We start from the raw sequence: 111,910 nt of genomic DNA, 5'->3' as shown, positions 1-111,910 counted from the left end.
CAGGCAGCCGTTATCAATATAACTTTTTGAATTCATCGTGGGAAAAAACCAAACTTTTTGAATTCTGTATTTTAGGTAGAGAGTCTAGATAATTCAAGATCCATAGCGTATTTGCTAAGGTCCCAATTTTTTGAAAATAACCCCTCTCGCCTAAAACATCACGCTGGTCATGCTTAACAATGCAGGCCCAACTTAAAAGAATAGCCTCTTAGAAAGAGTTGCCTTATCAAAATACTCAATTTTGGAATAAGTCGAAATCATTTTTCAATGAATAGGCCTAATTCCAAAATATTCAGTATTAATGGAAATGTCCATCTATCGTATATCGCTATTCTATGGTTATTTGCATTGATTGACCAATTTATTCGAAGACTAATATTTCAGTCCACTGGAAATACACTGCCAAATTTTCCTTGAGATCTGAGAGTAGGGCATAGGCATTTTCATTAGATAGAAAAGGTTTGCGGATTTTTACTTCATCATATTTAGAAATATTCTGGGAAGGATTAGCCATGCATTTACAGTATCTGATGCTGTACTATATATATACATCATCGCTCCGTTATACATTTCACATCAACCAGTATCTACATGCAGCTGTTCAGTGTGTACACACTATATCTGAATACGAGGCTGGAATAACATGCTCACTTCACGTAGGTTCGGTTTTGGTCGATATTTAGGACTGCTGTGAAATACAGCCTCTACGCAACAATTTTGTCCAAAAACTTTTTTCAGCACGGCGACTCGAAAGAAATGGTAAAATTTCCGAATGGTGAAAGCGATCACCGAAACAACCGACAAATGGCCGACAACGCGTCGATGCTGAGATCGAAGGTGTTCGTGAAGAAAACGAGAAAGGGCGGAATTTTGAAAATCGTTCGGGAACATTATTTGAGAGATGATATTTGGTGCAGTTCGAGTGTGTGTTCCGACTGCTCGCATGATAATTGCAGTTTACAAGCGGCACCGCAGCGAAAAACGAAACTGATTGATGATCCTCATTATTTGATTCCTGATACTAATGTCGTATTACATCAAGTGCGTTTTTTAATTTTTTCTCTTTAGTTCTTATAGATCTTGATAATTTGTGTTGGTTTCATTTGTTGTAACGAAGTGGCTATTCATACGCACCCGTACGAATAATTCCGTAGGCTATTCGTATGTATTACTCTGGAATGTTCGTACGGGAAGGGATAGGGTTAGGGTAAGGTGAGGCTATAGGCCTATGTAGTTAAAAAGTTCGACTGATTGTCAGCGAGCTCGGTGGTCTAGTGGTATGATGCTGCGCTAGTAATTTACTGGCCCGGGTTCGAGTCTCGCTGGATCCGCTATATTTTTCTCTAACTCTATTCTCCACACTTTCCTTGAATTTTTAAGTCGCGCACCTCTGTACGCATGACCAGCGTTAATCAGCCAATCAGCGACAGTTATTAGCGTACAGATCCTAGTTCCGTACGAATAGCCTCCAGAGTAATCCGTACGGGTCCGTACTAGTAGCCACAGCGTTGTTGTAAATAACTCTTTTCAGATTGACGCACTTGAAGATGCAATTTTTACCAATGTCATTATGCTGCAGACAGTTATTGAAGAGGTTTGTTTTAAATTTGGTCATGAGCTGATTTTTTTTCTAAATTAGGGATACTATGAAACGCTTTGTGTTCTGACATTAGCATGAAATTCCCCCGCTTAGTATAGGAAATAGTCTGGTTGTCCCTAAACTTTTGATTTGTTCTTGGCCCGGAACTTGTAATTCATTCAACCATGTCCTTATAGCCTGATTTTTGGGATATAGTTAAAACTTTTTGAAATGTTAACTACACACTCAAAGAACTACTTTGGACCCTTATTTTATTCCTATTGTGGGATTTTATTAGAGAATTTTTGCCTTGAAATCGTTAAAAACTGGGGAATTGATCATCTATACTGACATTTATCTAATTTTAGGTTCGTCACAGAAGTGGAGCTATTTACAAACGTCTGAAGGACATCATGGATAATCCTGATAGACATTTCTATCCATTCGTAAATGAACACCACAAGTAAGTGTGAAATACAATTTTCCCGCAATTACCCAAAACCATACATTTGATTCATGCAATCGTCTAGAAAAAAGCCTGTATAATCGAACCAAAAAGATGGAGTATTTTGATATTTCTAAACTCTAATATGCTATTGCGGCCATTTTCAATTCAGATTAATCTGTAAATTCTGTCAAATAATTAATCAATAAATCTGTTTTGAAGATGGCTCATAGCATTAATAGCCAGGCCTATACTCTATTAGTTTAACTCTGTATTGTGGATCTTTTCTTCAATTGAATGAGACGATCACTTGTCTATGGAAACGATCATGTTTCATTTTAATCACTAGGGATACATACATAGAGCGACAGCGCGGTGAATCAGCTAATGATCGCAATGATAGAGCAATCAGAGTAGCAGCGACTTGGTATCAATCGCATTTATATACGAGTTCAGATAAACCACCTTCTATCGTGCTACTGACCAATGATAGAGATAACAAAGAGAAAGCTATTAAAGATGGGCTGATTAGTTTCACGGGTAAATATAATCAATCGGAAAATTTGAAAGTGAATTTGAGAATAAAGATTTTTCGTTATTGTCTAAGTGCTGATACAGTTATGAAATTTGCAACCATAAATGTATTTTCGTTTTAAAACTGACTTCTCATCAAATATGTCAACTTCACTTTTACAGCCTACTTCTGTAATTTTGTGCGCTGTTCCGGGAAAGATTTCAGATTTTAAATTAATTCGGCTTGTTTTCCAGTTGAAGAGTATGTCGCCGGTTTAGTAGGTTGCGAAGAACTGCAGGACAGACTGGCTAATATTGGAGATAAAGTGGTAAGTATTGAATCTATAGTAACTGTTGTTAAAGCATTACCATAGAAACATGATTTTAGGTTGTGTATTTACCGTGACAACAACGATGTTGCGATGACCTTTTTCAATACACGGATATGCAATAGGATAATTATACTTATTCAACAGAGAATGTCTTGTAACTTAATGATTAGAGTGGGTACAGTATTAGTGCAATAGATTCAGTTATTCATCTCATTATCGCTAAAATCTGGATTTGTTTCAGTCGTTTAAAGATAGAATTCAATACCCGGAACACCTGAACTTAGCCGCAGTGCAGCGCGGGGTTAAAGCTGGTAAATACAGACAAGGAACATTTCACGCGAGTCGCGAAAATTACCTCGAAGCATCCGTCGCTATTGACGGTGATGGCGGCGAAACTGATTGGGTAAGATTAGAATCGAACATCTGACAGGGTTCTTACAGATCACAGGAAAATCAGGGAAAAGTCAAGAGAATTCGAATTTTTGGTGTCAGATCTTTATTGCTGGTGACTAGTGGCACAGTGAACCTCTTGAGAGGAAAAAGCCGCCATTGAAGACAGCTTAAAATAGACAATCATGGAAATTTTGGTCAATGGTCAGGGAAATCAAGGAATTTTTGATTCCCTGATCTGTCAGAACCCAGCTCTGAGGAGAACGCAGTTCTGCGCTACATTCATGAATCTGTTTTGGATTTTGTGAAGCATTTATGACCAAGAAGTTATTATCATTATTTCTTCGCTACAGGTGTTTATTCAAGGTGCTATGAATCTGAATCGCGGAGTACAGGATGATATCGTTGCTATCGAAATATTACCCGAATCAGAATGGAGTTGTCCGTCTTCGATGGTTTTGGAAGATGAGAATGTCGAAGAAGTTAACGACATCGAAGAAAAGGTTTGCGATTGTTCAGACTTTTGAAGTAATGTTTTAACGAAGCAGGTGTCATAAAGATGTATTTCACTTACAGGACAAAGCATTGCAGAAGAAAGTACCGAAAAGCAATCGTCAAAAATCAGGTCGAGTCGTTGGAATCATTAAACGCAAGTGGAGACAATACTGTGGTATACTGCAACCGTCTGCCATCAGTGAGGTAGAAATCCTTAAATATTTGCGGTGATTCAAACTCAAAAAGTGTCATCTTCATTTTCGAAATGAATTTTTCAGGCAACATTTCACATATTTGTGCCGGCCGAACGTAAAATTCCGAAAATCCGGATTCAAACTAAACAGGCGGCTTTATTGACGGGTCAACGCATTGTTGTTTCTATCGACGCGTGGCCGCGAACTTCTAGATATCCACAGGTAAACATTCTATTCTAAATCCAGAAATGATTCCACATTCTCTGGCTGTTCCTTTAAAAAAAAAGAAACACTTTACAGGGTTCTTACAGAATCAGGGAATTCAATGAATTTTTTTGTTTTTTGAGGATATCTTATTATTCAATCATGGAATTTTTGGCCAAGGGTCTGGAAAAATATCAGGGAATTTTATATTATCTGATCTGTAAGAACCATTTTCCCTAAAATTTTTCTCAAATGTGAATTTATCACCGTTTAGGGTCATTTTGTGCGTAAACTCGGTGATATTGGTGACAAAGATACCGAGAATGAAGTTCTTTTGTTAGAACACGACATTCCTCATTCATCGTTTTCCACAGCTGTGAAGAGTTTCCTACCTAAACTACCGTGGACTATCACTCCCGAGGTAACACTAACTCAATTCGGTCGTCTTCGTTAGTGAAGAAGATGACTATGAATAGATTATATTTGCCGCGATTATATTCTAGGATTATGAAAGTAGAGTTGATTTGCGTGATGTAGTAATATGTAGCGTAGATCCACCAGGTTGTACTGATATCGATGACGCTCTTCACTGTCGTGTATTAGAAAATGGAAATTATGAGGTAACAATGATTCACTGAGGACAGATCACAATTTTAACAATTCATTTTCATGAATAAAATTTAGTCAGCCCTCACTATACCGCCTACAGCAGTGATTTAGGATTATGGCTGTATATCAGGAGTTTTTGACTACGTAGTTCCAAGGCAAAATACGAATGTTCCGTTCTCAGAAAAAACCTGATGTTAGGCGGAGTGACTGTATTTTAGGGTTTGACTATCTGCTGATTTCATGTTACAGGTTGGTGTACATATAGCAGATGTGTCTCATTTTATTCGACCTGGTAATGCATTAGATCAAGAAGCTGCGAGTCGGGGAACTACTGTATATCTATGTGATAAGGTATTTTCACTAAATTCAGTATTTCTCTATCAATTATCAATTGATATTTGCCTGAAATCCACTAATTTACTTATTATTTCTAGAGGATTGATATGGTACCAGAATTACTAAGTTCTAATCTGTGTTCATTGCGCTCTGATGGTGAAAGGTATGCAACATCCTTTTCGGCAATTTCCATTTATAGATTTTCCGATGAACTGTTTTCGATGAATAGTTATTTGAATATTCATTTCAGATTTGCATTTTCTGTTCTTTGGGAAGTGACTCCTGAAGCTAAGACCGTCAACACCAAATTCATGAAAACAGTCATCCATTCAAAGGTACAGGGTCCTAAAATATCCTTAGAAATGGCAATAATCATTTCAGAGGCTTATTTATTCTTGAATATTGAGGTATATTGTGTTTTCTATGATTTATACAGGCGTCACTGACCTATGGAGAGGCTCAAGTGATAATAGATGATAAATCAAGAAATGATGAATTGTCTAATAGTCTGAGACGACTGAATTCATTAGCGAAAATCCTTAAACAGAAACGAATTGAAAATGGGTGAGTGTGCCAGTGATTCTGGACCCAAGTCATGGGAAGTGATACGACGAATGAATCATTTGATGAAAACTGCGACCTGTATAACAAGGCTAAATTTGACCTATGTACTTGACTTTTTCAGAGCATTGACCTTGGCTTCATCTGAAATTCGGTTCGAAGTTGATAGTGAAACTGCGGATCCGATTGATGTACAGTGTAAAGAATTGAGGTTTGTTGGTTGATATTATAGTTGTCATTTTGCCAGTAACTTGAACATTTCAAAATGGTAAAATTTCTATATTTCTAGGGAGACAAACTCAATGGTAGAAGAATTCATGTTGTTAGCAAATATATCTGTAGCACAAAAGATTCTGCAAGAATTCTCCGATTGTGCGCTGCTACGGCGACATCCTTCACCTCCACCATCGAATTTTGAGCCACTTTTACGCGCTGCACAAATCATGGTAAGCAACAATATAATCTATAATCTAGTTGGCGTCAACATTAGTGTTCTCACCAAGGGATTTTAGAGGGACTGACACCCTTGTCATTTCTACATCCTCTATAATGCATCTACACCGCTATGCTGCCATCTTTCATTAGAGATCAAAACTAATTACTAATAACATCAATCCAGCAAAGTCCGTCATCGATCTATACACCACACTGCAGAATAGATGCACTGGAAGGGTTAAATATATACCCTGCAAAAGTTTTTATATAAGTAACCTTTTTTTATATTCAGGGCTTCAGTTTAAATGTTGGTAATGGTAAATTACTCGCCGAATCGTTAGATAAAGCAGTCATCGAGGAAAACGCATTCTTCAACACAATGTTACGTATCGTAACGACGCGATGTATGATGCAAGCCGTATACTTCAGCAGTGGGATGGTCGATAAAGAAGAATATCAACATTACGGATTAGCCACGCCGATCTATACACACTTCACTTCACCTATCCGGAGGTACAATAAAACCCTCTTGAATCCAATTGATGTATAGTTGAGCTGAAAATAATATCCAGATAAGATCAGAAGCCTGGTTAAACTGATCCAAATTAAACAGCTTTGACTATTCATTTTCATGTTTTGTCGAATTTCGAACACAAGAATTGATAGAGAACTAGATATAATTGAATGAATAGAAACATATATAAGTTGTGGCCTATCAAACCGCCCTTCTAAACAAGTTCTTTAACATTTCTAGACAAAAATTTCTACGCCATTCATCGTTTGTTGTATTTGTTTCAGGTATTCTGATATCATCGTTCATCGTTTGCTCGCCGTAGCAATCGGAGCAGACGCATCGTATCCTGAATTACTCGATAAACGTAAAACTCAACAAATCTGTAATAATCTGAATTACCGACACAAGATGGCGCAGTACGCCGGCCGAGCATCTGTCGGTCTTCATACACAGGTAGATATTTTAAGACAATATGAACATGAACATTCTGATATGTATATTTATTAATCTTTGTCGCAAAACGTGTTTGTTTGCTTCTGTTTTGTAGCTTTTCTTCAAATTACGTGTTCAAGATGAAGAAGCCTACGTGTTGTTCGTTCGTAAGAACGCCATACAGGTTCTCATCCCGAAATACGGACTGGAAGGAACTCTGAAACTCGATAAGAAAGATTCTAAAGTGTCTTTTGTTTATGACGAAGAGGTTGGTGCCGATCAAGACTTTGTTTGTTGATCATTTTGACGAAAATATGATGAATATAGTTAAGCCTGTTGATTTCAGTCAATCTTCTTTAAGAGACATTGTGCCACCTAATTAACTGAAAGCCCTTTTAGTCAATGGGCTCTATCTTATCTAGTATTTGGTTAAGCATAATTCTGACTCTTTTCTTGAATAGTTATGGGATTTAGATTATTTGTATCTTGATATTCTTACTGATAATGATTAGTAAAAGGAACCTCTTGTAAGAAACAGCCCTCACTGCAGATATCTTAGAACCCTGTATATGTAGTGAATCTAAGGTTACAGTAAAATTTTCTGTACTTTTTTTTTCAGAATGCCTGTCAAACGGCTTCTAGTGGTGAGAAATTACAGATATTTGATCCAGTTATCGTTCAAGTCAGCATCGATCGGAGTAATGTACAACATCAGAAACTGAAAGTAGAACTTGTAAAACCTCATGTAAGTTGATTTGAAGTGAATTTCGAGCGGTGTGGCCGAGTTGTTAGAGCGTGAGAGTCTGGAAAGCAGCCAATTCATGTGTTCGAACCCATTACATTACCGTAGTGTCCTCGGGCAAGACACTTTTCCTCATTGCCTTTCGTCACCCCAGGATTTAATGGGTACCTGGTCTGATAAATGACTCCTGAGTGCCTAGCAGCTGCTCAGATGTTACTTCGCTGACTGATAGAATTAATGGGTTATATAGGCTGGGGTGATGATACAAATTTAATTGAAAGCGCCATTGAACATTGTATCATAGAGAAAAGGGCGCCATAGAAATTGAATTACTAAAATTACTATTACTGATTTCCTTAACTGTGAATAGAAATTTCTTTATTCACCACATGATTAATTGCCTTATATTTGCAGATTGCTGGTTTCAGCGTGTCTCCAATAACTGAACAGTCGACTGAACCAAACACAAAGAAACTCCGTAAAAGATGATTATTTTTTCACGTAAAGAAGAATAAAAGAAATCTTATATGTTTCATATGAAATATTTTGTTGTTTTCGGTTCATTGTCCATTCGGTTCGGTATTTTGAGGAACCCATGTGGATAAAGCCCCAAAAGGAAGTGGCCTTTTTCTGTTCAGCAGACAAAAAGAAAATTTGAAATAATCTTAGAATATGGTCGTGGATAACTGGATTTGATGTGGTTCCTCAGTTAGAACAGTTCTTAAATTGCTTGTAAATTACTAGCTCTTATTTTAGCTTAGTTATCATGTTAGTCATCTCATTAAAGAGAACTCTACTGCAGGAATAATACTTTTATTTCAACAGATTTACTTCAAGTACTTTCAATAAAGGGTAACAGGGCGACTTGCCAGATAGGCAGCAATGCTTGGAATTGCTGCAATTCGATTTCTGTGAGCCAGGATTTTCGGATAATTGTCCATGAAGTCGGCCAACTTGCCTTCTCTCTTCTCCGACATGAGCACCTCGTCAGTGACCAGAAATACGTTTAGGTCGCCCACTGTGAGCTGAAAGTTTGAAGCTCAATCTATGATTCATTTTCTAATGTTTTTCAAATCGAATCTACACAAATCACACGTACCCCTGATTCAACGAAATAATCGCGATCTTCCAATAGTGTCTCAAGAACGCTGAATAATCTTGGAAGGTCTGTTTCGAAATGTTTTGACCTTTTTTCTGCCTGAAAGAAAAATCATCCTTTTTCTTTAGTTTGTTGTAGCGTCTGCAACTTCTTACGTTTCTTTTCATTCCTTATTGTAAGGGGAAAACCAAACATACAGACCCAAAACCCAATTAATACTAGAGCTAAGTTGTGAGACTTTAAGTTGTCAGAACTATCTTCCATAGGAAGCCAGGGGCCGGTTGCATAGTCATGACTTAGATTTAAGACCAGCTTAAGACCAACTTAGTTCTATAGCCAATCTAACAACTTAAGACCAGTTTTAAGATTTAAGACCACTTTTGGACTTAAGTCACGACTGTGCAACTGGCCCCTGATGTTTATGGGTCGATACTCACATAGTAGTTTTTTAGTTCGGGCATTTTGCTGGAATCAATACTTAGAAATGTTAACGCAAACGACTTCTCCAAGATTTCCTGGGCCGTGAAAAACACTTCGTATGTTCTTCCCTCTTCCCATATATCTTTACCGGATAAGCCTACGTATATAGAAAGATTACCAGACATTATTACCACCATAATAGGCCTACATCATATCATTTTCAGGTACTCGGTGGCCAGGGGTCGCAAATCACATTCTGTCTAGATGTCTGCCATGTCTTTGGTAGCGACAGACGATACCTATTTGGACAAACTACGAACCAATTAACAGGATGTCTATTATGTACAAACTTTGGCTTAGAGAATTCTTTCTCAGAATTTCTCAAGATGTATGTGTGCTACATACCAAATTCTCGGGCTAAATAATTGGTAATAGCCAGGCTTTGGGACAGTGGCTTCCCATCAACCTCTAACACTGGAACCCTACCGAACCGTATTGCTGAAAAGAAAAAAATCAGCTAAATTCCATTACATTAATCCGGACGAAGAGGGTTCCAAGGATATTGACAACTTACTTGGTTTGATCTTTGCCCATTCTTCAGGGTCATCGATGTATAAAGTGTACCTCACATCTTCATAGTCAATACCAGCGAAAACAAACAGTAGTCGGGCAATTTCAGCCCTGGCCCGAGCGTTAAAATATAGTAACCTGTACTTAGGCATCCCAGCTAGTCTATTGCCAAGTTCATGAAAAATACACAATTTTTGTATGACAAAAAGGCCATGTAAAGGTCAACCTAAACGTGACAAAAATGGGTAAAATATGGTCTGTACAGGAGCAGGTTTTGATTCATACATTTCCAGGTTCCTTTGTATTCAGAATTAACAATTGCCAAAAACATACTTGAACGGTGCTTACAATGAAGAAAAGTAAATACTGGTACTTCAAACTTCCACATAAAAAACGAATTCAAAGACAATCAACTATCTCCTAAAGTAATAAGCTTTAGACCCCGAAGCGTTATTACTAGGCTCACCAGGCCTGGGTTCAGTTAAAACGGGTCTTTCAGTGAGCCTTATAGCCCATCAGTATCAACTAAACAATGCTAAACTACAACTCGAGGGCCCTCTTCGGATATGTTTCTTCTAGAGAAAACGATTGCTTCATATGCAGAAAATACCATGAATTCAATCTTATCTACAGACAGTCAAACAAATTGCGGTGGTTTTAGAGTTTGAGAAGTTATAATATTTCAAGAATTACGTTCTATCAGTGGTAGTCCGGCCCAGTCCACCTGCCCGAGCCGTCTTCATAATGCCACCACTATGTGTATTTATTGAAGGTCCGAGTGAGATACGAAGGGTCCAAAGGAAATCCTCTCTTCCATTCAACGATAAATACGCATTGGAGTTGGATCAAAATGAATCCTCACCAAACAAGTGATGAATGAGACAAAGAATGAAAATTGGTGTTTTTTGTTTTTTTTTATTATTTTTTTGTCCAACAGAATTTGTCCCTATAAGCCAAGTATGCTACAATACGCAATCATTATATTCGTGAATACAGAATGAAAATACAAGATAATAATACAATTTACATAGTTTTTTTTCTTAAATTCTCTGTGGATAAAGCCCCGACTACACAGCATGCATTCATTAAATTTATATCGTCAGAGCACCAACATTGAAATGGTCAAAGCAAAAAAGAAATTCCGTGAAGAAGAAAATACGTAGACTCAACTTTCTTGACAGTCACCCAAACTATGGGTAGATGCGACTTTTTATCTAACGATCTTGTGGTTTTCCAGCAATGTAAAATTTACACGACTTCCAATAAAATACAGAATCGTCAAAAATGAAATTTACATTCAACTCAACTGTGCATCAAGATCACTCCAATCGAAAAAGGTTTTCGCCTGTCCAAGACTGTCCTGCTATAGACAATAAAATTGTGTAAGAATCGCTGACTTTGATAATTTGACCTTTCAGAAGTAAGAAGCTAACAGCAGAAGACTGCGCACAGTGAAACATCGTTATAACGAACTCGGATACAACGATTCATCGGATATAACAAATATAGAATTTCGTCGTAAGTAAGAAAATTCAATTGATTTCATACTGGATATAACGAACTATCGGTTATAACGAACAGCTTTTCTGGTACCATGAAGTTCGCTGCAACAAGGTTCCTCTGTATTTTTCTCTTCTTGCGGACGGGGGCTTGGAAGGAAAACCTTTTCAATACTCTACTTATAATATAGTGATGAATTTCAAATCTAACCGGTATCGTTCAGCTACTGCTTATTGTATGAATTGAGTCTTAGTTTTCGACATAACCGGCTTCTTCCAGACAGCAGATAACTTATTATAATACAGAAATACAGAGCACGTTCATCAATATTTGTCAGTGGCAGTTTTGTATTGTTTACATACATTGTTTACAACGTAAATTTTTTTCAGATCAAACAAAACTTAATAATAGTTAATAATTATTATGGCACAATTACTGTTGTCCAACGAATGAAGAATGACAATATTCTACCCAATTGTCAAAAACAGCCTTTCCACTGGAATGGCTGCAACCGTTCTTTTCTCACTTTAACTCAAATGCTGTTTACGAAATTGCTGCGTTGTTCATAACAAAATATAATTCCTTTTCTATGATGAATGGTTGAAATGAATGACTGAAGATAAAAACCAACATATTGTGATCTCTACTATTTATCGAGGTACCTTATATAGTGAAAATGTCAACTGTGACTGACAACAACCAGTATCGACTACGACCAAACCCGAACAATCCGAGCCACTGTTTCCCAAAAAATTCTCAACTCACAATCCTTGGTTTAGTTTTTTTGCGAAACCCACCTCGAGACTTAACAGATTCGAAGCGCCGCTCTTCCATCACACATAAAATATATATCGCCATTCTCTCATTTATTTAGATATTTTCACAAACATATAAACCCGGACCTAAGTCCAAAATAACGCACTAGTCAGTCATGTGGCATTGTTGGAAGAAGAACAATTGTTTTAACGAAACCCTACTTTCATTTCAACTGAGTGGTGTTTATCTATTTTACTCATTACTGAGAACACAAAATCACAAGACATCTTTGTGTGTGTGCATAAAAGTTAAACATTTTCATTGAAGCCGAAGGGAGGGAGAGAGCCAGAGAGATAGGTGGAAGGATGAACAGTTGAAGTGAAGTAGTGTTGTACTAAGGCAGAATATCCATTACCTCTAAATCAGTAATTATTAGTTCAATTTACTGTAGATATTTCAGTGTAATCATACTTGTATATCAGTTTCCTATATACATTTAAACACACATTTTGAATTATATTAAATGTTTAGTTTGACGTATTGTATGTAATACAGTGAAGACATTAGACCCCTAATATCCGACATGTAAGTCACGTTGATCCGTACCCTGGTACCTCGGTGCGAGTTCCATGTATCAATGGCGATCACAAATCCAGAAATCATTGAAAAAAGCACCAGGCAGATTTCAATCAAATGCGGTAGGGCATTGTATCAGGTGATGTAAGTTACTATTCCCGATGCGTTGAGTGTATTGCGGAATTCAGGCCAGTTTCCATCGGTCACTGGCGCATTCTATTCAGATTACAATCTACCTATACCGGAGTAGCGTTATCTGGAAACCAGCGAAACCGGCCGGTTACGAGTTAGTAATCCGAAAACCTGAATACATTCATTAGCAATCTGCCACAGTGCATTCGAGAATCGGTCCCACCCAATCACCTGTATAACCTGCCTAAGCCTAACGTATACATCGATGGCAAAAACGGCAACCAATAAATAGATGTATATCACACCGGTTTACCAGGGTACGGATAAACGCGCGACAGAAAGCAGTAACGAACCCGCGAATTAATGAAAACATAACAAAAACTAACCGACCAATGTTTTAATAATGATTAATACGAATAACGTTTTTTTTTACGATGAAACTAAAAGAAGAGAATGCACACTGATCCAACAACTCACTGCCGCGAGTTTCACCAAAACACAAAAACAACACATCATCTTCATATACAATAATTATACATCATTTTTTTTTATCTTGCGCAAAAAAACCGTTAGTAAAATATCGTTATCATTTTGTTTCATTTATCTTTAGGATGAATATATTCATACGTCCATTCATTCTTTCAATCGGAAACCCAAATCACAAATAACAGTAAAACCACTACATCGCAGTAAGATTGATTTACATCTAGAGATTGATGCTCACTGGACACACGACACTTGGTTATTTTTTCCCCCTCATTCCCAGACATCATACGTTATATATCTATTTATATATATATACTTTTTTTAGTCGTCGATATAATAAAACTTTTCCCGAGGTTTTTGTGAATTTTTTTTGTTTGTATCGATTAACGTTTATTAATTATTAAATGCACAAAAAATTAATTACTTGATTATTGTGAGAAGTGTGTGAGAGAATGCACATTTATATCATCTAGTAGAATATATTTACATTTAAAGACCCTTTCTAATGTAGTAAGGGGTACGTCACCGCGCGGGGATATAAGGCCTCTTCTAATGTTGACAAGACGCTGTATTCTAAAAACCTTGTTTATCATTCATCTATAGCAGACAGGACGTTACACAGAGTCAAAAAATTATTAAAATCAAGCTTTAAACGAAATCAGCTGATGCCGTTCATGAGGTTTTTTCCCCCACAAATACGGATAAAGCTTGACGCGACTATTTGTACAACGAACCAGGGAAAATCATTTCGGTCGAGCAGAAACTGGTCACAAAGAAACATTTACGTCCACGCATTAAAATACCCAACCCTTTAGATTCGTAGAATCGAAATCCAGCTGAACCAGAAGTTCGCGCGAGTATCCGTTTTAATTCAAATAAAGCGACGGCACCTATTGGTCACAGAGCGCCACCTTCCTATCGGAATTCATAAACCAGTACGATTAAAACATTACTTTACGCAGCCAGCTGTGCAACCCGAATAAACCAGATATGTGATTGAATTTCGAACCCGAACTTAAAAACATCCTCAAATTATTTTAAACATATTCTTCATTGAGGCAATAGTTAATTAAATAAAGCGCATCCGATTCTCGTAAGACAAATAAATAAGTAGTAATCAACTAATAGAGAGCAATATAACAAACATAATCATCACACCTTATATTAAACATCTTCATCCGGTCAATAGTCATTCATTTTTTTCTGTGTCATTCATGTGCGCAACGTTAAGAAAGAACCGAGATCAAAAATAATATATTGCTAACCACCTGGTTGAATTATGTCGATAAAATTCTAAGAAATCACAGTCTACAGAATCTAGCCGGAATCTTCGAAATCAAAACAACGCATAATTTAGCTTTCAAAAAATGCAGCCTACCCATATCAAAATCGATCAAATGGATAATGCTTCCTTTCAATACTAAGGCAAGTAGATGTAGATATTCAAACTTTGACCAGATTTATGGCATAAATGTCGATTTAAATTAAACAAATCACTTGATCCCAAATAAGAGTACGAGTCTTGCCAACAACTTATCATTCTTGCATGCAGGGAGGAGACCAAAACCTACCATGAATCAATAATATATAATGTATATTTATATATATATATATATATATATATATATATATATATATATATATATATATATATATATATATATATATATATACGACCGCATCTCAAACCCTAACTAAGCAAAAACTGATTAAGCGCTAGAATTCCACTCGAAACACACGCGCACGCCAAAAATAACTATTTACAAAAAAATTTTCCACGCCGACACTCACAGGTATAAATATACGACAGATAGGTGGCACCAACCGAAAACGCATACGTTGGTCGTATATTTACACTTATAAATGCCGTATGTACAAACTTAATAATAATAATAATAATAGGTAACATTATTTTATGATCGTTTATCGAATTTACTGTTTTAACTCTCGGGCCGTGAGACGATAAACTAACATTAGTGGATAAACCAACGATATGGTGCCGTGACTAATTATAGAACTTCCATTCCAGATGGCCGCCTGCTCAATCTTCATATGACATCAAATAACCTACAAGTGACCTCATCCCAATGACAAGAGATTTGATGATGTCAAAGGGAGATCTCTAGAAGGGTCTAAAATAGCATGATTATTTAGTTTTCATTTTACTACGTTCGCATGAAATGCAGCGGTCAACGAATGAATATTTGTTTCGACTCAACAGTACACCAAATGGCTCCGATTATATATCGGAAATCAATTAATGAAACTTAAAAGAAACCAAACATGAAAAGTTTTCATAGTTTGAGCAAGGACTTAATAAAACGCCAGGTTTTCATTACCGAAAAAAACACAACATGGCCAATAGTTGGATCCAACAACTGACTGGCAGTTTACACCTGTATCTAAATGAAACACTCTTTTTGATTTTTCACGTCGCAGCGCTTTTAAATCGAACTCATTATACCGCATTAAAAAGATATAAAACATTTCTAAAGCCGAATGTTTCGTACTTTACGACCTACTAGTCACCAGTAAAAACTAAGCACTAGTGAATTCACAGCCTTAAATCATCATATCATTTCAACAGGTGTCCACGTACTAACACCTTAATTAATCCTAATTACTTTTGGCCCTTCTGTAAAATAATTAACGGTATAACGAACCATGGCCAGTTGCTTAGAAGTTATTTTCAGCTAACTGGCGGATAAGTACCAAAGTAACAACAAACTTTTAATTGTCGGTATGTCAGCTATCCACTGGTTAACTCTAACCAACTGGTCTCCGGTCAACTATACGTAATCAACAAAATCTCATTATTCGCGACCATTTGAACTAAAACGAAATCCGCGCCGTCGGGCGATAGCACTATTGCCTCATAACGCGTACATAGCAGCGATGAATACAACCGTCAAGACCCCGAATAGACATTAGTTATCAGGACAGTAACAATCATTTCACAGTTAAGATATGTTACGCTTTAAATATCGTCTCAAAAGCTTTCAAACACATACGTTTTACAATGCATTATCATTATACGTTACAAACACCTATTTGCGTGTGTATAATATATTCATATATGTATAATATAGATATCATTATTTTCATCGACGAAAAATCCCTGCGAGCAAAAAATAAAACATTTTCATCATCGTTTTTGCACGACGGCGACAACACGAGAACGAATAGGTACATATTAAACGTTAATATCAGCTCTCGAGATAATCAGTGTTTGTTATCATCATCATATTACGTACGTATCAAGGGTAGGTACACAACGTTATCGTTATCTCTGCAAAAATAATTTAACAGGCATAAAATTCATCTTCCCGACATCAATCATTACTATTATTATTATAATCAGTGTTACTTATATCTTTATATATATAATTATGATAATATCACAATATTGAAGGGGTTTATTTCGGTGTCACCAATAATTCATCTGTTTTTTTTTCGTATAATATATCAACATTAATACGGTGAATAAAACAAAGCACGTTATGTATGTATTGTACTGGCAGTCGACTGCGTGTGTGACGTTTTAGTCCTCGTCGTATCGCGCATAAATGCCCCGCGTGGTTTTGATTCGTTTCCCGGATGTTAATGAAGCAGCGCCACCTGTGGATCGAACGCAGTCGAATCTGAATCGGTAAACTTTCAATCGGTATCGATTATGATATATATATACTCGAATATATTCGTCGTTCTCTTCATTCAAATTAACCCTTTCTTCACTGATCGTCGATGTCGACCGGAACGCGCGGAGTCGACGACCCGTCTGCCACCGGCGCGCCGCACGCGACACGACGCGTGAAGAAAGGGTCACCGCGATTTACGCCGATCGTGCATCGTCGTACTAATTAGCGAAACAACAACAATCACGTCCGTTCAAATAGTTCGAAAGAAGAACCGTCGACTAATTTATTCTCATTCGCGGAAGAGCTGGAATTTCAGTTCGTCAGTCGGGATGTCGATTTATTTCGCCGGTTTTTCAGTAGTTTTGTTGTCGATTTTTTTACCGCCGGTTGTGGTCGTCGTTTTAGATGTCGACGTCGTGCGCGTCTTTTCCGCTTTAGTTTTATCCGCTGACTGCGCGTTGCTGCTGCTGCTGCTGCTGCTGCTGCTGCTACTGCTAGGTTTCTTCGACTGAGCAGTACTGGTACTGGTTGATGTGTGGTTAGTTGTTGAGCTAGTTTCTGATGAAGGTTGTGGTTGTTGTTGGTTGTTGGATGACGATGTTTTCTTCGACTGACTAGTTTTACGATGAGTTTTATCCGACTGGTTGTTCGAGTGTCGTCGTCCCGACTCGTGACTCGAGTGACGTTGTCGTCCCGCCGATGATTCCGATTGTTTGCGCGATCGGTTACCGGATTCCGACTGACTATTATTTCTCGATCGCGACTGAGCAAATGACGGCACGTGTCCATCACCACCAGACGGAGGCTGCAAAAATACATTCACATTTTGTTACGTTCAATTCAAACAGATAATGACAATAACTATGTTGGCCAGTAGCCGAAAAGTTTGTTAGAGCAAGGTTGGTTGATGTTGAATGGTGTTAAGAAGGAATTTTCGTATTTTTTTCATGCAGTCATTGGAGTGGCTACTTTGATTTGACTAGCCTTTACCCTGACTATTGCCTGACATGTACGTTGTTTTCCCTGCTTGATCTGCTAAGACACAGTCAAATACATAAAATACATTAACAAATTTGCCTGAATTACGACTAATTTTTAGCTTTTTCTTCTCTTTTTTAGACAAAATTCTCTGACTACAACCTGATTTCCATTAAGTGGCCACCCTGCATCGACAAGTTTGCTGGTGGATTGGTGTAAAAGAGGAATATTCAGATATTTCCATGCAGTCACATATAATCTCTTCTATTACTCACCAAAACTCTGAAATCTTCTAGGCGTTTATACTTCTTCAACCAGTCTTTAATTCTGTCATCGACTCGGATATGTCTACGCGAGTATTTCAGGTACGCCCAGAACTTCTCGAGACCGTAAAGCTGACCTGAATCGTAATCTCTTATCACTTCCTCTTGGAAATCTTTGAATAAATCCGGCCGGAATTTCTTCTCTAGACCGTAACTGTAGAATCGGAATAGACATTCCAAACCGTATCTGTAACAGAAAATTCAAACGGCGTGAATATCAAATGAGGAACACAATCAACTTTCATCAATGCATTCATGGTTTATTCTACTCTACGTTCTACTAACCTCTGGCCCGCATTCGCGTCTTCGACGGCGTACTGACGAAACTCTTGGTACATTTTACGATTAAAATGTTCCCTCATGAAAAATGACCAGAATCTGAATAAAGTGTTCATCTCTTGTGACTGACCGACACCCATTTTCTTTCGATCTGAAAATTCAATAGAAGAAAAGCATGACATCGTGAACTGCAGATGAACGGAGTATGATGTATTCTTAGTGAAGATAAATGAACAATTTCACAATTATCGCTTTATAATACACAAGTTATTGGAGACATATCTTCAATGAATATTAAGTGTAGTATTCATTTAATTCATATCAAAAAACTTGCTCTAAGTGTAACAGGTTTCAGCGAGGCAGAAATCAGCGAACATTAAGAAAGCGCTCCTATTCGCCTGTACACTGATCATTGTTTATAATCAAATATTCATCTACTTCCATTGCACGGCCCTAGTGGTCAACATCGGTTCACAGTTTCAAAGAGTAACACTCTAATTCACCGTCAAATCCAATTCCTACAGGACTTGAGTTGTGCTGGAAGGGGCAGAGAATCAGAGCGCTACTTAAATGAACATTGTACATACCTTTCAAACATTTGGCGTGATACTTATGATAAACATGCCAGACAAAACCATTGTCACTCAGCAGCTCATGAGATGGATGTTGGAAATTCGGGAATGCATGTGGTGTACCGTAACTGCTAGATACTGCACTCTCTGATGGACTACAAATTATCAAACAATATTCAAATATCAATGATCAAACTATTTGTTTTGTACAACTGCGTTTCCATGTGATTACCCAAAATTGTCTAAAATGTTACACATAATCACATATTGATAAAGAAACATTGGTCTTTAGCTTTATCAAAATTCCCTGATTTTTTTGGTAAAATTTGCCAAATTCCCCGAGTTTCCCTTTTATCAAAGGTTTTCAGGTTTTCCAGTTTAGTGGCCCTGGTAGCTGAAGATTCGACGATACAGATTTGACAGAAAAATTCATTATTGAACAAAATAAGTCATTCAACACACTACCAGGAATACAACACAACGTACCTTTGAGACAGAGAGGTGGTTCGAGGTCGATGATCTTTAGAATCCATCACCCAGCCGACATGTGCCTCCTGTACTGGATTATCACTGTGTCGAGTTTTTTTCTTACGAGGAGTCTGAAAAATTAACGTTCCATTCGTATTAAACTGATGATCAACATTTCAACCTGTCACTCAAATCACTTGACTCAAGGACGAATGAACATACCTCTGGATCGGTCTTTGTATCTTTAGTGACGGGATAGAAGCGACTCCTATGATGACCGCGAGGAGTGCGAGGGGTACGTGGCGTATGTGCAGCAGCTACTGACAAGTCAGTTCCACCTGCGGCAACCGCTAAAAATTAAAAACAACATAATTCCAATTGACATAATTCTGTTGCTAAAAAGGTAGAAAATTCAAAAAAAAATTTCTCTATCGACATATTCAGTTGGTTGATCCCTTGGGGTATTCATCCTGACCAAAAAATGATCAGTCCCCAATAAATACATTCTCATCCTGATGTCAAATTGTATTACAAGAGATATGAACAATCTCAAAACCTGAGAATATAGTGTATGTGAATGAAGTTATTTAACTACAGTGTACTCATAAACAAGGCTGCGAACTTCTGCCAAGTGCTAACAATAACAAGCAGAATTTTTCTCAAGAACGTTTCATTGTGACAGGAAAGAAAATTTTCAAATTAAACAGTTATCAAAAGTAAGATCCTCAGTATTATCTCTAAACATTTCTGTAAACATCTAACAAATGAGATCAGTTTTTCTCCAGATCAAATAGTGAAAATCTAGAACAGTTGGCAGCTCTGTGTAGATCAAATAGTGAAAATCTAGAACAGTTGGCAGCTCTGTGTAAATGATCTCTGTGTCACATGAATTATGTTCATGAAATCAATTCTAACAGTAGAACGGCTTATAGTAGGTTATGCTTACGAGATTTGATTTCGACAGCAGGTGGTGGGGGAGGTGGTACTTCTTGTTGATCAACTGGTGTTTCCGGATACATTTTCCTGTAATCATCTTTGCTGATCATGTTTACTTGCTTGTTGTCTTGTATTGACTGAATATACTGAGTCTGAAGTGAGATAGTGTATGAAAAGGACTCATTTTTGATTTCAAATCTTTTAGCACAAACTTAAGTAATTTTAACATGAAATCAATTTTTTCAAATCAACAACAGATAATTTGACACTCTAAGACATTCAGTTGGTTGATCCCTTGGGGTATTCATCCTGACCAAAAAATGATCAGTCCCCAATAAATACATTCTCATCCTTATGTCATCAAAATTGATCTTCGACTAGATAAATAGTGAATTATAAAACTCACCCATTCTTCATCTACCCACAGATCCTGCTCGTAATACATCAGTCCGTCGTTGATAACCATCGCGAGTTCCTGCGTCATTCTCGCGCGTGGTACGTGATCTCCGGTGCGATCACCACCCGGGTGTTTACGAAACGCCGGCGGCGTTTGAGTAACGATTAATATTTTATTGAGATCGGTGTCGGCGAGTTCATCATCATCATCGTCATCAGACCTACGAATAATACAATATGTATTCATCATGCATGCAAATTGTGTATCTAAATTCCCCGATTAAATTTCAAATTTATCCTTATTGGGGGCAGTTTCAGTAAAAAATTTCCTGCTCTCCCCTGATCGCCAGGAAAAATAAATCCAGAATTCCCTGAACCGAGAACTCCGATCTAATAACGATGTTGCATGTGATTAAACCATTCTTTGACTGCAGAGCGAAATAAATGAAATCAGATAATTACCATTCGGTGAAGTTATTTTTACGTCCGTCCAACTGATCCATCTCTTCATCGAACATGAAGTCTAATTCCTCCTGTTCCGGTTCACCAGTCTGCCCGTCTCCCTTCGCCGGTTTCGTTACTTTCGGTTTACGTTTCACCTCTCTCCACTCTTCCATCCATTCGGCTTTTTTCTCCGGCGCGCTCGAAGACAGACTGTATTTCGGTTCTGACGCCGAATCTTTGTCCTCCTCGCCGGATGCCTCATCTCCGCCGTCGTGGTCTTTATCGTCGTCTAATGAGGGTTTCATGTGACTGTCATCTGACGGCGAATGAGGGGCAGACGCTGAAAACAAAAACTTATTAATTCGATGCAGGATTTAAACATAACAATGATCGCTAGATTTAGAAGTTATGAGTGTAACAAGTTTCAGCGAGGCAGAAATCAGCGAACATTAAGAAAGCGGTTCTATTCGCCTGTACACTGATCATTGTTTATTATCAAATGTTTATCTACTTCCATTGCACGGCCCTAGTGGTCAACATCGGTTCACAGTTTCAAAGAGTAACACTCTAATTCACAGTCAAATCCAATTCCTACAGGACTCGAGTTGTGCTGGAAGGTTTGACGTTTCTATCGCATTGTTCCCAATGTTACATGAGTTCAAATTCTTTCCAAGTAATATCATCGGGGATTTTTCAATTTTCCCGAATAGAAATGGGGCCTAGTGAAGATTTATGTTATCAGATACCATAGTACTAGGGTGCATCAACATTTCAAGATGGATTTCTCAAATATTTCCAAACAATTTATTATAAAATTTCTGTGGGAAACAACTGTTCTACTGTGGGAACCATGCTAGTGAAAATACATTTCAATTCCGATGATTATAATCACATTTGATACATACATGTTTCTTCAGTACGAGAGAAATAGTACTGTTGCCCGGGTACGAATTCAGGGACATCTGCATGCAGCAACGATGTCGTAATAGTCGGTCCTTCGATACGCCATTTATCCGGGTCAACTTTCGATCGGACCTTCGTAAAATCATTCGAAACTTCCATTTCGTTACTGTCCTTCAGAGACTGAAAGAAAATAAACATTCGGAATAAGACTAATATCTAGCATTGATGATTGATTCAAAGGATTGACGAACATTTTTTCATCTCTTCTAAAATAATTCATCTCACAGGGATACAGGGCTCACTTAGATTCAACACCAGTCGAAAACCAACTTTGATCTATAACTGATCTAACAACCTAAGACTATTCGTAAAATTGAACACCATGTTGGAGTTAGTAATGACTGCAACAGGGGCCAAGGGCTGGTTTCATAAAAGTCTATCATTCTCCTGAAAACTGACCCCAGAACTTAATACAGGACTCGACTATGAATGCCGACCGATTGATCAACTACCGGTAAGACTGAATTCATACCTCTACAATAAGATTGTAGTCTAGTGTTAACGCTTGAACTCTTCGAAAACTGGCGATTAACGGCAACGGAATCCATCCGCCGACTTCCATCTTTCGTCTCAGGAAAAAGTCACGTTGCAGGTTATCCTCGCTGAAGTAGTATTCACTATAGAAAGAGCAAAAAAAAAAAACAAACATCGAAATCATATCAAAAACTTCATTACCAGAAATCATGGGATGCAGGTAAACTTGAAATTTGACATTCAGTTGGTTGATCCCTTGGGGTATTCATCCTGACCAGATAATGATCAGTCCCCAATAAAATACATAATCATCCTATATATGTCCTCCTATTAGACTAAACGGATTTCTAAATTCAGCAGTACTATTTTCTAAGCATTAAGACTACCTTTCCTATCTTAAAGAACCCACAGAAACCATATCAAAAACTTCATTACCAGAAATCATTGATATGAAACATGTAAACTTGACATTTGACATTCAGTTGGTTGATCCCTTGGGGTATTCATCCTGACCAGATAATGATCAGTCCCCAATAAATACATTATCATCCTAATGTCCTCCTAGTCGGATTTATAAATTCAGCAGTACTATTTCCTAAGCATAAAGACTACCTTTCCTATCTTAAAGTACCTACAGAAACTATAAAATGACGTTTTAAGGTTAAAATTTCATAAAAAATACTCACATTTGCTTGCGAATATATTCTCGTAGGATTGTCTCATCAACGCTAATGGAGTACTGATTGTTGAAAAACAATGGAGCCCCATAGGTGGCAGCAGCGCCTGCCGGGATGATCGGACTAATCTGAGGTGTCGCTTCGACGTAAAACTGCTCGTCGAAATTGTTAAAATACTGGAAGTCTGGAATAAATTGACCTGGAAAAATAAATCATTGATTCTCTTGGCGATCACGTTTTGATTCCATCCGTCCGGCTGTGCGTCACGAAACTAAACTTAAAAATCGAAAACAAAAAGCAAAATCGGCTCGAAACGAAAGCATTAAAACATTCTCAAAGCGAAAACAAATCAAAATACAAACATAAATGATAATGTAATGAAACAGCAATGACAGCTCTCTCAGAATTGAATCCTCAAATTAGTTCATCTTTCAATAAATTGGTTTCATGCGGCATGTGTTCAAAACTCTTAAGTTACGATAAATGAACGAAACAAAGCAAAATCAAAATAATAAGATAAGAGAGACAGAGACAGGAGACTCGGTTCGAGTCCGACCGTATATACAACAGACTCGGCTTGAGTCCGATAGTATATACTTCATATATCGAGAGAAATACATTCGAAAAATATCAGAGTTGGTCAGATCTGATTAAAGCAGGAGTTTACTATAATAAAAGACATCTTCAGCATCAAAGGACAGAACATCTTTACAAACTTATTGTGGGAATTTTCAATGAGTGTGGAATTGGGAACTCAAGATGTTGAAGGTGTCTATATTCAATGTCTGAACACGATCCACAATCTAAATGCATCCTGTGCATCATAACATGCAATGTTTTTTTTTTAAATATGAAACATACCATTATTGTTAGCCATGTTGTTATTGTGAGTACGAGTAGATCGACCTCCGCGACCACCTCTACCTCGTCCACGACCTCTACGAGCGCCACGACCTCGACCGGACTCGCGGTTCATATCTCGACCAGGACTGGACGGTCGCGCGTCATCTCTCCAGTTCGCAGAATCAGACCCTACAAAACAATACGCCAAATTAAACCAACTTATCCATATAGATATAGCCTTTCAGGATGGCCACTCTCAGCCCATTTACATATCCCCTGATTTTTCCATGTAATCACACAAAATCCCCTGAAGAAATCAAGAGATATTTCTAGGTTTAAAATGTTACGATTCATTCATTTTCATTGAATCATGTAATGATACCTAGATTTTCTGATAAGTTTTCGGGTCAGTTGGCACCATGTCTTTGTACTTTATAAATTCTGTATTCATTTCACAAGTGGATAATCGAAGTGTAACAAGTTTCAGCGAGGCAGAAATCAGCGAACATTAAGAAAGCGGTTCTATTCGCCTGTACACTGATCATTGTTTATTATTAAATATTCATCTACTTCCATTGCACGGCCCTAGTTGTCAATATCGGTTCACAGTTTCAAAGAGTAACACTCTAATTCACTGTCAAATCCGATTCCTACAGGACTCGAGTTGTGCTGGAAGTTATCGCATTGTTTCACACTGAACTCACTTGTTCTGCCGCCTTCTCGACGTTCATTCTTTTCATTTCGTTCGTTTTTAATCGATTTGTCGTTCTTGTTTGAAAGCTGACCTTGTAACCGTGGCGATGCCGTACGACGTCCGGATTTAGGCGGTTCGATGTCCAGAGGAACCCATTTCTGTTTACCAACTGAAACGAACAGAATAACGCTCATAATGTAAGAAACAAAGATTGCATGTGTTTGAATGTGGTGCTTTTGTTATGCTCGAAGTCACCCGTACCAGGTACATATGAAAACCATAATTTAAAACCACAATTTATTTAGAAGATAATTAAACCGATGATACTGCGTAACTAACTTTCTAATTATTTACTGATCCTAAAAACTTGTCTTAAGAATATTCACATCCATACAAACTGACTAAGATTGAATTTGAATCATGGCTTTAGACTGCATTTCATCATGGAAGACAATTGAACTGGCGAGCCTTTCTGTTTAGTCAGTTGCAGTTGCAGAAAAGCTGGTTAAAGAAAACCGGGGTATAAATACCATAGTTACAATAAACTTTTAATTGTCACTATGTCAACTATCCACTGATTAACTCTAACCTATGAACAATCATCTCAACTGATAGCTCTATAACTCAAAGATCTAACCAACTTTTAATTGACTAGAGACCCTGGTTTATACCCATACAAAATGTGACCATGAGTCTCGACAATCAACGACCCATTAGTTAAAATTAGAAGGCAACGAAATCATAACACATGCCTCTAACGATTACATCGAACATTTAACATTCGATGCCATTTTAACGTAATAACATCGCCTCGGAGAATTCCACGTGTAATCGCTATTCTATCCGTCCGTCTGCCGACCGGGGTATTATCAGCCACCACGTCGCAGACCGCCACCACCACCGGTATTTCAACAGTTTGTCGCGGATTAAAAAAATCAGATGCTCAAATATTCAGTAGTGTAACCCGGCAATGATCATCGCGAGATATACCACATGAATGAATATAACATCTGTTTATATGAGAAATATATTACGAATTAACATCTGTCATATATATACACACACATATACAGCATATAATTATTACCATATATTATAGCCATCCAGGCTGGCACGGCGAATTCATTGACATTTCTAGATTTCAGCTTGTGTATGAGACTTTCGCGCAGCTAGATGTATATCACACGTGGGGCGTTTCGTTAACCAAGCGTGGAAGCTTAATCTTAGTCTTACTGACTATTCGGTTTAAGCAAAAACCATAATAATCATTGATTCAAACTAGGGCCGAAATCTAACAACCCTTGATACTCTCAATTATGCCCTTTTTTAAATATTTCATCTACACAATCCAAAAATTTTAGCATCTAAATACAACTCTTCCAAATATAGTTATCCTAGTCAAAGTACAAACTACCTACTAACTTTCCTACCTACTAACAGCGACCTTAACATCAAATCCACCTTACAGTTACTTGTCCGAGAACAAACAAATCATTTTTCCGATCAATTGGAAATATAATTGGCAGTGGCGCATTGTATGTCGTCTGGCCGAAGAAAGATTCTTATTTTCACCAAAGACATTTTTTAGAAACGCAAGAAAATACAAGCTGGATAAAATATTAGTCGTCTAAGATTAGATTATTAGGATGTGATGACCAACGTCGAAAAAACATCATTGACAATCGCGAATATATTTTGATATTGTCCTACACGGAAATAAACGTCTGCGTTTAAGTAGGCGGGGCACAAGATGAGCCAGGTGCTGTACGATTTATCTATACACCACCAACAGATGGAATTGAATGTACAAATAACGTACCAAAAATGGTTAATATGTAAATGCGTATTGTTACACGCTACATCTTTTTTCTCACCTCCCCAATTTTATGAGAAATGTACTTTTTTTCTGTTAGAGTTTAGTAAACTAATCGAGACTTGACTTGGAAAATACGACGATGCTCCCGAGCATCACAGGGAATTTCCTAAGTAGATTTTAAGGAGCCTAGTATTAAATTTGAGTTTTGACACGGTTCAGCGCGTGTATTGGCATTTCAGTAGCGAAGCACCTGCGCCAAGATATGGGTCAATTTCGTCAGTGAAAAAACTGCTCTATGTACACAACAATACGCAAAACGATGGAAAGATATAAAACACATCTGTACCAGGCAGTTATCATACATCATATTCATTACTCAAACAAGAAAAAAATCAACACAATCATCATCGAGACGTATTCAACATGACACTATTACTTGAAAACAATTCTTGTCAAAATGTGAAATACCTATATGAAAACATCACCGATACGCAATCGGTACTTCGAGTAAACTGTCATACACACACAAAAACCATCATTTACCGATGAACGAACAGATAAGAAGATTGAACAATATATAACAGCGACAAGAACGACGACAACAGCTACAGTACACAATACAGTCCCAATAATCAAATACTGAGGTTAAGCGCTAGTATTCAACGTCTAGTGCCGCTTAATACGTATTACTAGACTATGAAATATTTATGCTAGAAATTGTTAATCCTAAGAGCAACAAACCACGGTTACGACTCATGAAGTATGCAACCGACCCAGACATTCAGTCGTACCTTTTTTCTTCGGCGTTCTCTGATCGTCTTCGCCGCTGGCCGTATCTTTGTTTTCCTTCGACGAGTCATCGCCGCCCGAATCTGTCAACGAAGCCTGTTGTTTAACGCCGACCGACGTCTGCGCCGATCGTGCCGCCGTCGACGACGCCGAACTTGACGCCGGTTTCTTGTTGATACCGGTGTTCGTCGTCAAACAACCCTGGAACATCGAAACGAAATATCACGAGTTCTGTTAAAGTTGATTACATGGTTCACACAGTTACATCAATTCAAAATATTTAAGTTTTCATGTATTTTACAGTATTTTATGGGTGATTTTTCAATTTTTCAATATGAAAACGAGGCCCTTGTAAAAGTGATAACTCAACGGGTTTCAACATATACATTAGAAGGGGACAGGGTTAGTACAATTTCACGATCCTTAAACCGTAGAAATAAATAGCAGATCTTGCATGCTAGAACCATCTGCGAACCAAATCATCTTTTCATCGAATACAACAATAACTTACATCTTTAACTTCACCGAGGGTTGGCCAGTTGGTTGTGTCACTAAAATCGCTCGCCTAAAATGAAAATTCATAAGTGTTGTTTAACTTACAACATTTCGCTGAAACATCATGGTAATTAATCGCTGGAGTTAAAATAATAAATACAGTGATCAAATGAAGCAGAATTTTGTCAACTTTTTTTCTCCAACTGATCCAAGCCATTACGTACAAGAAAGGAGACAGCCATCCCCAGAATAGACAATACTGATATATCACAACAACTATGAGAGGTTGTTTTTACGCGGGTCTCACAACAACATTGATCGAGGGACGATGCATTCAAGTCGAAAAATCAAACAAAACAATAGTTTTTTTTTGCTCATCTGTTATCATCATCAATCAATTTATTCTAAAAATTTCAATTGCGTTCACAATTCATGCATGTTGAAGTCCATACTACTCAATATATCTTATTGCAGTAGGTTTCACAAAAAAAATCATTTGACATCAAAAAAAGTAATTTAACTGAAAACGAACTAGAAATTAATAATGATTTTGGGAGCGTTTTGATATTTTTTGAGTAGTTCAGCCCTTAAAGAATAGACTACTCTCAAATAGTAGTCATAGTCAGGTCTGTTTTTAGAGTACAATAAACCATGATATATATATATATATATATATATATATATATATATATATATATATATATATATATCTCTACACTAGAGAATGGTAGGTCTTTTTAGATCATGTTTGGCTCGTTCATATTAATTTGCTGCTTATCTAATACATGGGTAGGTATTAATCATCATTTTGGTCCGAATACTTGTTCCTGGGAGATTGAAACGTGCTAAATTTAAAGGTAAACAATGCTGCTAGTGACTGGACGTAAACAACATCGAAACCACGACCGAACATAGCCACCACGTTCTGGGATATATGTGCTTTTTGTTACCTGAGAGTGGGAACCCCATGATTTATGGTGGTGGTGGTGGTGGTGGTGTCTATAGGAAGTCTGAAACACCAGAGAACAATAAAATACAGAGATTCGCATCATCTTGAAATCATTTAAAACCATTTAATTGTCGTCTGACTAATAGGGGGCTACAACTGCTGCACTCAACTGTCACTACTGCTGACAGCTATAATAACACACGGTAACATGTGCCGCCACTGATGAAAAATGCCATTTGTTTAGGCCTTTTCAGTTCGATACTTCAAGTGTGCTCGACTGAATTTCATCCGACCTGGGTCTAGTTCTGAGGCTAAGGTTAACATCTAGAACTGCCAGAGAAAACTAAACCAAACGTACGCAAAAAATGCACTCAAAACCCACAGAAGGCTGCAGGGGGATACCTGGGTCTCAATGGGTAATTTGTGGCAAATTACAACAAGCTCACTTACTCTATCTATCTTTTTACTTCCACTTGCTTTAATCACTTTAGCTTTCTGTTGTTCCCCATCTAAAAAGAGAAAATAAATTCTTAAGTAAAAGAGAAAAATATCATTTATGAATTAGCCACATCCATTTCAATATCCTTTAAATTGCGCTAAAGTGCAACAAGTCATCCGCGTTGTAGGGCCTTAAACACAACGCCTACAGCTGTCAACATACTGAGCAAGCATTGAACAGTCGCATCACGGCGGTGAAAATTCAAATCGCAAATACTAAATTATTGCGCCCCCAATAACTATGCCATAGACCAAACAATAACATTAGTCTCGATGAAGACATAGATTAAATAATATTAAAGTAAATGCACCGCTAGCAAATAACGGCAATATCAATCAATATTCCAGTGTTCGGGGTTATCAATCGTTAACAATTATAATGTATTCTCTCACATACGAGCGCGCGTTTATCATATATCTTATCATCAACTTTGATTAAGAAAATTTGGACTTTTAGTCGGCGATAAAATTATTACTAAAAGAACGTTTCATTCCGATTACTGATAATAACTGAAAGCAAGAAAATTGATAAATGCAGTGAAGATTGACCTCATATACAACTTACAATTATCGGTAAAATTAGTTTAGATTAACTACGATTGATTGATTTCGGGCGGACTAGTTAATGGATTTTCGACACTTTAGTAGTCAATTCTACGATGGTAAACCAAAAAATTTGAGAGTTTAAGTAAATGAAAGGCTTGCACCTGTGAAGGTTCAATTCCTATTGACCTGACAATAATGTGTATAGCATTCAATAGGAAGTTATCAGTTAAGCCATTTTAAAAAGTGCATAAATATCGACATGTATGTACAGTTTACATACGGATAAAGTAAGGGTAAAATCAATGATAAGGACCAGTGCCGTCAATTTCACTAAACAACTTCAAAAAGTTTCCGTCGTTATATCACAACACAGATGAAATTCTGAATAGGCTTGTGTAATTCATCACGTGAAACAGTATCAGGATACGCAGTAAGACAGCCATCCATAAAGTACACGAACCCCGATGTCGATGATTTCAAGCATCATGCACAATTTTGGGAGAGGAGGTCAAATTTGTGCATGTTTATCTTATGATAGCCACTGCTGGTTTGAATATCATCACGCAGCTATGATAGTAGTTAAGGGTTCATAGCCTCTTTGACCAATTCAATACCACCAATGACTTACTTAAAAGTCTAATTCCATGACTTAATGTTGACAAATTTATATATCATTATAGTGATATATATAATGCTCGCGAGAAACCATGGAGAAGGAATTTATGGCAGGTAAGGCTAGACTAGATTTACACGTCAGGAGTAGGCCTATCAGAGTTTGTGGTGCAAATATAGTAACTGCTTCAATTTAGACAGTCCAACGTTAAAGCATAACGGTTTGAAACGCGATGTGTTAATATAAAACCGCTGATACTGACCTGAATCTTGCGCTAATGTATTCGCCACTGAAACCGTAACCGTTTTATTCCATGGATTCACTTTCGGCGGCGGCGCTTCGACGTAAACCGACTTATCGAATACTTTCACATTGTTCGTGCCTTTCGTTTCTTCATTCGCCGCGTCTTTCAAACTCTTCGCGTCCGACGGTCCGCAGTCGGTCGCGTTATTCGCGTCCGTCGAATTCACGACCTCGTCCTCGTCCGATTTTTGACGTTTCATGTCGTTTTTCGTTGTTTCCGTTTCCATCGCGACCGATTCGTCGTCGTCGGTGGCGTTCAGTTTTTTCGATTCAATAGGGTTCAAATCGGTCGTCTGAGGCGTTACAGCAACCTCAGTAGACGCCATGTCGAACCCGCGTTTTAACGTCTCCAATCACACGCGCTCGACGATGCGTAGTCTCTCGCGATATAGCTACGACGATATTCGCTCGGATTGCACAATAACGCTTGCAACAGCTCGAAACCCTTCTCTTATCTGGCGAAAAACTTTTTTTTGGAATGAAGAACTCCAACAAATGTTCACTTTTCAACACAACTTACAAACCTGAAAATGCATTTTTATTGATTAGACCAATTATATTGATCGTTTATATGTGTTTATTAGTGGCTATGGGTGGCGTGAAGGGGTTATTTTAAGGGTCATATGTAACTAATAAGGCGACCACGTTGTGAGTACGATGTTATCGACACACGGACTGGTGCAGTGGAACGAACAGCAGGAAGGATTTCACCATCAAATTGCGACCGTTTTATTCAATTGAACGCACTCGCCACACAGTAAAAACGCTTTCGACGTCGAGGCAAAACGTTCCGATATCGAAATAAACGACTGTTAACGTCACTTACCCGTTAAATCTGGCAGAAATGTGGCCTGAATTCGAGCGTTTTACAGCCAGGCACATGTCGCCATTAACACAAGGGAAAGGAACGCAATACGCATGCGCCGATATATCAGGCGTGTCACGTGACGGCAGCGTCGAACACAAACGCACGTGGCTTCTTCACAACGATCAGTCCTCATCACCATCATCATTTTCACTAACACTAACTAATTAACAACCGAAGAAACTGTTTCAAATTAAAAAATTTCGATTAAAAAAAATTAAGATGACATTCTCTCATTCATTGGATGTCATCATAGAAATGTTCCAATGGCTTAGTAGTGTTGAAAGGGGGTGTTTCAAGATGTGCGATGGGTTCGAATCCCATGAGAAGCCACTACGATACGGCTTTTCGCTATTACACAAACATTGCGTATCTTACGTCATACGAAAAATATTCAAATACAAAATGTATTATCATAATGACATTGATTTCAAACAGATTTCAACTTAGCTGGTCATCACGAAGTGCTCCTTTGATTTCCGTTTCGTGGATTTGTATAAAAAGGGGGCATATTCAATTTGGTTTTGAGCTACAGCTACCTACATTATTATCATTCTTCGCATCTGCCCTCATATGGTTGGTGTCCAGACTACCACACGTGATTGATTCTAATAATTTGTGCCACCATGTTTTACACTCTTTTAAACGTGCAGCATGGACGATTCAATATCCTCTGATAAAGAAATAAAATCCAAACTAACTTACGTCAATTTCCATGAAATAACAAATGGTTGTATACCTTTTATTCTCCTACAAATCAACAAAATTTAATCGCATACATGATTTCATTTTTCACTTCCATAATAACATTTTCAACTAACTTTTTTCTATGCAAGGATTATTCATGTTTCAATTACTGGTACCAGGTAGTGTACTTGATTTCTTTTATTAATGAAAGCGGCCCAACTTTAGATTGATAAGAAATTACTGCAAAAAATTGGTATAACTGAAATACATTCTTTCTACTGCTATAGTTATCCTTCTTCACGGAGAGAATTTCAATCTTATTTTAATACAAGAAATGCTATCAATTCAGCTAAGCCCATAACTCTGGTATACACCTTCCTAGGAAAAGCTCTACATTGCAGGGACATTTAAAGAGAAAAGCATTCTTGAAATTTGAGACATATTAAAATAAAAGGAAAACACTTGCAGTAAAAGAAAATCCGTAGCATATTTTCTAGTACCAGTAGTCATGAACATCATGATTTAACAAACAAACAGGCAGACTTTACAATACAGGCATTTTCTCAAAGCACGTTCCAGATGTTTTAGTCAATCAAATTAAGAAATCAATATCATGGCTGATTCTGAATCAGAAGAGGTAGAAACATTTACATCAGAAAAGTTTATCAATTCCACAAATGGAATGGAATTAGAAAGACGTTACTTTGAAAATGCAGCCATTGCCTGATTGTCTGACTAAGTACAGTATTTCTGTATTTCCGATTTTGAGCACATTTTATTCTAAATACAAGTTCCACTATTTCAAAGATGGTACACATCTAATATACATGAATCTGGTTTGACCAATATCATCGAAATAAATAAAGCGCAAAAATGCGTTTGATTAAAACCAATTTCTCTATAAAATTATAACATTCTATCTAATCTAAACGGCAGACTGGCGCTGTGGTTCCACTAGACTAGCGGACTTTGATTTCCGTTTTCCAATCTGTTTTTTCGAGTACCCGACTAAGCCTTCTTTGGCCTCGATGGATTCTGGATAATACTTGTTTATTTGGCGTTGAAACGAGTCATTAATGGCAGTTCTGAAAATACATAAAAGTCACCATTCGTTAGTGAAACTAAAATATACAATTTCTTTCCTATTGTAAGTTAATATTTTGCAAAAAATATTCATGAACAATACAATTATCTTGTCTTTGAAAGTTCTATTTACTCAGTATTTTCATTAAAAAGAATATATACATAATATTGACCGATAAACTGAGGATAATATTTAATCCTACAATTTTAAATTTGTTTGATTCATCCGACGGTTTTGAGATTCATCTAAATCCCTTCTTCAGAAAAACTCCAGTTAACTATTTCTATGGAGATGGGATTAAGATCAATCTCAAAACCATCTGATGAATAAACTTTGAATGGTTCATCAACAAAGCTAGATGATTCTTTAATGCAGAGTCATTGTTCATCTTCGAATCGTACTAACCGAAAAACTTCTTGGCGAAATAGAAACGACGAAATATGACCTAGTTTGATGTTGCGAATTTCAGCGCCGGGCCACAACTCTTCGAGACTGGCGACGCGATCACGCGGAACGTAGGCGTCGTTTTCCGCCGTGACGACGATGATTAAATCGGTGTCGATTGGAACCGAATAATTTCCGACGTGTGTACACTCGTCCATCATACCACGCATGAAATTCAACGCATCCGGGTTCATTGTCGTTGGACTGATCTTTTTATCGCGTTTCCCATTTGTCCATTTGAATCTCCGCAACACGCTACTCGACATTGGTTTACTCAGAGTTTTATCCAGAGTAGTTTGGTCGTGGTTGCTTTGTTCCATCACGGGTGACGCTGTCTGCTCAACTCGACTCGGTGAATTTACTTTGCTCAAGATTTCTTCACGTAGATTTTCCAGGCGTTCCATACTCTCCGGATAGTTCTTCGCGAAGTGTTGCCCCATCTTAAATGCCAGACTCTGTAAAATCAACAAGCTCAAACTCAGAGCTATGAACTACAGGGTCCAGTGACATGAAACATTTAAAACTCAAAACGGTTACGTTTGAATTGTTGTCCTCATCGGACACACAAAGTTACCAATTGCAATCAATCCAAAATTTTGAGTTAAACTTTCTAATCAAACTCAGGCCAGCGGAACTTCAGAGGATCAGAAGATCAATATAACAGGTTCATTATATCCAGTATGACATCTAAATTATTTCTCTCCAACATGGGACTAAATTCTAAGTATGTTACATCAGATAAACCATTATATCCGAGTTGGTTAGAACAAGGTTCCACTGTTACAAATGAAATCAGCGCAAGATGAACTCACCTCCTCATAAGTTGATATAAACTGTTTTATTTCATCCCGGTAAACGTGGTCAGACATGTATTGCTGTTCCAACAGTTTCCAAGGTATAGCTCCACTCATTACTCCCTACAAAACGTAACAAAACATCAATACAATCGTTATCAAGGCATCTAAGTCTTTTGAATTGCCATTTTCAGCTCGTAACACTGCAATCCTCTGCTATTTAGACAAACATTACGAAGCGTTAGTTTGACGATTTACTTCCATGTACGTAATATCAACAATTAGGCTCTGACTCGAGAGAAGACATTAACAATTGATCACAGTTACCTGAGTAAATACTGAAGATGCCGTGCTCCATGACAGACACGGAATCAGTGATAGAGGTTTGTGCCAATTAGCTGCTGATATCGACGCCATCTATAAATCAGAAACATCGCAATGATTTTAAAACATTTAAGTACCGGGTACTAGTAAAAATAACGGGTATTTATTGATTATTCCTTTTTTGTTATATTGACTCTGCCCTGAAGGAGTAGGCAACAGCTAATAAACTGGATTACTACAAATCAATATCAACAACTATTGGAAATCATTATTTGTTTCTGGTACATAAATTACAGTCCTTTAAGATCTTAATTTAATCAATTCATGAATTGAAGTGTAGTTTGTTTGTTTACAAGGGTTAAAATGAAAATGTAATTGTATCATAGATTATTTTCAATCTCATTGTAACAACAGTTGTATCTTCGTTATTTCTCATTAATGTTTTTTACTTACTATAGAACATTCATAATATACAAACTTCTAATAAATGAGGGAACAGATTTCATTCTCTTAATCAATCAAAAATTAATGTTTGTAAGTTTAATAATCGAAATTACAGTAATAAACAGGAATATAAACATAAATTTGCAAAGGCAAAGATTTGTTAGATGAGAGATTCAGTAGGGTATCTTTGTACCAAAGAGCAACAGCTTCATATTCAAGTTTAAAAGACTTTTATGTAAGTCATACGTAAACTTAAAGAAGGGCACCTTCATTAGTTAGCCTAATATGCAGGCAGCCGAATACCGTTAACTATGGAATCATGTGTGTCAACACTTACATGACCGCCCATTGATATTCCCGTCAGACCCAGAGGTCCATAGCCGTGGCGTTCACACCAGTGAAATAATGCTAACGACTCTAATACAAGGCAACCGCCCATTACAAACAAATCACTGACATTGTGCAATGCCGAACGTCTGCGAATATAAAAATAAATCAAACCCGGCTGACGTAAGAACTCATCGTGCATGAAACCGGTCAAAACTTTTCAATTTCTTGTTCGTATGATTCGAGAACAAGAGATTGATTTTGAACGACAGGGGTGATTCGAGTCATGACGTGAAAATCAAAACGTTTATCCTAGATTTCATCACCAAATCATTCTATTTTTGATAATTCTATCAGTACATTACTCTGATTTTCACGAAACTTGACTTCATTTCATGTAAATATTTCAATTCAAGCCCAAGAAGTGCATCAAAATCTTTGTAAATTGAAACACACCCTTGTATATCGAGAAACTATACCAACTTTATTCATATGTCCAATGAAGACGCCGAATGCACTTCTTGTCTAGCTTTGAAATAAATACATCATCACAGTAATTTTCATCATCACAGACATAAATCTATGATTCTGATGATAAATCATATACTTTTCTGAAATGTCACATCAGCGACTGACGGGTTAGATACACATTATGCTCCACCTCTGCATGGATTGTAACAAGTTCGAACATTAAGTTCAATAGAAGTTTTGAAGTTTTAGCAGGCACCGTATCAGTGATGAATGTGACAAATCAGAGAAAGTTTCATACAAATGAAAAGAGATTTTCCAGCAAGCGAACTTGGAAAGATTAAGACACTTCCATTTTCGCTTGATGGAAACACCCACTAGCTATCATAGTATATGCCGATATGCAGTCGGTATATACTATACTTATACATACGTGGCCACCCATTGATATTCCTGTTAAACCCAACGGGCCATAGTTAAATGATTCACACCAATGAAACAAAGCCAGCGATTCGAGAATTAAAGCGGCACCCATCACGAATAGATCGCTGACATTGTGTAAACTGGAACGTCTAAGAGAAAAGGGCGAAAAATGGCAACGACAAATTTATCATCATATCTTCTTAAAATGAATTATATTTATATACCTGGTTTCAAAATCAGCGAAAAAACATTTCCACGAGGATCATAACATATTACATCACACGCAGAGTATAAAACACCACGAAATACATAATTTGTTAGATTTTGATGAAATATTGATATCACAAAAAGTTAAGTGGTACCAGCAATGAAGAAGCCAGCTCCACAGTTGTGAGACAAATTTTATAGTTGAAATAAGAGAAAATTAACTAGTTTGTGACTCCAAAAGAGCCTGGTATATGGAAGAAAAGAACCTTTACTGGGTACTTACAATTGTTCTTTCGGTTTTCTTAGTCCGTCTTTTATAACGCTTAGTAAAGGAAATAGGATTGAAATGAAAGCGTCTTGATGATTTGGCTAAAGTTATCGAATCTGAACTTCGAACAAAAGGATACAATAAGGATTTTCTAATATAATGGAAGCAATGCCGTATTCTTTCAGCAGTGGACGAGCTATCATTGATCTTCTACGCCAATAAAACTATAAATATAATCATCATCAAAAAAATAAATTTGCTTTTCTGAAATCAGACAGCGTATTCAGTCTTAACAAATGCATCAGGGCTGGGTTTATCAAGGTCTTAATTCACCGATATTTCCCTCATCCTTGCCCAACAACTCCCCAATTACATTATAAGATATCCTCAAGGAAGGCTGTTTTTTAATTGAGAGGTTCCTTATGCCACTAATCACCAGCAAGGGACCAAAAGTTAAAATTCCCTGATTTTCAGAGTTTCCTAATTTTTCCGGCAGGGGAGACCAAATCCCGAATTCCTTGATTTTTTCCTGATCTTTATAAATCCTGCCTTATGAATAAGTATTGCTAGTCACTTTGATCCGAGGGTTGACTCAATTGATGGATCAAAGTTGATACCGGTCTATAAAACCTGGCCCAGATGATTATTCCAGAATCAAGCCAACTTACATGATCCCCTGTTCCGGCATGTTGTAAAACCACTGGTTTCAAGTCACCATGCCATTTCTCCGGTAAAACCATTTGAAACCTAGGAAAAAAAAAAACCAAAAAATTGTCTTCAATTCGGAAAGCATGAAGACAATGAAAACAGAGGGGTAAGCTATTGACCTACCAGGCAGTTTGCACTTCTTTAGGCATAATCCCTGGAAGTACCCTATTGAAGGGACTTTCAAAATGGCCTTCCAAAATTCTACAGCCACCCTGAACATCTTCCTGCAAGAGAGATAAAACCAATCGTTCAAGAAAGTAAGAAGAACGAAACAGGTAATTTATTAGCGATTTCCATGATTTTCCAAAACTCGAGTTGAATAGAAATGGGATTAAGCCACGAAGATTGCTTTTAAGCGATGAATTAAGTAGGCCTACTGTACCTTATCTATATGAATAGGGTAATCACTGGGGACTAGATGCCTACATTTATCACGGTGCGAAAAAGCTTTCTTCAACTCGACAATCCTAAGATAAGTCAAAAAGAAATAAATGACAATCAGTAAATTTTACTGTGAATTCAGATGCATTTTTAGCGCTTTACCTTTTAATATTCTCCGGTTTTCCCCAACCTTTCGTGAAAAACTTAGTCAGTAGAAGACGCCGATATATTTGATCTAATCTGCTGCGGCTCATTCTGACTAATTCTGTTTCTCTCTCTTCTGAACTTCTCTCGGATGTTGTTATTTCATATGAATTCACGTGAAAATAAAAGGCCTGAAAACAACTCAGTCACGACTCAAACAACAACCCTGCTGCCAGGCCAGTTGGAGGAGAGTGATCCTTGCTTCAAAAAAAAAACGAAATACTTCCTCGTTTAGAGTTGCACTGCAGGATAAATAAACGGAAAGTGGGCCATCTTAGGCTTTATTCTTCTTGAAACGTACCTTATTGTTGGTCAATAGTGTGAAATCTAATCAAATGACAAATAGAAAGAGGTCAAAAGTTTGATTTATTTACGTGACTTTTAGCACTAATTCATTTTTTGGAAGGATTAACAGTTAGACCAAACCGTGCTAGCGAACCGACAGCCACTTTACAATTGGGAACATTCTATTAAAACTCAAAATCTGAGTAAATATATTTGTGTTCCATTTCCTCTGATTTATTAAAAAAAAATATAGTAACGAATAATTGAAGGAATAAGTAGGTTTTACTAAAATTAACGATAAAAAGATGCTCGACGCTTCGTCAAATATTTTCAGTCGCGCGTATATCAGGTTTCCCGAATCGGGAGTTTGACACAAATCGAGTTGAATCCAAGTTGGGGAGCAGTAAACTCTCCAGAGTCGGGACCACTCTGACCCACCCGATGCTGGATGTCCCTTTCTGGCTGATGAACCGGCCGATTCAAAGTTATTTCCAACTGGTTTTAACAGATGACAACCATGTTACAGCAAATATCAAACGTCCTATCAACCCAGAGAATAATTCTAGCCAGCGGGTCCCCTCGTAGGAAACTGATTTTAGAAAATATCGTAAGGAATTCGTAGTTTCTTTAGTTAATAAACTCAAATCAAAATTGAATTATATTGTTCCTTACTGCCTGCCACCGGTATTTATTAAACGATTTTAATTACTCTCTTTAGACTGAAGTAAATCAAATATGTGCAAAAATGTTTTTGATTGAGAAGTATTATCATTTTATTTCATTCGCTGGTAGTCTAGTACCTAGCCGTCGTTCGGAACCGGTAACAACGACTGACTGGTATTCAATTCAGACTAATTCACTGGCTACTTTTTATGCCAAATATTGAGACTACTCCCGATCAATTAATAATTAGCCACTAATGGTGATCATACGGCAATATTCTTCCTTAATTGCAGGCAATGATTTTTTTCTTTTCAGGGATTGAAATTTGAGGTTGTACCATCAACATTTTTGGAAGATTTGGATAAAGGTTCATTTGACCATCCGGCCGATTACGTGAAGGAAACCGCTCGTCACAAAACTCTAGAAATTGCCCGCAAGCTTGCTTCTGATTCGGTAAATAAGTCCGAAACATATAATTGTCGAGATATTGCCTATTTGTGGGCTGCTCCTCATGATTCAGTGAGTATTTTTTCTCGTTTAAGCGACCTCCAGATTTGATAATTGGAGCAGACACTATCGTTACATTAGATGGTGTAATTTATGAGAAACCAAAAGACAAGCAAGATGCATTCAAAATGTTGTCGAAGTAAGTAAACACCTTAAATGTACACAAACACACATTCAACCATGATGGTATTTCATATCAAATCTTGAATGAGGTACCAGCGCTTACCATGTGAGGATTCTGTGAAATTTTAAGTGAAAAAGTAGACAACCGGTACTAGGGAAATTTTTTATCTATTTGATGACTTGTTTGATATTTACTTGGGAGCCTAAAATCCATTTTAAATGTCATTGAATGATTTAATTTTCATAAGGTATGTCGTGCCATCTCGTATGTAGGCCTAACCCTGCTCATTTTCTCCAAATTTTAAAATGAAAACATTTCTTTAAAAACGGTCCTCAAAATCTTATAAGTCATAGCCAAAATTTGTCACTTCATGTTGAAGTTCACCAATGTTTTGCAATGAATTCGAATCTTATTTTTCAATCTTCAATCATCTAATTATGATTTATCTTAGGTTCAGTGGACGAAATCATACAGTTTATACAGGTATATGCCTCGTGAAACCAAAGTTTTCGGATGGTGAAGAATTTCATGTTAAACTATTTCACGAAGGAACTGAAGTTAGAATGACTGAAATGTCATCTGATGTCATCAACGCATACATAGATACCGGTGAACCTATGTAAGTCCTGCGAAATGAATTGTTCAATTGTGTATTTTAGTTTAAAGACTTTAAGATATCTAGTTGAAAATATCTTTCAGGGATAAAGCTGGTGGTTATGGTATTCAGGCTATAGGAGGAACACTAGTTGAAGGAATACACGGTGATTATTTCAACGTAATGGGATTTCCATTGCACAAATTCAGTAAAGAACTTTTGAAATTTTACACAAACGGACTATAATAGTCCAATGATTATGCTTAGATTATGCTTCAGTAATGATTAGATGATGCTTTAAATCATTCCATGATGAACAAACGTATTGAATCATTCTGACAAGTGTTCGATGGTTCCAGAGGAGAAGGATATATTTTGCTTAAGTATGTTTTTATATGATTCCAATGGCATTTTATATAAGAAATCAATGTACTCTCTGGTTGATTATTTAGTAAATAATCTGTGAAGAATTTTGATTTGTCACTTTAATTCGCTGTTTATAAACGTAAGCTGGTGCTAGTATCTTGAATTGTCCAATTACCTCTTGTAAATACAAATACATTATTTATCTCACAAAAAAACCATCTCTTCAGCAGTTAATTTGTGATTTTAGACCTCTTTGATGCCGAGCATCATCTAGTGGAGAAATGTGAAACTACAACAACAAAGGATCATCGTGACAATAGTGTCATATGCATGTGGAAGCCTGGTGGTGAATCATCGTTATAATCTAGGCACATGCTATTATTGTCTGTTTGAGATGTTGAACCTTGATAACTGGGGCTCAAAGTGGATTGTTGGCATGTTTTGTCCACAGCGAGCACGCATGCTATTCTTACAGGCTAAATGGATTTTGTCCACTTCACAGTTACTATCCTCTAAATATATACCAGTACAACTGGTATCATCTTACATAATCTTGCGGAGTATTATATGCAAATACGATATCTGTGGAACTCGGGAGTTAAAGCCGATTATTGATTCTTCCTCTGGGAAAAAGGGTTTTCCTTGCTCTGGTAAACTGCCAGTTCATTTGAATAGGATATGGTCATTTGTATCCTCATTTTTGGAAAATGTCCTCAATTCTTGCTCGATGATTTGTAAATGTAAATTTGATATTTGAACACGAAACAATCCTCATAAGAATAACAAAACGACACAGAATTACAGCAAACAAAATACTTTTATTGAATACAATCCACATACGGACACTGTTTTTTTTATTCATAATAATAATATAACAAAAACCTCGCATTGTGGAAAAGATGCTATACATAAAGTCATACATTCCTGTGTAATCTGTCAGAATGAATGCATATATAAAGTAACATTGAAAAAATTTAAAATGATCCATAAAAAGAGATCAAATTCAAACAATACATCATGTCATTTGTAGTTGGAAGATAGTACAGGGAACCATTTGTACAGATGAGCAATTATCCATGCCCGCTAGGCCGTCTCGATTACCAGGGTAGGAATTTCTAGGACATCTTCTTCATCAGTCGCCTGGCCAAATTCTCGCCCTGGCAAGCGAGGGATATTCTGGACGTGTGGTTGGTAATTCTCGTTTTTACTACTAATAAATCAGTAAGTACTGTGTGTGAGCATCTCTACAAATTGCATCTGTACATTATATAATTATTATCGACGATATACAGTTTTTCGTGCCAAAAAAATTGAGTAAAACCTAATAAATTTGAAACTAACAACGAATCAATATTCTATCAACCTAATACCGTACATAAATATAGAGAAAATATATCTAAGAGATAATGCATGAAAGGGTTTTCAGTTATCATCAGCATTCATGTTAAACTTTATCAAAACTCGATCATAAGTGAAAAAGGAGTAAGAATTAGTAAAAATGTTTCTTTAGTTTCTAATGACATCAGACTATGTGATGACTTTGAAGAACAGTCAGTTCGCGAGGACAAAAGAGTAGTCATCAAATCTGACAGCCATTACATGCGATCAAAGCGACACAGAAAAAGTCGACAATCGTGATTCTGATTGGCGGAATATAAGCGATTTCTCTAGTGATAAAAATGAATGCTGCGACTGAAACATATAAATATCCCGGTGAATCTTTTAACACAATAGCGGGCGCGGTAATGTGATTAGGAGTTGCTTGAACAAAGAATTTACGCCGGTTCAAGAGTATTGCTCTACGTGAAAAACTCGACAAAAAACTTGAGACAATTTCGACGCACATATAAAAACACAAATTACATCAGAAACAATTTTTGACAGGCAGTACTGGAGTTCTAAGTACGACACAAATTTTGTCTTGACAAACATTTTCTGGCAAAGCTATTGACGATATGCTTTTTGACCATGCTAAATCCGCCTTAAGTCCTCTATTAGCAAATTCTTATCTGATCTTTAAATGAATGCTGTCAAATCTAAGAATGTTTCCGTAATTATTGCTGTACAAAAATCACCAAACAGCAGTTTCAACTTAACAGCAGTTTTCAGAACAAGGCACATGCATATAATGGGTTGAATTTGAAGCTATTTGAAACTTTATCCTTGTAAAAGAATAACTGAAGTTTTGATCAATTTTTTTCAATAATGATTTCGCTATTTATTGGCATTTTATCATATTATATTTTATTACCAGAATTTATTTTAAAAACCGTTCTCAAATCAAACATAGGAATTTAATAATAATAATATCAATTATCATTATGAAATAAAAACAACAAATTTTAATATATAAATACATTATATACGTTCGTAGGCTTTACCTTCAAGGCTAAGTACCCCGTGAAATTTCAGTATGGTCCAAAACATATTTATGTGATATCGGCTGTTAACAATTAAGACAAACTATCGGTAAGTAAGATCTACACAACAGGACATATTTTACTCATCAAACAATACACATTTTATATAGATATATGTAACATATACATATATATTCATATATTGAAATATAGATGTGTATAAACATCGAATACCAAACAACTTAACAAACAAAACAAACTAACCATCACCACAGAAACACACAAAACGATAAACCGAAACAATACTCTTGAACCATGCCGGCATTTTAATGCGAATGGGATTTCTGTATTTCGAGGAATATGATAGAGACAGAACCAGCGCACTTTTGTGAAAGCGATTCGAAATCTCGAATTCACATTTTTAATTTAGCAAAGCACGCTAACTTGATAATCAAGTGTTGAGATGTTCAATGAAAGAATTTTAATCATACCAGTTGAATTATGTGGAAATATCTACAGTGAAATCTCGTTATAACGAACTCGGATAAAACAATTTGAACTGAGAATTTCGTCCCAAATAACACAATTTGATGAATTTCACGCTGGTCACAACAAATTATTGGTTTTAACGAGCAGATTTTCTGGGCCCCTGATGTTCGTTGTAACGAGCTTCACGGTATTGATCAAACATCAAGGCACGTTCAGAAGGATTCATTAAACTGATGAACATAATTATTTGAAGAATGAATATATCTGGCGCCTACATCATTTAGTTGGCCAGGCAACAATATATGTATTCAGAATCTCTTTGTGCAAAGAAAACAGACTAAAGCTGACCTACATTTACTAACAATCGGCTCTTTATGGCCATTAAAAGAGCCACCTGCCCAAGTAACTTAACTCATACAGTAGATGCACGAGATAGCAATTGAATTAAAATTGGTAGATATTCAATTTTGCCTAGTACAATGATGATATTCGTGATAGGATCATCTACAAAGTTCATTTGAGTAATGCGCTTCCATGTAACTGACCAATTTGCTGATGACCTTTTCATGTATGAATGTGACGTGAATCAGCAATTTATTACGAACACCGTTTCAAAGTTCTGATCTAGATTCACTGATTACGCGACCTTTCGAATTGACATTTGAAACGAGTGTTCAAAATAACGTCCATAAATGCGTTCATTGATTCTACTTCATCAAAGCTATCTCTGGTATACTCACATTGTAGAATATGATTAACCATGATTCTCAGAAATCTCGAATGATTCAGCGTTGTTAGCTTTTTACCAGAATATGTCGTTCAGTTCACGCTTATTGAAATGAAATTCTAGTGATTTCGATGAATGGATATCTAAATGCCTTTAATATTCAAGAAATAAAGTGTTAACTCTAATCAGACTGAACACAAGAAATTATTCTACAGGGCAGTATTTGTAGTTGGTAAAAAGACAAATATTAATTAATACCCTCAACGATTTTCTTCAACAAAGATTCCATGATTTATTGCCGATTAGAGAGATTCATGCATCATAAAAGTTTGTTGGTTCATTATCATCAAAATTATGCGTTTAATAATAACATAATCATCTCAACGATTATAGTTAAATCAATTTTTATGCGCCTTAAAGACAACTGATACAGTCAATTTGGTAGACAAGAGATAAATGCAAATATAAAATGCTGACTAAACATGGGTTGGACATCGAGCACATTGGATTCCCCCCATGAAAGTTTGATAAACGCTCATCAGTGGTTTACACCTTCTATCGGCCATTATCCACCCCACCCAAAACATGTACGTATATATAGCAAAGATCGAGACAGAATCTAACAACAAATTTTCAACTGGTTTTTATTTTTTACTTTACGAGTATCAACATTCGATTAAAAATACTATGGAATGTCAGGAGAATTTATGGCACCATTTGGTCGGCAAGTGTAACAAACAACATAGTTGCCATGGCAACTGCTTCAGCATAGCAACCGACATGGCGACTATTCTGGTAAACTTCTTTACTATTTCATCTTTTTTAAAAAACAATAATGGAAACACAGAGCGATCGTCAACGAAACCATAGTCAAATTATGACTCGATATTCAAGCCAACCACTGATGAGCCAATTTCCCCTGGTCCGTATACAAAAAGTTTTTCAGTTCCTATGTGTCTTAACCTTATTCCAACCCAGGTCTTCAGCGAATTATATAAAAAAGGGTTTTACATGATGGAATTGGCGAAAAAGAAAAAATCCAGTATATATAATACCTAATGTATTCATATATTCATATACATATTGGTGAACACTTGTTTCCAGGTTTGCAAACAAGCAGAGATGCCATTTCAAAAAAAGGTTTGGTTCCTCGATGAATACAAGAATGTAATATGCATACGAGAGATACTTCCTGACAGGTAAACACCATACTCGGTACTAAATTCGTAACAAAATTCATACAATTCTCTTTTTTTATAATAACCCATGAGTTTTAAAAAACTTAACATTTAAATAGTCAAAGGATAAGATATACATACTACAAAAAAACTCATATGATATACACACATGCAGAAAAGTAAGCTATTAAAATTAGAAATAATGCATCGTGAACACTAAATATTTAATACCAAACAATAATAATATGAACTGGACAGAAAACGACTGTCGACGTCAACTTAGCAACTTTTATTTTCTTAGTGCAGAGAATTCCGACGTCTACACATCTAAAGAACATTAAAATCTTGATTGTTCTGCATCGAAGTTCCAATATACAAATTAACTTAACTACCTCAGTTGTCACAAAAACAATAAATTGATGGCGGGAGATGAATTTTCCTTCTTCGTACCGGATTTTCACAGTGATTATTATTCAACGTTTTGCTTGCATACTCGCTACTACTAACTACGCTTCGAAAAAATTGACCGTTCCTTCGTTTCAACGCACAAAATTTCATCCCAAAAACTGGACAAGAAAAGACAACTGTTTCGGTAAAAATAACCATCGATAAAACGATTTCGAATAACAAGAACTTAAAACGGAAACCCGATACAATTCAAGCGGCCCCGCGAAAAATTACCAACGAAAAAATCTAGCTCATATAAAAATGAAACTTTGTTAAAAATTGTTCAGTACAACTCCCGATAGACAGAAGGTAGGGCGATGGATGATCTTTTTAATTTTGATGACGAAAAAATAAATGCCTCTCGATCGCGATTATTACTTTCGTCAAAACCGTTTATCTTTCCGCGATAGTCGTTGACATAAAAATTCGAACATTTTCCATGTCGTTTTCGCACGTGCGAAAAAAAAGCTAATGTCATTGAGGTCTCTAAGTACATTATTGTATTTTTTCTAATATAAAATATTTAATGTTTGATACGTACGTTTATTCTCTACGCTAGAAACTACAGCAAATGTGCAGCGCCACTGATACCTTAAACAACAAACACTCACACGAGACACTAACATACAAGGCAATGTAGTACTATAAAATACTTCCGTCGTTATTAGAGATACACAATATATGAATTCAACAATGCCAAATATTGCTCCTTCTAAACATATATAATCATATCTTACGCGTGTCATTGAGATACAAAATCAACAGGAATTCTTATAAGTCTGATTACGCCTGACAAAAGCTCCTGCAATTGTAAAAGCAACGTTTTCAGTTTATCTTTTTTTTCAAACTTCAAATGACTATAAATGACGAGACGAACTCGCGTTTCCGATTGTTCGATAGTCTTAGTTTTACTTTCGACGAGATGAACCATACGCATGACGAGGCATAGAATGAAGCCATCGGTTTTCAAACTCGCGCTTATTGAGCTACAGAATGATATAATCAGTCAATACTAGTCGAAAGTTTAAAAATCTTTGGACAGTGTTAGGTTGCATATTAACAACACATAATCATCATAATATATGAATTTTATCAGTTTAACAGAGGTTATATCATATTATATATATATACATATATATGTAGGTTAATATTTTATATGTAAGGCGACAAAGGAGATCAATTCTTATCATCAACAAACCGCTAAAGTATCAAGGCCAACTATCTAATTCATGCTTACGTCGGTGTCTTTTGTCGGGCTGCGATGTATAAACACGATAATATTCTTGGAAGGAACACGGGACACGAATTACTACCCTTTCAGCGAAAACCGATACATTTCATATCAAGAACATTAGTATTCAAATGCGTGTAATGATTACAATTTTTTTAACTAGAAATATAACGAATTTGTAAACTGTACACAAATACACGCCCGGCTTACAGCGCACATTCTGCTCGATATTACAGCTATTTAAATAGGCGCATATATTATACGTAGCATGTTTTTAATGCATATTTCTTTTTTAACTGTTCCTACGACAACAGGTGACAGTCAGTGCGGTAAGTTTGCATCAGAAGTAACTACGTAGGTACAATTTACCATTTCACTAGAAGAGAGTATTATAAATGGCACAAACATGAGAAAAAGCGAGAAGAATTTTCTCACAAACATTTCAGATTAACATGAATAAATTGTACTAAGATGGGCTGAACATTCGTTTTTTAGTATGATATATCGACCTTGCTACGATAGACGTTACAATAAGGTGCTCGCTAGTGTCAGAGCGTGGCAGCTTCTGTGCTCATTTTTACTGTACATTTACTAACAAAACAACGTGTGCTCAAAATACAGAATAACATCTAAATCTAACATAAATAAAATGGTAAACAAAAAACGGAATAAATTAAATCTATTTCAAACTAGTCAGTATTCATCTTCTTCGTATTTTAAAAAATAACAGCAATAACTGAGAAACAATATCGATTTCCAGGTTCGTTAGAAGAGGCCAATAATTTTAATGTATTTCTTTTTAAAAAGCTGATAATATGATATATATTCCAGTACCTAACTAACTAATAATTAAGTCCACCACCAGAAAATATCTAATACCGTATATAATGAGAAAATGGTAATAACAAATATAATTGCTAAGTATTCTAAGGAAGATGATGTTACATTCTATAAATAAGAACCAAGGTCTGTATATGATTAGAATGTTTGTTCAATAATTAGAAAAAAAACCGCTAAGCTAATTTTTCATCAGTATAAGTCGCACAAGGGACAACAAATCAAGATTCGGCAATGGGATAAAATTCAATTCTTATTCCCCAGAACTGCAGTTCGCTTTTGACTTTCAAAAATGGCTGCCATGTGACTGACAACCCGGTACTCGTCGCCGATGATAGAAAAGACGTGTTCCCCGTTCTCAGCTTTTTTGGACAGAAGGCAACTACTGGTGGTATAACAACGGTTATGTAGAGTAGCACCTTTCTGTTGTTCGATATGAAAATGGAAGGAAGGTTCCTGTTTCACATAGAATAATAATAATTATGATATATTATACTAGAGATTAGCAGTAATCATCCATGTTCAGATATAGTTATAATGATTATTATTATTATTATTACTATTCGTTATTATTATTATAATCAGTTTCAATTGGCGTTTTTCAAAATAACCACGACGGATATTTTTGTGATACGAAGCGCAACTTTCGTTTCATTCTTAGTACAAGATTTATAGCCATCTTTTTTCCCATGCATGATTTTGATTAGTATAAACATTTCCACGATTGGAGTGCGAGTATTGCAACAAGATTTCGTATTTCAGCTATTAGTCCGATTATGATTAGTAAGCTTACGTCCAGAAAACAATTTTTGGAATGACGGCCAAAACGATATCAACCAAAAAACTTCCGAAGAGATATTAGAATCGTTGACGAATTAGCACTCGTATTCGACAATTTCTTTCGTTTTTTTTTCTTGAAATTGCGTACGTACTTCCGATTAAAAAACTCAACAATCAAGAATTATTTGCAACAATGCAGCCGGTAGAAAAATAATTCGTATACAACCCAACCCAGTTGACAATCACGTCGAAAAATGAAGAAAATAAAATTTCGAACAATCAATAATGATAAAACGTTATTTGCATGCATACAAATTACTGTACATCAATCACCGAAGATGTGATGCACATAATTGGAATCTCTCATTCTGTTTTTCGCCCCTATTAATATATGTATTTTGCTGCTGGCTGGCCTATCTGATGAATGTGCGAACAAGCATTTGACTAGAGACCATAAAAAGGTAGACACCAAGCGAAGTGAGGTCGGCATAAATATATACTGACTCCACGAAATGCGCGATGAGTGCACGCGTGACTGAAATCCTTTCAAAACAGAGACGGGCAATAAATCGCTCGAAGACTCGCAATCGTCCTATCTCTTTGACTCCCTGCTTTGATCAGACCCAATTAGTGATTTTAGGCTTTCGACGGGCACATATCTAAGGTAGTGGATCAACCGACGTACCGATAGTAGAAAATAAAAACACGATTATAGTATACAAATTTCAACAACAATCAACCATTTACATTTTTTGCCGAAACATTTCACCGCGAAGGCCCACTACAGCGGAGCACTTCCCCTACGCGAAGCTTGATCGGTTTTTTGAAAATGCCTCTTCTCATTTAAATCCACATTAAACAATGCTCTATACGTTCTAAAATAGCAGCCTTAACTACGCACAATCTACACCTATTTCAACACGGAGCATTTCACGCGATTTTTGCTAACAATTTTTTATTCGAGTTTTTTAATGTAAAATTTACAAATAATATATCAATAAGCTGAATAACGAAACACAAGGCCGTGACCTTCACCTTTAATACAGAGCACACATGCTTTTCTTTCAAATGCAAATGACTGATTCCCTAAATGTATAAAAGTTAAAAAAAATATTTCATGATGGAAGAAGGTTTTTGCTACAACATCAACATCTTTTTTTGCATGTCATTATATACAAATGAGCAATCGGTAGAAATTATCAATAACAGAAAAATAGTCAACTTAGATTATCTTTTATTCAGTTTAAAAATGCTATAGGAAACTTCTTTTTTTTTTTGTGTAATTTTTTTCTCGATATTTTTTATTGAAGTAATGTTACGTATAAAACCCCACGTTAATTCGTATGAAGACCTCGGCGACAAAAAATGCACACAACGTTTTATATTCATATTCGATCTACAGTTATTATTATTTGCGCACTCTATATTTTCGTATTTTTCCCCCACAAATTTTCCCCAAAGATCACGCGCCCATTGGCGAATGCTAGAGACGATGATGGAGGGCGCAATTCAAATATGAAATCCACACTCGGTATGAAAAACATTCTCATGAAAATATATAGGTTTATATTCATTAATAGATAATCAATTCGGTTATACATACACATAATATAACACGATCAATATTATCCGCAACAAACGCACATTTCCTTTATGATTAATTCTTTTAAGCAATACTTCATCATCTTTAAGTCATCAGTTTTAACATTTTAATCTAAAACGTCCTTTCATCATCTAATCCTTTGGAATGCAGAGTATATAATAATAATAATAATAATTATAATAATAATAATAATAAGATAGAGATTAATACGACTAACAAACGAACTACTAATCAACTCAAAAATCAATTGGTTTCTATCAATTCAACTAATTCCACTAACAAAAATGTCTCCTTATTTGATGATGATATTTGGCATGCATCTTTCGTATATGTATATATATCGTGTTTTATTATCTTTTGTAGACTATCCTAAAATAATTTATATATGAAGCGGTAACAACAGAAACGATTTTCATACATTACAACATCGAATAAGTTCACAACAACACAACATCGAATTTCATTTATAGAAAAAAAAAACATGTCACACAATTCATACGTATTTTGAGACAAAAATATTCTTTCGATTGTTCCGGGTTTTTTTTTTGTACAATTTTTTCACTCGAGTGTGCAAACGTAATTTCGCGACCGTTTCGAAAACATTGACGACGGCGGCTTTCGAAAATGACGCCTCTATACATTTCGCCGCGCTACGATTCTAATTTTTTTGTGGTGTCTTAAGCGCAACGGAAAAATCGATATATATATATATATATAAGTATATATTCGCGATGGAACGCAGCGTTCAATCGCGCTAACGACAGTAGTTAATACAACAAAAAGAGATAAAAATGTCCGATGTCATCGTCGTTGACGCTCGACTGCCACGGCAGGCGACGGCACGACGTGCAAAATATACAAACTATTCAGTCAGTGTGCGTTTCATGATGAAGAAAAATAAAATTTAAAACAAAAAGCAGCGTGTTTTCCCATACACATATTTAAACCCAGCAGTTGGAACGAAAGTAACAAACATGACAGGTTTACTGTCGTCGTTCGGCCGTTATTCCAGCCTTATTCAGCCCACAAATACCAGTTCATCAAATACGCGCCGTATCAGATATGTATCAATGTGTTTAATACTTCGGGTTCAACTTTCAATGACGCGAAATTTCACGAACTCAAAAAAAATTTCAAATTCTTTGTTACATCAGCTCTTTCTCATTCGTAATAGAAAAAAAATTTGTTTTTGATCAGTTGAGTTTCTACCTATCTAAACCTAGCAGTCGATGTTCGATTGGTTAAAATTTATCAAGCAGACGCTGACCGGTTCTTTATTCAACAATGATTTCGCAAAGGCCCGAACGTACGTTAAAACGAGACAGCAAACCCATACGTATATACGCGATATAAATACCTTCACCAGCGTGACCAACAATGCCCAAAAGATGGCATCATTCAAAAATACCATCCTATTATCCTACGATTCAACGTCGCTGCGTGATTCAACACAGCAGTGACTACCTAATTGAGCAGCGTTACTAAAACCCGAACGCGTTCACACTCCACACAAGCACGACATTCGAAATATCTAAGCCACGAGACTGTTGAGAATTGGGCGCGATTTAGTTGACGAAAATCAGGCATGTTTTCTCTAGTCCATTAGCTCATGAGGCGAACTAGTTCCAGATAAATCACCAGCAAGCTGCGATATGTCTGCGGCTTGTGGCGAAGAATGAACGCGCAAGGGTCGTTCATTTTTAGACTATAACTATACAATACGAATACCTCTCTCTCTCTCTCTCTCTGTCTCTAACAACCACTGGCAGCATAGAATAATATTAATATTAATAATAATAATAATGATAAAGAAATTTGACAGGGTTTAACAGATAATTATACATACAAAAAGGAAACAAGATTCACATGATTTTAAAATATATATTACAACACTTTACAATCGATAGTACGACTTGCCGTTTACTGTAGCGGCTTCATCCGGGCTGACAAATCGCTCTAATTAGCAAAAATACAACAAAGCTCTGATCAAATGCGAATAGAGAAATGAAAACTCATCTTTCCGTTGTGAAACCGGATATCCGAGAAGCTGCAAAATTCGTCGTCTTTCGTCGTCATCGTTAAATAATCGACGGTAATACTGTTTTGCACTTTTTGTTCGAGAGATCGTAAATTGTGTTTTTTTTTCATTCTTTTTTTTTTCGGCAAGTTAAAGCGATTGCGAGTTTTTACTGAGCGCATGTATTTTTCACGACGTCGTTGTTCATATTCCGTACGTATATGTGGGCGAGTCCGCGCCACCGTCGACTGTCTTTAAGAGCAAGGTCGCGCAGATCCGTCGTTCTACGGCTCAAGGCAAATACATACGATTATTCTACATACTATTTCTACTGCTTGAAAAACGGCCAACACAAAAATGTCCAACAGTCAGGCGGCGCACTCGCATTTTGTACACACACTAACTGTTAATTAATGTATTATTAGTATTATCATTAATCAATATGTAGGAATGCTCAAATACATAGTGGGTCACATTGCATCATCATCATCATCATCATCATCATCATCATCATCATCATCATTGTCAATTTCATATAAATGCTTATACCACAAAAAAACCAACAGCAACAAGTAAAAAGTGGAATCAAAATTCTCGTCTAATTATTGGAGCGCGTGCATCACCGCGATTAACTCACGCGATCGCGGTTCATGCAGGCGTGTACGTACGTGTAAAAAATAACAATTCATCATCGAAAACGAATTCGGCACCATTGTTTGTAAGTGAAATAGTCGGTCGTAAAAATCGCACCAGAACACAGCAGTTGTCATCGGTTTAAAGTTCGCGCAGTAGTCGCCCGACGGATCGAGAGCCGCTCGAGCCGCGGTATATCGATCGTCTGCATTAACACGCATGATTTCTAGCCATAAATAGTTTTTCTTTTTAGTAAGTAACGTCTAGTGACATGGAAGATTTGACTACTACGGTTATCGTATAACGACTCTGGCTGCTGGCTTTCAACGTGTATTCTACAGACCGAGACTCGGTATCTGAAGGTAACGATAGATGTAAAGACGATAGTCCTTGCTCGCGAGAACGATACTGCCGTCGTCCATCAGCGAAACGTCGAAGCATTGCGCGTGTTTGACTTTGCTCTCGAGCGCATTCACCAGCTGGCCGTCCTGCGTGAATATCGTCAGGTTGAAGTTGTTGTGATTGTCGGCGATGAGAATTTCGCCGGCGTTGTTGATGCCGACCCCGATCGGGTAGTTAGTGATTCCCTCTCCGCCGATCTGACGTAGGAACACGCCTTGGTAACTGAACACTTTCACGCAGTGCGCGCGGTTGTCGCTGATGAAGATTTCTTCCTTGTCGTTGACGACGACGCCATTCGGGAACTCGAGATGTTTCGAGCAGCCGAACTTCTGCAAAACGTTGCCCATCTGGTCGAAGATTATCACGCGCATGACCTTGCATTCGACGATGATAATGTGGCCTTTGTTGTCGACAGTTACGCCGCGCGGATGTTGAAGCACGCTGGCGCCGAACTTACGTACGAACTGACCATACTGATTATAGATCTGTATCTGGTGTGTCGGACTGCGTTCGGTAACGATGATGTCACCGGATGTCTTGACGACTGCGACGCGATTCGGATACAACAATTGGCCGTCGCGTTTTCCGCATTCGCCGAACTGGAACTTGAAACGGCCTTCCTTGTCGAAGATTTGAATGCGATGATTATTGGTGTCGGCGACTATGATGTCGTTTTGAGCGTTAACTGCGACCCCACTCGGCTCGGTGAACTGACCGTCCATGACGCCAAATTCACCGAACTTGCAATGATAGATCATCTTCTGCCTTTTGATTTGAGATTTTGGTGGGTAGATACTGGCAGTAAGCAGCTTGTTGGTCAGGTCGATAACGCTATCGTTATGCGGGAATATGTCGCTGTGGTGATGGTGTTGACCGAGGACATCGAGAGTACCGCTTGACCATTTCTCATACGGGTTTATGTTCGCGTCGAGGGTCGATCCGAAGTTGACCAGGCTGTTCGTGTTGTACTGCTTGTTAAGTACGGGCGAGAAATCGACGTTGAACGGAGTTCCGTTGGTTTGCGGTAACGATGGTCGGATAGACATGGTCGTCTTCTGCGTCAGCCCGTTTGGACGAGCGATAGGCTGAGGTTTCGTTTGCACGTTGTCGGGGCTCTGTCGCACGTAACCGAACGTGTTTCGTACGCCGACCTGGATCGCTTGGAAATTCGAAACGAACTCCAAGTCGAACGCGTTCTGCAGATTGGATTCAGGCACGTAGTTGAGAATACTCTGAATCTTAGCGTCGATCATCTTCTTGAACATCAGAATCTCGGTGCTGTTGGCGTGTTTGACAAGCTTGTCGATGAACTCGCAGCCCTGATACAGCTTCTCGATGCCGTCCTGCATCTTCTGCACCATACCGTTGACGAGCACCTGCTTCGCGTTGTACGCTCCTTCCAATTCTTTGATTGACTCTTGTCTTCTCTCATCAAGCATTGTGCGATAGAAATTGTACGTTTCGTTAATCTCATTCTGAGCTTTGGTATATACGATTTGCAGCCGATTCGCCGAGTGTTCGAGGTTCTTCGCCGACGTTCTCAGCTCGTTCGCTTTGGCCTTCGACTCGTCCATCAATTGTTGTAACATTTCGATTTGCTTTTGACTCACCTCATTAATGAAGCTGTATTCGTGACCTTTACCGTGTTCCATGACGGTACACTCCTTGCATATCGGCATGTTGCAAGTGCGGCAGAAGTATATCAAATATTCGGCGCGGTGCTTGGCGCAATTCATCGGCTTCTCCAGTTTCATTTCGTCTTTACCGTTGTGCATGTCGCTGAGCATCATCACTCGGTGGCCTTCGAAACAATGCATGAACTGATGCGCCATCACGCAGTTCGGGCATAAGAAATTTGCGCAGTCAAAACACCGAGCTACGGCGTTCGTCTCCTTACTTTTGCAACCGGTGCAATTCAAAGCCGACGTATCGACTATGGTAGATTCGAGGATATTGCTGATCGCAAAATCGGGCATCAACCCACTAATACCTTGCGGTGGAAGTGGCGTGTCCTGGTGACACTCGGGGCAGCTTAACTTCTCAGCCGTATCTTGAATCTTTTCCAGACATGGTTGACAAAACGTGTGGAAGCAGCTGAGTACTTTCGGAATCGTAAATGTGTCGTTGCACAGTGTACATTTGACGTTGAGAGGAGGAGGCTCGAGTTCGCTGTCGGATGAATTCGAAGTCGATGTTACCGTCTCACTCTGAGATGGTGTCGGCGAAGCCATACTGATTCGGTCGCTTTCGCACAAATCGGAAATTGCACCTGAAAAATACGAAACAAAAACACGACATTAGCGACGACAACCTAACCGCAAAGTCGATTATCTTCACTCGATATGACTACCTCGAGAGTCAACTCGACTATGTCTACAAATAATGAACAAGAGCAGTAATCAGCATGAATCTCAATGAGCACAATGAATTTTGGGTCTGAGCTAAATATGCCTGTTGGCTACTATTCTCCCTGGTTTCATTCACTAGTCAGACAATAGAAATTCGAAACTACGGATTTTTATCTATTTTTCGAAAAAGACAAAGCCCATTGTGCATTGTCTCAGATAACCAAAAATAGCGGCACGAAAATACCAGACAACAAACATCACATGCTTTATCAATTTAATGGAATAATCTCAATCAATAATTCCCATTCAAAAGGTGAAGCAACCTTGAAGACAAATCAGTTCAATTGATAAAGGAAAATCGATTAAGTCTCTGATGAATTCCCAGAAATCAAATGCCACAGTTGACTTCCAAGAAACTCCATTGTCCAGCTGTGGTGCCACAATAACACCAGATTGCAATAACACTATAAACATTAATCATACCTATTACATAACACCTTTCATAACATCGATAAACAAAGGATCTAAATTATACCTAACAGAGCCAAACCATGGGCCTCGTGATGGAGAAAACTTCTCTAAGAAATATCAATAGTTCATAATACCTTAATAGCGATGTCAGCGCCGAGCGAATAGCCATTTAAAATATCTATCAAAATAACAATCCGAAAATGTTTGTCAATGTACGTGTAGGTTAATAGGAGACCTCGCCCATTCCACGAGCCAGGATAAATGTTCACAGCCAGACAGTGCTAATCTATACTCATCACAATACTCTCATCGAATACAGATTTTATTATGTACCGACGTCTGCCACAAGAGGTCAGCACTGCCGGTGTAGCGAGCACGCGTGTCTGTGTGTGTAACTGAATCAGACACTGGCGGGCGTGAATCAGTCCCCGGCTGAGACAACGTCTGCTGAAACGATGTCCATTGTCACCGCGACGACGACGACGACGACGATGATTAATGCCGTCAGACTCGAATCCCGGCGCACCGAGCAGCGAATAACCGACACACAAACGCAAACACAAAGGTAGAAAAGATTACAAGAGTCATCATCGTTGGTCACTATCGATCAAGCGGTTTCTTTCCGTTGCTAAGGTGACTCGATGAGATCGGCCACCGCTGCTGCCGCTAACCAATTTCTATAATGATTAATTCGCCACATCGTGAATCATCAAATTTTCAATCGACGGAAAATAAAAAGTAGCTGCATGTGTCATCGTCGACGACGTTCGTTCGAACTCAGTGGCAGCAGACAAAGACCAGGGGCGGATTTTCAAGAAATTCTCCATGCCGAGAAATCATCGAAAAGTCATCGCACGAAATTGAAATAAATCGAACCCCGCTTATCATTGAGTATAATATGAACAAGTTTCCACAATCTGAAGATTATTTCATTTTTTCGAATGCTTTATGCATATTCTGCTGTTCAATTTGCAAGATACTACATTAAGTTAGGTTATATAACACGATTAAATAATAGACCCCTTGATCAGTCGCTTGCTGGCTCAGGCTGGATGCAAATTTGTTAACACAAACTGCAACTTAAATTTCCAATAATTGATTTTTGATTTAATTTTAGAAAAAAAAACAACCTTGAATTGCACTTATCGTCAAACTTAACTGATTTCAAAATGAAACCCTGTTTCATTCCAGTAGGTGTGCTGGGTAAGGGACAAAACTATTATATTGTAGGATGTTTATGAAGGGACTACGGGAAGATAAACTAAAAGATGTACAGAAGGCACCGGATATAACAATAACTCAGGAGAAGCTCGTCATTAGAGAGTTCATCGACGGACAATAACCACGCTGTTCATTGTTTTACAAATGAGATTGTCACATGGTCTATTCCCGAACTGAACAATGTGACAAATATTGACGCTGAAGAGACCTCACCGCACCACGTGCTGCTGCTGCTGCTTCTCTTTGTGCTGACAGAACCTTGGATGCAGGGGGCACACACGCGAATCAGAGAAATTGCGAGCAATATGACGTCGCAGATTTTTGCACACGCCGGACGGAATCATTGAATCAATAACAAAATGCTCCTCGTGGCCTTTTCACCTCGTTTTAGTTCGCGTAAACAAACTATGTAAGGACAGAGAGAACGATAATATAATAAATTACACCTAAACATGGTCAACCAGTCTTTTGACTCGAAATCATTCTCTCTAAACATCCTATCCGAAACTCGGACTGCGGTTACCTCAAACCGATCCCAGTTTGTCGGAGTTAGGTGAGGTTTTCTTTATAAACATTCAATCACTAAATGGCTTCTATTTTTATAGCTGCACCATTGACATGTATTTCTATCGAACCTGGTAATTGTATTTTCTGATTACCATTCCTCTATATCCGCAAGGATCTTCTGAACTCAGAATAAGGAGCGCACACTATTGAATCCCGAGGCTGCATTTTGAAGTTTTAATATGGCCACATCGGTTTGACTTGCTTTGCCATGACGTTTCCCTGACATACATGTTGATATCCCTCAGTTAATCTGCTAAGATACCAATCAATAAACAGTGAAAAATGTTACATAGACAGAAACTATTTGATCTAACGTACGATCTAGCCTATCTAACTATCTCAGCAAAATTCCCTGACTATTTTCAACCTTTTTTAAAAGAAAATTTCATAATTTTTCCCTGATTTCCAGGTACGTGGCCACCCGAGACATTTTTCATCTGGGTGATCAGATAAACGCGCGCACACGCACGCGGATACTGAAAATTAACACCGGCTTAAAGGCCGTTTCCAGGAACGCACCAAGCGAAATACATATCCAACTTTCACCACTGTTGAAAATAATTCTAAGAAAAAAATGTCCCGGCAATAATAACAAGCACCGCGTACGTATAATATTCGAGCCCTGCACCGGGGTTAATAGAAAGATAATGCTTTACATCCTGGTAGGCTAGAATAGAAGGCCAGAAATCAGGGTAAACTAGATCACAATAATATCCGCTATAATACGAGAGAAACAACTCAATAGCGAGTTATTGGCATAATGAGAATAATTCATCTAATAGCGAAAGAGTTCTCGATACTCCAGCTGATTTCAGAGGAAATACATCCCACTTCCACCCACAAAATATATATATATATATATATATATATATATATATATATATATATATATATATATATAATCGAATATACTATAAGTCACAGGTGGCTGTTATTTCCATGTCATAAAAGTATTATTAAAATCCCTGAGTCATCAATTCCGCACTATGAACAAAGATCTGAACAGGGATCACCGAGGGTCTCCGTGTGCCAGTACACGTATAACGGGCGGGCGTCACAGATTGCGACATCGTGAATTAAAATTTCAAATCATACGACACAACGCCCGCACACATTTCATAAGCCTGAATTAAACGATTATCATAAACCATTTTCCATTACCGCCAATAAGCTACGAACGATGGAAAAAAGGGCGCTGGCAGTTTTAACGCGCGGATGAAATTCCTCATTGATGTGGTTCTACTATTCCAAAGCCTGATTATATCATCATCCGTTTTATCCGTAAAAACATTCGCTAATTTGTGTGAATACAAATTGCCTGCCTAAAAAAACTCAGGACCACACTATGCTACGAGATTTAAACACTTGAAACGAAATGAATTCAGCTCTTATATAGAGTCATAAACAAACCCCAGTTTCACAGGTCCGAGTATGAGTAGTATTTGATTGAATCGCGGAGAGATTTGAATCATCGGAAATTGAATAACTTTCTTACTCAAAAGACTTGAATCTAAACTGCAGATCCCTATCTAGTACTACAATATTAAGAATAGGACCTAGGCCTATAACAATCGAATGAACTATGATCATTATTAAGGTTATTATTAGTTAAACTTCTCAATTATTCACAGGCCGACATATCACCTAGACCCGACATTACATGTATCCATGACAACTTCCGAGATGAGAAGCAAAATAACGGCGTGTCCTTAGCTATTAACATGTATACGATAGTAAGTGACCATCGCTGACTTTTACATATTAAGTTACTGAACAACGTACCTTCATAAATGCCAACCGGTAGAAGTCCAAGATCAAGTTTCATTTCTTTACCACGACAACAGTCAGAAGGAATGATATAACCGCTGAGACCGGGAGGTAGAATCTTTCACTAACTCGAGAAAATATCGTTCACCAATAAATAACAGTTCTGTCCGTGTATATAGATATATATCTCTTTCTATATATATAACTTAATAAATAATAACTTATTCAAAACAAAATAAAATAGTTAACAATAACAGCCGTATATACTAGTAGTGTCCATGATCACGTTGATAATAAAGAATGTCATCCACGCAGTTCTAGTGCGCGTATATATAAGCAACAGTTAGTCAGACTATGCGTAATCATCTAGCTATTATAGTCTCGTATGTGTCAGCAGTTTACTGAAAGCCACGTCTGGCAGCGCCACTGCTGTTCACTCGAGTATTACTAGTTTTAGATGGCTGGCGAGGTGGCAGCACATTCAATAGAAAATCAATAAGAGATATATGTTTAGTTACTCTGCAGCAGACGGACTGAAACTCAAACGCCGTCCCGTTAACCAACTGGTCAAAACTTCAAAAGTTATTCATCGATTAATTCCCCAACCAGACAGACGGACTGACGTTCAACCAATTGATTATGAATACAATAATATCAAATATGCAATTTCAAATATTAATGGCTCGGCTTACTTCCAATCCCGACTGACAGACTGTCGTCGAGTCGCGCCAACGTTAATGACTTTCGTTAAAAATTGTGCTCTATTTATACCTGCACATTACACACGAGACCCAACAACCTAAAAATAAACCCTCACTCAGGCAATTAGTGGAATTTTTATACAGGCGAAAAAAAAAAATTTCCAATCCAATGGCTTAGTTTAGAAATCCACTACAAAAACCACTCTAGGTGTTTTTTTTTAATTATTAAATTGGATATTTTTATTCGAATTTTTGTCTATAGCTCTTTAACTTCCGCTATAGCTCTTTAACTTCCGCTATGCACAGATATCATTATCCTATGATAAATGCTAAAAATTTTCCGACATAAAATTAGTCTATTCATCAGAACCCATTGAAACTGAATAATATTCACAAGAATTATACATTTATCCAGAATGAATTGATCTGTTTAGAACAAATAATTATTACTACAGGTGTTACCAAAGCATCACAAAATTCAAACTCATTCAAACTTGCTTAATAAATCATCAGTGACATTGTTGACATATCTATCAAAGCTGTTACTATGATGTGACATCAAACAAGAAGTCAGGGAATCGTTTTATCAACTCAACAGATTCAATCACCTGCGCAGTTCAAAAGTGCCATCGATCTACCCAGAGATTGAACATAAAGTACAGTTAGGCTACATTACAAAAATGTTTATCGATTCAAAATTCATTAGCAAAACTCATAGGCCTAAACCACGATAAAAAATAAGAGGTGTGTGCATTGATATCAGACATGGCAGTATCTTCGAACCCACTGAGCGGCGTTGAGCTCCAACAGTTGAAACTGGAATATATCCTTATTTTCTCTGTCAGTTATTGATTTGGATCCTCATTTTTATCAGTCAGTGCTAATAGCCCGGTTTATCTGCAGCTCATACAAATGGGCATTAAAAAGAGTTTGTTCGATTTCTTAAAGACTTTTAGATAATATAATATCAATATCAAACCAGAGGCACTGATCTACATGTGGCAGCAAAAAAAGAAAGGTCAAGGCAATACAGGACTCGGGGAAAGAAGCCCTTAGATAAACATGAAGTGGATCGCACATATCATAACAGGTTCAACGCGAGTTCACAAAATTGATTCCAGGGCTATGAAAAAATGAAAACAAACATAAGTGGCTGCCTGTGTTATATCAATGTACATATAACAAACCAGGTTCATAGCTCTGACAATTAAATCAATTATCAAGTTCAGACTGGTTAAATCAAACAGTAATCTGACAGTTCAACTAACAAAGATCTTACGGTTTCAAGGTTTTTCTGCGTTTTCATAATTTCCTACAGGTTTGCAATACCACTGGGATTAAGATCATCTGAGTCAAATTCGAGAATGAATGAAAACTTAAACGGACCAAAAATCATCAGATACATGTATACATTCAAACTGTACATGAATCAATGTTAGCTTTTAATATAAGTCGACTAATTGGAACACACCATAATACAACGCATCAGTCTGAAACAAGGCGAACTATTATTAATTATAGGTTCAACTTTCCACAGATTTTCGTCACATGAATGTTATTGTTATTATTATAATAATTATTATCACAGGGTTCATTTACCGGATATTCCATAATGAATATTTCAAAGGTAATTTATTGATAACCAGACGCTGCCTTTACTGAGAAAACAAGCAACTGATTGTTTCAAAGTCTATGCACTATATATAGTAGTTCACATAGGACTCATACAAACACCCTGAAACGCAAGCAAAACAAAGTGTGAATAAAAGCTTCCCCACCAGTGAAAATTATGAACCTTGTGAAGGGTTCATACATAGTCTGCATAATAACAATTGAAATCTCAATATTAACAACAATATTTTCAGTAGAATTCAGTTTTGAATGTGATTCTAAAAAGGCTGATGTTGATATTCTATATTTGAACGCCGAACAGCTTCTAGTCAAATTACAAACTCACATCATGCATGAAGACATCTAGTTCCAACAACAGATACATCAGTACATCGCGATATACTAGTGCGAATTTGATGAAACGAACGGTTTACTGATACATAGTGATAATTAACAACTTTATAGGGAATCTAAGAGGTTTAATTATATAACACATTGAATCCGCAGGCAGGCTTCTTCATTAAACCACACCTTCATCCATTAGTAAAGACCATCATATATGATAGCAATTGACATATATGTTACAAGCACTCTAGCATTTTAGAGCCTCTTCAGGCGTTTTCCTTTTGTCAACGCCATGGATGGAGAGAAATCATTATGGAGAAGGAATGATAAGCTTTTCTTTCCAACACCAAACAAATCTTTTCAACTCGCAAACTAGCAGTTGACCAATATGCCATGTATACTCAAGGGTTCGTCAAAATCCAGAGGTTTCAGCCAGTTTTCTGTTCGTCGCCCCCTTGATGCTGAGAATAAGGCTATCGAACCTGTTGTGAGAATAAGGCTAAATCATGACGGGAAAGAATGGTAAGCTTTTCACTTCAACTTCCTGTAAACACCCGCAGTGTTCAGAAATTTAGGAGACCAAGGTTTTATCAAGAAACCCGAGTGTGACTACGGCGAACTCTCCAGGAACATGCTGTGTGTTTTTCACCTGCTCGATGACAAAAAAGTAGAGCAAACAGAGGAAGACTCACTGAGTGACTCACTCGTACACACGGCTGCAACCAGAGAAAGACTTGGCAGACATCCAGAAAGTTGTTTACATCGTGAGCTGCTGCTGCTGCTGCTGCAATGGAGACAGCTCGGAGAGAGATGGAGAGCAAGGGGCAGGATGACTCACAGTCTCCGAAGAGAGGAGAGATTTGCATCCAGATCCAGACAAGCCGCTCGCAAAAATGAGCCAACTGAAAAAACCTGTGAATTATTCATGCACAGATAGAAATCTGAGGACGACCGATGATGGCTGGCGATGTTAATCACTGACGAATTTCCTTTGTGCCTCAGGAGCGTGCGGGTCCTTTGTCTGTCAATGATTACACAGCATAGCACAGAAAATTGTAATCTGTAGTTCACTATGTGGAAACTATCAAGTCTGCAGAACAATGGATAACAAAATCCCCATTTAAAACAAAAAGATCAGTCATATTTCTTTGTTTACGGATTCCGTTCCAAAACTCACTCGAAATCGCGGTGAATTGTTAATCATCAATGGCATGACCACGTAACAAACTATGACGAAAAAACGAATTATGAGAGCACCTGAAAATCTAGACACCGTCTGGCGAGGAGCCAAGGTGATTTTTAACTGCAGTAATAATGCATGATTCAGCTTCTTGAACGGAGAGAACAAATAAATGAATCCACAACACATCACAGCATTCACTGAGTAATACCTATTGAATTATCAGTTCAAATTTGATCGTGGAAAATTTTTGAGCTCTGTGACCAGAGCTGACGAACTAGGCTAGGTCTAAATCATCTGTCATGAGTTACCCCTTTCAGAACAGTGACTGTTATCCCCATTAAACCCCCTAACACGTGCCCAACATGTGCCCTTGGCCTGATTTTTATTAAGACTTGCTAATGTATATACCCTTGACATAGCAAGCATTACATAAACAATCGCAATATAGACAGATGGTCTGTCAGGTCAAAAATCATGTCGCTTAAGCGCAACCCTGAAAACCTAATCAATATAGGCCTAATAACATTACATGAAATTAAAAAACTTTTCAAGGACAGACACACTTATGCGAACTGCCATCATGTGCCTGTAAAAAAACAAGATGCATTTGTTGGCAAATAGAGACTTTAATCAAATACATCCTTTATCAGTCGATGAGCCAAAACCTCACTTCTCAGGAAAGACAGGCCTGGTGTGCACTTAAATGTCAACCTCACTTCACCCGAGAGCACTCAACCGTGATCATTGTACGAAACGGGTTTCATTGTCGTCTCAGGAAAACACAGTGTTCGGATGAACTTTCTGTCAACTGCTGACAATGAAAACAGAGCAGAGGACGAGTTACAGTGCGGCACTACAGCGACGACGTCAACAGTCTGTGGAAAAATGATTACTCACAGAAGGTACTTTTAAGATCGGGTTAACAGCACTTTGATCTGTTGTTTACATCTAACTCTCGAAGCAAACATATTGAAATCATTGAACCGTAGATCGGGTCGGACCTTCAGAATCTAAACCGTACGGCCCGAAATGAAAATAGGAAACCTCTCCGTGCGTGCAGACATTCGGTTGAAATATAGCAAGAAGCACTTAAAAGTTTTCTTCCCAACAAGGAAACGCAGAGGAAAGTTAACACTTTTAAGACTTTTGGCGCTTGAATAGAAACTCGTATCGACTTACTAGTACAAAAAATATAAACTACGCAAAATATTTTTTAAATCTTAAATTTTCCCTGCATAAGAATCAAAGTGCGGAGATGATGAGATCAACAGAATCAGTACTGACCTGGAGTTGATGTTCATTGCCAAAAAAAATCTCTTATGGACCTGTACAAGTTAAATCGACATCCTTCAAGGCAAAACTCAAAGTCCCGACCATGGAAGTTCAATATTCCGAGTAGTAACTACACAACTGCGCTACAGATATTTTTGAGTTCAGAGGGCTGCAGACAAACCATGCAGCATCTGTCATACTGTAATTGCTAGCACTAGCTGATGACTCACGGCATGTGCAGCGATGAAAAAAAAAACATCTCCGTCAGTCATCGATGTCTGGCCCAAACGAGCGCTAGAGATCTTTTATTTAGAAATCGAGGTATTGACCCTTGTCAAACACAACGGCCAACTAGATCATGCTCTGGCCCAAAATTGTTATAAAGGCTTTCTTTACATAATCCTAGCTGCAAAATTGAATTTAGGGACACTACTTGTCATTCTTCAAGAACACGACCTGGAGGAAATTTATGACCCCCTCATCACCTTTGTCTACAGATCTGGACCGGTTATTTTTTACTTAGAAATGTTTAAGCGAAGTCCCCGTTTTTCAGAAAGCACGTTTCCCAACAAACGATGACATCTAGGTAAACGTTCCCGCAGCTGAAAAGGTAGATAACGAATCAATAGGACGACAACATCCGCACTCAACACGCAGACACACAAAACCAATACCACGTGTGTGCTTATGTCAGCATGTGCTGAATTTTCACTACGCAATAGAAGAACTAATGTCGAAATGCTTTAAAATAAGGCTTGAGAACATCAGAGAGTTTCGGAATGAAATCTAACAATTAACAATAATCCTATTGAAAGTAAATAAATAACCGAGTGGTAACTAACCCCAAAGTAACGTTAATTTCATTATTAGAATATCAGCTAGTCAATGTATGTTCCTTGAAAAGCGTTAGTGTTTTGGTGTTACGGATGAGTAAACCATGACTTTCCTGATCACTTATGAGCCACTTCGACCCTGTTCCAGGGAGGTGAAATGTGTTTACAACGCTATACAACACAAAAGGCTTGTGGATTGTGAATCATTTTCGAGGCCGGTGATATCACTAAGCCGAATTTCAAGAAATAGACAACGATCTAAAATACTCATTTCTCTGATACAACCTTAAAAATCTGCACAAATAGCCCCACACTGAGCAACCAGTTTTCACAACAACTTTGGGGACATCCAGGAAGCACTTCTAAAACCCCCACGTTCCCCCCCCCCCGGAGGCTTTTAATGTTAAGCACTATAAGTGCTTCTTAGCAGATAGATAATAATGCGTTACGTAAAGGTTTACTGCTATTAATCTGTATCACATAACCCAAAATTTAAAAATCCTTTTTTTCTATCCAGAATTATGATCACTAAAACTGAAATCTTAAAATCAAAAAGGCTCATTCATCTCTAGGACGGCGGTCATTAAACCCTGAAATCTTTTAATCAATTTTTTCTCCTAGACCAGGATGGTAATTATAAAGCTTGAAACAATTGAAAGTATTTACATTTTAGTTACACCAAGCAAACAACAATGCAAATATATATGACAACCTAGACAGGTGCGGCTTTGTTTACTACTAAATACCCAGTCACCTCCAAGCAAACAAGTCGGTTAATACAAGTATTCCAGTCAACTGCTTGTGTTTTTATTTGCAAATACACTCAATGTAATACAAATATAAAACTAATTACTGTTTTGTTAACAATGTCACACGAAACAAAAAGAACGAAACCCTTTAGCCCCTGGAGCAATGCACGTACTTATTGAAAAAGGGGAAGCTTAAATAAAATTGCAGGCGGATCCACAGAGGACCTACCGAACCTAAAACCGCATTAGAATTAACCCTGCCTGGATATGAATTTGCTGTTAAAAAGATGATGGTTCAGCAAGCAGATATAATTTGTTATCACATTCAATCCAGTGGCAATACATGCGGTCCTCCTTATTACCGAGATGACGCATTTTACCGAAATGACATGAAATATAGCATATTTGCCACCATTTTTCTCAATCAACAACACATCATCAAAAATATCATTTCAAAAACTCGCTGCCAGAGTTGTCAAAATATCTGTCATTTAGTCTAGGAGAAAACAGCAAGCCGGCTGTAGGTAGGGCTATTCGCTGTAGTCTGAGTATGCCGAGAAGTGATGGCGGCCGCGCGGCGTGCGTGCAGTTTAAAAACGCCGCCGGTCTTTGTTCAGAAAATCACTTCTCACAGTAAATCAGAGAATTATCGCCGGAAAACATCGGCAAATCAAGAATCACAAGAATACGATTAACAAATTTGTCGAATTATTTAGGTGTATTACTTACTGATAAAAGCGAAATTCGGAGTTTCAACTAGGGAAGACATCGTCGAATTTGGAGAGATCTATACCGCCATCTTTTATATTGAAAATATTATCCTAACAAAAGGTTACCGCCTCGTCGAATGTGCGCTCAACGTCCAATAAGGTTTACAATGACATATACGCCAGCGCCACCTGGCAATAATTGATTACACTACTTTGATTGACAGACAATTAACCAAGGCTAGCGTGGTGACGTAAAAATCCCAAGCTATATTGACCAATTTGTCTTTCTTTATCTCGAATCTTCGGAAAATATTTTTTCTATATATAATTTTCGAATTGTTTTTTAGAAGCACGAATTGTTTGGTCTTGCACTGCCCTCATATCAGTGGGTGGAAGCTTCCACGTGGTGGCTTCAGATTTACGAGGAGGGTTCGAATCCCCAAATTTTATTTACGACTGGGACAAAGAAACTCTTTGTTTTTAATTTTATCTATTTTTCAATTGTGTTTTGATATTTTCCAGATTCTTTGGAATAATTTATTTAGTCCCATTTAGATTCTATTCGGTGATTGTAAAAGATGTGTCAATTAAATTGAATTTGATTGGGGCAGTGGTGCATGTGATCGAATCCCCACCACCCGGCCTTCTCTTCCTTTTTCTCCACGAGTATAAAAGCTCTGCATGGTAGCCACATTGCTCTCAATATTTGCAGCATTTTCCAGTAACATGTCGAACGAAGAACGCACATTCATCATGGTGAAACCAGACGGTGTCCAGCGTGGACTCGTCGGTGAAATCATCACCAGATTCGAGAAGAAAGGCTACAAACTCGTCGCAATGAAATTCATGAAGGTAAGGTCAAGGATCCCCCGGCCCCGAACGAATGCTTTTTGAAATTAGAACAATTTATTTGGTGTAGTTGTTGAAAAATCATCATTTTTAGCGATTCAATCTTGTGGATTTTAAATTGAAATATTCGAATGAATTTTGTCTTTTTGAATATGTTAAGAAGTCCAAGTTTGTCTTTTCTTAAAAAAAGTTTCAATTACATAAATACATGTGACATGTCCGTTATTTTTATCATTATGTATCTATTTCATTATTTAGGCCAATGAAGATCTTCTTAGAAAGCATTACGCAGAACATGTTGAAAAAAGTTTCTTCAAACGGTTGCTGGCATACATGCTATCTGGTCCAGTTGTACCGATGGTAAGTACATTTATTGTTGGGATTCTAAAAAGTAAATTGTCTCTGAAAGGACTACTAAATGTTTTAAAGATTGCCAGTATTCTATTAAAGCAAACAACTTTTTGGTTTGAATTCAGGTTTGGGAAGGAGTAGACGTAGTGATATCTGCGCGTAAGATGATGGGAGCAACAAACCCTAAAGACTCAGCCCCTGGAACCATTCGTGGTGATTTAGCCCTCGACATGGGAAGGTAAGCAGATTATTTTTTGATGGTTGATAACATGTATAGTCAAACTGGTTCCAGATTGTCAGCTTAATCCGGATTATCATCTAATCTGGATACTATTTGCACCCTTTGTCTGTGATGGGCGGCTTATACATTATGCATTTGCATGATGTATGTAATGTTTTATCAGGATTAATTGGTCTGAAATGATCTGAATTAAGAGGCTTCTTCTGTAATGTGTTTTCTGGTCTCAGAACTTGGTGAACGAGGGAAAAACATTATATTTTCGTGTTATCTTTTCAGAAATGTCATCCACGGTAGTGATGCTGTTGAGACCGCTAAAACTGAAATGGGCCTTTGGTTCACAGACAAGGAACTCGTTTCACACGACGCAGCCCTTCACAGTTGGCTATATGAATAAATGATTAGATTAATTTAGATTTTGGTCAACAAATATTTAGATGTGTTCACCTACTTCGAATGTGCAAAAATCATGTGCTCAATTGTTAAGTAATTTTGATCAATAATAAATGGGATCTGAAAACAAATTATGAATGGTTATCATATTCTCTGTTCGTTTAAGAGTCCATGGTTTGATTCAGGATTTTAAAAGCTGTTGGCAGTAGGATTTCTGGTCGTCTGGGTGCAGGTTCATGAACCAAGTTGAAATGATTAAATGTCTTAATTGTGGTCCTTTGAAAAGTAACTAACTCTTGTGAAAGTGGGCCTTGTTCGATATTCACTATCTGGAAAAAAAGGGACTGAATCAATAAAGCAAAGAATTTCGAGTAGAATTCAATATCATCAATGGGCTCTGGATTCGAGTGAAACATAGTCTCCCAAATGCTATGATTGGTATACGTTGTAGATCTTTGGAAGGAAAATATCTAGGACTACCAGGTATGCAGTATATAGGCCTATACATGCCATGATTACTCGCAGGAAATTGGATGTATTGATTGAGTCTCCCGTTTCAGATAATATGTTATATTATATAATTAACAGCCCTATGAATATCGATTTATTCATCCGTTGATGATTATCTATAGTTCCTCTCGATCAGCACAGATACAATAGTATTACCCTGGTAACTATGGAAAAGTCTATGAAGCTGAGACAAGCGGACGTCATAGGCTTCATGTAGTGAGGTTGACAGAAATTAGACATTGATTTTTTAACACATGTTGCATATTTTCATCTATACGAAGTAATAAGTTACACAGATGGTTGATTCGTAATCATATTATTGACTGAGCTGCGCCAGCAATCGTTGAAACGAACCCAAACTGAACTTGTCTGGATTTTTGATATGGAGCAGTTATCGAATGAATGTTGCATAAATATTGATAATGTATCGTTTGATCCTAAATCGAATCCCTCTATTGAACGTACCCTTATCCTGATGAAGCCTGACTCGGTAAAGCGTGGCTTAGTCGGTGAAATTATAAAACGATTTGAAAACAGAGGCTATAAACTTGTCGCACTTAAGTTGACGCAGGTAATCTATTTCTTTTCTACACTTAACCCGCACCGGTGTTTCGAATTTTTAAAAAAACCTAATGAACCATGAGTTGAGGCATTCATAGGAAACTACGTAATCGGGAAATTCCTCCTCATACGAACGTCAGGGTAAGGTCCTGGAAATAGGTTCGAAATAACCAATATTTCGTTATCCGAAATTATAATATTGTTTTAGATGAATACATTAACCGATGAATTGTTACATCCGAGGTCGTTATAACGAGGTTCCACTGATCCTATCTCGGCTCTTTTTAAGGCAAGAGAATCACTACTGAGAAAGCATTATATTGAACACATTGATAAGGAATATTTCCCTGAAATGTTGAAGTATATGATGTCTGGTCCAGTTGTCCCTATGGTATGTCGTCTCGAGCAAACCACTGCAGTTATAAATTTTCTCTGGGAAACTCTTTGACACGGTCCATTTGTTTCTTTAGGTCTGGGAAGGTGCCGGTGTGATCAGAAGTGGCCGCTTGATGATTGGTGAAACAGATCCAAATCAGTCTGGTCCAGGAACCATTCGCGGCGATTTAGCTCTGAAACCAGAAAAGTATGATTCGCAAGAGGTTCTTCAGAAGAAATTGACAAAGCCCAAAAAAAGATTCTTCGAAAAATCTAAATCATTTTGTAAATATACGGCATTGTCATAAGACCGAACTCCAAAATTCTATAAACCCCAACCCTTGCCTTGGACTAAATCTTTCGATGCCTATTTTAAGCCATAGTCGTGGTTTACTGTAGTTTCACGATCGGATTTTCACTAACCGCATAAGCCCATAAGTTGGTATAAGCCCATCCGATTATAATAAGCGTACCACCAACGATTTAATTTTTTAACAAAGGGTAAAATATTAATTTCTTTGCAGAAACTTAATTCATGGAAGTCATCGTCATGAAACTGCTGTAGCAGAAATAGGTTTCTGGTTCCCAGAGAACTTCACTCAAAAGTACGATTCCTCTTAAGAAAATTGAAACTTGGCATATTTAGAGGAACACGTCCCTCGATCGAAGATTGATGTTGAGATAATTATTTAATGATGACCGAATTTCTTGGAATTAATAAAATGGCCTTTTATCTTGAACCTTTCCTGGCCGAGCATTCGAGAAAATTCTAGTTTTTTTGGTTTATTCGAAAATTTTCGGAATTTCATAATTTTTATAACTTGGCGGGGCTCTTCGCAGGTTTGGTCCAACAGTCGTTTCTATTTCCGCGAGCGCGCGTGCAGTGTGCGTTCGTCCGGCGGAAATGTAGGTAGCGGGCAAAATATATCGTAAATTGTCAACACCCCTAGGCGCTTCATAAATTGTCAATACCCAATAACAAGGAAGTTAATCACTTCCGGTTATTATATTATCAAAAATCAGCTGACTCGGAACACGAACAGCCCTGAATTTCCGTCGATCTGTAAAAATATCAGGTAAAATTCAATCACTACATTTTAAGACAATGTGAGGAATATGAGAAGGGGCGATAGAGGAAAGGTCAGGATGATCGATCTGCTGGTGTTTGAATGTATGAAGTGATTTTTTGATTTGTCTTTGAGACTGTCCTCAGTCTGAGGAGTGACTAAATTTAGGCTCAAGTCATCTGATGCGATAAATCATCAAATTAGTTATTTATACATTAAAGGCTTGTAAACGTAGGCTGGCTATTAGGCTATTTGTGAAAACAGCAGGAAGATGAGACTCGTAATCCTAGATAATTACAACCAGGTCAGCGATTGGGCGGCCAAGTACATCAAGAAGAGAATCCGGAAATTCAACCCCGGACCAGACAAGTATTTCACCTTGGGATTACCCACAGGTTAGTTGTATATTCGCAAAAAGAAGCTTTTTCCCCTATATTGAGCCTCAGGTGAAAAGAAGGGCCCTTTTTAAAATTTCAGCTGATAAACTTTTCAGTCTTTGAAAAATTGTGGGATTTTTATCTTGTTTCATCTCGGATATTGTGTTTTCTAACTGATTCATTACTGTAGCCTATAGTACAATAGTAAACAATCATATGGCTAACTAATCTGAAAAACAGACGATCCATGGGATCCCCTGGGAACAACAGCTAGAGATACTAGACTAACGGCTACTCCTTGTTGCGTGAACTATGGCTAGAAACTAGATTAGTGTCTGTGAGGAACTAGGAAGAATTAAATGCGGTATATATGATTCTGATTCAGGTGGTACACCAGTCGGCACGTATAAGAAACTGATCGAATTCTATCAAAAAGGAGAAATATCATTCAAATATGTGAAAACGTTTAACATGGATGAATATGTCGGTATGATAGCTGAGAGAATAATAGCATAATGATTTTATAGAAGTTATATAATCAAAAAAGAATTCATTAACTGGCTCATTATTAAATTTTTTTCAGGTTTGCCGATCAGTCACCCAGAGAGTTATCATACATTCATGTGGGAGAATTTGTTCAAACACATCGACATCAAACCAGAAAATGCTCACATATTGGACGGTAATGCCCAAGATTTAGTCGCTGAATGCAACAGTTTCGAACAGAAAATCAAAGATGCCGGTGGTATAGAACTGTTTGTTGGAGGTACGGGTTGGAGAGAGAAGCCAAAACATTTATCGTTAAGTTTCCATTTTCAATTTCGTATATTTCATATAAGCCTTTGTTTTGTACGATAGGAATTGGTCCAGATGGTCATATAGCATTCAATGAACCCGGATCAAGTCTCGCATCTAGAACCAGAGTTAAAACCCTCGCGCAGGAAACTATTGAAGCTAACGCAAGATTCTTCGGGGGTGATATCTCTAAAGTACCGACGAATGCTTTAACAGTTGGTGTAGGAACCGTCATGGATTCTAAAGAGGTCGGTAATCCAGAAAAAAGATTAGTTCCAATTATTGATATTTCTCAGCCGCCTATCATTCTTCAAATACACTATTTCTTATTTAGCAGCCATTTTGGATCTTAAGATACTTAGGCACTTAGTCATTTATATTTAGAATTTCAGGGTGGCTATTTTTATTCGACTGCTTTTCCCCTAGCTTGAGGTGTTAAAAATTCAATCAAACATGTAAAACAAAGATGGAAATGGTTTGATTTTATGTGCATTCTAGCAATCTCAACAAATTCCCCAAACTTTTCCCTGATTTTAAACTTTTTTACAAAATCCCCTGATTTCCATGGGAGTGACCACCCGGAATCTTGAACTCCGAAATTCGATCACTGCATGGAAAATAAATTGTTTATTTCATTTTTATTGTAATTACAGGTTGTGATTCTAATAACTGGTGCGCATAAATCGTTTGCATTGCACAAAGCGATTGAGGAGGGTGTAAATCATATGTGGACCGTCTCAGCGTTTCAGTTGCATCCGAATACGATGTTCATCTGTGACGAAGACGCGACGAACGAACTTCGAGTGAGGACCGTCAAATATTTCAAAGGTCTCATGCACGTCCATAATAAACTTATCGTTGAAGATGATAATGACAAAAAGTTGCAGCAATTACCATCGTCCTGAGTTCATGAATTCTGTCTCGAAATGGAGCGTGTGAATGGGCAGTTGAGCAGTCAATGATTAAAGACTATTCCAAGTCCATTTTGAATTGTCTCAGTATCATGACTGAACAACTTGGCGCTGAATAATTCAATGTTTTTTTTTGTGTGTTACAAAGTCATTTAAAAATCTTAGTTTTTTGTTTTTAATTAAATTTGGTGGAGTCCAGTAATTCTGTGGAGAATCATATTCGTTGTAATCAATGATCGAATAATCATAAATATTTTTATCAAAGTATTTTACCCTTTGTACTCAAGAGTCATACGTTTGAATATCAAAGTCATACAATTACAATTTACTTAAAGAATGTTTCTCATTCTAAAACATTCCACTTTAAGGCAACAGAACCAGGGTCTTAGCTTTATCCAAGCAGAGTATGCGCAAATACAGTAAAAGTCTTTTATAATGCTACTGTTGGGACCGATGAAAAACATGGCTTTAACGAATTTGCCGTCATAAAGTATTGAATTTGAGTAAAAGTGAGCAAATTTGTAGACATCAGGTGAGCAGTGGCGTTAAAGAGGATGGCGCTTTATCTCTGACACGTATGTTATTGTATTTACGTATTATCGAGTTTAGGTGCACCAAGAGTTGGTGCGATTTATACAGATATTTTTCATTAATCTAGATTGTACTGGTATAATGGCATTTGATTTGTAAGCTTTTTAGATTTCTATTACGAATAAACTATGCTCAAAACTGAAGACAAATTATTGCGTTTTGGTGGAATTATAGTTGTAATGGTCTGTGACAGACTGATTTCATAAACAGGGCCACTTTCCACCCATTTACAAATTGCCAGATAAATTTCCAGGTTTCCACAATAATTCAAAAATACGTGGTCAATAGCATTATCCGAATTCCCAGATTTTTGGTATAATTCCCCAAGTCTTCCGTGATTTTTCTGATTCCCCAAATATTCCAGGTCAATGACCACCCTGTTACAGGATTCTTTTGACACGATATTAAATATCTACGACAGAATGTTTCAAATATTTCTTTTATTGATCCATAACGTCGTTTGTAAATATCAGAATATATATATTATTTCATATAAAAACACTACAATCGAAACAAAAAATAGTGCCACATACAGATATACACTAGACACGTCAATTCACTTCAAATTTACAAACTTCAACAAGAATTCAAACGACTAGCAAATCAGGTACTTGAAAGTACCACAGTTTACAAAACAAAATTAAAAGCCATTTGTAACTAAATAGCCAGTGTTCTCCACACAAGTTGTAACGTTCATCCCTCTGAAAAATGGCCACCCCTTAAAAAATATCTGATGTCCCTAAGAGTGGATATCAATATTATTTTTCGATCAATGCCGATAGTGGTTTTAAAATATATTGAGCTAACGTGAAAAATAGAAGATAATGCCAAAATTTAGCTCTATCTTCTGCAATTTTTTGGGGGAATCAAAAGCCTCGCTATTTCAGCAGCCACAATGTCATATACTTAACGATGAACATGTGACGAATGTTTCTTTAGAATTCCAGCATATGGAGAACACTGATAGCAGGTCCATCATTTCACTCTTGCATGCCGATAAGAAAGACTATGACACCATCAACGGTTTTTTGACAATGTTCGGTGCCAGGTTTTATCAATATTGGCGGTGTGATGCGTGCGTGCGCAAACGCGTAAAAATACGTACAAATATAAACACGAAACGAATTCGAAAACGCTCTAAAAATTTCACCGTATAAAATATCATCGAGCGATTAATGGGGATATGTTATGTATATGATAAATGCAACCTAAAATGGTTCAGTCATAACGCACATAACCTCCACGGATGAGTACATTAATTATATATTGTTTGGACGGATTTTAATTTTCATATCACACGTAAAAGTATCATATACCGGTATATATCACATAAACGTAAACTTCAGAGGATTGTCCGATGTTAACAGCCGAGCGACGATGAGAAGAATATCACGCAACGCCCCGTTTCATACCGACTCGAATTCTTTCGACCACGCCGCATATTTCGTGCTCAGACGTTGAGCCGATGGTTTCATCGTTTGTAAGGCCATTTCTACATCGGATGTTTTGATCGTATCGAGTTGAATGTGCAATTCTTCGCCTAGAAAATCAATCAATAGTTAGCTTTATATAAAATGTACAGAACTAGAGCGGTAATCGGTAGAATTCAATGTAGATCAGTCCCAAATTATGTCGCGCATGTTAAAGACCCACAATATTGAAGATTTAACAACGATTATCTGTTACATAGACATTTCAGGTAGAATGCTTCTACAGGGTGGCCACTTTTATTTGACTTGCTTTTTTCCTTAACTATTCCCTGACATGCACGTTGTTTTCACAGACTTTATCTACTAAGAATTCAATCAATCAACACAAATACGTACAACATAGATGGAAAGTGTTTGATTTTACGTGCAATCTGGCAATCTCGACAAATTTCCCTGATTTCTAGCATTTTTACAAAATTCCCTGACTTCCTCAAAGAAAATTCCCTAACTCGTCCCTGCCTGATTTCCAGATAAGTGGCCACCCTGTTCTACCCTTCTGCAGAGATTTACTTGAAACGCAATCCTAGCCGAAATGTCAGAGTATTATGGGTCTTTCATTACCGTTACTGGTTGTTTGAACTGGTGCGAATGAATCATATTTATTGTTTGTCCTTGGTCAATAAGTTCCTAATGTTTACTGTCTACACAATCATAGAACAAGTTAACAATAACAATAGCATTGTTGACATATTTACCTCCGTCGTGACATTCAAGCGCTTCAAATATTTTTCGTACGGTCCGCATTGCCGCTTCTTTCGAAAGTACTTTTATATCGGAACCAGAATAGCCTTCAGTTAACTGAAACACGTTCAATAGCAAATATTAAGTACTACTGAAGTTTTTTCTCCAGAATTTCATGAAGGGGTTTTCCATTTTTTATCATCATATGTTAAATTCCAAATGTATGAACAAATTTCATACACTCGAACACAGTTAAGTTGTAAACAGATTAGTTATCACTATTTTTGAGTTCTGATTAATGTAAGTCTTCATTTGCATAAGTCGCCAACATAACGATCACCTCAGCTATGACGACTCGAGCCGTGAATTTAACAGTATCTTAAAATTTATCATTGAATCGAAGAAACATGGCTTGAATACTGACCTTTGCCACGTGATCATAATCTATTTCAGAAACGAGTTCCAATCCGCCCGGTTTAGATTTCACTATCGGTGGTAAATGATGTAGAAACATTCGTTTACGAGCCTCATACGTCGGTAAATCTACGATTATACGTTTTTCTAACCTCCGCAACATCGCGTGATCCAATTCCCTAAAGAGGAAAATAGTTCGTAGAATATAAACGACTCATCGGAAATCTCTCGGTCTAATACAAGCAGAAATCATTGACTCGAAACTTAAGACATACCACGGAAGATTTGAGGCGGCTAGTAAAAAGACGAGATCTTCAGTTTTAGCTAAACCATCCATCTGTACGAGCAGTTCTGTTTTCATGCGTCTGCTGCCCTCATGTTCCCTGAAAACACATAACAGAAATTCATGGCACAGATCAGATTGAAATGACATTTCATATCTTGACTTCTTACTTCCTGACAATATGCATTTTCACCCCAAAATATCAGGATTTTTTAAATTTCTTCGGATAGTAATACCAAATATTTCACATCAAGGTACATAATCATATTCCTAAGTGGATACTGAGCATAAATTATGCCAGATTAATACAAAATTCATCGAATTTTAACACAGCTTGTGCATATGATATGGTGCATACGAGACATGGTGCAGGAAAAACTTACCCACCACCCGAACCTCCAGCGCCTCTTTGACTCATTATTGATTCTAATTCGTCTATGAATATCGTGGAAGGAGCATGAAATCTGGCAAGTTCAAATAGCACCTACAAAAAAATTTACAAACTCAATTTTATTTCAAAGACTATGATGGTGATTGAGCTTTAAGGACCAGAAGAACGTACCCGAACTAATTTCTCTGAATCACCTCTCCATTTACTGACTATACTAGAAGCTGAGATGTTGAAGAACGTCGTTTTACATTCAGTAGCGACAGCTTTAGCGAGTAACGTTTTACCTGTTCCTGGCGGACCATATAATAATAAACCCTTCCATGGAGACAGAATACCAGTAAACAATTCCGGGTACTAGAAATCAACAACATTTCATCACATTTTAAGGGTATGAAAATAGACTATTCAATTATCATCTTGAAACTATAGACTGAATTGCAAAATTACATGGCCAGACGTTAAGTCAAATAATGATCTTGACCACTAATTATTAGATTGGGTCTATTGTACCAGGATGGCCTAAGGTTGGCCTAAAATCATATTCACTCGAAGCCAAGACTTTTTTAACCGAGACAATAGACTCACTTTGATCGGATAAACTACTGATTCTTTAACTAATCTTTTGGCACTTTCTAGTCCTATGATATCATCCCATCTTACATTCGGATCTTCTGAATAAATATCCTGCAAAGACAGCCAAATGTTTGAGGGTTAATTTCAGTAAACAGGCGTGGAAATACGCATGATGATTTCAGAGTAGAATTGACTCTCTCACCCTACTGATTACTTGCGCTAACTCCCTCCATTCACTATTATAACCTACGTAGCCACCTAACGGTTTCAGCAATCGATCCTGAAATACACAATTAAACGCCACATCATTTACAATTTAGAATAATGAATAGGTTTATATAGTATTTAATGCAGCCAGAATTCCCTGACAGAATCATGCTTAAACCACTAGCTCACATGGTTCCTAATAATTGATAATAACAGACTGGTCAGAGAACTTCAAACATACAACTTACCGATGGATCGACGCCGTCTTCTACATTCAAACGTGTTGCATCATTTATCATTGCTCGGCAATCTATTATTTGCCCGAACTGAAATGCAAAATTTACAGGAAATTCAACATATTGTGTCAACAAGGCGTAATTTAGTTTTCAAGTATCGAATGGTACCTTGTTTCGAGGTTTCTGCAACGGTCCGCCATTTTCGACCCCGTTGTTTGAATTGTTACCTTGAATCGATAGACCTCGGAGCCCGTTGTCATTCTCTATCGGAGCTGGTGCTCCATTCATTACCGTCTGAAATACAGAGACATCAATTATAGATCGATGATTAAATGTAGATTCCTTTTCAAATACGAGGTTGTCTGCTTAACCTACTTTACTGTCTTTTCGAGTGCTAGCCTGCGCAGAGCGAGGACCATGGCCCGATCTTGGACGGTTTGTTGGCGTTTGGTTCTGCGGTATCTTCGGTAATGAAGGCATACTACTGCTTCTGCTAAAACAGAATACATTAGCATTATACCCATCAGAGAAATATATCCGAAATAAGTTTAAAATCGAACCCATTGTAATGCATACTCCCTTGGCAGGAATTTGAATTTTACAGCATCACAAAGAACTCTGATATGGCATGAAAAGCAGCCTGATCAGCCGCACACTCACTGTGAACTCACGGGCAAATCTGGCTGGGTTTCGTGTCATGGCCGAGTCTTGAGGGAGGAATATTATAAAACCAAATGGAAACAACATTTAAAACACTTCATAGTAAACTTAAAATGGAAATGTCCGAAAGGGAAACTGATGAGGCATTTATTCATTAAGCGGTGAAAAAAACTTCAATATCAACGGATAATCAATGAAAATGGAAAAAAATCTTTAAACAATATGTAACGTTAATTTCATACTCGTTTTTACGAATAATTTCAACGCATGACGAAACTACTGATGTAGCTGGAATTGGAGGTAATGGAAAATATCTGAAAATCAAATACTTCTTTTCATCAGTAATCGATTTTTACCCTCACATATTGTACGCAGTACTCGGTATTCGAGCATCATCTTCCGAAACAATGCACTTACTTTTTTGTTTTGCCTCTTCCCGAGGAATTCCTTTCAGCTATAGACAGAAGAAATAGCCCATTTTCAAAACATGAAATAATTCAAGGGATGCTTTGTATCAAACAAAATGTAGTAATTATTGGTAAGGAACTACATGTATAATCATCCATACTTACTGGTGGCTGTAACAGTGGTAGGATTCACGGGTTTTTTGGTAACTTTCGGATATCGTGAAAATTTGACGTAATAATACGATTCGTACTCCATCAGTATAGTAGACAGGTCTATATTATCACAAACTTCATGTTTACTGAGGTCTATATTCGTTTCTCTGCTCAATGTCTGCGCTGATTCTACATACCTGTATTAATAAACCACAATGAAAAATAAATGCAAACGTGAAAAATGCTCGAAATATTATGAGCTTAGCATTGAATAAAGAATACTACAAACCCCTCTTCACTAAGATGATGGTACATCAGGATCAATAAATCTTTTCTGCGTTGTTCAGATTTTAATTCATCCTAAAAGTAACGGATCGGAATAGAATTGATCGATTACTAAGACGGAGTAGGTTTTATCATGTTCTTATCAACCTGTCATCATACTCACAGCTTCACGAGCCTGGTTAGCGGTTTTAATCATCTGGTAACTCAATCCCATTTCTGCCATCTCGCACTTCAGATTTTCCTACTTCAAACTTCTAAGTTCGGCCAGTTTTTATTTGGCCACCTGTAAAGGTATCAGCGAGCGCATATGAATAACTTGAAGCAATGACAGCTATGAAAATGATCAATATATTCTCGATTTAATTGAATTTATGCGAAAGGTTTTAGCAATTCTTTTGTATCTTGCTTTAAAAACAAGTTGAAATGCAACGAGAGAAAATATTCGACCACATTACAATCAACCAACCTTTCTATCAGTCAGACGGGCATACCATATGTTGTAAAATAAAATGTTTCTTTAGTTTATGGAGACTTTTTCTGACTTTCGAGTTATTTTGACAGGTCGATAAACAGAGTTACGGGGCTATGTCTTAACGCAACTCGTCATATTCACAATGAACGCGTACGCCATCTAACGAACAAATATCAAACAAAATATTAAATCCTTAATTATATTCAAGAAAATGTTTCAATTCACAATTACTAAATTGATTTATTTTGCTGCTATTTTATGTAAAACTTATTTCGGTTCAGTGAATAATCGCTGAATAGTCACGCGTGAATGCGGGTTGGAATGTTGAGAAGTTCGAATCCTGCTTTCCGCGGTCTGCGAATTCTCAAGAACTTCTCGAGGCGAGGATGATGAAAATTATTCCGAAATTTTCTCAAATATCCTCAGTACTACGCTGAAAACATGCAGATGCAAGACGCTAGTCTCAGAAATGTAAGAAATTAACATATTTTTCATGTTTTTATCTAACTAAATCGGGAGAAATGAAGAAATAAAACTCAAAACATCTTTTTATCTGGGAGGCAGGCCCAAACCAAAGAAAGTCAATCCAGATCAATTAAGATTTATTGAGGTCAAACTGCATTTATTTCGGTTAGAACAAATCCAGTATTTTCATCTCCAATCACTTAACCCTCGAAACTTATACACATTACATTGACCCTTATTGCTTATCAGATCCACGGAATCATAACCTTTTTGCCTCAAAAAATAAAAAGATTTTAACTGTTAGGGTCGAACTTTCAATTTGCTGTTTCGCAACAACTGGGCGGTAGCCTAAATGCCATTACTAGATTTCGGTCAGTTTGTTAACACTGAGATGTCATGATCACCGATGATATTGACAGTTTGCATATACTTAATCATCAAATATTTTCCATCTTTTAGCCTAAATCATGACGTACGGATAAAGTTTAAAGAGAATTCTTCTTCACAGTGCTAATCAATGCCCTAAAATGCTAATCTGACAATTCAAGTGAAATTAGAATTTACTGCTACAAATGTATACGTTTTTAGGCAGTAATTAGTAAAATTTTATGTAAAAAATGTTGATTTTGGGCCAGATGTACTTGATCTCCCTGAATGATCCTTTGATGAATGATGTCGAAATCCGAAATTTTTGGGAGGGGACGTACGAATGTTGCAATCGTTCAGTTCTTATTCAATAATGTCAGCGAATTGAAGACTCTTCAATCACTAACTTAACAGTTACCATAATCCCGTTCAATTGCCTATGAATTAGGTTTGAATAAGAGTGTTGAAAATAGAAAGGAATGTGACCCTCAAATATTTGTATTTAAACTCAATTTGTTGGTAAGAGGAGTTAGACTCCAGTTGGATTTTCCTGCCTACTCCGGTTTCGTGCATGGTTTGAAGCAGCGAAAAAAAATTGTTGGCTAGTTGGATTTTTTTGTGCGATTTTCAAAAAAATAATTTTGTGTGATTTTATAAGAAAAAAAGAGCAAGTTTCCTAGTAAGCTGTTTTTTAGAAGACTGGATTAAATTTTTTGTGTAAGTACAATTAATTCACTTATTCACGGTATATTTTAATATGTCTACCTCTTACCAATAAATTCACCATATTTATTTATTAGCCTTAGCACCTAACACAATTTCAGCTTCAGAATCTTACAAAATCTTACATGAACTTATAAGGAACATCGGCAAAATGAATTCTCAGATCAGGCCTCGTTTTTGCTGGGATTTTTATTTTGTGTTTCATCGTAACAAATTGTACTTTAGGATACAATCGAGAATCAGTGCCATACTGAGAAATCAACCATGCAGTCAGATGATTTGAAGGTAAGTTCTAAAAAAAGCTAAATCCTGTTAACTGCTATGTAAATTACTTCCCTTGTAAAAGCCTCTGAATGTGCATAATTTTTGGATCGCAAGACCAAGTGAGATCAAAGTTGATTGACAATGAACTTTGATTGAGTACGTCATCTGTTAATGGCGCCATCTGATTGTATAGCCGGTGTTCCGGTATCTAATTGATGCAAAATATCGATTTTATGAAATGAAAATTTTATATTTATGATTTTCACTTAATCATTCAATGGAGAAATTGAGCCTTGGTCATGATTTCAGACCCTTTCATAAGATCTGACGAAGGTATGCATTAAGGTTCTTTCCGGTTATTTTAAGTCGTATTTTCATCTGTTACAGGAAGAAGCTCAGAACGCTTCGGAGTTCTTCACGTTAAAAGAACAGCAGGGATTTGTGAAATATCTATTAGAAATGACCGAGATGGGATTCAGTTATACGGAATCGGAAATCATGGAAATGGCCGGTCATTTGGCGCATACGTTTTGCGCGGCGGACCCGAATCGAAAATGTCCGTTTCTGAATTGCGTTCCCGACGTTGAATGGTATAAATCTTTCACTCGTAAATGGACGGAAATTTCCACGTTAAAAACGAACGAAGCGCGGGCTAAAAAAACCGCGACGAAATCGGCGCTGCAAAAATACTACGATAAACTGAACGTCGTTCTTACGATCAACGACTTCGACAAAAAACCCGAGCGGATATTCTACGTGGAATCGATCGCCGACAGTTCGAACATGGATTCGGCGATTCTGTACGCGGCGAACGCTGTACGTTCGTCGGACGTCGTCATTCCGGCGTATCGGTGGCGAACCAGCCGCGCTCGAATCGACGGCATCGGCTTCGACCGGTGGCTTCGCGAGTATTTCGTTAAAAACGTTTTTAAAACGGCGATGACTGAAACAACGGTTTTACTGCTGTATGACGGTTACGCGTCGTTCATCAATCAGCGTATCGTAGAAGCGGCGACTGCGATGAACGTGAAACTGTTCCCACAACCTCCGCGTGCCGGCGACTACTGCGACTACGCCAACTGTTTTCGACCGTTGGCGCGGATATACGCCGACGACGCTGATGTAGGAAACCTCGATGATTTCGTCATAAATCGCCTTACCGATATAAAAGACGGATTTGCGCGTGATTTACACGCGGTCGGTATCTTACCGTTCAACCCGGAGAAATTGATGAGTAAAATCGATATCGCAAACGACGAAGTCGACTGCGTTTTGGACTCGTCCTCGACCGCCGAGTGCTACGCGGATATCGTCGAAGAGAGTCCGATGTCGAAGCGATTACGTCTGGTGCGTCCGGCGCCACCTGTCTCTCCCGTGAACGTGATGATATCCGACGATTCGGCGCCTCGTGCGGAAACGAACGCGAATTCCGCCGACGAAACGGACGATAGTAGCGACGACGAGGATGAAGACGGAGAAGGAGGAATCTGTTTTATTTGTAGCGTTTGTGATAACTGCGTTCCGCCAGGTTACGACGGTTCGAGGAGGTTCTACTGGGCTCGTTGTACAAACGTTCATTGTCGCGGTTGGGTGCATTTAAAATGCTGCCCGAAGAAATTAGCGACATCGAAATCTGCTTACGAATTGTTCCTGTGTCCGTTTTGTGTGAACAAGAAGTGAATTTTTAGCGATTAGACACGGATGAGTTTCGGTCGCCTTGCTCTCGTTAAAAAACTTTTCTTCCAATGTGTGAGAAATAATGAACGAATCTGATCGGAGATGTGGGAGGGAAAGAGAATATACTTGGAGAAGTGTTTGTAGAAACATAACTTCTTCCAACTGAAGGAAATAATGAATTTTTGAATATCTATTTTCAAAGAATTATACAAATTGTAAATACTGGCGGTAGATCGATTGACATTCCTTGTAAAGAATATGAAGTAAGTGTCGGTAACAACAACCGATACCGTTAGAGATCTGTATAAACAATTCCTAAAATGATAATGCATTTAATGCAGGTATTAATGTGCGCTCTGGAGCCAGCACCATATCAAACATTCGATAGATTATTACCATTCTTCCAATTTATGAAAGTCAAGGCTTCGTGACCTCGCCTCAGACATTTTTGATTGGAAATGAACCAAATACACTAGACATTTTATTGGCTTACCATTAAGACGAACTACAATGTTGAATGTGTAAAGTGGGGTAGATTCAGGCTGAAGATTGATACCTGCGAAAATTAACTGAATGATTTAGATTATAAATGACTTAGTGCGTGTGTATTGTTTGATAATGAGTGTAGCTTTCACATTTTTTTGTTGATTTTCTGCCAATAAAAAGCTTACACTGTGTTTCTAAACACGAGTTATTGTTTTTTCAATGGGATTTTGAGATAATCAATGAAGTGATCGATAAGTTTTGTAGCAACATATAGATCTTAGCAATAGGTCTTACTAATCCTAACTGCCTCAAACAAACGCTTCTATTGCATTATACATCTTAATGATTCTAGAATAGCGATGAAATTTAGTCGTAGTTAACTTAGTATGTGATTTTGAAAAGTTGGGCGGCAAATTTAACTGATATTCATCGATTTCTTTGCAGTTTCGGGATTATTTGACGCAGTATAATTTCTTAACTGAACACTGTTTTATGTCATGCGCCTCGAATTTTAACAAAAGAGAAATCACAACAGAAGAGGTTAGTATTAGAATCTGTAATTTAATATTGTGGAAATTGGCAGTAAACTTATATGAATTTTTATAAAAGATGGGCTTTAGATCTAGGTTATGAAGGAGAAGTCTTTGTAACCACTTAATGGCGTTTTTAAAGAGTTAGAATTTACCACATTGGGCATTAGATTGATTGGAATTTCAGTTTCTGAAATTTTGGATAATTCCGGTTGAGGAGGAGATTGATGAGCTCGGAGAAGTTATTATCTTTGTTAAAAAATGACTTGTAACAAAATGAATTATGAATTTTTGAATAGTTCATTTTAAGGAATTATACAGCTTACATATACTGGTTGAGTTCAAGTGACACCTTGAAGTCCCGAATGGAGAATATATTGATTTATGGTCGACAAATAATTACCATCCATTGCTATGTTTTCATAGGAACAGTGTATAAGTTCTTGTGCCGAGCGATTCATCCTGTTCACCCACCGAGCCATGGGCACGTTTGTCGAGGCCCAAACAAAACGTGCTCAATCGATGGCTGACGAACAACAGAAAGTTTACGAAACGCAAATGGAACAATTGGAAACATTACAAAATTTACAAGACGAACAGAAAGCGAAAAACGTGAATGAAACGCAATGATTTCGAATGAATGCTAGGATACAGGCTGCGGATATGAAAGAATGCACCGTTTCATTTGACTGCCAGTTTAGAATAGACATTCAAATTAACATCATGTATTGCGGCACTTGACACAGTGCACATATATATTAATACCATATTGTAGTCGTCCTGTGTGGGTGATTGTTTCGAATGAAATATACGTAATCGGATTTTAGAAAAAAATTGCTTATTTTAGTGTATGTATTCGTTAGGAAAGGGATAGTGATCATGGTGCAGTAAACTCTGTGTGTGCGATACGTAGGTTATTATGGCTTTATATATGTGTGTAGAACAAAGAACAATGTCAATTTTTTTCCAGCAAACACATGAAGTCAGGGTTCAAGTGCTGTTGAGTTATAATATAGTCTTACTAACGAAATTTCAGTATCCTAGATAGATGATAATCAATAATCAGAGTTTATATTGGTATTTCTTGTGAATATTCATTAGTTCATTTACATTGCTAAGGATGATTTGGCAAACGATCTATACGACATGAGGGCTTATAGAGAGTATTCAAAGAAGTAGGTTAGTTTTCCACGAGCTTGCAGGATACCTTTCGATGAATCTCTGATAAGCCTTATCATTCCTAAGTGGGCCTAGTGCAGAGGTCTTATTTACATTTACTAATCAAGATATAAGAACCGGATAGTTTCTAAAAACCTGATAAGTCTGAGCGCTTGCGAAGAAACAGTAAGTTCATAAAAAGCTCCCTCTTCCCAAATACATAGTTTACGTGTAATTATACAATTATAGAAAAGAGAGCAGATAATGAAAACCATGTATTTAAGCAGATTGTCCTCGATATTCATTTATGTATGGTGATTCTGTATGTAGATTACTTAGTAAGCTTTGCTCTATGTATAAATGCACATCTGGTGAGTGTGAATTTGTCATGAAATTCAGTGACAAGATGTATTGTAACATCGCTGTGTATATTAAATTCATAATGGACAAAATCTGCAAAATCCAGTGGTTTGTTTAGTTTATCTTCAGAGAATTGACATCGTTAAGTGTTCGTGTGAATAAATATGGAAGATGAACGCCTGCTTGTGAAGGGTAGAAAGGTCGTCATCGGAGATGGAATTGTCCCTGCCTCGATAATCGTCAAAAATGGAAAAATAATTGACATTATCTATGATTACAATTTCGAGATGGATGACAGCGTTCCGGTAAGTTGTACTGTTTTATCTCTATCTGCTGCATAACTTAGATTCTAGCCTAAACCATAGCAGTTTACAATGTTAAGTATGATGGGATGAAATGTTGTGGGTCAGAGTTTTTCTTCTGATTATTTAGCAATGTCTAGATATCTGGTAATCAAATATATTGCATGCTTCAAATTAGAAACTGTATAGTCTCAATATAGGCTGAAAATATATAAGTAGAAACAATAAGTGCAAACACAAGTGCAAACACAAATTAGTTAGAAAATATGTTTTGGTATGAATCTGTAGTCTTATTTATTTGACTCACATGTATTTCACGTGATAAGGGTCCTGAAATATGATCATGAAAATGTTCTCATCAATACTCTGTTTTTAGATGCGGGTTTTCGATTACTTGAACTCTACTTCCAGAAAGAGGAGAGTAGTCTGAATACCAGACGATGTACCAGTACAGGGTTCCTCTTCAATGGCTAGGGACTAGACTAAGTAATCTAATGAACATTTATTGCTTTTTTCTATTGTAAAGGTGATAGATGGTGGTAATTTAGTTATAATGCCTGGTATAGTGGACAGTCACGTGCACGTGAATGAACCCGGTCGAACTGAATGGGAAGGCTATGAAACTGCTACTAAAGCTGCTGCCACCGGTGGAATAACAACTATTGTTGATATGCCGCTGTATGTATTTATGAAACACAAACCCGGTGATTAGGCTAAGCTTTGCCTTTGATTGTTTAGCAAATAATGCTAAACATACAGTTGTTTTTTTTCATAAGGACTAATGGAATGTTTTTATGGGTTTTGTTTGTAGGAATTGTGTTCCTGTCACAACTTCGATGTCGGCATTTTCGATCAAACTAAAAGAGGCAGCTGATAAAGCATTTGTAGATGTGGCTTTTTGGGGTGGAGTGATACCCGGTAACCAGGTATGCTTTTACACTGAAACCTGTGCTGTATTGTAAATAGTCGACTTCTACTCACCAATCTATGAGCAATTATCTCAATTGTGTGTCGGCATTATGTATCGTAGCACCAATGCATATACCGGTATACAGGGACAGATTTGGGGGTGGTCTTGAGGGTCTTATTGGATGAATTTCTTCAGAAATATTTTAACCACGCTAGTGGCCTTTGACATGTCTGCTTTATCCGAGAAATACATTTTCTTCTCTTCTGGACCCCGGCCTTCCAATTTGCCTAGATCAACCCCTCATATATTGATGAAACATAAATATCGTAACTATACTTCTTAGTTTGTTTATGATTGTAGTCTGAATTGCGTCCGATGATAAATGCCGGTATTAGCGGTTTTAAATGTTTCCTGATACACAGCGGAATCGATGAATTTCCAAAGGTATCTGAATATGACCTGCACAATGCGATGGTTCAATTAAGACGTACTGACAGTGTACTTCTGGTAAGTTCGGTATTTGCATCATCATTTTCTCCATTTTTGTATCCGCTCACATTTATATAAGATAAATTTTCTTTAACAGTTTCATGCAGAAATGGACGTAGATGATATTCCATCAGCAGGTAATATCAACACATCATTTATCTACCATCTGAGGAATTTGTTAATAGTTATTTGTATATATGGTTATTCTTTTACAGAAGACAAAAATCCTCAAGCGTACCAGACTTTTGTCGAGTCCCGTCCCGATTCTATGGAATTAGAAGCCGTGAAACTTGTCTGCAAATTATGTGTTCACTACAGGTCACTGAACTTATGAAGCTTGACCCATGTCGTCTTTACAATATAGTACTATAGGACTTTCTGATCTTCTATCTTATCTTTTTGATCTTATACTCCGACTTTGCTCAATGCATCCGAATTACGCGAAGTTTGCTGTATTTATTTTCTTTTTAAATGCACACGTTTATAGTTTTGTGTTTTATTTCATTGTAGAGTACCGTGTCATATTGTGCATCTATCTTCAGCGGAATGCCTGCCATTGATTCAGGTGGCCCGCGCTCAAGGCGGGCCTCTCACTTGTGAAACCTGTCATCATTATCTCTCATTCGATGCTGAATCTATTCCCGACAAAGATACAAGCTATAAATGTTGTCCTCCAATACGCTCTAAACAAAACCAGGTACAATAAATCTCTGTGAATAATGTCTATGGCTGTAATACTTTTTATGTTTTTTGCAGTTAATAAGAAAATCAAAGAGCTCATGATTAATGGTCAAAATGTTGGTTAGAATGCCTAGAAATAGCCTCCAAAGTTTCTTTGGGAGACCCCCGGACCTTCCATTCAAGCCTTAGGCGTACGCTTCGTCAGGGTGCCCCTAATCATGCGAAAAGGTGACCTACATATATGTTGGACTCCCTAAAAATAACCTTAGGTCCATCCTTGAATGTAATAGAAATTGTATTGTGGATTTGTAAAAATCGAGTTTTATTGCTATTCTAGGAGACTTTATGGGAAGCATTGAAATCGGGTATTATTGATCTAGTTGTTTCGGATCATTCGCCGTGTACAGCCGACTTGAAACAATTAGATACGGGTGATTTCATGAAAGCTTGGGGTGGAATATCGTCTTTACAGTTCGGTGAGTATAACTGACAAAATACAGTAGAATTCGCTTCCCTCTGATCGTGCGGGACCAATAAATCCCGCACAGTCATTGCAGGTATGGGTCAGTCATCTGTAATAAGAAAATTTGCCAGACAGGGCATATGATAATCTGAGGCAATCGACTCCAGAGTCTACTGTACATCCTATAGAATTTGTAGAAATTCAGATCGATTTAAGACTGTAACCCTTTTGGGAAATGATGTTTCTGAACTATGAAAATGTTTACTGCGACTAAATTATAATTGTTTGTTTCTGTTTTCTAGGCCTTTCGTCGTTCTGGACGTCTGCTCGTCAGCGCAGTATGACTGTGTTCGACATCGTTCGATTGATGTGCGAGAATACGGCGAAGCTCGCCGGTATTCATACGAGAAAAGGCAAAATCAGTCGCGGCTACGACGCCGATTTCGTTATATGGGACCCAAATGAATCATTCGTAATCACTGAAGAGATTATACAGCATAAAAATAAGGTACTAAAGAGATTTTTTTCTCATTTTTGATCAAAAGTTCTAGCATGACTTACAGTAACTGTACATGAGAAAGTGTTATGAAGTATGTAATAGAGCAGATCCCACCTAATACCGTATTTTAAATCAGACTTCGTCGTTTCTGATGACTATGAATTTTTACGCAACATGATTTACTTGTGACCCAAACTCATAAGGTCTTAAATTTTAGCCAAGTTTCGCGAGATTAGATTTCGAAATAACTTTTTTCGAAAAATTGCTTGACCTAATATCGTTTGTTCTTCGATAATTGGGTCTTGAATGTTATTCAAATATCGCCGTCATTTTTCAGGTGACTCCGTATATGGGGAAAAGGTTAAATGGAGTGGTGCACCAGACAATAGTGCGTGGAAATACTGTGTATAAGAATGGTAGAGTAACGGTGAAACCGTATGGAGAATTAATATTGAAATCACGCAGTGCAAAGGGCAAACTGTAACACTATTACTGACATGGGAGACAGCGGACGCTATATTACCGCATACCAGTTTATACATTATCATTGAATGAAACAAATGAATTTTTTATGAAACCTACTGAAATCAAATCGAACTTGGCTTCAGTAGATCGTCAGATGATAACGTCATAGAAAACCGTGTTTTATTTACATGTTTATTTTGTACAAATGAGGACCAGACAGGGTTTTCTGGCTGAGTCAACTTTTGTCGTGCCATATTTATAAAAGACTAATCATTGACAACATACATGTGTAAATAAATATGTATTGTTTTAAATATACAAGTCTTTCTGTTAATTTTGTTTTTACGATGTCGAGGTCATGCTGGACAAACGAATGAATATTTTTCAGTTTTATCATGAAATATTCAACTTTATTTCTATATGTGGAGTATTAATAGGTTACACATGTACATTCACTTACATACCTGCTGTTCTATGCTAACCCCAAGATGTTGTGCAATTCAAAGCAGTTTTTCGATGAGTACATCGTTGTAGGTTAATGAGAACAGCTACATGTAATTAATGATTAATTACGTGTAGTATTCCTGAGAGTACTGATTGACATCGATTAAAATTGCAAAAAGTTTGAAAAAGGATCGAGTATTCTGGCAGGGCACAATTCCCTCCTGCAATTTACTGAGACTGCGTTGAAAAGCTGATAATCAGTGTGATGACTTCAAAAGAACTGCATACATAATGTTTTCCAACTAGCACTGAATTGGGCGAAATCCACTCGTGGAAATCTGACTCAGTTCGGCCGTTTTACGACGATTTTTCAAATGTTCCACGATTATCTGTTCGTATTCAGTTCGTCCAGTCAGTCTATATCCGATCGGTAACAACATCTTTATGAACGAGTGCAACTCCGAGCCTCCGTACGAGAATAAATCCAATCCTAACTCCAACCCTTCTCCGTAATCGCATTCGTCGTTAGCGAATTGTACTAGAGTCACGATTTCCTGAAGTTCGTCGAGGCTCTTGTTTCGTTCGGCCTCAGATTTGCTGTCATTGATTTTCTTGAACAATTTCTTCAGATCACCTGAAAAAAGTATCAAATTCACATAGAAAAAATGTTTGTTTCAAGAAATATCTTGCAGAATGGAATTAAAAACTTCGAAAATTTCCGAGATCCTTGTTCGAAATCTAGACCCTATTAAACTTTTCACAACACTGAACAAACCTGGAGTTTCAGGGACGGGTCTATAACCGACATCATTTTCATCAACGGGTACGACGAGCCCGGCTCCGTGGAATGTCTTGCAAACAACTCGTTTATTGCGTTCTTTCATACTTTGAGTTTTAAGATCAAGATTATAATTGTGTTCAGCGGCGAAGTCTTTTACTTGCTGCAGAAGTTTTTCGACCTCTTTAGATTTTGTATGTTTGTTTTGTTCAGTTAAATGCCACCTATAAGATTGAAACATAAACCAATTTTCAAGATGTTTAAATTGAAGTTATTGAAAAAATATCAGGACTCTTTGTCACTGATTCAATGTTCAAAGGCGCATTAAAGTAATCCAGTAAAAAGGTTAGTATTTGGAATTCTTTCGAACTTGTCCAAATTGGGTATAGGAGATTCGGGAGGTGGTTATGTCTCAACTACCTGTCTGTACATGAGGTCAGAGAGGTTTCCCCTCATGATAAAATCCAACTAACTTACGCAATAGCCGCGAAAATATTTTCCCCTCGAGGTGTTATGATACAATCCTTAGCTGCAGAGTTACTGGCTACGAATGCTGGCATTTCCTTAGGATCATCTCTGAAAAAAAAACTCCACTTGAATTTCTATGAACCCACACAATAGAACTTCCAGATATATTTCCCTGACCCTTGTACAAAAATTCCCTGATAAATTATAAGATATTGTTTGTGACGCCCTGATGAGAGAAAGATCAATCTGGAATTCCCCGATCTATAAGAACACTGAATAGAAAGTTGTAATATAGAGTTGAAATACCGGGGTACCGTTCAATTTCATGTTTTAAATTGGAACTAATTACCTGAAATATCCGATATGAAACATCGATTGATCATCACCTTTGAGAACAGTAAGGAATTCCGGTGGATCGTAGTAATAACGCCAGTGAATTAAATATTTACGATTTTCTATACACGGTTTGCATTTACCAGCGAGCACATCATATGGGCCGACCAGTTTCAACCCTCCTGAGTTGGCAAATGCACCTATCAAATCAACAGCAACTACTCTTAATAAATTGAACCATATTTATACACTTCACATATTTCTCATAATCCTGATCTGGTTGATGCTTACTTTCTGGCTTCAATGGTTTAACCTTCTTACATAGAGTCCATAAGTCATAGAAATCTGCAGGCATTTCAACGAGGAATTTTTCTTTGATGCTTTGTTTAGGATCCATCTCTGTCTGAGCGGCATCTTGTAAAGTACCGGTACTAGTGGTTTCATCAGTACACTCAGTTTTATCATCTAAAATAAAACGAATCATATTACAAGCCCAATTCCTACTCTGATTTTCAAACTATTCTTTATCTTTCGAAACTAAAAAAGATTGTGAACTAGTTAGTTACCTAATCGTTGGTGGTAAGCTTTTTATAATCGGATGGGCTTATTATTATGACCAACATTATTATCATGTGGTTTGTGAAAATATCCGATCGTGAAACTAAACCACAGACAGGTTACTGACTAATTGTGAACCAGATAGCTGATAGGTATTCCAAATGTATTCAGGAGTTCTAAGTACCCCAATTTTAAGATTGGAATTTAAAAACTCCTATTTATCTGATTTAAGATTGTCAAATAAACTTTACTACCTTTAACAAGTGGTTCATTCTTGTCCTGATTATCACTATCTGCAGGTCTAATGTAACCACTTGAGTTCCCATGGCTTGCGGTGACTTCACTTTTTGAGGAAGCTTCTTCGACTGCTGTAACAGCTTCATCATCATCTTTTTCTTCTTTTGCAGTTGTTTTACATACGTCTGGTTTCTTAATGAAATCCTCAATTGTAGTGTTTTTCTGAGCCTGCTGGCCTCCAGTTGAAGTCGGTGGCGATACTTTTTGGAAGAAATCATCAATTTTCGTTTTCTTTTTAACAGGACTCTCTGTGGTCTCGGTACTTTTTCTTTTCTGCATCTTTGGTTGTTTTTCTTGTTCCTAGAAATTGAATTAGGTTAATTAACCCGCAGTCCAGCCAAGTCCCTGTGCATTATTTAGGGTTACCTTCGGTGAAAGTACTCTTGGGCAGTTCGTTCAAAGCCATACACAATTTATTAGATGGACAAAACGAAGTAAAAACCATCAAAACGCAAACAAAATATACCTGTTGTAATTTTTGTGCGTGTTTGAACTGTGATAAATGTGCAGCGTTCGTTCTGTAGCATTTTTCACCGTATTTACATACGGGACGATCATCTTTGTCAGCCATAATGGTGAACACCACAATACGGTTCGTGGATTTAATTTTGGCTCGCGAGCCCGCGTCTTGCGCTGCCCCTCCCCGTATCCCTAAATCATCCTGAGGGTGAAAAAAACTTGAAAGTTAACTTCGACATGGAAAACATGAATTTCGAAATGACTAATGGAGACCTGAAGGTCTTGTCGTGGCTCTTCTAGTGTCTAGTCCCGGGTTGGAAAACATTATGTAATCTAACGTAATCTTTTTTTGTATATAATTGTTATTTGAAGTGAAAATGAATTCATATTCATATTCATATTCTCAACCGCCGGATCTTACCCCTTAAACTATTGTTGATCTTATCCCCTTGAACTATTGTTGTACGAAAAAAAGACTATTTGAAACTAGTCATGTAGCGTTAGTGACGACGTTTGTGGCCTCACATGAGAATCTTGAAGGAGGAATGCACCGCATTTTGGCGTACCCGGCGTGCGAGTAAATCGTACTCTTGGGGTGTTGCTGTTCGTGGAAAGAACCTCCATCTCATTCCCGTAATTTATAAATGTTTTTAGAATAATTTCTCTTTAACTCTCAACTTATTGCGGCTTTTCCTTCTCGATCGTGTCCTCGTTCATTTTATGTCCATTTTATGCAAGTCGCCTAGTGACACGATTGATACGACACGACCTTTGGTTTGGGAAATGACACTAGAATTCGACTCAAAAGCTTTATCTAATAGTTATTTCATGTATCATTGATCGGTGATCCAGTTTGGCGAAAACATTATTCGATTTGTGTAATCCTAGTTAAGTCAAAAGTAATAACGATAGATTGATATTTCGACTTTGTCAGCAATAAAACTAATATCATATCTATAAATTCGCTGAACAAATAACGGGATTATAACATTCAAACAGTTTTTGCGTATAATTCTGTCAGACTATTGAAAAGAACTTATTTCAGTACTGGTTTTGTGTCATTCATAGTCGACAAGTGGATTAAACAATTCAGTCGCATTCGGTCCTCGTTTACAGTGGACGCGACGACTATCTTAATATATATGCATATATAATGTTTCAATGATTCGCTTTTTGTCACTGACAACTTAATAGGAAAACAATTCAATCGTTACATTCTTTCTAGTGCTGTACGGGTAAAGACAGTACCTCGGCGGATTGAGAACATTTATGCCAGCGTAAGGTGGATTTAATCAACGCTAAAAACATCAAAATACCTGTGATTTGGAATCGTTTATTTGAAACTTGTCGCCGGCTTCAAAATTTCCGACGGTGTATGTGGCGTTTTGATTCGGTTGTTTTGGATATAAATGGCTAAATGTTTTGGAGTAAATAGATACTAAATCAAGATATAACCGAAGGACGGTGAGTTTTAAACGAACTGCATGATCCATCTGGTAAAGATTGATCATTAGATTTATTTTTGGACTTCAATCATGGAACTACCCTTTGAATTCAAATTGAAAAATGGAACTGACATTTAAATGAATACATGTAATAGACCATGTACCTGTCAATGATTTAGTGTTCGTTTGACAGTATATTAGTAACATTAATCATCAGAGAGTCTAGGACATACATTCATACTTTTTGAAAAAAATAATATAAAAAATAATCAAAAATCAAATGAGACAACGCGTGTAGTATAACTTTCTCATATTTTCAATTGTTTCTACACTAAGTTTCATTAATATTATCGATGCGATTGTAAAGTAAAATAACGTGGTATCGTATTGAATCGTGTTTAACCATCTGAATCAAAAGAAAAAGGGTAATTTCTGTAGCTGTAGAATAGATTTAATCAGGTCATTTAGCATTTATCCGATCAGTGTTCCGATCATCAACCGACAGTAAAACGCTAAGCTACCGTATTATGGCAATCGAACGTGAATTTCGAAGCTCATTTCTTTAATTGCTCATAATTCTGTAATATAAATGTCACTGTTCGTGGTTAGAGTTAAAGGTTTGATATGTACATATTAATTGAGATTATAAACCTGAACCAGAACGGTCACCTATAGAGATTCCCACCACGCATATCAATAGATTATCCTCCTATATTGTGTGATAAACCCCTGCGGATAGTTTTTCAATCAACGAATATGTTCGTGGAAAAATCCCATATCAGGAACATATTCAGAAATGATTAAGGGGATCACAATAACTCCAAAAATGCACAACAACACGGGTCATTTGAACAGTGCCTTGATTTTTCGTTATGGTGATATTGATTCCAGAGATAGGAGAAATATTATGACTTCGCACACAGTTCAAAAATGGAGGAAACTGGAGCAAGACCAAAAACGAAGAAACGACGAACTACTCCGCAGGGATGGGCCAGGTATACAGATAATTTGTATTTCTAGTGAAAAAGAAGACATCACATTTTTCGTGGCACTTCGTCAATTTCTCGAAATCTTTCCCAGTTAATCACGACCCGTGATCCTATTTCAGAAAATTACAAGTCGGTTATCAAAAGCCGTATATCCGAAGTTGAAATGATGACCAATCCTCCTCCTAGACCTCCGCTCATTTATGAATTGGTTGACGACACATCGAAAGCCAGAATAGAAGTTAGTAGTTAACTTCAATGATATTTGTGGCTCTGATAGATCGTAGTTTATCATTCTGTCTCCAATTTCCTTCAGAAAATTGATAATTGGGATATGGAGGATTTCATTAGAGCTCGGAGAATGAAATGGAAGGTACGAAATGGAAAATGTCGCGTGCAGAAATTACGCGAATAAAAGAATAACATCCTCATGGTCTCAGGGCCAGTTTATAATCACATGAATAACTAAATAACTTGATAAAGAAAACTTGAACAAGATTTGATTTAGCAATTCGATAATTTCAAAAATTTATAGGCCTCACAGTAGGTTTTGATTAAACTTTTATACGCATTACATTTCGTCCACGTAGAACCGGTCAGATCAGTTTCGATACGCCGCAAAAATGGTGACAATCATTTCGCAAACATGCAAGAAATGGCAACAGTAAGTTTACAGGAAAATTATTCAAACATGATTCTTTTATTCTTCTAACGATAACAGGATATCACGTTTTAATTGGTAAAATGGCTTACTAAGACTGCTTTGTACGAGTAGAGCCAAATGAAATACTTCAAAATATTTCAACAAACCTAACTTGTCTTTATGAATTCTTACAATATATTCCTTAGAATATGTTTTACAGATTTATTTCTATGTCACGCGACAAACCTTTAACTCAGTATCGTCGAGGTGCGGCCGCGACTAATCCAAAAAGTGCCGGAAGTGAGATGAATGAAAGATGTAGCGTAAGCGTTGGCCGCGTTTCAGAGCTGTGTCCTTTAGGAAAATTCTTAATTCGTCAGAGCTGCGGCCTTTCTATGTATCAAATACAATTTGCTTTAATTCATCTCATTAACAGATCGGTTGGGAAGTTCAGTCATATTTGTGTATACCCCCTCGACAGCGCTCGAGAAAACAATTGAAAAAGGTCAGTTAAAAGAAAAATTTTGCACAAAATAGAAAATAAGTCGTTGTTAGAATTTCCAAAAGACTTGAATATCTATTCTATTTGTAGATTGATTGGATCTTGAGGGCAACGAAGGCGTTTGTCCAACTATTTCCGGATGAAATGCTCAGCGAATCGGCCAAATATGTTGGCTACAACAGGTAACTGTGTTAACAAAAACTTCTGATATTTTGCGTTCGTCTCTTCCCAAAGATATTTGATATTTCATGCGAATTATATTCGATATAGATTTGAAGATGGTCGTTTAATCGCGAAACAAGGACGGAAACCGGACTGGTTTTATTACGTTCTATCGGGAAAAAGTACGTGTCATTGATCGAATGGCGATATATTAAAAGGATAGTTTTTTTGCGACCATTGATGGGTATTCTGCGTATATTATTTTTCAGTCGTACAATTTCGTCAGTATAAACTGTCATCGGGGGCTGTAAATCGTAATATGGGTAACTTAACCAAAGGCATGTCAACTGATGTACGTATGTATAGAATTACATCATAAACGTATTCGAGTATTATTTCTACCTACACCTTTTTTTATGTCGGTTTCCATTGCCGCGTGTCACGTTCATTGATAATTCATGTGCCCGAAGCATAATTCTTCATTCAAATCAAAATTAATTACAGGTTGACGAATTAGTAACGGGTACATTACGGGAATGTGCGATGCTCGCTAAAGGACACGTGGAAGTTCTCGTGTTGCATAGATCTGCATTTTTACACTTACAACACACGTCAGACGAGCTTCCGTTAGATTTTGTCAAGTAAGCCTGTCACCTAGTCGTCTTGACTAACCTTGGAGTAATCATTTAAAAAGATTACTCCAAGGACTAACTTACGTATCTCTGAGAAAGTCGTCTTTATTTTCGTATATCTATTTCAGAAAATTAGATATATTTCGGGATTTCCCGGTCGATGCAATACTGTCTCAACAAGATGAAGCCATACGTTACGATTATTACGGGTGAGATTTAATCCTGCACTTCGCTCGCCGGTAGTGACTGAGTATTTCATTTCTCTTTCCATTAATTCATTGCAGTCCTGGAAAAGTGGTGGCAAAAGACACGAACAGAACGCCCTGGTTGCACATAATAAAAACAGTTAGTCGAAAACCGTGTTTGTTTTCACTATATTCAACTCATTAAAAATATTGATAATTTTGTACCACTTTACGACGTTAGGGCCTACCCCAGGTTTAGCTATCAAACAATTCGTGAGTACAGCCAGATCTTACAGTTTAGTGCTATATATGTTTTACTTTAGGGTAATGTTAAGGTTGTCAGAAAACAATCAGTCGTTGACACGAAAAATGAATTCAAAGTGGTCAAACAGAGTAAAGATGACCTCGGCCTTTTTAAACCTCCCAGCCATGCGAAAGGTAAACTTTCACTGTATTTAACGATATTCGTCTCAATATTTCTTAAAGGATTGAACAAAAGCATTATAAGTGGTCATTCAATTTCAGCTATGTTGGGCGTGAGTTACCAGCAAAGAATGTTCAAAGAGGGTCTGAAAATCGAAGCTGAATTGGCTCATCTTCCACAGGTAAGTCAATCGGCTTGAATTGACAATCTAATATGTTTTATAGGTTTAACTCAATGATTTGAAATTATAACTTAAGTTTGTTCAATTAACGATGTGCTAATAAAACGTGTTGAAGTTTTTTTTTCGTAACCATGTTAACCCGAACAATTTGCAGGTTGCTCCTCGACTCCGGACGTCGACGAAATCTGCGCGGTCATTGGTCGTAACGCCCAATAAACAACATAGAACTATCATTCACAAAGAACCATCTGATAAACAAAAACAATCGCCTGAGTCTATTCAAGAAGAATATCTCAAACGGGTTTGTCGCCTAGGAAACCTGGGACTTATATGAATTATATGTATGAGATATAGAAAATGTGCTATTCAAGGGATTTGTAATCGTATACAGCTTCACCAATATACCGCAATATTTGTTATATTGTATCATATCTTAATCTTTGTCAAAGCTATTGATTTTTACTGATGTTCTTAAAATGTTATATAAAACCCAAAGGGGGCTTAGAATTTAGGATTCAGACTCCTTGTCATAGATTCTAAATATTCGACGCAATTTTCAGATCGCCAACCGAAACGTGATGAGTCAGACCATTTCTGAACAAAATGACGAGGAAAATCAAAATGAAAGAGTTACAGGTATTTCGAAACCATATGCGATATGGATATCACATATTTCTAATCTGAGGATTTTCTTCGAGTTTATGAATATATTCTGAATACGTAACTGAATCTTTTTTTTTACAGAGACGCGCTCTTCAAGTAAATCCCGATCTACTGCATCATCTCCCAGTAAATCGGCGCTGAAAAGCCGTAACAGTAGCGGCAGTGGTAGTCGAGGTTCAGCTCAGAAAAAATCTATGAGTTTCGATAAAGATCTCAATCCGTTTTCAACCTCGTATTCTCCTCCACCAAGAAAACGACCTCTGGTAATTAAAAAAAACCCGTTTTCTGTATGTTTTCTCTAGTCTTCTCTCAAGTCGTTTCTAAATTTCCAACACTTTGCGTTGTAAACTGTACTGATGATAAATGGGCGAAAAATGGAAATATCTTCAACCGAAAAATAGCTATATAGAATCATGATGTAATCTGAAAATATTTTGGAATATTTCAAGATCTTTCTCGCCAATTTGGTAGTAAGAGTCAATTTTATCGCTCCATGTGGGAATATAGATTTTTTGACATGATTTCTGTTACAAATTGTTCTTATACATGATAGATAAAGAGAAGAGAAACGAAAGGAATCGAAGCGTTTTTACCGCCTGTTATCAACGTACCGAAACGTGACAGCGATGACGAAACAGACGACGAACATCATCCATTCTTCATCACGAGAGAGAAGACGCAGACGTCAATGTTGAAAATAGGTTCGGGCAAACGGAAAGAGACGAGTTACAGAGATACGATAGTGCTGTTAGACGTACTGAAGTCGGGAGGAATGTTTGTAAGTATAGGCAACGAGGGAGAAGATAGGAGATATTTGATTCGCACCGCTTAAAAATATTCCACAGTGGCTTATTTTACACGCAAGGCTAAAGCGGCCGTAATTCACGTTAAAAACCTTCGCTAGATACAATTTGACTGCCGAATTTGAATTATGCCCGCATTACTAGAATATAAATTGCTTATTTTACCACTCAGAACAGATACGGAGTAGTTTTCATTACAGAAAATCTTTAAATTTCACTGGCTTTTTATCCCACACGCTTATACCACACACAGGGCTTGGAGGATATTTACAAGTGCTTAGAGCAAGAGCATAAGAAAGAAGCTATGGAATTAGTAAGTGAAGTAAAGTAGTTCAGTTCGCTCTCCCAATTTAATTTTCTCCGTTGTCATTTCGCAGAATTCATTTTTTTGTTACTAAACGATCATTTCTCAGGAAAGTGAACAACCACTCTGTTTACCCTGAAATCTACTTCCGATTGCAGGGACTTGAACACCTACAGCAACCGATGACTTCCGAAGAACCCGGGTTTAGTTTGGTACGAAAATTAGCTACATGTATCTCACTTTGATACGGATTTCTCATCTATATCCCTGATTTTTAATATGAAACAATTTCGTATGTAGATTAGCGACGGAGCCGAAATAATAAGAATAAGCAAACGATTCTTCCTTCAGCGCGCAAACAACAACACGATGCTAAAGGTGGACACATTGGTAAGTCCAATTAGGATCAACCCACTTAGAATCAAGGCCTACAATTTCTATTAAACCTTTGAAAAATCTTTTCAATTTTTAAATAGGAATTCCCTTGTTTTTTATTTGATTGGTAGATTTCGTTTGATTTGTTTTGATTTGGTGTCCCTTAAAACCAACCACACCTGCTCAACCAAGGGGTTCATGATATACATTAATGATACACAGATGTGGTAGAAGTGGATGAATCGATTATGAATTTGTTTAATTTCGTTCGATTTCAGATCAAGAAATATATGAATGAACGAGAAGCGCAGGACACTTTACACGATGATGAAATCTGGAATAAATATAAATCTGCACTCATGGATAAAACGATCTCGACCATCGTAAAAAGAAATTCGCCGAAACACAAATACCTAAAGAAATCTCACAAAAATAATATCAGCAGTTTTCCTGGCAGAGAAAAAACTGTTTTCACGTTCAAAACGTTGTAAAAATGGTGTGTTTGTTATCGAAACAGACTTAAAGAGTGTTTAAGTGTTCTTTTTTATTGAAGTGAACTTGTTGCACGGTGGTACACGATTTATCTCTAGGCATCCGATTGTAGACAATCACAATAAGCAAATACTGGAATTTGTTTGAAAATAAATATAAGTCCTTATTAAAATGTTTCGACGAATTTTGTTTTGAATTCCGTCGGTCTTCTCCCTACGGCTAACCGGCCTCGGCCCGCTGGAAAAATCGTAAGTGCATGAATGACTAGATCAACTCGACACAAAGTATCCTTTGTCCTAATCAGCCAAGGATGCGAAATATTAGCCTTATAATGAATGCAAGCACCATATGCAGGTGCATACCATTTGAATGTCCGTGAATGTATCAGCCGTGCAGTTGTGCCATGTACACGGGATTCGAACCTAAAATTTGACAGTTCAATCAGATTTCCAGCTGTGGCAGTCGAGCTTTCTTCGCATCCGGTGTCAACAAAATAATGGAGGCTGAATTTGGCAAAATTAACCACAGCGAAAATCAGTGCAAAATGAAGCATTTACGACACGACACGCACCTCATAGACCGATAATATGTTAGTATGGGTAAATTCACATGTTTTGAGATTGTACTTAATGACAATAAGACGGTTTTCCACCCTGGGGAACGGGTGACAGGACTATGCGTTTTAGAACTGAAGGGCAGTATGAAGATGCGAGCCCTGCGCGTATTCATGCGTGGCGTAGCTAAAGTTCACTGGACTGAATCCCGCAGCACTGGAACCCGACTCGGTTCCTATACCGAACATTACAACGCCGAAGTCGAATACTTTTATAAACGTCAGGTGCTATTTGGAGGAGGTAAGCTTTCATCGAGTAATTTATGACGAATAGTCAAAAAAGGGAAAATATCCTAAAATTAAATTTGCTAATTTTCAATGATAATCTTGCTGTTTTTCAATGTAGATCATACTGTGTTAATTGTTTTATAGTTATGTGTTGTCAGCCTCATAGAAAAATTTCCTTAGTCTTTCTGTGGCAAAGTTAAGAATGTGCAATGCATAATGTTTTATGTCTTAGCGGAAAATTTTGCGAAAATATCTAAAGAAGACTTTATTAGGTATAGCGATATGGATGAGAAAACGTATTGATAAATGATAATCAATTGTTATATGAAAGAGTTTTTTTACGTAAACATGAAAAAAGTAAACATTTTTAGGTGATTACAAAGATTAAAATTTTCTATGTATTCACTTGTACATGAAAAAATTAGAAGACGAAATTTATTTATCAAGAGGAAGAAACAAAATGTGACATTCCAAACACTTTCTAGAGCCCATCATCAGTGTCAATTTGGTGTTTTCAACATCTTAAATTTGTATAAATTGGGTTTTAATCTTATTATCTAGTGTGGCTATTCTATTATTCATCGATTATCTTAAGAAATAATGGAAATTTCTTATATGTTTTTTTGTTGTAGAATCCTCTGTTGTGAGAGAAACATTAAGTGAAGGTCGACATGAGTTCAACTTCACTTTTGAGTTACCGATGGGGTAAGTGTACGTCGTTATAGATTTTCGTTTGCGAACATCTGTTACAGCTGGAAACATTCTGATGAATGCCAGTATAGGCCTATTAGAGAATGAATATCTAAATTTACAAAAGATGAAATTAATTTTTCGCGTTAAATTTGTACTGTAATTTAATCATTTCAGCGGAATCTCTACGTCGTTTGAGGGCAAGCACGGCAGTATACGATACTGGTTAAAAGCGGAAATTGACAAACCGTGGTCTTTCAATCATAAAACGAAGAAAGCTTTCACAGTTATTAGTCCGATCGATATTAATAAACCTGAGTATCAGGTATGAAACGCCCACTCTGAAAGCCTATTTAGACTACAACGAGCTATTTAAATTACAGTAGTTCTTTTTTTTCTCATAGATTCCCGTGGAGAATAGTGTTGAAAAGACGTTATGTTGTTGGCTATGTACATCAGGTCCTATTTCAATCAGCGCTCGGACGGACAGACGAGGATATTGTCCAGGTAAGGTCACTCTTTTCTCAACAATACCTTGAAAAGTTCTTGATGAAAATTGGGTAACAGCACATGAGCTATCGAAGCTTTCAAATGGCGCCACTAAGACAATAGATGTACTCGATTAAAATGAGTTCACTTTCAATTAAGTTTGATCACATAATTTTCATGTGTCATCACGCAGAATTTGAGAAATCATCATTAGATTTTAATTGAGTTTAAGAAGAAATCCAGTGTTGATGTTGTACTGTACAGCCACACCTGGCAAATCCTGATGTAATTTTGCTTACCACAGTAGCATTGCCGGTTCCCTACTTAGGGGAAGAATTCAAACTATTTAAAACTTGTTTTAAGCGATTTTTAGCTCCGCTGTGACGGGTTAGGGGGTGAGCTGTTGTCGTCCATTCGTTCGTTCGTGCATCTGTCAACTTTTTCTTCAAATCGCTACTAGTCCTACAGTTTTAATCAGATCAATTCCAAATTTGGTACGAATGTTCTAAATCTATGGACCAATACCTACAAAGTACAGAGCCCTTTTTGGATTTGGCCAAAAGGGGGCACCCCTAGGTATGCAACTTCTATTTCTTCAAATCACACAGCGAAGCTATAAAAGCCGATAGGCTCCTTGTTATTTGAAAAGCCTCTTCGGGATATCTTGTTCTTTCGATTACTACTTTGTGAATGAAACTGTATATGTTATTCAGGAACTTATTTGTTTCCTTTTTGAAGGTGAATCGATAGCAATTTCTGCCGATTTTGAGAATCACTCGTCGCGAACAATCATCCCTTACGCCACGCTACATCAAACGCAAACGTTCTTCGCGAATGGAAAATCACGAGTCAGAGGAACAAAATTCACAGTTTTAACAGGTACGTTGTTTCGCTTCAGGCAATTGGATGTTTACTCTAAACAAATTCATAATTGGTACTTACATTGATCTCTTCAGGGCTCGTTAATCTAGGGTCCCTACAAGTTGATTCCTTAAAAACTCCTTCTAAACAGAAAATGCATTTTAAAGGTGCTTGAAGCTCATAATTTGAGTAAAATGCCTGAAACTCCTCTAAAACTCCTTCAGTTTTTAGAAATAGGCAATTGAAATGTTTGTAGTTGTACAGACTACGCCTAAATAGGTACAGTTGGCAACAGGACACCGAGTTAAGGTGTAAGCACTGAATTAATGGTTTTACCGGGATGAACAGTACCAATTCAGGAGGAGTCTATTGTTATTGTGATATGAAAGCGATGCAGAAGCTTTCTCAAAATTTGAAATTTTCTATTTATGAAACTCCTTATAACCAGGAATGACTGATCTGTAGGGATCCTGTAATGACGATGCGAATTTGATATTTTTGTCTAGGTTTACCTGTTTCACCGGGAAGTCGAGCTACGTGGGACGCTCAGTTACTCAAAATTCCCGCTGTTTCTCCGTCTGTTATGAATTGTTGTGTGATAAAAGTTGAATACTATGTCAAGGTAACGTGGGTCTAGATAATATCAAAATTTACATCGATTCAAAAAAAAATTTCTTATTGGGTAGGCCTAACTATTCATTATTACAACAGTATTTCTAGCTTTAATGTTTTTCGTATCTTAGTGACTTGAAATGCAAGGAAAATATATAGACATCTTAAAATTGAATAGAAAAGTTTTGTAATTTCTTAATGAACTGCTTCTCAAGAAATTGGAAATTACATTGATTCAAAAGAGAATTCTAAGTACACTAGTATTGTTGGCCCTGGACTAGTGTCATAAAGCGTAATTGATTATATTTGTTCCAAGTACTGTGAGAAAAGTTAGATAGCATTTAATTGTGATATTCTGATATTTTTGAAAATAAACCGCTTGATATATATTTTCAGGTTGCCTTGCATATACCGGGTGCATATAATCTGTCACTTCATCTACCGATAGTAATTGGAACTGTACCTTTCCGTCGTGTAAATCCACATCTCTTATCTGACCCAATGGTGCTACGTGACACGAACGTGTCGTATTTCGGCAATCAACTCATGCCTGCCCCTCCACCGTACAGGGAAACTCCTACACCTCCGCCCCCGTTTGACGGTATGTTCATATATCCTTTACCGAAAAATTTTCTGAAGGCTATGAAAAACTTAAATTGATAATGTTAGAAGATATGCTTACGGAGAGCCTCAAATATTTTTCAATACTTTTGAAAATCTAACTCACGTACCATAAACCAAAATTGGTCTCACAGGGTAGCCACTGACCTGGACAACTCAGGAAATCAGAAAAATCTAGAAAAAAATTTGGAAAACTCAGGGAATTTGACAAATGATACACAGTACAGGGGTTTTTAAAGCAATGGAAAGTGGCCACCCTGTCTGATGGGTTAAGGGTTGAGATCGATGATCCTGGTGAAGATGATAAAATGTTTCATCGTTGTTCTAACAGATCCGCCGACGTACGCGGAAAGCATATGTGGAGCAGTGAATATAAACGATGATGAAGACGACGAGGATGGATTAGGAACGATGGGTGAAATCACGTTTACACCGATGTATACGTACGTGTACGATTATAGATATCGACCTCCGCCAGCTTATAGCGAGGTGAGTTGCTTCGATCCATCCTTACTGTCGGTCGGATTTAACGGTTCAGTTTCTTCGCTCGCCATCCTTATTAATATTAAACGCAGTTAATCGTGATATTCTTCGACTAATTTTCTGAAATAGTTTCAAGTTGAGCAGCAGCAACTTGATTGACTGGAATTATATCAAAGTGCTTAAACTCTATATATCTTACAATGATTAACGCATAATTTGGAATTCCGCGATTTATTGAAAAATCTTATAGTTTACAAGGCAGGTGCCTTTGATTCTAAAATCCTTTCATTATCTAAATCATTCACACATTGTCTACCAATAGTAATCGCAACTGTATCTTTCGCATCTTTTCATTCTTAACTCATTAAACTCGCTCAAAATTCGTTGAATTTCTTGTCTACATATAGGTTTATGTAACAACCTGAATTGCCAACAGTTTTCTGGGAAAGGTATCGTTATTTTCACTTTCGAGTCAAACTGGTCAAAGTCTCTATTCACATCTATTATATACATATTATGTATGTAACTATACGTAACAATTTTTTTTCTCGAATACCTAAATTTCAGTTGGGACGAATTAACTCTCTTCGTGCTAGGCATTTTATAGCTTTGATTAAAGGGGGCTGGTTGGTGATACGTTCATTTTACCTTACACACCAATTCACCTGCGGCATATTTGAAATAGTGCCCAGGCCACTGTTGCACTGACTGAAAATATGCTTAAGATCGGGGCCAGTTATTCAAAAGTTGGTTTAACTTAACCTGTGGATGATTGAATCTCGGTATTAGCCAACTTATGTACAACTGGCCCCGGTGTAAGAACATTTTCAATCTATGCGATGTAGCCCCTATGACTGACTTCATCAATTGAGTTAACCACTGGGTTTGATTACCGGTGATTGTCTAGCTATTTAGAGATTTGATTCACTGTTCCTTGTATGATCGAAAGATTTCACACAATTTCATCAACTTTCTTAGTGGAGTTTTGGTAATATTGATATGAAAACTTTTTAAAATCTGCTTTCAAGAATCTATCCACTATCGGTTTTTTGACAGCTTTCTTTGTCATTTTTTTTTCCTTCAACAACTCGATTTTGTATTCGACTTGAAAAACATGAACTATCAGTAGAGAATAACTTACTTAATTGAAATTAGATTGCATAGCAAATCGCTATAGGACTAATGCACTTCGTCCACTTCGTAGGACTATTAACACACACAGTTGCCAACTCAGTAGCATAATTTTTTAAAGATAACCATGAACGAAGTGCTAGATTAATGCTTTCAAATCAAAGGAAAATAACCACAATATGCGTGTACTATATGTGTAACGCATTGGTATATGTATATGTCATAGCCGTTATTAAGAAGTACATATTCTTGAATATAGTTAATTCTGCACTCAATAGTTGGAAACGCGTGCTTATGTTTAGTTTTGTTTTGATATTTTTTCAGATCGATCCTCATCCATTGGGCCGCGACGCTTACGCCTTGTCGATGGGTAGCCAGTTATGACGTCTACCGTCTTCACACATCTGACGAGCCTAGCTGCATTTAGTTCAGAATTTAGTACGAACTGTTTAGTTGTACTGAATGACGACGATGACGACCGAGACGCAATATCGAGCCGTATTTTTTTCCGTGGCACGAAACGTATATCGTTCGAGTTGTCGTTGTACGATCGTTCGTGTGTATGGCGGGAAAAACCGGCGTAAAATCGTGCACATACGTTCACTGGTGGTTTATATAAAGAAATGCATGGCTGTGTGGAGTGTTGTCTGTTAAAAAACAAAACATAATACCCACTATATTCTTAATCGGAAATCAACTTACTTAATCGTATAACAATAGTAGATCATTGGTACATGTGAGAAGAGTATATGCATGTGCTTGCGCTTTATAGTTCACTGTAAACATGGTTTATCAGCCGTTGAAATATATTTTTCGTGTTTTAGTACATTTACAGGAAAACGTTTAAGACAATAATGATACGCACTTTGGATATGCGCTGTAATGTTCTAATAGTATGCATGATATATGTTATTTTTGTATTTGTGATATATTCATATCAGCGAACATCGTGTACATGCACATTCGATACTGAACATGTTACTGGTACATATTATTATGTGCATTCGTTGTGTACATGTTTGTATTGTTGATGTACATCGTGTACCCGGTAATAAAATATTGGGCATTGAAGATTTTTGTTGTGCATTTTGACTTGAACAACATGTGCATGTTTTCATTGTGTGCATGTACAAGTTGTTTCACTTTCATATGATACCTTCTTCAATCAAAACTCCCTATTCGAACATTAGGCATCCGAGATCTCCAATATGTCTGAATCCACTCGTAAAGCGAGACCAGGAATCTTTGGAGGTTGATCTCCATGTCTTTCTCGGTCTCCCTTAGCAGCGACGTTTACACCAGGCCATGGTATATTTGATGTGATTCATGATCGTATTGAACATGTTGTTTATACGTGTTCACGCGCACTATATTCACACATTGTCTGACATTTCACATGTTTATATTCGGATTCAATCTACTGACTCAAAACCAAAAACTGGCAATGACGATACTTTATGTACGCACAAATAGGTAGCAACAGATTGTTTTTTACACAGGAGTTAGCGATAATTTTGTAAGACCTTTTGTAATGCCTTTAAGAGAGATTAATAAGCTTACTGATAAGTGACAGGGAGTTAGATCTGATACCGTAGTTTATTCACTCATATACATGTAGTGGTTTAGTATGTCGAGTAGATAAGCATTCGTTAAATGTAGTTGGAGTCAGTTTCTTATTTATCACTGATTTCGCTGTGAAGTTGATTTGCTGATTAGTGTCCCGAGTTCTTCGCTGACTTCATGGAAGTTTCAATGTTGAATGAGGAGATGATTTGGGCGTCTAGATGATATAAGTGTCTGTTTTATTGTAAAAATATGAGTTAACCGTATTCTGAGTTAAGGCAAGACTTATGATAGTATATTTCGATGGATAAATGTGGAAAGTTGTTAGGAGGGAGGTGATAGAACTAGTTGTAGAACACAACGTACATACCGTATATGATTGTGAATCTTGAGAAATGTTCCACTATGTGTGAAACATATTGTACGACAGAACTGTTTAACTGTTGTCAAGTGTTGCCATCTTGAAAATATGTATGATACAAATAAAAATACGTCGTATAAAGATTTGTATTTTGATATATTGATGGAATTTGCTCATCAAAATGTATAGAAAAACCATATTAATTGTTTTTGTTATGACATGTATTTATGTGCTATGCCAAAATGTAGATTGTTCAACTTATACTCAAGTCTCACAGAGTTATGTATATGTATTATGATGTATAGCATGAAGGTTATCATGAATAGACAACTTGCGTGTGATGTCTTCAGAATATAAATCTTGGTCAGTTTGTCTCGCAAATGGATCAGAGGTTAGATAATCTGTGGCATCAGCGCCTGTTAATCTCATGGAGTAATTATCCTGCATAAATTACTCTTAAGGATAGGTTTTTGAGGTTGGTCAATCACGTGTGAAAATGTGATACTCCGTGACTGGAACATGTTTTGTGTTACCCTGAACCCCTGTAACCAGGCACCATATTGCTACCTTTCATATTAATTTTCAAACATATGTTGTAATTAACGCTACCCTGGTCAGGTTTTCTGGGACCATAAATTATATAAAACGTTGGTTGAATAGTGATATTTTCATTTCCAGATTTATGCCCGTATTTACTGGGCTTCAGCTTCATAGTTGAATTAACCTTTTGTGTTTGAAATGAAAATGTTTATTAGGCATCTGAACCATTTTTTGCACATTCCTGGTTAGAAATCGGAAAGTAATGGTTACAATTGAGTAATATAGAACCGGGAAAAATGTATCTATTTGATTCCAGCTCGAACTCAAAGTTGTAGATTTCACTGTTGATACCTTCTGAAGACTAGTGTAAATTAGCTTTGCGCTGGTATTTACTCTATTCAAAGTCGAGGTGCTTGCAAAGAATCAAATTGTTCATACCGTATTATATATATATATATATATATAGATTATATATTGTTTATATATTGATAATAACGATAGTAATAATAATCGATATTAATACTGGTAATATTGATAATAATGATAGAATGTATGATATTGTAACTTGATTGGTCAATATGATTAGATACATACACACAATAGTAACTATTTATTTATGTATACATATTATATGTATGTGTCGATGTATCTCTAACCCAACTATTAGATAAACTATGGTAATGTGCAATAATATTACGAATCTAAACGAAAAAAAATTATTAATATAGTAGAAACATATCTATTTTTTCAAGCCGATGTAATCGAGGCGGGTGTTTTTTTGGTTTAGTGAATTGCGGGGTCGTTAAGTTTTGAATGTGTTTCTTTTCCAATAGATGTGTATCTTTCATTGAAAAAACCAAGCTGAGGAAAAAAATAACTGATCGAGAATCTGTGAAGTGCAATTTTGCTGTTAATGATAGAAAGTGCTCGCATATTTTGCTTTAAAGGAAGAATATAATCGTTCTTTGGCTTAGGTATAGGTGGCAGTAGCGGCACGTGTGTGTAGTACATTTTAGCGGTGAATTTTCTATTTTTGTGCATTTAGTTCATATGAAATTTCATTCACCCATTTTCATTTTCTACAAAGGCCACATTGTTTGGAACTTGTTAGTAGAATTATTAGGTGATATCTTATTCTTTGATATATCTCTTTTTGAGATCGACTTTTTCTTTCATTCGGAGCCGCGCAGTAGGTCTTTGGTCGACCCTATCCATACCATGACGACTCGGTCGTAAACTGATAGCACTTAACCATCGTCGTTCGGTTCAAATTCACTGTAATTTCGCGATATTTATGAATACCAAAAGATTTGAACTGTTTAAACGGGGAACTTTTGATGTTATTCAACCGCCTTGACCGTGTCGGCGTGACATCATACTTTTTGACTGAGAGTGTCGAATATACTTGTCTTACATAACAACAAAAGACTATGTAATTTGGTCGTTTACCAGTTTTTTGGAACAGGTATGTAAATCTGGCGTCGTTCTCGTGAAAATTAAATAGCACATGGTTGTATGATCTCTATATACTAAAAACGGCCCATAAGTGGTAAATAAGGAATTTACGATCTCGTATGAAATGAAGTGTTCAAATATCTCGTATATGTGTTCAAAAAGCGTTTCCATGTGAAAAAGATCGTGCGGGTTGGCTCTACGTGGTTGGTTAGATCGTCAGTTAGACAGTTTGTGTCGTCTGAATTTATTATTTATGTTGAAGATTTGAGAACAATCTCTTTCCTCGGACTTCGGTCCGATTAATTTAAATATTTTGTACAATCCCGTAGAAACTTTTGTGTTTAAGCGCTTATTTAT

General features: G+C 37.1%; 13 protein-coding genes across 22 annotated transcripts; 7 read left to right on the top strand and 6 right to left on the bottom strand.

The window, feature by feature from the left end:
- Positions 1-744: 744 nt before the first annotated feature.
- Positions 745-8,301, top strand: LOC141905034 (exosome complex exonuclease RRP44-like). The gene is made up of 22 exons (XM_074793753.1): positions 745-1,041; positions 1,532-1,594; positions 1,948-2,042; positions 2,374-2,564; positions 2,793-2,866; positions 3,111-3,272; positions 3,613-3,762; positions 3,836-3,958; positions 4,033-4,170; positions 4,427-4,573; positions 4,656-4,772; positions 5,011-5,112; positions 5,196-5,260; positions 5,348-5,432; positions 5,534-5,661; positions 5,783-5,869; positions 5,948-6,104; positions 6,386-6,606; positions 6,892-7,060; positions 7,155-7,307; positions 7,659-7,784; positions 8,196-8,301. Exons 1-22 carry the CDS (start codon positions 757-759, stop codon positions 8,268-8,270), a joined length of 2,913 nt encoding a protein of 970 aa, XP_074649854.1. The 5' UTR covers positions 745-756; the 3' UTR covers positions 8,271-8,301.
- A 322-nt stretch (positions 8,302-8,623) lies between these two features.
- On the bottom strand, positions 8,624-10,022 carry LOC141905383 (hematopoietic prostaglandin D synthase-like). Its single transcript, XM_074794227.1, has 5 exons — positions 9,875-10,022; positions 9,706-9,798; positions 9,318-9,457; positions 8,881-8,979; positions 8,624-8,806 (listed from the first exon to the last, which is right to left on the bottom strand). Exons 1-5 carry the CDS (start codon positions 10,020-10,022, stop codon positions 8,624-8,626), a joined length of 663 nt encoding a protein of 220 aa, XP_074650328.1.
- A 4,953-nt stretch (positions 10,023-14,975) lies between these two features.
- On the bottom strand, positions 14,976-31,910 carry LOC141905185 (la-related protein 1B-like). The gene is made up of 19 exons (XM_074793976.1): positions 31,841-31,910; positions 30,974-31,538; positions 29,505-29,563; positions 28,122-28,175; positions 27,613-27,811; positions 25,016-25,174; positions 24,330-24,500; positions 23,478-23,667; positions 22,790-22,934; positions 22,260-22,437; positions 21,373-21,694; positions 20,921-21,131; positions 20,525-20,666; positions 19,801-19,928; positions 19,597-19,709; positions 19,126-19,265; positions 18,545-18,689; positions 18,212-18,446; positions 14,976-17,763 (listed from the first exon to the last, which is right to left on the bottom strand). The coding sequence occupies exons 2-19, from the start codon at positions 31,338-31,340 to the stop codon at positions 17,296-17,298; spliced, it is 3,426 nt and encodes a 1,141-aa protein (XP_074650077.1). The 5' UTR covers positions 31,341-31,538; positions 31,841-31,910; the 3' UTR covers positions 14,976-17,295.
- Positions 31,911-32,589: 679 nt separating this feature from the next.
- On the bottom strand, positions 32,590-39,303 carry LOC141904916 (protein ABHD18-like). Of its 2 annotated transcripts, none has more exons than XM_074793533.1 (12): positions 38,944-39,303; positions 38,601-38,843; positions 38,440-38,524; positions 38,181-38,281; positions 38,018-38,096; positions 37,489-37,573; positions 37,365-37,392; positions 36,885-37,023; positions 35,216-35,305; positions 34,907-35,011; positions 34,056-34,549; positions 32,590-33,651 (listed from the first exon to the last, which is right to left on the bottom strand). In XM_074793533.1, the coding sequence occupies exons 2-12, from the start codon at positions 38,690-38,692 to the stop codon at positions 33,492-33,494; spliced, it is 1,458 nt and encodes a 485-aa protein (XP_074649634.1). In that variant the 5' UTR covers positions 38,693-38,843; positions 38,944-39,303; the 3' UTR covers positions 32,590-33,491. The 2 variants fall into 2 exon arrangements, with proteins under 2 accessions (XP_074649634.1, XP_074649632.1); XM_074793531.1 differs by lacking the exon at positions 36,885-37,023 and adding an exon at positions 35,994-36,132.
- Positions 39,304-39,358: 55 nt separating this feature from the next.
- LOC141904917 (putative bifunctional dTTP/UTP pyrophosphatase/methyltransferase protein) lies at positions 39,359-41,374 on the top strand. The gene is made up of 5 exons (XM_074793534.1): positions 39,359-39,534; positions 39,906-40,043; positions 40,133-40,236; positions 40,673-40,840; positions 40,921-41,374. Exons 1-5 carry the CDS (start codon positions 39,436-39,438, stop codon positions 41,060-41,062), a joined length of 651 nt encoding a protein of 216 aa, XP_074649635.1. The 5' UTR covers positions 39,359-39,435; the 3' UTR covers positions 41,063-41,374.
- A 9,677-nt stretch (positions 41,375-51,051) lies between these two features.
- LOC141904915 (protein brain tumor-like) lies at positions 51,052-67,750 on the bottom strand. Of its 2 annotated transcripts, none has more exons than XM_074793530.1 (2): positions 67,684-67,750; positions 51,052-56,155 (listed from the first exon to the last, which is right to left on the bottom strand). In XM_074793530.1, exons 1-2 carry the CDS (start codon positions 67,721-67,723, stop codon positions 53,820-53,822), a joined length of 2,376 nt encoding a protein of 791 aa, XP_074649631.1. In that variant the 5' UTR covers positions 67,724-67,750; the 3' UTR covers positions 51,052-53,819. The 2 variants fall into 2 exon arrangements, with proteins under 2 accessions (XP_074649631.1, XP_074649630.1); XM_074793529.1 differs by lacking the exon at positions 67,684-67,750 and adding an exon at positions 60,276-60,549.
- A 551-nt stretch (positions 67,751-68,301) lies between these two features.
- LOC141905078 (nucleoside diphosphate kinase-like) lies at positions 68,302-69,626 on the top strand. Its single transcript, XM_074793817.1, has 4 exons — positions 68,302-68,516; positions 68,772-68,873; positions 68,990-69,102; positions 69,382-69,626. The coding sequence occupies exons 1-4, from the start codon at positions 68,346-68,348 to the stop codon at positions 69,497-69,499; spliced, it is 504 nt and encodes a 167-aa protein (XP_074649918.1). The 5' UTR covers positions 68,302-68,345; the 3' UTR covers positions 69,500-69,626.
- A 2,320-nt stretch (positions 69,627-71,946) lies between these two features.
- LOC141905068 (glucosamine-6-phosphate deaminase 1-like) lies at positions 71,947-74,820 on the top strand. Of its 2 annotated transcripts, none has more exons than XM_074793802.1 (6): positions 71,947-72,017; positions 72,230-72,403; positions 72,771-72,872; positions 72,969-73,151; positions 73,244-73,428; positions 73,834-74,820. In XM_074793802.1, exons 2-6 carry the CDS (start codon positions 72,280-72,282, stop codon positions 74,083-74,085), a joined length of 846 nt encoding a protein of 281 aa, XP_074649903.1. In that variant the 5' UTR covers positions 71,947-72,017; positions 72,230-72,279; the 3' UTR covers positions 74,086-74,820. The 2 variants fall into 2 exon arrangements, with proteins under 2 accessions (XP_074649903.1, XP_074649904.1); XM_074793803.1 differs by having other exon boundaries at positions 71,949-72,017; positions 72,244-72,403.
- A 305-nt stretch (positions 74,821-75,125) lies between these two features.
- On the bottom strand, positions 75,126-81,067 carry LOC141905077 (katanin p60 ATPase-containing subunit A-like 2). 2 transcript variants are annotated; one of them, XM_074793814.1, is made up of 16 exons: positions 80,929-81,067; positions 80,626-80,745; positions 80,467-80,537; positions 80,190-80,374; positions 80,035-80,071; positions 79,333-79,450; positions 79,126-79,251; positions 78,970-79,047; positions 78,717-78,794; positions 78,527-78,625; positions 78,113-78,295; positions 77,934-78,034; positions 77,543-77,650; positions 77,278-77,446; positions 76,868-76,970; positions 75,126-76,222 (listed from the first exon to the last, which is right to left on the bottom strand). In XM_074793814.1, exons 2-16 carry the CDS (start codon positions 80,683-80,685, stop codon positions 76,089-76,091), a joined length of 1,650 nt encoding a protein of 549 aa, XP_074649915.1. In that variant the 5' UTR covers positions 80,686-80,745; positions 80,929-81,067; the 3' UTR covers positions 75,126-76,088. The 2 variants fall into 2 exon arrangements, with proteins under 2 accessions (XP_074649915.1, XP_074649916.1); XM_074793815.1 differs by having other exon boundaries at positions 79,333-79,447.
- Positions 81,068-81,283: 216 nt separating this feature from the next.
- LOC141905776 (allantoinase, mitochondrial-like) lies at positions 81,284-91,056 on the top strand. Of its 6 annotated transcripts, XM_074794798.1 has the most exons (12): positions 86,074-86,358; positions 86,565-86,624; positions 87,082-87,268; positions 87,792-87,943; positions 88,077-88,191; positions 88,536-88,682; positions 88,762-88,801; positions 88,880-88,982; positions 89,175-89,361; positions 89,683-89,821; positions 90,111-90,316; positions 90,645-91,056. In XM_074794798.1, the coding sequence occupies exons 3-12, from the start codon at positions 87,128-87,130 to the stop codon at positions 90,789-90,791; spliced, it is 1,377 nt and encodes a 458-aa protein (XP_074650899.1). In that variant the 5' UTR covers positions 86,074-86,358; positions 86,565-86,624; positions 87,082-87,127; the 3' UTR covers positions 90,792-91,056. The 6 variants fall into 6 exon arrangements, with proteins under 6 accessions (XP_074650898.1, XP_074650896.1, XP_074650902.1 ...); XM_074794797.1 differs by lacking the exons at positions 86,074-86,358; positions 86,565-86,624 and adding an exon at positions 81,284-81,405; XM_074794796.1 differs by lacking the exons at positions 86,074-86,358; positions 86,565-86,624 and adding an exon at positions 86,772-86,789.
- A 105-nt stretch (positions 91,057-91,161) lies between these two features.
- On the bottom strand, positions 91,162-94,221 carry LOC141905734 (histone PARylation factor 1-like). The gene is made up of 7 exons (XM_074794730.1): positions 94,117-94,221; positions 93,608-93,950; positions 93,087-93,260; positions 92,812-92,995; positions 92,472-92,570; positions 91,992-92,218; positions 91,162-91,850 (listed from the first exon to the last, which is right to left on the bottom strand). Exons 1-7 carry the CDS (start codon positions 94,219-94,221, stop codon positions 91,519-91,521), a joined length of 1,464 nt encoding a protein of 487 aa, XP_074650831.1. The 3' UTR covers positions 91,162-91,518.
- A 1,133-nt stretch (positions 94,222-95,354) lies between these two features.
- LOC141906017 (uncharacterized) lies at positions 95,355-102,037 on the top strand. The gene is made up of 23 exons (XM_074795160.1): positions 95,355-95,573; positions 96,446-96,549; positions 96,663-96,781; positions 96,857-96,913; positions 97,131-97,204; positions 97,404-97,506; positions 97,620-97,688; positions 97,776-97,867; positions 97,956-98,029; positions 98,117-98,199; positions 98,352-98,488; positions 98,608-98,688; positions 98,764-98,824; positions 98,988-99,102; positions 99,190-99,269; positions 99,424-99,570; positions 99,830-99,905; positions 100,014-100,195; positions 100,486-100,710; positions 100,989-101,048; positions 101,198-101,251; positions 101,340-101,429; positions 101,693-102,037. The coding sequence occupies exons 2-23, from the start codon at positions 96,462-96,464 to the stop codon at positions 101,903-101,905; spliced, it is 2,280 nt and encodes a 759-aa protein (XP_074651261.1). The 5' UTR covers positions 95,355-95,573; positions 96,446-96,461; the 3' UTR covers positions 101,906-102,037.
- Positions 102,038-102,398: 361 nt separating this feature from the next.
- LOC141905273 (arrestin domain-containing protein 3-like) lies at positions 102,399-110,515 on the top strand. Its single transcript, XM_074794099.1, has 9 exons — positions 102,399-102,760; positions 103,380-103,452; positions 103,615-103,762; positions 103,842-103,944; positions 104,665-104,805; positions 105,294-105,409; positions 105,796-106,000; positions 106,352-106,509; positions 107,959-110,515. The coding sequence occupies exons 1-9, from the start codon at positions 102,502-102,504 to the stop codon at positions 108,016-108,018; spliced, it is 1,263 nt and encodes a 420-aa protein (XP_074650200.1). The 5' UTR covers positions 102,399-102,501; the 3' UTR covers positions 108,019-110,515.
- The last annotated feature ends 1,395 nt before the right edge of the window (positions 110,516-111,910 follow it).

Source organism: Tubulanus polymorphus, chromosome 5 (assembly GCF_964204645.1).
Source record: "Tubulanus polymorphus chromosome 5, tnTubPoly1.2, whole genome shotgun sequence".
Lineage (NCBI taxonomy): Eukaryota > Metazoa > Nemertea > Palaeonemertea > Tubulaniformes > Tubulanidae > Tubulanus > Tubulanus polymorphus.
The sequence above is the reverse complement of the archived record's forward strand: the minus strand, read 5'-3'. Positions and strand labels throughout refer to the sequence as shown.

Bases quoted from the DNA above. Each gene is read 5' to 3' on its own strand.
- LOC141905034 (XM_074793753.1), top strand. From the start codon at position 757: ATGGTAAAATTTCCGAATGGTGAAAGCGATCACCGAAACAACCGACAA. The intron at 6,105-6,385 runs GTAAGCAACAAT...TTTTATATTCAG, and splicing joins TACGCGCTGCACAAATCATG to GGCTTCAGTTTAAATGTTGG. The intron at 7,061-7,154 runs GTAGATATTTTA...TCTGTTTTGTAG, and splicing joins CTGTCGGTCTTCATACACAG to CTTTTCTTCAAATTACGTGT.
- LOC141905383 (XM_074794227.1), bottom strand. From the start codon at position 10,022: ATGCCTAAGTACAGGTTACTATATTTTAACGCTCGGGCCAGGGCTGAA. The intron at 9,458-9,705 runs GTATGTAGCACA...CTATATACGTAG, and splicing joins TTATTTAGCCCGAGAATTTG to GCTTATCCGGTAAAGATATA. The intron at 8,807-8,880 runs GTACGTGTGATT...TCAAACTTTCAG, and splicing joins ATTATTTCGTTGAATCAGGG to CTCACAGTGGGCGACCTAAA.
- LOC141905185 (XM_074793976.1), bottom strand. From the start codon at position 31,340: ATGGCGTCTACTGAGGTTGCTGTAACGCCTCAGACGACCGATTTGAAC. The intron at 29,564-30,973 runs GTCAGTATCAGC...TTCTCTTTTTAG, and splicing joins TACATTAGCGCAAGATTCAG to ATGGGGAACAACAGAAAGCT. The intron at 24,501-25,015 runs GTGAGTTCAGTG...ATTGTTTTGTAG, and splicing joins TCGAGAAGGCGGCAGAACAA to GGTCTGATTCTGCGAACTGG.
- LOC141904916 (XM_074793533.1), bottom strand. From the start codon at position 38,692: ATGAGCCGCAGCAGATTAGATCAAATATATCGGCGTCTTCTACTGACT. The intron at 38,525-38,600 runs GTAAAGCGCTAA...GACTTATCTTAG, and splicing joins AAACCGGAGAATATTAAAAG to GATTGTCGAGTTGAAGAAAG. The intron at 33,652-34,055 runs GTTAGTACGATT...ATGTATTTTCAG, and splicing joins TTTCGCCAAGAAGTTTTTCG to AACTGCCATTAATGACTCGT.
- LOC141904917 (XM_074793534.1), top strand. From the start codon at position 39,436: ATGACAACCATGTTACAGCAAATATCAAACGTCCTATCAACCCAGAGA. The intron at 40,237-40,672 runs GTAAGTAAACAC...GATTTATCTTAG, and splicing joins GCATTCAAAATGTTGTCGAA to GTTCAGTGGACGAAATCATA. The intron at 40,841-40,920 runs GTAAGTCCTGCG...AATATCTTTCAG, and splicing joins ATAGATACCGGTGAACCTAT to GGATAAAGCTGGTGGTTATG.
- LOC141904915 (XM_074793529.1), bottom strand. From the start codon at position 60,318: ATGAAACTTGATCTTGGACTTCTACCGGTTGGCATTTATGAAG. The intron at 56,156-60,275 runs GTACGTTGTTCA...CGTATTTTTCAG, and splicing joins ACCGGTTGGCATTTATGAAG to GTGCAATTTCCGATTTGTGC.
- LOC141905078 (XM_074793817.1), top strand. From the start codon at position 68,346: ATGGTAGCCACATTGCTCTCAATATTTGCAGCATTTTCCAGTAACATG. The intron at 68,517-68,771 runs GTAAGGTCAAGG...TTCATTATTTAG, and splicing joins TCGCAATGAAATTCATGAAG to GCCAATGAAGATCTTCTTAG. The intron at 68,874-68,989 runs GTAAGTACATTT...GTTTGAATTCAG, and splicing joins CTGGTCCAGTTGTACCGATG to GTTTGGGAAGGAGTAGACGT.
- LOC141905068 (XM_074793802.1), top strand. From the start codon at position 72,280: ATGAGACTCGTAATCCTAGATAATTACAACCAGGTCAGCGATTGGGCG. The intron at 73,152-73,243 runs GTACGGGTTGGA...TTTGTACGATAG, and splicing joins TATAGAACTGTTTGTTGGAG to GAATTGGTCCAGATGGTCAT. The intron at 73,429-73,833 runs GTCGGTAATCCA...TTGTAATTACAG, and splicing joins CCGTCATGGATTCTAAAGAG to GTTGTGATTCTAATAACTGG.
- LOC141905077 (XM_074793814.1), bottom strand. From the start codon at position 80,685: ATGGCAGAAATGGGATTGAGTTACCAGATGATTAAAACCGCTAACCAG. The intron at 80,072-80,189 runs GTAAGTATGGAT...TTCTGTCTATAG, and splicing joins TACCACTGTTACAGCCACCA to CTGAAAGGAATTCCTCGGGA. The intron at 76,971-77,277 runs GTCAGTATTCAA...AACGTGTTTCAG, and splicing joins ATTATGATCACGTGGCAAAG to TTAACTGAAGGCTATTCTGG.
- LOC141905776 (XM_074794795.1), top strand. From the start codon at position 81,376: ATGCAGATGCAAGACGCTAGTCTCAGAAAT. The intron at 81,406-82,713 runs GTAAGAAATTAA...ATTGTACTTTAG, and splicing joins AAGACGCTAGTCTCAGAAAT to GATACAATCGAGAATCAGTG. The intron at 82,774-83,139 runs GTAAGTTCTAAA...CATCTGTTACAG, and splicing joins TGCAGTCAGATGATTTGAAG to GAAGAAGCTCAGAACGCTTC.
- LOC141905734 (XM_074794730.1), bottom strand. From the start codon at position 94,221: ATGGCTGACAAAGATGATCGTCCCGTATGTAAATACGGTGAAAAATGC. The intron at 92,219-92,471 runs GTAAGTTAGTTG...TCAATCTTATAG, and splicing joins AATATTTTCGCGGCTATTGC to GTGGCATTTAACTGAACAAA. The intron at 91,851-91,991 runs GTTTGTTCAGTG...TACTTTTTTCAG, and splicing joins ACCCGTCCCTGAAACTCCAG to GTGATCTGAAGAAATTGTTC.
- LOC141906017 (XM_074795160.1), top strand. From the start codon at position 96,462: ATGACTTCGCACACAGTTCAAAAATGGAGGAAACTGGAGCAAGACCAA. The intron at 98,200-98,351 runs GTACGTATGTAT...AATTAATTACAG, and splicing joins CCAAAGGCATGTCAACTGAT to GTTGACGAATTAGTAACGGG. The intron at 99,103-99,189 runs GTAAACTTTCAC...ATTCAATTTCAG, and splicing joins ACCTCCCAGCCATGCGAAAG to CTATGTTGGGCGTGAGTTAC.
- LOC141905273 (XM_074794099.1), top strand. From the start codon at position 102,502: ATGGGTAAATTCACATGTTTTGAGATTGTACTTAATGACAATAAGACG. The intron at 102,761-103,379 runs GTAAGCTTTCAT...TTTTTGTTGTAG, and splicing joins TCAGGTGCTATTTGGAGGAG to AATCCTCTGTTGTGAGAGAA. The intron at 106,510-107,958 runs GTGAGTTGCTTC...ATATTTTTTCAG, and splicing joins CTCCGCCAGCTTATAGCGAG to ATCGATCCTCATCCATTGGG.